The sequence below is a fragment of the Micromys minutus genome (assembly GCF_963924665.1).
Source record: "Micromys minutus genome assembly, chromosome: 1".
NCBI lineage: Eukaryota > Metazoa > Chordata > Mammalia > Rodentia > Muridae > Micromys > Micromys minutus.
In genome coordinates this window covers 62,545,907-62,687,890 of record NC_137969.1, presented here as the reverse complement: position 1 = coordinate 62,687,890, position 141,984 = coordinate 62,545,907, and the positions used below count along the sequence as shown (strand labels likewise).

At 47.3% G+C, this 141,984-nt stretch overlaps 4 protein-coding genes and 1 pseudogene across 7 annotated transcripts; all 5 read left to right on the top strand.

The window, feature by feature from the left end:
• Positions 1–18,627: 18,627 nt before the first annotated feature.
• Positions 18,628–34,993, top strand: SDE2 (SDE2 telomere maintenance homolog). Its single transcript, XM_080923324.1, has 7 exons — positions 18,628–18,756; positions 23,206–23,323; positions 25,516–25,627; positions 26,875–27,044; positions 28,111–28,225; positions 29,158–29,662; positions 33,555–34,993. The coding sequence occupies exons 1-7, from the start codon at positions 18,637–18,639 to the stop codon at positions 33,774–33,776; spliced, it is 1,362 nt and encodes a 453-aa protein (XP_080779450.1). The 5' UTR covers positions 18,628–18,636; the 3' UTR covers positions 33,777–34,993.
• A 22,872-nt stretch (positions 34,994–57,865) lies between these two features.
• LOC308431431 (left-right determination factor 2) lies at positions 57,866–99,489 on the top strand (the record flags this gene model as incomplete). Of its 3 annotated transcripts, none has more annotated exons than XM_080930934.1 (4): positions 57,866–58,115; positions 98,035–98,281; positions 98,520–98,765; positions 99,126–99,489. In XM_080930934.1, 4 exons carry the CDS (start codon positions 57,866–57,868, stop codon positions 99,487–99,489), a joined length of 1,107 nt encoding a protein of 368 aa, XP_080787060.1. The 3 variants fall into 3 exon arrangements, with proteins under 3 accessions (XP_080787060.1, XP_080787059.1, XP_080787058.1); XM_080930933.1 differs by lacking the exons at positions 98,035–98,281; positions 98,520–98,765; positions 99,126–99,489 and adding exons at positions 58,806–59,052; positions 59,336–59,581; positions 61,949–62,312; XM_080930932.1 differs by lacking the exon at positions 57,866–58,115 and adding an exon at positions 96,815–97,064.
• On the top strand, positions 68,482–71,957 carry PYCR2 (pyrroline-5-carboxylate reductase 2). The gene is made up of 7 exons (XM_080914774.1): positions 68,482–68,695; positions 68,914–68,984; positions 69,797–69,976; positions 70,085–70,306; positions 70,472–70,564; positions 70,659–70,822; positions 71,355–71,957. Exons 1-7 carry the CDS (start codon positions 68,629–68,631, stop codon positions 71,518–71,520), a joined length of 963 nt encoding a protein of 320 aa, XP_080770900.1. The 5' UTR covers positions 68,482–68,628; the 3' UTR covers positions 71,521–71,957.
• Positions 82,489–82,803, top strand: LOC308436867 (U6 snRNA-associated Sm-like protein LSm7; annotated as a pseudogene). The gene has a single exon. The product of its transcript is annotated as a U6 snRNA-associated Sm-like protein LSm7 (transcript).
• A 3,602-nt stretch (positions 99,490–103,091) lies between the features above and the next one.
• Positions 103,092–140,408, top strand: TMEM63A (transmembrane protein 63A). The gene is made up of 23 exons (XM_080939767.1): positions 103,092–103,181; positions 107,103–107,302; positions 110,100–110,179; positions 112,633–112,696; positions 113,519–113,556; positions 115,260–115,402; positions 116,222–116,273; positions 116,601–116,709; positions 118,740–118,810; positions 120,524–120,604; positions 120,841–120,964; positions 121,134–121,267; positions 122,628–122,765; positions 123,184–123,337; positions 126,157–126,263; positions 126,355–126,441; positions 126,839–126,901; positions 128,105–128,267; positions 129,499–129,604; positions 131,370–131,537; positions 132,103–132,218; positions 132,518–132,580; positions 133,748–140,408. The coding sequence occupies exons 2-23, from the start codon at positions 107,117–107,119 to the stop codon at positions 133,913–133,915; spliced, it is 2,415 nt and encodes an 804-aa protein (XP_080795893.1). The 5' UTR covers positions 103,092–103,181; positions 107,103–107,116; the 3' UTR covers positions 133,916–140,408.
• The last annotated feature ends 1,576 nt before the right edge of the window (positions 140,409–141,984 follow it).

Below are 141,984 nucleotides of genomic sequence, written 5' to 3'. Positions count from 1 at the left end.
CCTCTCATTATTTTATCATAATAAATCCCAGCAATGCAGAGCAGCCTGCACAAGAGAGCAGAACTTTCTTCTCAAAGGACAAAGGCCATCTTTCTGGAAGGACAATTTGTAGATGTAATGCTAGAGCCTCACACAGACCATCGTCTGTTCACTGAGAACACGGATCAGGTGTGACTTCTACTTTCTTTTATAAAGAAAACAGTTTAAGAGGTCCTAGGTTATAAGGTACATTTTCTGCTTAGTTCTGGTGAGGATCGTGGTGAATGGCATCACAGTGCCAGGAGTCTTGAGCAGAGAGACTGGTCAAGTGGTAAGATAGGAAATAAAAGAGAGGTTTAGGGCTAGAGAGATGGCTCAGTGGTTAAGAGCACTGGCTGTTCTTCCAGAGGTCCTGAGTTCAATTCCCAGCAACCACATGGTGGCTCATAACCATCTGTAATGGGATCCAATGCCTTCTTCTGGTGAATCTAAAGACAGCTACAGCATATATCTGTAGGAGTAAGCTTTATTTCTTTTAGGAATTTATTTATTCGTTTATTTTATGGTGCTGGGTATGGAGCCTAGACCTTATTCATGCTAGGGAAGTGCTTATGTCTTTTGAATTAGTTAGCTACGTTTCTCGTTGCTGTGATAAAATACCTGACAACCCAAAGGAAGGATTTGCCTTAGCTCACAGTTTCAGAGGGCTCAGGCCATTCTGGTGGAGAAGTCATGTTAGAGAAGGTCAGATTACATCACATCCAGGAAGCAGAGAAAAGAGCTATAAAGGAAGGTACAGCAGGTACAGACCCAAGAACGCATGCCCAATGACTACTTCCTCCCTCGGGTAAGCCTACCTCTTACCATCACTGTAGGGACTGGAGGGATCCCTGAGTGTATGTAATGAACTCATGAAGGCTTAAGAGCATGTTGGCATGAACACAGCCCTTTCAGGGACCCCAGTGCCTTAGAGCCATAGAAATAGCAACACCTTCCCTGGGCCAGTCTTGGAAAATGGCAGAGCTCTCTGGTTCAAGTATAGATGTTACAAACAATTCACCTTTTGCTAAAACCGGTGTATTCAGAAACTACCAACCACAGCTTCCTTTTTGAGGATGTTTACAGCCTAAGACTGCTCCCCTGTAGAGAACTCCTACTGAGATTAGCTAACCCACCCCCTTGTTCAGCTAAAACCTATAAACCTGGCTCCTTGCTCAGATGTATAACTTAACTTTGTCTCCATCAGACCACACAGCTCACCAGATTCCAGCTGTTCTGTATATATATTTCTTCATTCCCTGCCACTCCAATTAGGTCTGTCCCTAAGTCATGCAGGTCATGGCTTCTCAGCGCTTCCTCATACTATCTTAGGATCAACTCACGGAGGGATGAATCCATTCATCAGGTTGGAGCCCTCAGGATCTATCTGTCTCTGGGGATGACCTTACCAACACACCCTATGTGTGCCTCACTAATTGCCTGGGCATTTTCAATCCAATCAAGTTGTCAATCAGGATTAGCTATCACACCTTTGTAATAAAAAAAAAGGATACATTGAACACAAGCATAAAGGTAACAAGAAAAGACTGGTGCTGAGGATATCTGTGCTCAAGTTAAAGTTCAGAGGACAGGAGGATGCAAGTGCTAGTTTTCTATGCTGTGTGACAAATTTCCCAACCCTAGCGGTTTAAAGCTGTACTATTTCCCACCTCACAGCCATGGAGTCAGAAATCTAGCCAGGGCGTAGACCTGACCACTGCTAGGCTGTTCTACTCCCAGACAGAGCTCACTTCACCTCCAAGCCTGCCTGGGAAGGCATCCGCTTCCAGACTCAGCTGTAGGATGATTCCAGTTAGACCAAGGGCCTGGTTACTTTCTGACTGATGGACAAACACTGCTTTTAACTCTAAAGACACACAGTTCTTTGCTCAATTCCTACAGAGGCCCTTATATAAGTGGCAGCTCAGTTATTCAAAAGGACAAAAAGCTGACTAGAGGGAATGTTAAGCCAGGCTTAGTGGTTTATGCTTATAATCCTGGCACCTGGGAGATGGAGACATGGTGCCTGCTGGGGTTCAAGGACAGTGTAGGTTGTAAAGTGAGATCCGTTGGTTAGAGGCAATCACAAGGTCTATTCATGCTTAAGGGGAGTTTGGACCACAAAGGGGTAGGGACTTTGGAAACCACTTAGACTCTGGGCCCTTCAAAGAACTCAAACATTCATATAGGATTCATATCCAGTACATTCCAGTACATTCCAGAAGCTGTCCTCCTGCAAGCATCTGCGGTTCTTCCTGTGATAGATGTGCTGGGGGAACCAATGCCCTATTTGGCTCATGATGGGGGGAAGGGCGGGGGATCGAGGGCTTCTTAACTTCCTGGGTAGGAAAACTCAGAAACCTGTTCTGTGCTGCCCCTCGGAGACCCCAAGGGACATCGGCCCCAACTGCAGCAGTGACAAAGCTTGCTTCATGCAGTTCCCTCACCTTGTCTACTTCTCTCTCTCTTCCCCACTTCTAATCTCCCTGGGATCAGCTCTTAAAAAAAAAAAAAAAAAAAAAAAAAAAAGAGCCAGTGTGACATGCTCAGCTCTAATGTCAGCGCTCTCTAGGCAGAAGCAGGTAGATTTCTCTGAGTTCCAGGCCAGCCTGGTCTACATGATTCCAGGCCAGTAAGGGCTGCATAGCGAGACTCTGTCTCAACAAAACAAAATTAAAAACTGGTTTGAAGGAGAGCAAATCTGGAGTATTCTCGGTGGTGTGGAAGGAATTAGGAAGGAAATGATGGGGATGAGCGGCCAACACTGCATCCTTATTTACGTCTTGCAAATTTCTGGGGGTGGGGGGGTCTCAGTATGCTGCCCAGGCTGGCTTGGTTGTAGGGCTGTGGTACAGCGTGTGTCTAGCATGTGCCAACCCCTGGCCCAGTACCGGTAGGAAAACAAAGCAAAAAGATCTAATAGTTACGCTCCTGTTCTTTTAAAATTTTATAAATCGACTTTGCACCACAAATTATCATGGAACATTTGTTACTAGTTGATATTTCACTCTACTTGACTGTAAGCACCATGCAAGGACAGAACCAGATGGGGCCTGCTTACTTCCTAGTCTCAGGATGGCACAGTATAGCATCATCTAAGATCTTCTCAGTGGAGGGACTGCTCAGATCAAATTGGCTGTGGCCCTGTCTTCTTGATTGATGGGTGAAGGTCCAGCCTGTTTGGAGCAGCACCTCCCTTAGGCAGGTGGGCCAGCCTGTTTGGAGCAGCACCTCCCTTAGGCAGGTGGGCCTGCGCGTGGATCAGTAAGCTGATCATATTTTGGGTGTGGCCTGCTTCAGTCACTCACTATCACCTCAAAGGGCTCCAATCTTGGAGCCATGCAGTGTTTTTTCCATGCGTGAAAAGGAGTGCGGTTTCCCCTTCAGAGGACTATATGGATGGATGGATGCCTTGGTCTCTGGGTGATTGTGGAGACCCAATGCTTCTAACATGGTTGATTGCATCCTGAATTCCTGTCCAAGCCCCAAGGTACTTAGATGTAGAGAGAGCCTGTTTCCCACATTGACTCTTCTCCCTCTCCATATCCAAAGGAGTGATTCTGTCCAGTCATCTACAGAGCCTGTCAGCAGCATTTCTGATAGGGCTTCTGGTACAGTGGCTGGGTTCTGTAAACCCGCCTCTTATTCCATTTTAACTTCAGGCTGGATAAACGCTACCAAAGGGACCAAAGAGAAGGAGCATTATCTAGGGACCGCATTCTCAGAGCCTCCAGTGTGTTTCCTGGATTCCCGAAAGGGGTATACTGCAAATAAAATGAGGTGTCGTGTTTCAAACAACACGGAGCTAATGATAAAAGGGTGTGTGTGTGCCTAAGTAATACTTCCGTGGATTCTCCACTTCGGAAAACACAAATACATCTTCCCAGACAGAGTTCAGGCTGGTAATCTCTCCATCTAACCTACTCTCCCAGTCCTTGCAAGCTGGCCTCACATAAGTCACCCTGTGTGGGTGGAGCATTATCTTCTGGGAACTACTCCCAGGGACCTGACATTCCATTTCAGACTGTATAAGGCATGTTCCCAAGACCAAGGGCTTCCTTAGGGCTCCAATTATGCTTCACCGTGTGCTGCAGATTACACATGAATTTGGGGCTTGACTTCTAAGCCCTAACAGATTGTTGGTCACACATTAAATGTGTGGAATTTAAGTATATAGTATTTGTTTTTCTGTAACGGTTTAACCAAGTTGTAACTTTGCTCCCCTGGAGCGAAGGAGGCAGGCATCAGAAACGTTCTATGTGGAGCCCCATCTTCTCATTCTCAGATTTGGTTATTGGCAAAGGTACTAAACGCACAGGTGCCAATTAAGAAATGAAAATCCAGTCATTACTCAGAGCATAAATATTTCAACACACCATCTCTCAAGCTATAATTAAAGGCAGGGAGCTTTATTACTGGGGGGACAAAAACCAGAGAGGCAGATGACTATTTCTGGAGCTGTTCTTATCTTCATTGTAATCTACTACTTACAATTCATCACAGCTTAAATAAAATACATAAATCAACACGCTTGAGAAATGGCTTGCAGAGAGCAGGGAAGAAATGGAGAAGAGACGGGAGCAAAAGAGAAAGGAGACTTTTCTCCTGCACAGTTGAGGGAGGGGTAATTAAAGCCCCCGGCCTTTGTCTCACATGTTGAAAGGAAGGACATTTTAGTTTGCCCTGATTTCATTTTTCATTTTGTTATGTCTTCCGACGAAGCGATTATTGTAAGAGTAGATTATCCACAAGCATGTGTGTGTGCTAATGGAACTCATACATGGCAAAGTTTCTGTTACTTCACACATGACAAGTCTAATATGGCAGAATATGTGTGTGTGCTTGTATAGATACATACATGCATACACACATAGTCATCCTTCAATATCCATGAGGAATTTGTTGTAGGATCCTTGGGATACCAGAATACAGCTGTAGATGACCAAGTCCCTTATGCAAAATAATAAATCTTAGAAAGAAAGAAGGGGGGGAGGGAGAAGCAGCAGCAGGAGGACCACAGTGAATTTGAAACTGCCTGGGCTACCAGGTGAAATTGCACTTATAAACAGAAAGAAAGAAAATGTTTCTTAAATAATGCCAAACCCAAGCTTCAGGTTGTAAAAACTCAAATGAAAAAATCTTTTGTTTGTTTGTTTGTTTTTAGTTTTTGTTTTCTGTTTCTCTGTGTAGCCCTGGCTATCCTGGAACTCACAGAAGTCTGCCTGCTTCTGCCTTTCAAAAAGGTATTGGGATTAAAGGTGTGCACTGCCATGCCTGGCTAGACAAATGAAATCTTAAAGAAATTAGTTGGCAGAGCTTCAGTGTGGTTCAATAGTTTAAAACACTTGCTGCTCTTTCAGAAGACCCTCCTTCAACTTCCAGAACCCACATCAAACAGTTTCAGAGATTTGTAACTCTGGTCCAGGGGGCTCCTCCAACACTTCATGCATGTGCACATACCCACATACAGATGCACAGAGTTAAAAATAACAATGCTTGGGCTGGAGAGGTGGCTCAGTGGTTAAGAGCACTGACTGCTCTTCCTGAGTTCAAATTCCAGCAACCACATGGTGGCTCACAACCATCTCTGAAGACAGCTACAGTGTGCTCATATAAATAAAATAAATAAATATTTTTTAAAAATAATAATGCTTGCTGCGGCAGCATACATACTAAAAATCAGAACGATACAGAAATTAGCATGACTTCTGTGCAAGAATGATACACAAAATCGTGAAGTGTTCTATATTTAAAATACTCCTACAATAATAATAATATAATAATAATAAATCCCTTTTTAAAAGAAGACAGTATGACTAAATGTCCTAAATACTGAATTTCTGATGTTTTTTATTTTAATGGGAGGACCACAGACCATGTATATGTAGAGGTCAGAGGTCGATTTGGGAGAGTTGGTTCTCACCTTCTAGGATGTGAGTCCTGTTGATTGAACTCAACTTGTCAGCCTTGGTGGCAAGTACTTTTACAAACGAGCCATCTCACCGGCCCTACATTTCTGAAATCTTAAGAAGATAGCTAATTAAATATACTGGGAAAGTGAATTGAAGTTTAATTCTTTCAGTGCTTTCTCTGGATTGGATACATGATTGGCCCTCCATATGGATAGATTCTGTGTCTATAGATCATACCAATGGTGGACTGGAAATAGAGACAAAGCCAAACTGTATGGTACACACCTGGAATCCAAGAATTTAGGAGGCTGAGACATGGAGATTAAGAGTTGTGGGGGATGGAGAAACGGCTCCGTGTCACCTGAACTGCTCATGCAGAGGACCTGAGTTTAGTTCCTAGTACCCTCCTTAGGTGGCTCATGGTTGCCTGTAATTCTAGCTTGGAGTTGGGGGTGGACCTGACTCCTCTGGTCTGCTGGACAGCTCAAGTGCACTTAACCACACACAGACACAGGCATGATTAAAAATAATAAAGTCAGGGCTGGAGCGATGGCTCAGCAGTTAAGAGCACAGGCTGCTCTTCCAGAGGTCCTGAGTTCAATTCCCAGCAACCACATGGTGGCTCACAACCATCTGTAATGGGATCTGATGCCCTCTATTGGTGTGTCTGAAGACAGCTACAGTGTACTCACATAAAATAAATAAAAAAGTAATAAAGTAACCAAACTCTTTTAAAAAAAAGATTGTGGCCTGTATTTGTTACATAGAATTACTGTGTCTTTTAAGAGGAAGAGGCAGAAAGGAAGGAAGAAGATAAGCAGGAAGAAAAGAGGAGGAAGAGGGAGAAGGAAGAGAGAAGGAGGAGGCACAAAAGGAGGTAGAGAAGGAGGGGCTGGAGAGATGGCTCAGTGATTGGGAGGACTGGCTGCTGTTCTTCCAAAGGGCCTGGGTTCAATTCCCAGCATCTACATGGTGGCTCATAACTGTAACTCCAGTTCTAGGTGATCCAGTGTCCTCTTCTGGCCTCTGTGGGCACTGGCCTACAGGCAAAATTCTCATATACATAAAATTTAGGAGGAGGGAACACAAGAAGTGTCTGGGATAAATGTAGTCCAGTTGGTAAAGTGCCTAGCATGCATAAAGCTCAGGTTCAGTGCCTAGCAGGATAAAACTAGACACACTATGCATCCCTGCATTGCCAGCACTCAGGAGGCAGAGATAAAAAGCTAAACTTACTTCTCACCTGCATACTGACTGGACTACATGACACCCTGTCCCAGAAAAGGAAAAACGAAACCTAATATTCGTTTAAGGGCTACCTAAGAGTTAGCTGGGTGTCATGACACAAGCCTTTAATCTTAGCTCTCTGGAGGCAGAGGATGTCAGATTTCTGAATTTGTGGTCAGAGAATTCCAGACCAGTCAGAGTTGCTCGGGCTGGGTGTGGGGGAAACTACATAATGAAATATGTAGGAGTGATTTGGAATAATTCATAATGGTATAGAAACAATACTGCCATGTGTGTGCCAATAGCCGGGTGTGGTAAAGGGTAGCTAGAATCGCAGCAAGGAAGAGTGTTGTAACATCTCATTAAGGGCCTGGCAGTGGTGGCGCATTCCTTTAATCCCAGCACTCAGGAGACAGAGGCAGGCAGATCTCCCTGAGTTCAAGGCCAGCGTAGTCTACAAATGGGGTTCCAGGACAACCAGAGATACACAGAAAATACCTATCCCCAAACAAATGACACAAAACAAGATCCCTAAAATCTTGGTAAGTGTTAATCCCCAGATAAGCATACACCAAGGTTTATTCTATTCTGCTTATTTTATATACTTAAATTTTTTACATGATAAAAAGCTTTATATAAAAAAAACCCCTAATTATAACACTTGGTGTACTTGGTTTGTTCGCCCGTGTAGAGTGTGAACTGAACAGAGAGAAAGCTCTACTGTGTTTGGGATAACCTGCTGCAAAGACTGTTCCTTAACCCCAAGTTGCCATGGGGTCAGCAAAGAGGCTGACCACGTTGCCCCACCTCAGGTTTTCATTCCTTGGTCTGCTCAGGGTCTTAGTGATCTGCACTTCGTTGAAGCTTGAGGACCATTTTATTAAAGTTGAGAGAAAAACAACAGGGCAAGCAAACTATAGGCCCCAGTCACTGGCCAGAGGAAGGATAGAGCAAAGAGGAGGAGAGAAAATCATGCTTCCAGAGTTGGGTCCGAAGAATGACAAAAAAGTCAGCAGCGGAGAGGGCAAGCGGCTGCACAGCGGAAGGAGAGCATCAGGCTTCGGATATAGAGAAAGCCCACAGGACTTAGGCTCAGCATCTGACAGAGAATTAAAGGGATAGAAAGATGAAAAAAGGAAAGAAGGATGGGTTATACAATCCGAACAAAAGTCCATTCTAAACCCCTCCTCCACATGTCTGTGTGTGCATGCACAAATGCATTGCAGAAGGGAGGGACAGCACAGAGACACCGAGGAAGCAATACTTGTGAAGAACAGATATTAGCTGTCCTTCCCATGATCACCCAAGGTCATCCCTTTCAGTTTTCACTAGGCATGCTCTGTCATGGAACAATGTTTATATGGTTCTGACATGCACACGCTTTTATCTCTTCTAAAGAGCTTTTTGTTGGGGATTGGTTCTAATACTTTGAATTAACCTGGTCCCCAAAATCGGGAATCTGCGTGTCCAAAGATCCCCAGTTGGCTTTTGATAGATCAGTAAAGAGCTAATGGCCAATGGCTGGGCAGGTAGACTGAGACTGGGAGAAAGGAAGGAACAGAGATCTCCATCGGGGAAGAAGGAAGACAAGACCTAAATTCCTGCCAACAGGTAGGTAAGAGTCGGGGAAAGTGGCCACACGAGCCACTCCCCCTATTGTGTTTGAAGTAGCAGAGATGAAATATAGAGTTTAAAAGATGTTAACTGGGGAGTACTAGAGCTGAGTGTTTGCTAGCAGCAGGGAGGATTAGAACTGCCCAGCAGTTGGGCTAGTCTAGGCATTTTAAAACTAACTGGCGCGCCAGAGAGCTCCTGGGAGGGTTCAGCCAGTGTTCGCAACCCTTCGGGAGCAAACTGGTTTAGCCAACTACCACTAGGCTTTTTGTTTTTTTGTTTTTATTTTTTTCCTTATTCAACTTTTTGAAAATTATCTTATTTTTAATGTTTTTATTTTATGCGTATTCGTGTTGACCTGCATGCATGTATGTGTACCTTATGTGTGCCTGTTGCCTGTAGAGGCGAGCAGAGGCCATCAGATTAGAATTAGAGTTCTGGGTGGTCATGAGCCACTGTGAGGTACTGAGAACGGAACAAGGGTTCTCAGCAGGAATAGCAAGTACTCTTAACTGCTGAGCCACCTCTCTAGGTCTTGATTTTTGCTTGCTTGTTTTGTTTTCTTTTTTAAAGACAGGGTCTTAAATAGCTCCAGCTCTTTATGGAGCAGAGGTCAGACTCAAACTCCGGATCCTCTTGTCTTGACCTCCCAAATTTTAGGATTACAGAGTTATAGGCAGATGGCACCACACTCAGTCTACATTGTGAGCCTCGTGAGAGCAAAGACTATGCTGAACACAGAACTTCTTTGTATAGGCCAGATTTCCATTCATAGCTATATACTTAGACAATTTTCTCTGCAAACCAGAAAGAGGATTTTTTTTTTAAGTAAATTGTGTGAGACTGGGGTAAAGGTCAGTGACAGAGCACCTATTTAGCACACACAAAACTCTGCATAGCATCCCCAGTACCATTCTACAGGTACATTCTGGGATGGAACCTGTAGGGCACAGATGTAAGCAAAGCGGCCTCAGTAAGAAGCAGCTGGAGTTCTGATGTCTGTTTACTTTCAAACGGTGCCGTGAAAATAATTAATGTTTGTCCGAGTCTTTGAGATCCTCAGATGAAAGGACGTTCAGAGAGTCTAGAATTATTATGGATTCCCATGACTCTTTCAAAGCCTCAGCACACACTTCATAGTGCCGGTCATGTGTTTTTGCAGACTGGGAAGCAGCCAGGACCACTCCTCCGATGGTGACTGGAACCGGCCTCCCAGCACGGTTTTCAGGGAAAGCAATTTTGAAAATAAGGCTGGAGATAACAAGGATCTAAAGCAAACAAACCCTTGGCTTCCTGACCAAAGTGAACTGGAGACTCGGGGAGGAGTCCTTCAGTAGAGAGTTGTTGGCCTCTGGGAATGGTAATCTGGCCTGGAGCCTAATCCCATCTCCTGTGTGGGCCTCAGCCACTGGCTGCCAGATGTGAGAGTCAGTCTGAGCCTACTACCAAATGATCTAACAGGTCATCATAGCTCAAAGGATAGCTCAAAGGATACAAGTTTGAGAGTCCTGATCCTTTTTTTTTTTTTTTTTTTTTTAAGATTTATTTATTCCTTATATATAAATACACCGTAGCTGTCTTCAGACACACCAGAAGAGGGCATCAGATCCCATTACAGATGGTTGTGAGCCACCATGTGGTTGTTGGGAATTGAACTCAGGACCTCTGGAAGAGCAGTCAGTGCTCTTAACCACTGAGCCATCTCTCCAGCTCCGAGTCCTGATTCTTATGAAGCTTTACGGATACCACTCTGTTCTCTCTCCCACTTCCTGCCTCTTCTCCCCTCTTTCTAGTCCCCTCACTCTCTTCTTCTGGATAATACAAGTGATCTCATTTTGAAATTTTTATTATGTGTGTGTGTGTGTGTGTGTGTGTGTGTGTGTGTGTGTGTGTGCATATGCCATAGCATGTGTGTAAAGATCAGAGAACCTGTGGGAGCTGTTCTTGCGGGAACTTGTGGGAGTTAAGTTTCTCCTTCTACTCTGTGAGTCCTGGGGATTGAACTCAGGCTGTCAGGTTTGCCTGCAGGCACTTAGTGCTCAGTTGACATTCTGTGTGACTCAAAGTAGAGAATGTCGCTTCAGCCTTTAAGCATAGGTTTTCTCCAGCCTGCTCGCCCGGTGCCTCTCCTCTCCTCTTTGCTCTATCCCAGCATCCTTGTTTTGCTTGACTTGGATTATTACTTCATCGGCAGTTCACTAGCCATAAACAACATCTCCTCTGTGTCCAAAGCCGTGACTGTTCATATGACAAGGAGAGAGGAGAATTCCAGCACTTCTGCAGGCCCAGGCAGACACAGTTATAATGAAACAGTAAATCGTGAGACTCTGTTAGGGCGTGTCTCACATGGGTTGGAAAAAAGATCAAATGTCTTCACCTGTGAGCCAGGACAAAGGGAAGGGAGAAGGGAAGGAAGGAAAGAAAGAAAAATAGGAAAGATGGGCTTAGCCTGACAGGCCTTAGGCCTCCTGTGATCCTAAAACCAGCCACTCCTGTTTTGCATTTTGAGGAATGGAAAATCTACCAAAGAGTCAAGACCACGTTCACAGCAAAGTTCATTTCCTCCGCAAACCAGGCCTGTCATTTTCTGTTCTTCGAGGGACAACCTTGGTTAGGCTGTTGGATGAGATCAGGCTTTCCAGGCTTTCATGCTTGGCATACCCAGAAAGCCTGTTATTTAATAAAAAGAGCCATAAGGAGGTCACAAAAGTTCCCATCCCCAACACTAACCTAGAATGTGTAAGTTGTTTAATGTTGGTTTGCGTTTGAGACAGGGTCTCATACAGGCCAGGCTGGTCTCAAACTCAAGTCACTGAGGATAACCCTGAACTACTACTGTTCTTGTGCATACCTGCTTCCTAAATTTGATGGATTGCAGGCAACGCTTGTCGAGAGAGGGGCGGGGGGAGGAAGAGGGAGATTGATTATATTCTATTTAAGGACAAGAATATGCACAAAGTCACAGATTTTTTTTTTTGTTTTGTATTTGTTCCACTTTGATTTTGTTTTCGAGATGGAGTTTCTGTGTAGCTCGGGCTGTCCTGGAACTTACTCTGTCCACCAGGCTACAGTGCTCCCTTGCCTCTGCCTCCTAGGATTAAAAGCTGTTTTGTTGTTTAGTTTGGTGTTGGGGTTGGTGACTAAGGGCCAGCAGGACTGACCTTTGCATAATCTTATGGTTAGGAGAGGAAACCCTGTGAGTGGTCTTAACACAGTATCAGTTGTTGCCTGGCAGCAGAACTTCCAGACACCACTGGTTTCTCCTTGCTCACACAGACCACGGAGACCTGACCCTTGGCTCTTCTCTGCAGAGTGATGCTCGTGGCCTGGACTCTCAGTCTTCAGTTTGACTTGTGAGTCTGACTGATGTTGATGAACCCTTGGTTGGAGATTCAGGGGTGGTTCAAGTGTGGCTGGGATGCGGCAGAAGATGGTGGCCAGGGCCATAAAGAGCATCTAGGAGGAGAAACGGCAAAAGGGGTGGAGTTTGAAATGAAATCTACTTTGTCCTCACAAGCTCATAACTGGACTTGGATCCTGCAGGGGGACATTGGTGGGGGCAGCCTTTGAGTACTGACCCACACTTTAGGAAAACATGCACCTAGGCCTGAAAGAGCATTAACTTTCTAGTTCTAGCTCTCTCTCTCTCTCTCTCTCTCTCTCTCTCTGTGTGTGTGTGTGTGTGTGTGTGTGTGTGTGTATGTATGTATACAATCAAGTGTACATGCTGGTATGAGTAAAGGCCAGAAGTCAACTTTTTTTTTGTGCACCCACCCCCCAGAAGTCAACTTTAAGAGAAGTCAACTTTAAGAGATTTTTTTTCTCAATTGCTTTCCACTTTAATTTTTTTAAAGATTTACTTATTTATTATATATAAGTACACTGTCACTGTCTTCAGACACACCAGAAGAGGGCTTTAGATCTCATTACAGATGGTTGTGAGCCACCATGTGGTTGCTGGGATTTGAACTCAGGACCTCTGGAAGAGCACTCAGTGCTCTTAACCACTGAGTCACTGAGTTATCTCTTCAGCTTTTTTTTTTTTTTTTTTTTAAAGACAGAGATTTCTGTATAGCCTGGGCTATTCTGGAACTTGCTCTATAGATCAGGCTGGCCTCAAACTCAGAGATCACCTGTCTTTGTTTCCTTCGTGGCAGGATTAAAGGCAAGTACCATACCACTTGCCCACCTTATCTTCTGAGGCAGTGACTCACTGGACCCTGTATGCACTACTCGACTTGCAGATTCAGGAGACCTTGTTTGGTTTTTTTTTTTTTTTTTTTTTTTTTTTAGGTGGTTCTAGGTTCATGAACTCCATGCTTGCTGACTGAACCATTTCTCTAGCCCCTCGGATTTCTATTGCTTTTCTTCAGAAAGCAGCAAGATTCAAGGGTTTCTCCCAATTTTTTTTGGTCTTGAGCATCTCTGAGTCCCTGAGCACTGGCAAGCGACAGCACCAGCAGGAGACATGTCAAAAATGCACACCAGTCTCAGAACAGAACCAGAGGCTGTGGGGGCTCGACCAGCATCTTTTCTAACCCCTGTGTGGTGCAAAAACTTAACAACCATTAGCCCAAGGGGGAAAGGAATGAATGGGATGGGAGAAATTGGGAGCATGTCTTAATATTAGTGAAAATTGCTAATCTTGGCTGGGCATGGTGGCATACACCCCTAGTCCCAATAATTCAGAGGGTGAGCAGGGGAATTGCTGGGAGTTTGACATCAGCTTCGACTACTTTTAGTAAGTTTAAGGCCATCCTGTGAGCATAGCTTTTTTTTTTTTTTTTTTTTTTTTTTTTTTTTTTTTTTTAAGAAGCTGCTTTTGCTTTGTCTTTGCATCCAAGACTTTGCATTTGAAAATGAGAAATTCTATAATTTTCTCCTCGTTCCCAAGAGTTGATAATACAGTTTTTTTTTTTTTTTTTTTTTTTTGTTTTTGTTTTTTACTTCTCAGTCATCTCTTGCTAGAGCTAAAATCCCTCTCTTGGATGACCGGAGCTCTTGCCAGCCTGTGATCTCTCAGCCCTGAGAGCGACAAGGCACGGAGTTTCCCCACTGTGTGAAACTGCCTGGAACAGCTGATTTGAGGGATGTGCATGCCTGGCCGCCTTCCAGTGTTCAGCAGTCCCACCGGACCCAGTCGGGGAGCCTGGCAGCTTGGGGAATCACTGGGTAGGTCAGTCTGCAGAGAGGAGCCAAGGACCAGAACCCAGAAAGCAGACACACATCCTCTTTAACTATGGCAGAACAACAGCAAGTCAGGGTGTGCAGAAAGGATGGTAGGTCCTTCCAGAGAAAGGCAGAGCATGAAGGTTTGGATGTGGCCTGTCCTTCTGAAGCACATTTTAGACTGTCATCTGCATTATAAGACACTAGGAGGTGGACCTTTCAAAGGTGATTAGGGCTTGGCATAAATGAATGGATCAACCTGTCTGAGGGATTATGGATTAATGAGCCACCTCAATAGTGGGTTAGCTCTAAATGCCAGTGTAGCTGGAACACTTGGCTCTCTTCATCTCTGGCCAGCTAACATCCAGCAGTATCCTCAGATTCTACCAGCAAGTAGGCTGTCTCAAGCTGTAGGCACTCATGGGCTTGGACTAGAACTGTGAGCCAAAATAAAGCATCTTTTTATGTTATACAGTGTTTGGTGTTTCAGAATAGCTGCTCAAGATAGACAGAGTGACATTTTATTATAAGTACACTGTCGCTGTCTTTAGACACACCAGAAGAGGGCATCTGATTCCATTACAGATGGTTGTGAGCCACCATATGGTTGCTGGGATTTGAACTCATGACCTCTGGAAGAGCAGCTAGTGCTCTTAACTGCTGAGCCATCTCTCCAGCCCAAATGTTTTCTTAATAAGAGTTGCTATGGTCATGGTGTTTCTTCACAGCAATAGAAACCCTAAGACAGGGCAAGACCTGTTCACTACCACTGGTCTCCATAACTAGGGCATAGAATATGGATGGTGTATGTGGAAAAAAAAATCCTACCTGTTTGCATCAGTTGCAGACCATTGCTACATGAAGGATATGAGGTGATTAACTGACAGGTTCATTTGACCCAGAGTTTTGGGGTCCCCAATTGTGATCAGGACAACCCATGGTTTGTATGGCCTCTAATCAGTACACCATGATTGGGGAACAAGGAGTGCCATAATTCCCTTCAAGGTTGTGCATGTGAACAGGTGTGTCTGTGTATGTGTGTTTGTGTGTGAAACTTCTGGAATCTTTCTCTATCCCTCTTCACCTTCCTTGTTTATTAAGGTGGTCTCTCATTTGAAACTAGAGCTCACAGATAATGCTCATTTGATTTCTAGCTTGCTCTGGGGAATTCCTGGTCTCCCCTTTGTCTTTGCTTTTTGAATTAGAGGTGGGCTGTCATACCCACTTGGCATTTATGTGGGTTCTGGGGATCCAAATTTCAAGCTTTATGCTTGTGTGGTAAGCCTTTTAACCCCTGAGCCATCTCCTTAGCCCTCAAATATCTTTTTATTACAAAACATTTACATTAATTTGTGTATGTCTGTGTATGTACTTGGCATGGCATGCGTGTGGTGGTCAGAGGACAGCTTGAAGTAGTGGTCAGGTCTTTCTTTCCATCACGTGAGTCCAAGGGATGGACCTTGGCTGCAAGCATCTTTACCTACTAAGTGATCTCTCTTTAGCCTACCTTCAAACTTTTCAATGAAACAAACTGCTTGATGATGTTAGTGAGAACAATGATGAAGAATGTTTTTGTAAGCAAGAGTTTTGATATAATGTAAACTCTATGGAATGCACCTTGAAGCAGGCGCTTGTTGGCAGTACAGAGAGGGAGGCTTAGGATTCTGTGTTCAGCTGTGGGTCCAGTTTTGATTGCTGCTAGGCTCTCCCTTGGGCGCGTTGACTGCCCTCTTTCCCAGCATGAGTGTTTAAACACAGCCCTTTCCTACCTCTGTTTCCACCTCACCCTTATGGTTCCTGTGATTTTCTATCCAATAAGAGAAAGAGAGTGGAGTTGTGCTTTTCCTAACAGCCAAACATCTTGGGGCTTGCTCCAGGCTCCGCCTCCACACGGCGGCTGCCAGTGTGGATTCCTAGGCTCTTCTCCAGATGCTGCGTTTCCATCCCAGTAGCAGACCTCATTGTTTCTAGGGCTGAAGCCATCCTATACGACAACACTTGCCAACCTGGGCACTGATGGCAGTTTTGTATTCATGGCACTAGAGGAGTCAGCTTGTCCCATTGTCCTTTGTCACGAAAAATGATATTAACAGCATTTCCTTCCGGCTGAGCCTGAACATGGCTAGAAACACCGAAGAGTGCCTGGCGTGTCACACATGGATACAACCTGGAAAGTCACTGCTTTAGAAGCCTTGCTGTTGTTGGTGGGAAGTGCCAGTACCCAGCTCTGCTTCCTGCTCTTGCAGAACAACATACCATTTGGCTCAGCCAGGCCCCTGTCATGGGTTGCCACACAAACACTGTCTGTCTCTCGTGCTGTCATTTCCTGGGAGTGAACAATCACTCCACATTGCCTCAGGATCCCATTGTGTCCCTCTCCTGGCAGCTGAACCAGTCCTTAAAAAGCAGATGTACAGCTGGAGTCATTCTTTTGGGAACACGGGCAGGAACAAAACCAGCGCGGTTTATCTGAAAGAGCGCCAAGTGTGGTCCTACGAGCACAGCTGCATGGTTTTGACAATTGAGGAACTGCTTCCCCCACCCCATTAACTTGTCACAACCATATAAGTGCCTTCCTGTCATTTCTTCATCTGAAACCATGAAATGGGGGAAGGTGGCAATGGTGTCTCTCTTTTTACACAATCACAAGCCTCACCCCACAGCACTGGCCACTGGGCATGGCAGCACCATGCTGACAGCAATGCTAACCAGTTGTTTTTAGGTCTTTCCTCAGCTAATATGTATCATGCTTTTGGTCACACCTTTCACCCCTGAAGTTTCTCTCTCCCTCATTATTTAAATGAATGTATAGGCACCAATTCAGATTGGTTTTTCTACCCTCCTTGTAGAATGCCCTAAGTTAGCGGAAAATATGTTTCTTTAGAGGAACACCAGGAATAATTAAGTTAGATAGTAATCAGTCAGATAGCCAACTAATATTTATGTAACATCTAATTTGTATGTTTCACGGTGTAAGGAGATCACTGTGAAGGTTTAATAGTGTAACATCTAATTAGTGTGTTTCATGGTTTAAGGAGCTCACTGTGAAGGTTTAACAGATTATAGATTGCTCAGGAGGTCTGTGTCTATCCTTGAAAGGTTAATAATGATTATTTTGTATTTTAAATGACAAATGCTTGCTCATTACTTGGGACTTCCTCATAACAGGGATCTAAATACAACTGAGGGATAAAAAGTGAACTCATTCATACATTAGGCTTGGAGAGTAGTAATAAATGATGTGGACTTTTCTTGTTAGAAGGGAACATTCTAGATTACAAAGCATTATTCCGACAAGGAAATGTTACATAACCCTAAACTGACTGTAATCTGGTTGCTTGCAGAGGAAGAATCTGCCAGGCTCTTAAAATGGTCATTTCTGATTCCCAAAAGATGAACATAATACACTGGCAGTTAGGTCCACACACTAACAGATGGAATGGGAAAATATCGAAGGTCACGTGATTCCCAGTTTGTCCTGTTTACATATTGATGAGACGCCTATAGGCCTCTGGGTCACTACAACATTCATTATAAAATACTGCTTCTATGCACAACATACTTCCTGTAATTTTCCATCTCCTAAATCTTCATGGAGGCCCTTTCTCCTGCCTGTGTGCACTAACAACAGATCTATAACTTCACAGGACTGGAAATCCTATTTTTGTTAAGTTAAAGATTTCAAGATTTTTGTGCTTTCTCTTCAGCGATTAGTTCCATCGGCCTGCATCTTAACAGCCGAGAACATGGCTCTGTAGGCCAGGGAATCTGTGTTCAGGAGACTGAGTTATCGTCTCGATAATCCCCCCAGCTTCACACTAGCAGCTTTTAAATTGTTCAGTATTTCAGAAACACCATTATCTCAGCATATTAAATATTAAGGGCCTCCCTCAGCGCCCGAACCCTAAAGTTCTCTGTAAAATCTGTGCGAGTGTTCCCATGGCACACACAGAAAGACCGTTGCGGCGGGGTTTTTTGGAAGCAGCATGACTATAAACGTCACTCCCGCCTCTGCCGTTCACAAGGGCCCATTTGCTATGAAATATTTTGAAAACACAGCTGAAGCGGGGACAGCGCAGAGCGCCAACATGCAAAAAATAGGAACGAGCCGAACGTGATGGAAGGACGAAGCGGGGGCGGTTCAGGAAACAAACACAACCCTAGAGGGAACTACGCAGGTCAAGGGGCTGCGGTTCGGGGACCACTGGGGACCGTTCCCCAGGATTGGGAGGCCTCGCGGGTGGGGGAAGCTGTCGCCGAGCCCGCTTTCTCCCCGTAGCACCGGGAAGCAATGCTCGCCCGGGCCACAGTCCTCCCAGCCCCAAAAATAGCTACACAAACCAGCGCTGGCCTGCGGCGCTGGGCGGAGCTACAGGCTGCTTATCTCCCCAGCCAAAGCGCTCCAGCCGCGCCCCGAGCTCGCCCTTTATAGCCAGTCCCTCGAGCCCCGCCCTAGCAACCGCCCCTAGCAACGAGCGCTCTGCGGTCTTATCGGCCTCAGGCAGGCCTTTCCTGTCCCCTCCCCCACGCCAGCTCCAGAGACGTCGGGCCACGTGACTGCTTCCCGGAAAGGCGGGACTGAGTGGAAACACGGGAGGCGGGGCGCTGGAGACGAAGCCTTCCGTCATCAAGACGCGACAGGGTGGCTGTGTCGCCTAGTGTCTGTCGCGGGCTAGAGATTTCGACACCAAACGAAATGGCGGAGGCTGCGGTGCTGGCGTGGGTTCGCGGCCCCGGTACCGCATGGAAGGCGCTGCCGTGTGCCCCGGCTGGGTGCTCCGTGCACGATGTAATCTACAGACACTGCCAAGAACAGGTGAGGATCGCGGTTCCCGGAAGAGACGGAGGAAAGGTCACCAAGCCAGACTGGGCTCGTCGTGGATGCTTTCTGTTCTCTGAACCTTTCAGTTTTTGAGGCTGAGATTTCTCCAGTTTCAGGTGCTTCTGACTAATATGGGGACCTTCCTCTGCTATTCTATGGCAGGAGTTGTTTTGTCTCCACATCGTAAAAGAAAACAACATCCAGTTACGGCACTTAGTCCAACTTTGATTAGAAACTCTCGTTCTGTTTCTTTTATCCCCAGAAATGATGCCTTTAAGGTTCTCTTCTTACATTCACATTTTGGATAGGACTGTGCTTTCTTACCCATCAGGAAACCCACCCAGGCCAAAGGACGGTTAGAGAAGGATATGGATTCATCCAGTCAGATGTTAACACCATAGGTTCTTGGGCCTCTTCTTTAGACTCTGCCTGTTCTTTTCCATGTGCATTTATGAAACCCTGGTCAAGTGCTTCTAAAGTTCTAAGCTTTAATTCCCAAATAAGCAAGCATTTACTGACTATGAAACCGTAAACCTCTTAAATCATCTAAGCAATTTACTGGTTTCCCCGAATCTAATTTTAATCGGAGCATTTGGCCTAGAATGTTTTTTCTTTATGACTACACCTTTCCCGAGTTGTAGTCTGTTTCGTGTGCTTGTTATATATAAACGTAACAAATGTTACCAAGTCTAATACTAAAGAGACTTGGACAGTTCCATGAAGAAGCAATGTGTGCTTGCAAGTATGTGCAATTTTCTAATTTGTCCTTTAAAAAAAAAACAAGAAAGTCTTGCCTTGTCACCTGTATGGTCCCAATACACCGGAGGGCTGGGATTATTGGTCTGTATCACCACATCTAGCTTGTTTTCTTCTCTATACTGTGGTCTAGTAAGAAACACAGAACCTTTTTTTAACCACTTGAATTGAAATATTTTCCAAAACAGTTAACTTTCAATGTATTTGAATAATTTTCATGATTTGTCTTTAAACGTAAAATTGATCCATAAGTAATAGGATCTTAACAATGAGAAGTGTTTTGCTTGTTTGTTTGTTTCTTATAGAACAGAATAGAGTTGATTTAGGTCATGGGAGAGTTGAGAGGGTAGTAGAGGCAGAGGGAGAAGAGAGGAAGAGAAGTAGAGGAGTAGAGGCCGGCCATGAATGAGCACATGGAGAGGGGGGAAGGGAAGGGGGAGAGGAGTGGGGGGAGCACGAGCACAAAGAAGGCAAGAGAGAGAAGTGTTGGAAATAAACTTTTGTGCAAGGACCCAGAAATAAGTGGGTCTGGTGGTGTATGCCTCTAGGTTTGGGAGTTCTCAGCCATGTCTTTGTAGTGGCTTTGAGGAGGCCAGACATCCAGAAAACAAAACAAAACAAAACAAAAAAAAAACAAAAAACACCATAGAATTGAGTTGTGTGGACGACAGGTGAATAAATTGGAGCAGTTGTCAGAGAGAACATTTGAGTCTGCCTGTTTCTTTAGTAAATGTGAATACATACAGCTTACAATGAGCAATAGGATGAAATAGGAAAAACTCAAAATAGTTCATGTTCGCACCATACTTTTTAAGAGCAAAACGGTTCTGATCCATGAAGACGTTTTATCTCTCACTGAGAGAGTAAACTTTGCCCTGCTGATCATTAGCCTTAACAGACATCAGTGAAGGCAACTACAAGTTAATAGGAAACTCCCAAGGACATACTGCAATTGTAAAATGCTGTAAAGACCTTGAAAATCTACTTCTTTCTTACTTGCTGGAAAAACAGTTGGTTTGGAAAACCAGAGATGGGAAGAAGTCTGCTGTGGAGGTGTGAGAGAGAGGGAGGCCTTCTCTTCTGCTGCGCCTTTGTCATGAAGGCCCAGGTATATGGACAACTTCCTTAGGGACCTCTGCATCTAAAATTTGTAGTTCCAAGGGAAGAGGATCCTGGGTGTGCTCAACAGTCCAAGCCTGACATTGGTCCTCACTTACCTATGTTCTCTCAGAACACTTCATTTAAACTTCCCCTAACCTCTGTCTTCTAGTGATGCTTGCTTGTTAGGGACTGGGGAAATTTTCCATGGTTTTTCTGTCTGCAGCTCCTCACTACAGTGGGTCAGTACATTTGACCTTAGTGGATTACAGGTTTGTCTCTGATACTTAGACTGGTCAGGCAAAGGCATGGATGAATATCTTGTGTTTGAAGCACTTTATAATCCATACATTTGGGGATTCTATCTTCTAAATTCTTTTTTTTTTTCCTACTAGAGACTTAATAGACAAGAATCTTAACTAGAAAATGCAACGGTGATGGCCTAATGGTTATGAGCACTTGTTGCTCTTTCAGCCTCTAACACCAGTGTCAGACAGACACTGTAAGTCCAACTGTAAGTCCAGCTGCAGGGAAGTGGGCAACTCTGGCCTCTGAAGGCACCTGCACTGATATGCCCATACGTACATATAGACAGACTTAATACACTTACACATAATGGAAAATGATTTTAAAAGGAAATCTTTTTGTCAGAAAGAAATAAAGTACAGCTTTGATTCAGTCTCTCCCCCTCACTGATTTTGTTTTTGCTTCAAAATAAAGCTTCTACTTTCACATTAATGTCTTATAAACTTATTTAAAAATTTGGAGCCAGTTACTTTAATACCAGCGTTAGAGAGGCAGAAGAGGTGAGAAGGCCTGGTCTACAGTGAGTTCCAGGACAGTCAGAGCTACAAAGAGAAATCCTGGTTCAAAAAACAAAGAGTTTTTAAATGCTATATGTATTACATATAAAGATGTTAAAGTGGTTTTTGGCTTATAAACAATGTGAGGTGAATGTTTACAACTGAAGGTAGGCAGTTTCATGGACAAAACCAGCCCTTTATCCCAATCATTTCCTGTAGATGGCCTCAGCCCCAGCTCTTCCCCTAGCTCATTTGCAATGGTGTCTCTTTGCTTCTCTTCACATTAGTGCTTTCACCCTCCAGCCCTGTATCCGCCTTCCAGCCCTGTATGTAGCCTGCTCTTCTCTGAACTGTCATTATTCTACAAGTAATTTCTAATTACTTCTTTGTACAGCTAGGTTCATTTGACAATAGCCAAGTCTTGGTTGGAGGATTCTCTACCAAATTGACCTGTGGGATTGGGAATCTTTTTTTTTTTTTTTTTTTTTTAAGATTTATTTATTTATTATATATTAGTACACTGTAGCTGTCTTCAGACACACCAGAAGAGGGCATCAGATCTCTTTACAGATAGATGGTTGTGAGCCACCATGTGGTTGCTGGGAATTGAACTCAGGACCTCTGGAAGAGCTCTTAACCACTGAGCCATCTCTCCAGCCCAAGGGAATTGTTTTCTTAATGCTAACTAATGTAGGAAGGCCAAAGATACTGTGGGCTGTGACTTGCTGAGGAAGGTGGGCCTGGGATGCATAAGCAAGCTGGCTGAGCAACCAGAGAGAGCAAGTCCAAAAGGAGTTTCTTCATGGGTTCTGCTTCAGTTCCACCCTTGACTTCCCCCTCACTGACGAACTAGGGCCTGGGAGTGTGAACTGAGACAAATCCTTTCCTGCCTTCGTTGCTTTTGGTCACGGTATCCATCACAACCACAGAAGAGCAATTGGTTTTGAGTTTTCATCTCATGCTGAGTTGATCATTTGACAGTTGGCCATGACTGTCCCCTACATCACCATTAACCCTTTTCCTCCTCTCTGGCCTCCTTTCTAGGCTCTCTGCTGCCTCCTGCCTCATCTCCTTAATCTCTAACTTTGGAGTTACCAGAGTTTGTCTTCTGATCTTTTTTTCTGATAACTTTCCTCTCAAATGGTTGGTTTTATGCAACTTGTATGTGTGGAGTTTTTTTTGGGTGGGGGACTGGGTCTCTTTATGTAGTGTTAACTGTCCTAGAACTCACTATGTAGACCAGGCTATCTATACTATGCAGAGATCTGTCTGCTTCTGCCTTCCATGTTCTCAGATTAAAGTCACTTTTCCAGGCCAGTAGCTTTATTTAGAGTGAAGTCTAAAATCCTCACTGGGCATGGTGGTGCACATCCTGGTGTCTTCCAAGTTTGAATAGACAATCTAGGTTACATGTTGAGGCAAAAACTGTACAAGAACACTTAAAATGTACTCCTGTCTCTTCCTTCTTATGTCCTCCTTACCTACATATGCCAGGGTGATTTGGCAGTTTTAAGCTTTGGACCAATTTTGATATTAAATTGACCCCCAGTTTATAAAGGTTAGGAGAGATGAATGAGACTTTGGCCTTACTAGATCTGAGCCCTGTTTGTGCTCTACCTGGTTCCCGTGACCTGTGAGAGAGGAGGGTGCATAGGTCACAGAAGACTGCACACAGCAATGGTGGGCTTAGTCATTTTTGTTTTCAGCTCAACAACTATTTAACCTGTTATCATGTTAGGTCTCGTTTATTGTCATAAGGGCATTAAAAACTTGCTCTTGTCCCTAGGAAATTCCCGCGGACTGCTTCTTTGTAAAGTGCAATGGAGTCCTCGTTGCTGCCGGTGACGAGGTGCAGCATGGAGCTGTGTACAGTTTGGAGCCCAGGCTTCGTGGGGGGAAAGGAGGTAGGACATGTTGATGGCTCTGGATAGCAGTGTCTGTGCTTTTTAAGCAGTGTGTGACATGAACACACTTGTTGGTCTCTGACATACCAGCCTTGGTTTGCCTTGTGAAATCATTTATACTAAATTTGGGTAATTTTTTTTTTTTTTTTTTTTTTTTTTGTATATTCTCTTTGAGAAAAAAAAAAAAAAGCTCTTAACAAATCCCAGCTTCTCTAGCCAGGCTGCTCTTTAAGAACAGTGGCTCCAAGACTTTTGGGAGGTTAGATGATAAAGGTAACCATTGTTCCTTCCAGTTTGTAGAAGGGCAAGCTTTCAAACAATCATTGCCTGCTCTTACCAAGATTTGTCACCTATTGTCCTTTTTCAAAGGGTGACTCAAAGTCTCCTTAGGAAACAGTTTTTCCCAGGTCATGTAGATTAAGGTATTGGCTGTACTGGTAAGGTTAAGAAGAAAGCAAAGAGGCCTGGAGAGATGGCTCAGTGGTTAGGAGCATTGGCTGTTCCTCTAGAGAACCAGGGTTCAATTCCCAGCCAGCCACATGGCAGCTCAAACTGTCCCTCCAGTTCCTTCAGATACGAGGCACACATGTGGTACACTTACCTGGGCATGCAGGCCAAATACCCATACACATGAAATAAATAAACCTTTTTTGTTGTTGGTTTTTTTTTTTTTGGTTTGTTTTTTCCAGACAAGGTTTCTTTGTGTAAGAGCCCTGGTTATCTTAACTCCCTTTGTTGATAGGCTAGACTGGCCTGTAACTCAGAGATCGACCTGCCTCTGCCTCCTACATGCTGGGATGAAAGGTGTAAGTCACCATGCCCAGTACATAATTAAATCTGAAGAGGAGGGAGAGGAGAAGGAGGAGGAAGAGGAGGAAGCAAAGAATGCAGGAGCATGCAGACAGTGTGAAGAGCTCCGGTTTCTTTGGGTTCCTAAGTGTGTTCTTAAGTTTCCTCAGAGTGTCAGAGCAGTCATCCTGTGGTTGGATGTGTGCCTAAGAAAGGCAGCATGTCCTCAGATACCACAGCTTAAGGCTGCCCTTCCCTGCCAGGTGTGCTGACGCACAGCATCAGCACTCAGGAGGCTGAGGCAGGGGGCTCTCAGAGTTCCTGGACAGTCATGACGGTCTTGAAAAGCAAAGGTGACAGCAAGGGCAGTCTACCACATCATCATCACCATCATCATTAGTAGTCTTTAAGACAGGTCTTGAGAAGTAGTTCAAGCTGGCCTCGAACTTGTGGCAATCCTGCTGCCTCTGTTTCCCAAATGCTGGGATTATAGGTGGGTGTCATCATACCAGACTCAATAACTCTGAAGTTTTTGGTTTGTTTTCTTGTTAATTTATTTGTGACATTGCAACAGGGTTACTGTAGCCAGTCTGATCTTGAATTCACAGTGTAGCCCAGGCTGGCTTCAAATTCACTTCAGTTTTTCTCCTTCCACCTTCCCACAGTGCATGAGCCACCATGCCTATAGATCAGGCTGGCCTCGGACCCACAGAGATCTCTCTAGTTGGTTTTAAAGACAGTTAATATAGATGTTAACATGGTGCGCTTCTTCCAGCAAATTTGTGCTCCAAGTGGAAGACACGGGCTTTTCTGTAGTGAGCCACTGTCTACATCATCACAAGTCTTCTAATTCTGTACATGTGGTGAATGTATTCCTGTGCATGTGTGTGAGAGTGCATATGTGTAGGTTAGTGTGTTTATGTGGAGGTTGTATGTTGAATGGGTTGTCTTCCTCAGTCATACTTAACTTTATTTGTGAAGACAAGATTTCTCACTGACTCTGGAGCTCATCAGTTTGCCCAGTGAACTCCAGGGATTCTCTAGTCCTGTTGCTGGGATTATAAGCACATGTCCTGTATCCAGCTTGTACATGGATACTGAGAATTCATACGATGCACCTGCAGTTCCTTTTGTGGCGGGCACTTAACTGACTGAGCTGACTCTGAAGTCCCTTCACATAGTTCAACTAGGAACTTTGGCATTTGGCATTGGCCAAAGCTTTTCATTGATTCTATCTGTACAATACAGCATTCAAATTGTTTTCTTAGTTTCCTGGATAAAAATTTGGATGTCCATCTTCGTTTCAAGAAGAAAAAGAATGGAGTTTATTTTTAGTCTTATAGGCTGTTTTCATTAAACTGGCTTATATCCTTAACCCTCTTTTCCGTGTATTTTGGTTTCAGGTTTTGGGTCTATGCTTCGAGCACTTGGTGCACAGATAGAGAAGACAACCAATCGAGAAGCCTGCCGGGATCTTAGTGGGAGGAGATTACGAGATGTCAATCATGAGAAAGCGTAAGCTATCCCCTTTTAGTTAAATCTCTGTCTTAATTAGGGTTTTACTGCTGTAAAGAGACACCATGATGACAGCAGCTCTTAAAGGCAAACATTTACTTGGGGCTGGCTTACAGTTTCAGAGGTTCAGTCCATTGTCATCATGGCAGGAAGCATGGCACTAGAGAAGGAGCCTGAGAGGTTTACATCTTGATCTGAAGGCAGCCAGAACAAAACTATCTTCTTCAGGAAGCCTGGAAGAGACTGATTCCACACTGGGTGGAGCTTGAACATAGGAAACCTCAAAACCAACCTACACAGTGATGTATTTCCTCCAACAAGGCCACACCAACACATGAATCTACGAGGCCCAAACTATTCAAGCCACCACAGTCTCTTATAGTATTGTGACATTAAACGTGACACACCTTTCTGGAGAAGTATAATATGGCTAGGAGTCCATTAATTGTCTAGGGAACATTTTCTTATATAGTCAGATGCTTGGGGGAAATACCTTGTTACCAGAGTTCCTGATGAAGCACCACAGAGGGAGCATTAGTGAGTGCAGACCTTATACTCGATCACCTGATGCAGTGAAGAGATCGATGGACTGATGCATGCATGTGGCTTGTGAGACGTGGCATATAGTTTCATGGTAAACTTGCTGGTTTGTTTGCCTGCTGTGTTTTGTTTTTGAGACAGGGTTTCTCTGTGGCTCTGGCTATCCTTTAGCTCACTATGTAGACCAGGCTGGCCTTGAACTCACAGAGATCTGCCTGTCCCCGCCTACCAGTGCTGGGTTTAAAGTTGTTCGACACCATGCCTAAAGTTGACTCAAGGCAGAAGCGTAAGTGTAACAGTACCAGAACAACAGTGCAGTTTAGTGCTAGAGCACTTTGCTTTGATGGGTTTGATCCTTTAGCTCACTTGATCCCTGGGTTTGATCCCTACGATCCCCTCTCCCCAACAAATAGCTAGATAAATCAGTGGCAATTAATAGCAAGCATTATGTTCTGTGCTTGACTGTTCATACTTTTAAACTACTTGTAGCTGGGGGGTTGTTTGTTTTTAAATAACACATAAACAGGAGAATAAATGTTACTATGACTACAGTGCTGCTATTGAGTAATAAGAGCTCTTCAAGTTTTATCACAGTATGGGACTACCTTTCTAAGTGTGGTCTGTCATTGATCTAAGTGCTGTGTGACATGTGATGTAGGAGCCTGGGTGTAATATATCCATCCAGTTACATCCCATCCCTTCCCCAGGATGGCTGAGTGGGTAAAACAGCAAGCTGAGCGAGAGGCTGAAAAGGAGCAAAGGCGCCTGGAGCGACTGCAGCGAAAGCTTGCTGAGCCTGCACACTGCTTCGCCAGCCCCGACTACCAGAGGCAGTGCCATGAAATGTCTGAGCGTCTGGAGGATTCAGTCCTCAAAGGTAAGAGCGAGGATTCCTCCGCATACTCTGCAGACCCCTGGAGCCAAGATCACTGCTCATAATGGATCTTGAGCATTTTGGAGGAGGATGAGGAAAACCTTGGAACCTCTCCTTACAACTCGGCACAGCTTGTTATCACATCTGCTGGTCCTCACTGCACCCAGCACAGTGCAGACATCAACACTTGCTTCTCCAGGAATGCCTCAGGCTCCCGGGCCCCAGGGAAGAGCATCTTCTCTTGGTTGTGAGTCTAGCCTCTCTCAGCCCATCTTTTTTTTTTTAACCTGTGTGGTGCAGGGCTAGGGGAAGTCTTTAGGAGTTGTGTGCATATCAGCGTGTTCTTTAAAGTGGCAAGGTAGTGTCCTGGGCCTGTCATGAGTCCAGTTGATTTAAAGGGACTTTTCATCAAGAAGACTAGAACAGGAAAGACATGTATGCAAATATTTGTTAGCTATGAACCTTTAGCCTCAAGTTACAAATTGCATATTGTTTTAAAAATACTGTTCTAAGCTGGGTGAAGTGGTGCATCATTAATCCCAGCACTTGGGAGGCAGAGGTAAGTGAATTTCTGCATTAAGGCCATCCTGGTCAATGAATCTCATTCCAGGACAGCCAGGGCTATACATAAAAATTCTGTCTTAAAAAACCAAAACAAAACAAACAAAAAATCCCAAATCTAGACAGTATCCTAGCTAGGAGTGATGGTGCATATGACTCTCCCACTAGGTCGGTGAACACAGGAGAATAAGGGATCAGGGTTATCTCCAGCTACACAGTGTGTTGAGGCTAGCTTGGGCTGAATGAGGCCTAGCCACTAACAAGTGTGGTTCCATAATGTTTGGTTTGTTTTTTTTTTTTTTTTGTCTTTGAGATTAATCTCTTAACCATATAAAAATTTGGTATGACAAATTACATTCATTAGGTGTGGAACAGCCATAACTAAGTCTGTGAAAACAACATAAGGAAACTTGTTACTTTGTATGTTCATTTTTTAAAAGAAATTTAAATACAGAGCTTCAGGTTATAGATTGTATCCTGACAGAAACTGGTTGATTTTTCCACTTAGGTATGCAGGCTGCCTCCAGCAAGATGGTATCAGCGGAAATCACTGAGACTCGAAAACGGCCTAACAAGTCAAAAGCATATCATAGAGCTGGTGCAAAGAAAAAGAAATGCTTTTGGTAAGTCCTCCTGTTTCTTCCACGTTGATCTTGGAGGACCTGTGTGATGTTTCCATTTTGTCTGTTGGCATGAGTACCACTTCTCTTTCCCCTCCTCTCCTTGATTTTCTTTTTCTTTTTTAATTTTTAAGATTTTTTTTTTAATTTCATGTATATGAGTACACTGTTGTTGTCTTCAGACACACCAGAAAAGGGCATCAGATCTCATTACAGATGGTTGTGAACTGCCATGTGATTGCTGGGAATTGAACTTGGGACCTTTGCAAGAGCAGTCAGTGCTCTAAACCTCTGAGTCATCTCTCCAACCCGACTCCTTCTTTCCCCCTTCCCTCCCTCCCTTTCTTCCTTACTCTATTCATGTGAGAGGGCATTGCTGCCAGGCTGCCTTTCAGCCCTGGGATCCCCCAGTCAGCATCTCTGCTTGGATCACACATCACCAGCACAGGCCGCACACCCAGGGCTCAAACAAGCACATTCTGAAGTAGCATTGACGGGAGCTCAACTTTCCACAGTACTCAGGCTTCAGATTGTGTTGATTGGCACTCTGTAGTCTGCCTCAGAATCCACTCAACAGACTCTGAACAATAAATTCAGGTGTGTGCATGTTGTGTGTGTGTGTGTGTGTTATTCTCCTAACATTACACTAGAAACTTTCCCTTTCTATATTAATTCCATAATTAGACACAATAAAAATCAAATGAAAATGCTTAGGTTTGAGGGTGGCTGGCAAGAGCATGGCATTCCTGTCTGGCTCCACACTGGTTGAATGCAGTCCTCTTGAAATGTTTTCCCTTCTGTTTATGCCTCAGTTTTCTGAAACTTGCCTACTCGCCATCTTAAGCTAGCGCGTGCTCTTGCTATTTAGACAGATATACTTCATCCAGGTAGAGGTACAGGCTGGAAATGGTGTCACACCCTTCTGCTTCCCACAGGTTGGGCATGGAAGGACTGGAGGCTGCCGAGGGATCCAGTACTGGCAGCTCAGATGAAAGCTCAGATGACGACAGTAAAGGGGCTCCTGGGAGTTCGGGGCTGAGCAGCTGTGCTGGGGAAAACAGTGGTGATGGTGTAAAGGTGGTACCTGACCAGCCTAGCAGTCCTCAGAGCTCGGCATCCCGTGCACACTCTAAGTCACCTGAGAAGCTTCAGAACCCCGTGACTGAACCTGGGCAGGGCATTTTGGAGAACACAGGAACTGAGCCAGGAGAGACATCTGCCAGGGAGCACAACGAGAGGAAGACAGTCACAGAAACAGAGGAGACCCCAGCAAGGAAGGAAACAGGGAGTCCAGAGAAGGAAGCAGAGAGTCCTGAGCCCACAGAAAAGGACGAAAAGACAGGAGTGATTGGTGAGGACAGAGCTGCCATGGCTTTGTCTGGAGAAGACAGGAAAAGTGACCCTGCAGCTAACCTGGAGGGAAGTGGCTCAGGAGACACGGTATGTCCGGTTTTGTTTTGTTTTCACTCTTTAAAAAAAAAGGCTGGGCGGGTGGTGCCTGCTTTTTAGTCCTAGCACTCAGGATGCAGAGTGAGTGCCAGGGCAGCCAGGGCTACACGGAGAAACCCTGTCTCAACAACAAGAAAACAAGCAAATGGGCTGGAGAGATGGCTCAGTGGTTAAGAGCACTGACTGCTCTTCCAGAGGTCCTGAGTTCAAATCCCAGCTCACCACCATTTGTAATGGGATCTGATGCCCTCTTCTGGTATGTCTGAAGACAGCCACAGTGTACTCACATACATAAAATAAATCTTAACAAACAGACAACAACAAACAACAGAAATAGAGAGCAAGAGCACAAGAACTTGCTATGTTAGACCAGGCTGCCACAAAGTGAAGCCCTTCTTGCCTCTACCTCTCCTGTACTGGGATCACAGGCATGTGCCACCAACCCAGCCCTCGAATTTATTTTCTATTTTTTTTTTACTTTATGTGTACGGATCATCTGCTTGCATGTATGTCTTTATGAAAAGTGCATGTGTGGTACCCATGGAGGCCAAAGAGGGTATTGGATCCACTGGAACTGGGGTTACAGATGATTTTGAGCTGCCTTCTAGGCACTTGGAATCAAAACCGTGTCCTCTGGAAGAGCAGGTGGTGCTCCTAACTTCTGAGCCATCCCTCTCTCCACCCCCTTTTAGGCTAGTTGGGTTTTGCCGTTTTGTCTTGTTTGCGATACGGCTTGGAACTCTGTAGTCCAGGCTGTCTTGAACTCAGAGCAGTTCTTCTCAACCTTCTAAATCTGTGATTACGAAGTAATCAACTGTGGGGGTTTTTTGTTGTTGTTGTTGTTTTGCTTTGTTTTTTTTGGAGGGGGGATTGGGGAGTAGCTTCTGATCAGCACAGTAAATTGTTAAGATGCCTCCTCCCCAACAGCTTAGTGAAAAACAGAAGCTTGTCCCCTCTAAGCCCTGAAATTACACTGTTTCACCACTAGGTGGTGTCCTTAGTGCTGTGTTTATCAGTTCTAAGATAAGGCTTCATATATGGCGGGTTTGGAATTGTTTTTGTTTTTTAGTGTTTTTGTTTGTTTGTTTGTTTGTTGTTGTTGTTGGTTGTTTTATGGTTGAGGAGAAGGTTTTTAATGTAGATGGGAGGAAAAGCACAGCTAGAGGCATCTGAAAGGGGTCTAGATTGAACTGGGACATGGTGGGTTGGGGATGTGAGGGGACGGAGGGGTGGACTCCTAGTGGAGCTGAGGACCCAGAGAACCAAGAGAGGGAGTGGCAGAAATGGCAGGTTTATATAGAAATGAGAAGCTCACCAGAGATGAAGCCCCATTTAAGATAGGGTTTCTTCACTGTGTAGCTCTGGCTGTGTTGGAACTTACTATGTAGACCAGGCTGGCCTCAGGCTCACAGAGATCCTCCCAAGTTCTGAGACAAAACTCAAACACTACCATGCCTGATTTGTATTTATTTGTCTCTGTGTGTGTCTGTCTGTCTTTGTGTATATGCATGAGTGTATATGGTTGCCCAGATAGTCCAGAAGAGGGTGTTGATTCTTTGGTGTTACAGCTGTGAACCTCCTGAGGTTAATATCCAAACTTCAGTCCGAATGATAGACCAGTGGATATTTTCTTTTTTAATAGTACAGAAAAGAGTTTATTCAGGTCGTGGGGGGGGGGGCAGTTAAGAGGGTAGTAGAGGCAGAGAGAGAGAAGAGAGGAGTAGAGGAGTAGAGGGGGAGAGGCCGGCCATGAGCACATGGTAGGGGAGGGAAGGGGGAGAGGAGGGGCAAGAATGAGGTGGTGGTGGCTGCAGTGGATATTCTTGAATACTGAACCTTCTTTCTAGCCCACTGTTTCTTTAAACACACAATAACAAGGATATATTGGTACTTTAAAGTTGATGAAGTGTGCTGTGCTTCCTACCACTAAATTGACATTTGGGTTTTTCTTTTTTCTTTTTTCTTTTTTTTTTTTTTTTTTTTTTTTTTTTGTGACAGGTTTTTTTCTGTGTAGCCTTGGCTCTCCTGGAACTCACTATGTAGACCAGGCTGGCCCTCTGCCTCCCAATTGCTGGGATCAAAGGTGTATGCCACCACCACCTGGCTAGAGTTTTCTTTCTTATGTGAGACAAAATAATTGTCACCTGGATATTAAAGATCTTTTTTGTAGAAGGGAAAAGCCCATTTCTTTTAGCATTAAATCTAAGTCTCTTTTACCATTGAATCTAAGTCTCACATTCTGTTTTTTTTTTTTTTTTTTTTTGTCCTTTTATTTGGGACCTTTAGCTTAAGAGACGAACTATCTTTTCATCCCCTGCATGGCAGGGACTGTCCCTAGAGCTCATGTGAAGGAGAGGGCAGAGTCCAGAGCTGTCCTCATGCGTGCCCATATGTGTCACACACAGTGGAGCATTGCGTTTTAGGGAGGGGGGAGGATGGCTCAGTTAAGAGCACTGGCCTCTCCCAGAGGACCTAGGTTTGATTCTCAGCCATGCATGCCCACAGCTGTCTTTGATCCTAGTTCCAAAGGCTCTGATACCCCCTTCTTGGCTCTGAGGGCACCAAGCACACAGCACACACAGTTTTCAGACATAACTATACACAAAATACCCATACACATAAAATAAACAGAACTTTCAAAAGATAGGAAAATCCTGGCAGGGCTTAGAAATGTTTAGTTTTGTCTTATAGTCTATAAGGGTGCTTAGGTAGAACAGCTGAAGCCCATCACACATTTTTTTTTAGTCACCATATAAGCGGAAACACATTGGACTCAGCTATGTAGCTGGGACTGAAAGCTCTAAGATTGTGGAGTTAATAGAGTAAGAGAAAGGTGGGTGTCCACCAGTATTGAGCCTTTGCATGCCTACTCTTACTTGTGGTAAAATTATGAGTAGCCTTGGTCTGTATTACTGTTCAGATTCTCTAACTGATGAAATCTGAAAAGAAAACAGTAATGTTAACATGTTCCAAGCTGGGAGTGGTGGGGCACATCTCTATAGCCTGGCATTTGGAAGGCAGAGGTGGGAGTGTTACTGAATGTTTGAGACCAGGGGTACATACATAGCAAGACCCAGTCTTCTTTCTCTTTTTAAACAAAACCTCCACTTTATTAAAGAGTTCTATATTTGTGATGTCAACACATTTCTGAAGTATCATGCCAACACATATTCTGAAGTATAAAACAATGATAAATATCAACCTCCCGCTGTCTTCAGACACACCAGAAGAGGGCGCCAGATCTCTTAGATGGTTGTGGGCCACCATGTGGTTGCTGGGAATTGAACTCAGGACCTCTAGAAGAGCAGTCAGTGCTCTTAACCGCTGAGCCATCTCTCCAGCCCCACCCCCCCCTTTTTTTTTTTTCAAGATTTATTTATTTATTATATATAAGCACACCATAGCTCTCTTCAGACACACCAGAAGGCATCAGATCCCATTACAGATGGCTGTGAGCCACCATGTGGTAGCAGGGAATTGAACTCAGGACCTCTGGAAGAGCAGTCAGTGCTCTTAACCACTGGGCCATCTCTTCAGCCCTAAGACCCAGTCTTAAAAAGCCAAAAATAGATGCCAGGTATGGTGCTGCATTCCTGTATCTTAGCCCTTAAGAGGCAGAGACAGGAGGATAAGGAGTTCAAAGCCAGCTTCAGCTACATAAGCAAATTCAGGATTAGCTTTGAGTACTATATGAGACTCCATTGTGGGACTAAGGGGAGGAATTGTATGCATGTTACTGTCATGAATGTTTCTAGATAGAGAGATGGCAAGTCAGCTGGGTAATAATCCAGTGAATGGCATTTCCTTAAAAATAGAATGTGGTCGGTATTTAGTCTTCAGAGGAAGGAGATGGGCTGGCTTCAATGTTTCCTTTTCCCATCAGGCTCCTGGTCTGGAAGCTGTGGATCTGTCAGCATTCAGCTCTGCAGCTGAGTTGGAGTCACTGGGTTTGGAGAGGCTCAAGTGTGAACTGATGGCCCTTGGACTGAAGTGCGGGGGGACCCTGCAGGAGCGCGCAGCCAGGCTCTTCTCTGTCAGAGGCCTCTCAAAGGAGCTCATTGACCCAGCTTTATTTGCCAAGCCTTCAAAAGGGAAGAAGAAGTGAATTTTCTTGGCACTCTCCTGGTGTTTGACACTTTCTCCAGTGTGATAGACTTGTGCCCAATGTTCCTTTTGATACTAAAAGCTCGTTTTTTAATAATTCGGTTCTAACTAGTCTCTTCAATGGTACCTGGACTTGAGGTTTTTATTGGAGGAGAAAACTTTGTATGTTATTTTTCTTTCTTTTTGGTGTTTTTAATAAGAGACTTACTCTGTAGCCCAGACTGACCAAGAACTATGTAGTTTACTTTGGTCTCAAACTTCCAGTGATCCTCCTGTCTCAGGCATGAGCCACTGCACCCGCTTCATTAGAGGTTTATACATTTCTTTTGAGTCACTTGGGTAAAATATTTCCAAGAAATTTATTTGTGTAACCCAAAGCAGTCAGGTTTATAGACACGGTTATTCATAACTTTCATTTTAAAAACTTGGTTTTTTTTTTTTATAGTTTTGTGAGTGAGTTTGGCTTCTCGCGATGGAGTCTTTTATTCCAGCTAGGAGCCTATCTATTTTGTTTGGTTTTTCAAAGGATCTGTTTTTTGGCTTTGTGGATTTTTCTCAGTTGTTGATCTCATTGGCTTTTGAATTTTATTTTTTCTTTTCCCACATACCTTGCATTTACTTTTATCATTTTCCTTTAGCTCCTTAAGTCTTAGATCACTGATTTTATTTTTATTATTATTATTTTAGTGTATCACTCAATTAACAAGTGTTTGCATTTTATTAGTGTTTGCTAAGTTGTCAGTTGTATATTAAAGTTCAGTGATCTTATATACATATGCTTTGCATTGCCTTAAATGTCTGGCTCTGATGGGTTTTGGGTTTTTTTTTTCCTTCTGAAATTGACACATGGATACAGCGTGTCCTGACCAGGTCCACCCTGTTCCTACTTCTTTAGTTCTTTTGTTTTTACTTTATATTCTGAAGCTACTGTTAGGTTTCACTCTTCTCGTACTTACTGAACAGTTCATCATGAAATTTCCTTCATCTCTGAGTTTCGTGTTATCTGAAGCACAGCCCCCAGCTTTGTCCTTGTCCTTGTGTTTTCTGTTCTTCTCTCCCCTGCCCCTGTCTACGGTGGGTTTCTTCAGACAGCAGGTTCTGTCTCGTCATCATTTGACCCCTGTCTCTGATAACAGGTCAGTGGTGAGGCAAATGGTGTTTCAGTCACAACATTTTCTTTGGGAGTGTTTTAGTGTGATCTATTCTGCCTTGGGGTGTGGTGAGCTTCATGGTTTTGTAAATTTATTCCATTAATTAAATTTGGAAACATTTTAAGCAATTGTTTTGGGGTTTTTGTTTGTTTGTTTGTTTTTTCCAGATTTCCCCGCCCTGACATTGTCTCTTGTCCCTAGGAATTATATATAAACGCTAGCCCACCATGTAACTACACCTGCCCTAAGTCTCCAAGTCTGCAACTGTTCCCCCACTCCCACCCCAACATTCCTATCCCATGACTGTTCAGTTTCTGTGATGTAGCCAAGCTGCTAAGAATCTTTGAGGCAAAGTTGCCTGGTAAAGGGGTCTAGAGGCCTCACGGTCCTCACTGTGCAAACACAGAGTGGGGTTGCAGAGGAACAGGCTAGACACAGTCAGTTGTTCTTCCCAGCCGGAAAGAGATGAATTACTGTTTGGGGAGGATTATTTTCTAGTGTGGGTAGCTGAACCCTCCTTTCATACTGTCCTGGCTGTTTTTTTGTCACCTCACAAAAAGAAGGAACCTCAGTTGAGGAAAGGCATCCACAAGGCATTTCCTCAATTAGTGATCATGGAGATGCGCCCAGTCCATTGTTGGTGATGCCATCCCTGGGTTGGTGGTTCCAGGTTCTATAAGACGGATTAACCAAGCCAGGGGAAGCAAACTAGTAAGCAGCACCCTCCATGGCCTCTGCATCAACCCCTGCCTTCAGGTTCCTGCCGTGTGGGTTCCAGTCCTGACTTCTTTCAGTGATAAACAGCAATGTGGAAGTGTAAGCAGATAAACTCTTCCCTTCCCAAGTCATTTTGGTTGTGGTGTTCCATCACAGTGACAGAAACCCTTAGACACATACCATGTGGGCATCTATTTGAACCTTAAAGGGACATTTGAAAAGGCCAGGTACTGAAGAGCCAAGGTAAGATTGCTTGATCCCACAAGTTGGAGGCCTGCCTTAGCAAAATGGCAAGACCCTATGTCAAAACAACACCCCCACCAAAATATAGATAGATGTATGTATATATGTATGTTGGGTTCAGATTTTACAGAATTTGCTTTGTGAGCTAAAAAGCTTCTTAGATCTTTTGGCAGGTCTGTTGGGCAGCCGTACTGGTGGCTGAGTCAGTGACCTTTCCTAGTGGCCTGGTTCGTTTAGGTACAGCTGTGTCCTGTCTTAGTGTGAGCAGCCCTTGGTCAGCTCAAGTGGACCTCTTACTGGTCGTGTAAGATGATCATTGTGATTGGCCTTGCAGCGTGGATGGCTCAGTTTGTCTGCAGATCTCGCACTGGACGGCTCTCATGCTCCCAGGATGCTAATGGGCTTCTGCTGTGGGCGTTTCACATTCTCTCACTTTTCATTTCTCACTTACTCAGTTTTAAATACCAATAACAAGTTCCTTTTAGATACAGAACCCAAACCAGCTTGAGGGGAACTGGATCTCTTAGGGTGTCCCCAAAGGGAGCCCTGGTGGTTACATGGTGTGTCTTGGTGCAGTTGGGTGTCACATGCAGTGTGGAAGCATCTCTTCCACAGACTTTAGAAAGGCCAAGTCGACAGGGGCAGAGAAAGTATAGAAGCTGTGGCTGTGAGATGTGGTCTTGGCCTTGCCAAAGCAGAACCGGGTGACTGTAGTAGGAAATACTGCCTGTGATATCAGTTACCCTTTATGAAGGGAGTGTCGTCATGTATGATAGAGTGGGGACGTAATTTACGAGCTATTTAAGTGGCCAAGGCAGGGAGATAGAAAGTTTGGAGTCAGCCTGGCTACACAAACCCTGTGTCACAAACACCCAATAGGCCTTAAGTAATAAAAGCTGGGACTGCGGCTCAGTGATTGTGTCTGGGGATGTGGCATTTGGTTTCATTGCCAAAGTTCAGGGGAGCAGGGGATAAAGCTTCTCAAAATGAAAGAAATACGAAGTAACAAGGGCTATCACTAGACACTCCTTGAGAGTGCAGTTCTGGCTGTTGCACTGGGCCTGCTAGAATCCTCTGAGCTTTCCCAGTGGCTCCCTTGCCCCACTTGTTGGCTCACCCAGGAAGGCAGGGCCCATCTTTGTCCTTGAAGCTAGGTTCATCTTTCAGGAGGGCTCCCATACTGTTTGCATCTGTGGGTCTCGGTGAAAGGAAGTTGCAGGCTCCTTGGTGGAGTTTGCTCTGTGGGCCTATGCTTCCAAGCTTAGTGAGCTCACCCAGGTAATGGCTTTCCTCAGAGTGCTCCCTGCCACCGTGCTGCAGCCACAAGCCTCTTGCAGCCTGAAACCCTCATTTTCTCTGTCACAGCCTCAGTAACTTCTGGGCTGTTGTTTAAACAAACCAGAGCTGTTCAACTGTCCCAGCTCAGCTCTGAAGAGTTCCCACTGGGGATAGACATTTCCCCTCAGATGTTCACAGAGATGTGAACCTCTCTTTGACTTGGTGGGAACATGGCAGTGTCCAGGCAAACATGGTACAGAAGGAGCTGAGATTTCTACGTCATCATCTGAAGGCTGCTAGTGGAAGACTAATGTTCAGGTAGCTAGGATGATGGTCTTAAAGCCCACACCCACACTGACATACCTATTCCAACAAGGCCACACCTCCTAATAGTGACTAGTAGTGCCCACTCCCTGGTCCCCATAGGCTTGTCAAACACATGAATCAATAGGGGTCATACCTAAACATAGCATAATAAAAATATATTTATCCAGAGTCCACATAGTCTATAACAGACTCAACAGTGTTAAAAGTCTAAAGTTCAAGATCTCTTGTGAGATCCACCTAATCACTTAACTGTAATCCCCAAAACAACACAGGAAACCAGCTGAGCAAACTCCAAACTCTATCTCCATGTTTGATGTCAAAGCTGTCTTCAGATCCTTTTTCATCTTTGTCGACTGCAACAAACTTCTTTCTCCTGGGCTGGTTCCATTCCCTGTTATTGGCTTTTCTTAGCAGACAGCCTACAGCTCTGGTATCTTGAACATCTTGGGATCTTCAATGTTACAGCTTCTTGTTTCATTGTCTGGGATCCACACATGATCTTCTGGGCTCCTCCAAAGGGCTGGTGTCACTTCTGCTCTGCCCTCTGTAGCACTCTAAGCTCAGGCTGATCCACTCCACTGCTGCTGCTGCTCTTCATGGTTATCCCATCTCAATGGAATCTCTGATACACTGAGGTCTTCCGCTGCAACTAGGCTTTACTAATAACCTCTCATAGGCTCTCTTCATAGTGCCAAGCCTCAACTACTTTGCATGATCCCTTCAATCCTGGGTTGTCAACTTCAACTGAGGCGGCACCTTCACCAATGGTCTTCTCTGCCCTCTCATAGTGCCAAGCCTCAGCTGCTCTCCATGATCCCTTTATGCTCCAAAACCAGTACCACCTTGGTAATTTTTTTTTAAAGTGTTTAAACCTATAACACCTGGTATTCCCAGGCAATCTGCCATCCAAGTACTTACCAGGCCCAACCCTGCTTAGCTTCCGAGATGAGATGGGATTGGGTGCATTCAGGCTGGTATGGTTGTAGATTCTTACACATTACCAGGTCCAGCTGCAGCATGAGGTATAACCTTGGCTAACATAGCTGCTTTGTGCTCTCAGAAAACAGCAGAAGCTTTCACCTCAGTGATGCTGGTTTCTTCTTAATCACTGCTAATTTCTTAGCTCCGGCTGACCAGCATCAGTTGGCCCAGTTGTCTCTTATATTCTTGACTCTAAAGCCAGAACAACATGGCTGATGCTGTCGTGTTCTGCTGTTTGCTGGGCCTGGAACATGACCCTCCCTTGTTCTATTACATTATCACCAGCTTTCTGTTTTCCATCTCCTTCACTGCCTAAGCTCGGCTGTCCTGGACCTTGCTCTGAAGACTGACTTTGAACTTAGAGATCTGCATGACTCTGTCTCCTGAATGCTGGAATTAAAGGTGTTTACCACCACAGCTTGATTTAAGTGTTTCTTCACCTAGAATCTGCTCTGTTCTAGGAGGCTGGTCTTGAACTCATAGAGCTGCTTGCCTTTGCCTCCTGGGATTTACCATGCCTGAACCTGTGCCCCCCCCTTTAAAGATTTATTATATATAAGTACACTGTCTTCAGACACACCAGAAGAGGGCATCAGATCTCATTACAGATGGTTGTAAGCCAACATGTGGTTGCTGGGATTTGAACTCAGGACCTCTGGAAGAGCTGAGCCATCTCTGGTGCCCTTTTATATTTTTCCTTTCTAAGCTTGATATGCTTGTTCAAAACACTCTTCATGAGACTTAAGCAGAGAACAAAGTCTCTGCTGGGTGTTTCTGAGACTTCCTTTGTTTGTGCAATGAATATAAATCTCTACCTTAGCCTCAGGTAGACTTTTCAGACAAAGGCAAAAAGTAGCCAGATTCTTCACCAAAATATCACAATAACAGTCTCTTGACCACATATTAAAATTCTTCTCTGAAATCACCAGAGTCAGGCTTCCACAAATCAGATCACCCTTAGCAACAAAGTCTTCCATCTTCCTACTAGGATGGCTCACTAAGTCCCACTTAAAGCATTCTACTGCTTCCAAATCCAAAGTCCCTCAAATTCACCTTCTTCCAAACAAAAGCATGGTCAGGCCTATCACAGCAATACCCCAGTCCCTGGAACCAACTTCTGTTAGGGTTTTACTCACAGAACATGACACCATGACCAAGGCAACTCTTACAAGAACAACATTTAATTGTGGTTGGCTTACGGGTTCAGAGGGTCAGTCATTTATCATTAAGGTAGGAACAAGGCAGCATCCAGGCAGGCATGATACAGGAGGAGCTGAGAGTTCTACTTCTTCATCTGAAGGCTGCCAGCAGAATACTGGCTTTCAGGCAGCTAGGATGAGGGTCTTATAGTCCACACCTACTCTAACAGGGCCACACCCTGTAATAGCTGTACTCCCTGGGCCAAACATATACAAACCATCACAGGAAGCAGATCGACACAAAGACCCTGTCTTGGGCAAAACAACACTAAACAACAACAAGAAAGACTTCTTGTGGCCACTAGAGTGGGCTGTGTACCAAGTTGGAAGGGGACCAGGGCAGGAGGAAGCCCAGAAATGGTGGGAACCTGAGAACAGTACTGTGGGTCAACACAAGCCGGGCACTGGGCTCCCGGAAGTCTGTGGCACCCAACCAACCCTAACTGCGGTGGGCGGCTGATGGTGTAAGAAGCCGGCCTGAACTTGACAGGGCTGCTTAACTTTGTGGTGCTGGGAAATGAACTTCGATCCTTAGCAAGGTGAGTGCTCCACCTCTGGGCTATACCCAGACCTCTCTAACGCTGGCTTTTTTGGATTTCTCGTTTTCTTTCTACAGGTCATGAATAAGTCACTTACAGGCATGGTCAACACTCCACTCAACACTATTTCTCCTCTCTGACACACTGTCGCAAACAAACAAACCACATTTGCTGGTTTTTGCTTTGTTTTCTTTTAGCTGGGGAGATGGAAAGGGGATTTGAGGATGTATTGAGTAGGTTTCACTAATGCTTTATTCTTTGTGCTATCAAGAAAAATCTTGGGTGAGTCTCCATTGCCTCAAGGGCTTGGTGTGGCCTGGTCTCAGATGGGTGGCCTTAGCCTCTGTATGTCATTCATCACTGGGGTGGGGACAGCCCTCGGCCTACAACAGAAGCTACTCTGTCCATCACTGCCCTCAGACCTCTGGTGAAGTCGTAGATTATCAAAAAGAGGACAAAGAACTTCATCTAGTACCAGTCAGACTCATGTCAAAATTGAGTGTAACTGGCAGAAACCCAGAGGTTTCAATAACAGGGAATAGAGAAGGTTCAAGGGCCAGGCCCTAATGGTAACACTGGCTATGGGACAAGACATCTAAGCAGGGCAGGAGAGATGAGATAACAATAGTTCTGCAGCTGAGCCTGAGCATTGCTCTTCTAGATGACCCAGGTTCCACTCTCAGGAGTTCCAGCACCTCTGGTCTCAATGGGAGCCTGCACTCAGGTGTGTATATACATGTCCAAGCAAGAAAGAAAAGAAAGGGCTGGAGATGTGGCTCAGCGGTTAAGAGCACTGACTGCTCTTCCAGAGGTCCTGAGTTCAAATCCCAGCAACCACATGGTGGCTCACAAACCATCTGTTATGAGATCTGATGTCTTCTTCTGCTCTGTCTGAAGACAGCTACAGTGTACTCACATATAATAAATAAATAAATCTTAAAAAAGAAAGGAAAGAAAAAGAAGAAAACGCACGCACCCAGTGGCTTCCAGAAGTTCCTGGTCTACCAGATCATGGAGCTTGATGTGCCCCTGATGTGCAACAAACCTTACTATGCTACCTTGTTTCCTCCAAGACCCACAAGGGAAGAGTTGTCCAATTCCAATCAGAGCCCCTGATCTTAGTGCTAGGTACACATTTTATTTGTATGTAAATAAAACCACAAACCGCCCCCCACCCACTTATGGGATACACGGCTTTTGCTCGTTTATTTGTGGTATTCTAGAGTAACTTGAATGATGGTGTTGGGAGAGGAGCTCAAAGAACATTTGAGGTGAGGGATAGAGCAGATGGAATCCAATTTCATCCTGAAGATTAGAGAGCCTTCCCTTTGATTTCAAACTCTTCGAACTCAAGAGGCAAATGGCAAGCAGGAGGGAGAGATGCTTTTGATCCATGAGTTCTCTGCCCTCTGAACCTCAGTTTCGTTGTGTGGGAGGGCCCTGCCTCATACAGGGTTTTGTAAAAGCAAACACAAGACAATGCAGGGTCTTGATTGTTAGTTACCCCTAGCATCAAGTTCCCATTGTCTGTTCCAGGGACTTATGGGTATGTTTCCTTCCTCTTCCTTCTCCTCCCCCACCACATGTCATAATAATGTAGGGAGACATCGCCAGCACTCAAACTCCTCTACCTTGGCAACTTTACTAAGCAGGACCTCTCTAATGACTGCCTCTTCACTGTGAGGCTCAAAAGGATTGTGTGTGTGTGTGTGTGTGTGTGTGTGTGTGTGTGTGTGTGTGTGTGTGCGCGTGCGTGCGCGCGCGCGTGCTTGCGTGCTTGCATCAAAGGGTGTTAGACTTAGCAGCAAGCACCTTTACCCATTGAACCATCTTGCTACCCTAAAACTTCTTAATAGAAAATTAAACTTAATAAATCAGCAACCCAGGGCCAGGAGGTGGTACACATCTTTAATCCCAGCACTCAGGAGGAAGAGGCACCTGGTTTATAAAGTGAATTCCAGGATGGCCAAGGCTACATAGAAAAACTGGTGCAGAGCCTGGGGCGGCAGTGCAGGATTCTAATGCACACGCTCAGGACGTGCAGACAGGTGGCTCTCCAAGAGTTCAAAGATCAGGGGCTCCTTAGTGATTTCTGGGCTAGTCAGAGTGGCACAGTGAGACACAAGGCCCTAGACTCATCTCCATCACTGCAAATAAGTGTGTCTGTTAATGTTTTTTCCTCCTCTATATGAGGAGAGAAGACAGTGTAAGTGGCCTGTGGTCACCTGACTCATGGAGTCGGGCAAGCTGGGCAGTATGGCTGAACACTCTACAGGGTACAACTACTGGGACCTCAGAAATAAGGACCAGTGTACTGACGTGATTGTGGGAAGAAGCTGGCACCCCGCCTTGGGTCTTATAACCAGCCTCTTGGATACTTTGTGGGTGCTTCTGTCTTCTGCCCTCTCCACCTTTATTCTGACCTTCCAACACCCCAACACTAGGTAGGAGAGCCAGAGATCCCTGAATCTACTTTCTGTTTCTTTTTCTATCATGACTATTATCAGACAGCAACCAACCCTCCCAAATGGCCAAAACGACCAACCAACAACCTGCCTATGGCGATCTTGCATTTATATACCCTTGGAAAAGTCCCCAGGATTCCAAAGATCACACAATCACAGAAACTATCTGCAGCTGGCAAAAATCATTCCTCTGCTAGACCATGAGGCAAATTACAGTCAGCTGCTACAGAGCAGCCCCATATCCCTATGCCTGGGATTCAAATGAAAACATCTTTCCATAATATTTCTGTTTTTCCAGAGAAACTAAAATTCTCACTACAGGTCTCAATTATTTTTTTTCCTTTTTTTTTTTTTTAAAGATTCATTTATTTATTTTTTGTAGGTGAATACACCATCATTCTCTTCAGACACACCAGAAGAGGTCATTGGATCCCATTACAGATGGTTGTGAGCCACCATGTGGTGGCTGGGAATTGAACTCTGGACCTCTGGAAGAGCAGTCAGTGCTCTTAACTGCTGAACCATCTCTCCAGCACCTCTTTTTCCTTTTTATGATCTATTTACATGTATGAGTGTTTTGCATGAGATATACTTACACCACATGTGTGCAGTGCCTGTGGAAGCCAGATGAGTGTCAGAATCCCTGGAACTGGAGTTAACAGCCAGCTGTGCTGTTGTTGGGTGCTGGAAACCTAATGTGGGTCTTCTGCAAGGGTAGTAAGTGCTCTAGCTTATCACTTACTTCTTTTAGGCCCAGCACACTTAACTGCTCTGAGTACAGAATCCTCGATGCTGCTGTGAGCCTGGTCACATCCACTGGGGCTTACAGCATCTGTGGCTTCTGTGCTGTAGGATGGCCAGGGTGACACTTGCTATGCAGCCCAGATGGTGGCACAAGTCCTCCAGCTAAGAGACAAGACGGGTCAAGATAGTAGGCCTAAGAGTCTGGTCCACTCAACACAGAAGTTTCCAGCCTTAAAGAAAGGAAACTCATCTGCTCAGGGGAAGCCAAGGTGAATCCACATTTCTGCAAATTAGTATCAAATGGACCAGCCCAGCTGCCTTATCTGTGGTCCGAGTTCTGTTGACAAATAGTGTTTGCCAAACACTGAACTCCTTAGGGGTAGATTCATAGTCTTTTGTTTCCCCAGCTCTGAGCGAGGTGTTTGATGACCCACAGCTGCTGGGTACACATTGCCAGTGGATAAGCTTAGCCACCCAATGTGACCCTCTCACTGGAATTGTGTGATTGTTGACCCTGAGATTAAGGCTTCAGGAGGGTGTCACGGCAGGTGGTCTGGGTTCAAATCCAAGTAAGGTAGGCTTAAGTCAAGGCTGAGTGACCTGGGGCAAGATGAGTTTGTGTGCTCTGGCCTCAGTTTCCCTTCTTAAAGTTCTCTGTCCTGTGGGCTGTAGGAAGGGACTGGAGGTGGGGACAGGAAGTCTTGAGAGACATTTGTTATTGTGGAAGCACTTCAGGCTGGATTAGAAACAATAGGCCCTCTTTGTTTTTATTTATTTTTTAAATATTTGTTTATTTGTACACTGTAGCTGTCTTCAGACACACCAGAAGAGGGCATCAGATCTCATTACAGATGGTTGTGAGCCACCATGTGGTTGCTGGGAATTGAACTCAGGACCTTTGAAGATCAGTCAGTGCTCTTAACCACTGAGCCACCTCTCAAGCCCCACGATAAGCCCTCTTACCCGCCTCAGTTTTGATCATTCTAAGGAAGGTGACTGAGTTGGAGTTCCAGGCTTGATTTCTTCCTTCCTGGAAAAGCTTCTCAAAGGTAGCTTTCCACCATCCCAGGTTCCAATTCAGAGAAGCTGTCAACAAACATCTGGAGGGCTGCGGGGGGGGGGGGGGGGGGGGTCTCATGTTGGGCTGATGTGTGTGTGTTTGTGTGTGTGTGTGTGTGTGTGTGTGTGTGTGATGTTGGGTTGAGGCTGGCCTCCAGGATGATGCTTCTTCCTATTTCCACCATCTTGAACAAACGAGAAAGGCACAGCGAGGTCACCTAGGGGTCACCTCCCTTGGGCTAAGACCCTGGCCTTACCACCCCCATCCAGTCCTCAGTTACCACAGAGGGAGGGAGCAAGTGAGCATTCCAGCAGCATCTCCACCCATCTGGCCTCTTTTCCGAAGCACTGTCCTTTCTCCCGCCAGTCTGTCTTTCCTAGTATTCTTTCAGTTAGAGCCTCAGGTGCTGGGGACAGCATACCATGACAGGGACTGCCAGAAGCAGGCAGGGTGGAGACATCTCAGAAGCCAGAAGCAGCAGCTCCTTATAAGAAAGGATGGTGTCTGTGACCCTGAGAAACAGAAGACACATCTCTCCAGGGGACCCGCCATCTAAAATAAGGGCCTGCCTACAACAGCCAGGATGGAGACATCTCAGTACCCCATGGCAGCTCTTAAGGAAAAAAAAAGTTGTTCCCATTTCTCCTAACCTTAGCCCTGGACAAAGGCTGTATAGATTTTATTTGTGTGTGACTGCTTTTCAGTTGGCCTTGGTGTGCATAATTATTCTATTATATCTGACATTCCTACTCCCTTCTCCTTCTGCTCTGCTTAGTTCTGTGAAAGTGGATGTTCCTTGATGTAATGATTCTTAAACAATTAAAAATTGAGGCACAGGGGCACAGCACAGCACAGCCCTAATGGCCCAGGTGCATGCTGTGTGCTCTCATCTTGGAAACAATGTAACAAGTGCACAATGGTAGTTTTGGATTAATGTTTGACTTGCAAAAAGAGTTTGAAGAAATTACTAGAAAGTGAAACAGGCACGTACTGGGTCCATTACCAGAAAGTGAAGGAATCTATTGTAAACATGAAAAAGCATTAGTATGAGAGACATAATCATGGGATAAGGAAAAGTGAAATAAGGGAACACAAATATGGGACACTTTAATTTAGAAAGGAAAAACTACTGAAGTTATGAAATAAGTTTTGCACAACATTCGAGAGTAGTTCTGGGTCTCTTTTGGATATATATGGTTAAGAAAGCAGAGAATGCATAAAATTATGTATTAGCAAAACTAAGTCAAAACACTGGGACTCTTAGGAGAGCAGTTGTGTGCAATGTGCAGAAGCTAGAGGAACTGCTGAGTTAAGGGTTAACCTGACTCTGGCCACTGCCTGGCAGCTTTGCCCATGTCATTTATCATGAGAGCTTCACAGGAAAATGCAAGTAGCTGACCTTGGAGCTCTGAGTTCTGAAGTATAATAAGTCAAAAGTTAAAGTTTAAATAATGATAGTTTGCAGTTATTATTATATTGGCCACAGGCCTGGGTATAATAAGGGAAGGTTGAAACTTTGGGAACAATTGTAATCCTTGATTCTTTGTGGGATGTAGTTATTCTTTTGAACTTGATTTGGCAATGATATATAATGTCTGTTTTTTCTACCTGCTTTTAGAGTATCAGGACCTCTGGAAGAGCACTGAGCCATCGCTCCAGCCCAACATAAATGATTCTAACATCAGGTTGTTTTGTTTTTTTTAAAGAAAGTGTCTTAAGCAGGGCAGTGGTGGCATACAACTTTAATCACAACACTCCAGAGGAAACTGACAGGCATATCTCTGTCAGTTCAAGGCCATCCTGGTCTACACAGCAAGTTCCAGGGCTACACCAAGAAACCTTATCTCAAAAAATCAAAACCAAAACAACAAACAAACAAACAAACCAAAATTAAAAGAAAAGTAAAGAAAATGCTCTTAATTTTTTTATGTGCCATTTGTTTTGTTTTGGGATAGAGCGTCACTGTGTAACCCAGGCTGGCCTACAAACCTTCTTATCTGAAATGCTTGCTCCTCTCTCAGCCTTCCTGAGAGCCAAGATACAGATAAGTACCACTAGATTGGATTAAAAAATTGTTCTTCGGGCTGGAGAAATGGCTCAGAGCTTAAGAGCACTGACTGCTCTTCTAGAGGTCCTGCGTCCAAACCCCAGCAACCACATGGTGGCTCACAACCATCTGTAGTGAGATCTGATGCCCTTTTCTGGTGTGCCTATACTTATACATAATAAATAAATAAATAAATAAATAAATAAATAAATAAATAAATAAATAAATAAAAAAAATTATAAAAGAAGAAAGCAATCTTCAGTAATTTGCAAAAAGTAGAAGATTAATAAATTCAACCTTAACAAAGACAAAGGCACCATAAAACATAAAGGAAAAGAAGTAATTATTAACAGAGAGGATGCCAGCAGAGAAGTGGTAATCTAGTCAACTGACACGTTTATAATGAGGAAATGCTCTGTGTCCAGAAGACACAAGGCAACAAGGAAGAGACAAGCTTGAGGGCTAGAGTGATGACTCAGCAGCTCGGAGCACATGTGCATTCCTCCAGAGGACCTGGGTTCAGGTCCCAGTACCTATAGCTGCAGGGGAATCCGATGACTTCTGAAGGTATCTTCACGTATGTGCACACACCTCCCCTAACCCACACAAACACATACATAAGAAACTCAATCTTTTAAAATGTTTTTAAAAGACTTGGAATGGACAGAGCTGGGTGCTGTGTGCTTGTCCGTAGTCTCCTCACTGAGACAGGAGGATTACAGGTTGTTTGTTTATTTTTTATCATCATAGTCTCAGGCTCCAACCCAGCCTGATCTAAAACTCACTCTGTATCCCAGACTGTCTATCCTTAAACTCATGGGGATCCTCTTACCTCAGCCTTCTGAATTCTGGAATTACAGGCTTAAGACGTGTTGGGCAGATGGCCCGTTTAAGGACAATCGGAGCCCCATAGTGAGACCCTGTCAAGAAGGAAAGAAACAGGGTGTGTTGGGGGAACATTGGAAAGTTCAGTCAAATTGATAGGCAGAGGGGTGCAAGACAAAGGCAAGTTGATTCCTCTCCCTTCCAGCTGCACACTAGGTGGACCTAGACGTAGGTGCTTCATTCAGAGACTGTTAGGAAAATCTCTCAACATTTAAGTGGGTTTTTAATGAGGTTAACTTGCAAGAATCTGGCAAAGCTGTAAAATCTGAACACCCTTCTACTCATTTTTCAGGGTCTGTTCTCTACAAATGCCTTTGTACAGGCACAGAGCCCCCTCTCTCTGGGGGGGGGGGCAAATAGATACATAGTAATGAATAGGGGGTCTGTTGGAAATCACTGGGATTTCACACAGACAACACACACACATTTATGCCTGTAAATGTATGTTATTACCAGCACTACAAAAGGCTGTGGTAAAAAGATTACTGGGAATTTGTGGCCAACCTGGGCTACATAGTGATTTCTACCCTGTTTCAAAAAACTAAAATAATAATTAATAATATAATTAATTTATGGCAAAATGTCTGAAGGAATAATACAAAAAATGGTTAATTACCTTGGGGGGAGTTTTCAGGGAGGCAGTGAGGGTGAAGGAATGTGCTAGAATAAGGAAGTTTGGGGTTGTCTTTAAATAGTACTATTTAATCAGGAGCTCAGTGATAGATTCCTTGCCTCGCATGTGTAAAGGCCTGGCTGGGTTCGAACCCTAGAATCAATTAATCAATCAGCCATCAATCAACGAGTAAATAAGTCTGAAGAAAGGCGGGGTGCCGAGTGAGGGGAGGTAGTTAATGCTGTTTTTTTCACAGCAGAGAACCGTTAAGAAATCATTGTTTTAAAAAAAAATCTAATTATGGTTTCCGAGGCAGACCATCAGAAGTTATCTTTGAGGAGTGAAGAAGACGAAGTGGGAGGTAATTGCTTTTCTATGCTGTTTGATTTTGTGTCACACGTCCCCAAAAGGCTCCCACCAGGACCTCTTCATGCTCCAGGAGGAGGCCAAATGCTGGCAGGGTGGCTCAGAGGAAGCAAAAGCACTTGGTGCCTAGGATGTCACTTTACCTAATGAGCACCCAGGAAGGGGGTAAGACACGCCAGCTAGGCTTCTCCCCAGAGCGAGGCAAAAGCTTGTTTCCTTCCCATGCTAGCTGCAGCTGAGCTACCAGGACCAACCTGGCATTTCGGGAGAATCCCAAAGGACCCTGTATCCTAGTGATTTCCAACAGACCCCATATTCCTTATAATGTATCTGTTTGCCCAGCAAAGCTCTGGTTGTCAGGAGTGTAAATTTCCCCACCCTGTGTTATCACCAGCCAGGGCAATAAGGGTAGAGGGCAACAGGCCTTATCACTGACTGATACAGCAGCTTCTGATAACCTCTCCCAGGCCTTCATCCTGCACATGGATGGTCCAGATCCACAACTAAAATGCCTGTGCTGTTCCCTCCTCTAGGCAGGCTGGAGTGGTATGCACTTATAGTCTCAACAACTGGAAGTATAAGGTGGGAGGCCAGGGTCCTGGGGACAGCCTGTCTGTTAAAAATGAAAGGGAGGGGAAGAGAAGAGAGGGGAACAAGAATTTTCCACTTCCAAATACTCCGTGGCTCATATATGGAAATTAAAAAAGGTTATCTGTGTGTGAGGGAGCAGAGGCTCCAGAGCCTGGTGAGGTGGAGGAGCAGAATGTGGGACAAGGTTAGCTAAGGGGTGTGAGGGCATAGCTTTGTGGGAAGACTGAGGTCTGGTGTTATTGCATCAAGTGTGGTGATGAATGGCCACGCTGAGTTGCTGGGGCTGGAGTACATAGCTCCATGGTACAGTGTACACTTAGTGTACTAGAGGCCCCGAATCCAGTGAGTTGTATTTGTGTGAAACAGCTTGAGGGGAGGATTTTTGTAAGTCAAGGTCTTCTGGTGTAGCCTACACTAACCCCAAACTCATGTCAATTCTGCTGCCTTAGGTTCCCATGTGCTGAGGTTACAGGGGTGAGCCCCCACATGCCTATTTTCAGAAAAAGGACTTTGAATATTCTTACTACAAAGCAGTGGTCACCCCAACAATGTATATATGCATCAAAACTCTGCATACTGCCCCATAGTTACAGTTACTTAAACATTTAGAACCAGTGCATGGTGGTGCTTAACTTTAACCCCAGCACCTGGGAGACAGAGGCAGATCTCTGTGAATTGGAGGTCAGCCTGGTCTGCACAGAAAGTTTCAGGCCAGCCAAAACTATAAAATGAGACTCCTATCTCAACAGACAGACAGACAGACAGACAAAAAAATTAGAACCAAGAGTGCTTAAAGAAAAAACAAGACTGCTTGGGCAGTGGACAGCTCATGCCTTTAGTCCTGACACTTGAAAGACAAGAGACAGGTGGGTTTTTGAGTTTGAGGCCAGCATGGTCTACAAAGCTAGTTCCAGGACAACCATGGCTACACAGAGAAAGCCTGTTTCACAAAACAAACAAACAAACCAAAAGAGGTGTCAAAGTGAGACATAGACTTAAAAAGGAGGTAGAAGCAGGAAAATCTCTGAGTTCAAGTCCAGCCTTGTCCACATGGTGGGTTCCAGGACAACCAGGGCTACATAGAAAGGAGAAGAGAGGAGAGCAGAGCAAAGCCAAGAGTGATTCCCAGGGGAGGAAGGGATCAGAGCAGTATGAAACCAGAGCTCAGTGCAGGTTGTCCCATAGACAGCCTGCCCACCTTCCTGCCTGGTACTGTTAGACAGCACTGCCTGCCCTGGCCAGGATTCCCACGTCTGTGTAGGTGGGGTTCTTCTTGCTGTCTGTCCTCACATACACCAGGGTGCTCAGGCTGTTTTCTTTTTTTTCCCAGCCTTAAACAGTGTATCGGGCTGGATACAGTTTAGCATTTACTTCAGCATTTGTGTGGCCTCTGGTTCCATCCCTAGTTCTGAGAAAGTGTTGCCTGTTGACTTCTGACAGAGACCTACTTAACCAGGACTGCTATCAGAGGTATCCAGTTTCTCACTTCTTACTGATCAGCAATGTTCTCCCCTCCCTTGTCCTCTTCCTCTTTACTCTTTTGTATCATCTCCCCTCTCAAGAAGGCTGTGTGAGATCTCTTCAGCATCACTTGACGTAGGGCCACACAGGACTGCTTCTCTATACAGGAGACTGGCATGCCCTTCTCTGCTTCCAGGAGGCCGGGAACACTTCACAGGAAGGAGGAGAGATGCCGATACTAGGAAAGAGTTTCCACGAAGAAAGTAAGACATGCTGTGAGCTGAGGCGTGGCTCAGTGGCAGTGTCCTCCCTACTAAGCGCCATGTCCCAGGTTCTCTCACCCACACTCTAGAGGAAATGATATGGAACTTGTCAAATGAGAATTATTTTCCGTCTTGTTTTGTTGGAGACAGAGTCTCTCTCTAAATATAGGTCTGGTTGTCTGAAACACACTGTGTAGGCCAGGCTGGCTTTGAACTTACAGAGATCCTCCTGCCTCTGCCTCCCCTGTGCTTGGATTGAAGGCATGCGCCATCACACCCAGCCTGAGAAGTGTTTTAAGGGTAGAGATGAGAGAAAGGAGATTAATAAAGTGGCTCAGTGGATCAAAGTGCTTGCAGCCAAGACTGATGGCGTGAGTTTGAGTCCTCAGCATCCACAGAACTGACTTCTGCAAGTTTTCGTATGAGAGCATGCATATGCACACAGCAAACACCACACACACACACACACACACACACACACACACACACACACACCACACCTCCCCCTCACCACACACAACACACACACATACACCACACACACACCACACCTCCCCCTCACCACACACACATACCACACACACACACACACACCACACCCCACACACACACTCACCACACCACATATACTCACCACACACACACAACACACACCACACTCCCACACACACTCACCACACCACATATACTCACCACACACACACACACATACCACACACCACCCCCCCACCACACCACATATACTCACCACACACACACACACACCACACACACACACACCACACACACCATACCCACACATACCACACACACACCACACACACACACACATACACCACACACATACCACACCCCCCACACACTCACCACACTACATATACTCACCACACATCACACACACAGCCCCCACACACTTACCATAACACATACATCCCCACATCGCCCCCACACTCACCACACACACACACACACACACACACACACACACACACACACACACATTCATATCATACCCACACTGGTAAGATAAATTAGAGAGAACGGTATATAAAGGTGAGGAAACAGGCAGGGCAGAATAGCAGCTTTAGGGCCAGCTACCAGGGTCTGAGCTGGGCTGTTTAGCAAGGGAATTCTGTCTGGGAGAGGAAGGTGCCACAGTGGTGCCTGGCCAAGGGCGAGGTGGAGACCCTTGCACATAGTGTAGAAATGGAAGGAAGAAAGGGATGGTCCCAAAGTAGCCCCTGGACCCCCAGTCCTAGAAGTGGGAAGTTCCAGGCTGGAGAGATGGCTCAGTGGTTAAGAGTACCGACTGCTCAACTACTCTTTTAGAGGTCTTGAGTTCAAATCCCAACAACCACATGGTGGCTCACAACCATCTGTAATGAGATCTGATGTCCTCTCATGGTGTGTCTGAAGACAGCTACAGTGTACTTGTATATAATAAATAAATAAATCTTTAAAAAAGTAAAAGAAGTGGGAGTTCCATAGGTAATGGGGGAAAGACACGGAGAGGGGCTTGAGAGGAGGAGGTAGGTGAGGGGACAGAAATTTGGAGGAAGATGGAGGTAACCCTGGGGCTAATGGCTTCTTCCTTCTGTGTCTGCAGTGCTGCAGCTGAACCCAGGACCTGGAGCTAGACACATTGAGTTACATCCCAGAAAAGGTTTCCATGCAATTTGTGTATTCTCTTTATTCTTAATTTTATTTAAGTGTATGTGTGTATATCTGTGTGACTGTCTACACTTGCATGCTGTTGCCCAAGAAGAACTGGAGAGGCTGTTGAATTCCCTGGAGTTGGAGTTATGGGAGGTTATGAGCCACCTGACAGGGAAGCTGGGAACCAAACTGGGATTCTCCAGAAGAACAGCAAGCACTCTGCTGACCCAGCTCAGCAGTGCGTTCCTGGGGTTCTGAGCTTCTCTGTCTCTCTCCCTCTCTCTGTCTCTTTCTTTCTCTCTCTATTTTATTTATTGAATGTATACACACACAAGTCATGACACTCCTGCAGAGGACAGAGGACAATTTATAGGAATCAGTTCTCTCTACCATTCTGAGGAATTGAACTCGGACCATTTGGCTTGGTGGCAAGTGTCTTCACATCTTCACATTCTGAACCATCTTACCAGCCTTTAATTTTTATTCTCTTTGCTCTCTCTCTCTCTCTCTCTCTCGCTCTCTTTTTCCCTCTGCTAGGAATTGAACCCAGAGCTTTGCATATGTAGGCAAGTACTTTACTCAGTAGGTCCCCTGTTAAATTTGGAGTATTAAGAATTATATATATATATAATTATATATATATAAATATATATATAATTCTTATTATTAGTAATTCTTAGTAAGAAAGTAAAAGAACTACTTGTCTATTCCTACTATAAAATTGCCAGACAGAACAGACAAAACCCCAAACAGATCCAGATCTCAGGTCAAGGTTATTGTTATCCAGTGTGAGGTACCTTCTCTTTCCCCTCCCCCATCCTTTTCTTCATATCCTAGGTTGTCAGGAAGCTGAGGTCTCATCCTCTGGAAGGGGTGGGTCGTCTATGAATGGAACCAATCCTCGAATCAGACTTAGACATTTGTTTCATTGGCCTTGACACACCCCTGTCCCCTCCACCCTATTTTCCAACTGTACAATCTTTATTTTCTGATTTCTGGACCCTCTCTCTAGTGAAATCCAGGCTTTCTGCCTCAGGGGTGCAGGAGCCCACAAGTCTCACAGGTGACCCAAATATCAACCCCGGGAACACACGTGCCTGGTAGAGAGTGACAGTAGGCTGTGGAAACAGTGCCTGGAGCTGAGGACAGGGAAGGCACAGGGCCAACCCCGAACCTCAGATGTGGAGGCTCCAAGATGCCCCACTGTATAGAATGACTTTCCTTGGACTATAGACCCTAGAGGATGGAGCAAACTGGGCTGGGGGAGATTGGTGCTGGTGCACCACCCCTAAGGAACACACTCAAAACATCTGCAGCATAGAAGCTCCGAAGGGTGAGGCCGTGATGGGGGAGGAGCCACATCTGCAACATCTCAAAGCAGAGGCTTGGCTGTCCCCACCTTAGAAGCCTTTGGGAGAGAGGTCTGATTTACACAGCTTTAGGACCGGAGGTGCTGTTAGACAAGCTTTCATCTTTTCTGCCTGACCAGGCTCCACCCCAGACACCCAGTCCTTCTCAGATCCACAATATGAGGGAGAGGCCAAGCTTTTGCATGACAAAAGTAGTCACCCTCCCCCTACTTGAGCAATCTGCCCATTGTAAAAGTTTCCCAATCCACATCTACATCCTTCTTTGGTCAGTGGCTAATTGCCCAATTACTGTATTTCCCCAACAGAACCTCGAGGGCTGCTGGGAATCCACATCCAGGGAATGGGAAACCCTGAGTCTGGGAGATTGACCCTCTGTTTTTCTGTCTGCTTCTTACATTGGCCCTGCCCCCATCCGGATGGGACCCTGAGTTGTCTGGGTCCCCAAGCTGCCAGTGGCTGATGGATGGCAGACTAAAGTCAGCAGCAGACATAGTTTGAGGTGTGGGAAGAGATATGGCCTTTGACTTGGAGTGTCTGTGTGTCAGTCCTGTGTTACCCTGGGAAGCTGCGGCCCCTCTGAGACTGTTTTCTCTGTTCCATTTACACTGTCTGGGTAGTCAGTTTCCGCTCTGGTATGTCTGCTTCTACAAACTAGCAGGGCAAAGAGGATGGCCTTGTCTCGACCAGTCCTTCACTGATACGGAACATTTCCAGACTCCTGCATTTCAGGGAGCATTCCCTAAATTGAGAAGGGGGTTCAGTTTCCCAATGTGGATCACCTATGCATACTCCTAGAACCCTAGGAGTACTCCGGGCAAGGGTTCAGCCTCAGTTCCCAGGGATTCTAAGTCCCTACAGAGACTTCCAAGGTATTCCAGGTTTTCTTTCTTTCTTTCTTTCTTTCTTCCTTTCTTTCTTTCTTTCTTTCTTTCTTTCTTTCTTTCTTTCTTTCTTTCTTTCTTTCTTTCTTTCTTTCTTTCTTTCTTTCTTTCTTAACTTGTAGAAAGATGGTTTTTATCAGGGGTGAGGAAATACACTTATGCAGTAGACACAGAAAAAAGACCCTCTGCAAAGCAGAGGATGGACTCAGAAAGCTGAGATCCCCCATTCCAGGTCCTTAGAGAGGCCAAGCAATGACTGGGCAGTTCCTGCTCTAACCAGGGCCCAATGCAGAACTTGGCTTGGTCACGGGGCAGAAGCCCCCAGAAGACCTCTGGGAAGCAGGACCGTAGGAAAGAAAGGGTCCTCCAAACTGGCCTTTCCAAGGCTTAGCTATTCTGTTGCAGATCACTCTGGGTGCCATGAGGTGGCGGTAGAGAGCCCCTGTGCGCATCAGCCAGTCAGGAGGACATCAGTAATGGATGCCTGTCCTTTGACTCTGGGACAGAAGGTCTAACTTATTGAACCACACAGCAGGGCCTTGGGTGTTACATTTTGACACGAAGCCGGCTATGATAAGCCACAGGGTTTCCTCTCGCCCACTGCAAGGGTGGTGGACTCTTGCATATTTATAGCACACCAGCCCAGAAGAGCTTCCAGGGACTAAGTACCACAGGTTCTGGTCGCCTGTAAATGTGACACCTCTGTGCCGTTTGGCTTGACTAAAGCCCCAAATGTTAGCATCCTATAAAGTCCCTTCCCTGTTAATCACTTGCAAAGGAAGGCAGCCCGGCGTTCCTTTTGAAGACAGCCACGTTTGTCAACCACTGAAGACTTGTTTGGGCCGGATGCCGAGTGGGGGTCTTATATTTCAGGGGATCCTCATTAGGAGATGTGAGCTCCAGGATGGGATTAGTTTTTGGTTTTTGTTTTGCTGTGTTGGGGGATGGAACCCAAGACTTGCAAATGCTAGGTAAGCACCCAGCCACTGGGCTAAGCCAGCCCCAAAATGAAACTTTTGAAGTCCTTCTGAGGCATTACCTAGTTTCCTTGGAAACAGAGGTGGGAGAGAAGAGAAAAGTGACTGGGAAGCAGCTTAGGTCATGTCTGTGACTCTGGGACTTCCCTCTCTGGGGCCAGCTGCCAGGATTTCTATATTTCCTCTTATTTCAGCCTGCCTATCATGTGACCCCAAACTGTCATATATATTCAAATAACCCTAACTTTGGGACTCACTGTCTGTCTTTGGACAGATTATGTAACAGTTATATGCCTCTGTGTCTTCATCTATAAAGTGAAAATAATAATGCAAACCTCCCTACCCCAGGTTATTATAAGGATAAAGAGTTGACAATGCCAGGTATGGTGGTGCATGCCTACAGTCTGGGCACCAGAGAGGCTGAGATAGGAGGACTTTGAGTTCAAGGCTAGCCTGGGCTACATAATGAAACCCTGTCTCAAAACAAAACAAAACAAAGCCAAAACACACACATACTCTGCATACATGACTCATTAGCTATTATGATTAGGGACAGATTTGTTTTTTCTTTGATGTGGCGGAGATCCAAACCAAGGACTTACAAATGCTAGGCAAACGCTTTATACTCTCAGCCCTATCAGAGTTGTTACTTCTGCTCCTCTTCTAAGTCCTGAGCCCACCTATTTACTACTATAAACCTTCTATGTATATAAATATGTACATGAGAATTTGCACATGTGTGTGTGTGTGTGTGTGTATGTGTATGTATGTGTGTGTTGGGCTGTTGTCCAGAGTCATTGTTGCCCTTGAGCCTAAGAGGGTTATCTCTTCTAGCAGGGCTGTCTGAGAAGACAGAAATAGTTTTAATAGAACACAGGGCATATCTAGGGACTAGTGTCCTCTACGAAGGCACTCACTCTTGAGCCAGAAGAGGTCTTAGAAGGCAGGTGCATTACCTTTATCCTAAGGTCTCCTTTAACTGCATACTGTGCCAGCTGTCCTGTGTGATCTGACCAGTGTCTGAAAGATGCACTTGAGGCTAAAACCTGCCTTGTAAGGGCTGAATGGATCCACACTCCCAGCTTGGAATGGGGCCTGGCACACATGAGCACTCATATAATGTGTGCTGTATCATGTATCATCATGTATCACGTATGCATATATGTCATGTATTTGTCTTGAGACAGTCTTCCATCATTGTCACCTGCCTCTTTAGATGATAAAGGCACCAAGAATTCATAAAATTTACCAAGCATCGAGACTCAGCTGTTTTAAACATGGGAGCTGGAAGTAGGGACGGTCAGGTGCCTGCAGCTGTGGACTGGACATGCGTCTGGGCAGACCTGGCCTCCATTGGAAGGTTTCTGTCCCTAATTCTGTGGCATGAGCAAGACACAAGCCTGGCTCTCCTGGTATGAGCCTAGTGGGTGACCCCTTCCAGAAAGAACTGCTGTCTGAAGAGGCACCTTCTATGGCGCTCCGAGAGACGTGGGCAGGCTTCGTGTACCTGAGACTGTGCTGCCAAACTCTCTAGGTAGCATCTATTGTCCTCTGGCCTGGGAGGGAAGGGAGGGGTGAGGACAGATGAACCTCAACCGACCTGTGGGGGTACTGAAGAATGTACAGTTCCTTTGACTCCTAGACATCAGTGAAAGTCACCAGAGGCATCTGGAATACAGGACTCTGCTCCCTCTTTCCTTCTCCATGGACCAAGCTAGACCTACACCAGCCTATGGAGAAGTCTTCATTCAGGAGTCTTAAACTGGTCTGGCATCGTGATACATAGCTGCAGGTCTAGCATGCAGGGGACAAAGGGAGGAGGATTGTCACAAGTTTGGGGTCAGCCTGACCTAGACTCATTTCTGAAATTTTCAGCTCAGTCATGGTTACGCAGGTAACAGTCCTTCAACAGCTGGTGAAAGAGACACTCCCCCCCCCCATGGGAATTCTCTGTCCCACAAAGCAGATAACTTCAACTGGAGTGAACGGTATTGTTGAGAGGCAGTGACCCCACAGAAATCCCGGTCTGTGTGTCTTCCAGACAGCTCTCTGAACCCTTTCCAGACAGCCCCTCCTTAGGCCTCAAGGGCTTGTCTCTTGCTGAGTTCCCAGGAGGTCCCAGGGGTGTGACCTTTCTTGTCCTTCCTCCCTGCCCCCCACCCCAGGGCCAACTATAAAGAAGGCTAGTACCAGCCCTCAGCAGACCATCTAGGTCCCAAAAACTTTTCAGGGCACTTTAGGGACGCACATATCCACGGTTTTTCCTGGGCAGCACCATGCAGTCCCTGTGGCTCTGCTGGGCACTCTGGGTACTGCCCCTAGCTGGCCCTGGGGCAGCGGTGACTGAGGAACAGGTCCTGAGCAGTCTACTGAGGCAGCTGCAGCTCAGCCAGGCCCCCATCCTGGACAGGGTGGACGTGGAGGGGATGAGCGTCCCTGCCCATGTGAGGTCCCAGTATGTGGCCCTACTGCAGGGAAGTCATGCTGACCGCTCCCGAGGCAAGAGGTTCAGCCAGAACTTTCGAGGTGAGCTCTTCCTGCTGTCCCTGGTCTCCGAACAAGGCAGACTGACCATACCCACTCTGGTGATGTATGTGAACCCTTTCTTTGTGTGTGTTGAGGGGTGCGACCATGTACTGAGGACTCTTAAGGCCAGGAGGAGGCTGGAATGATGACGAGACCCAGACTCGGAGAAGAGGAGAGGAGGGAAAAGGAGGATCATAGGGTATGCTTAGGTGTAGCAAGGACCCGATTTTTCTGGAGGCAGTAGTGTGACTTCTGGACTCACCATCTAGGACCATCTGGGACAGTGGCCAACTGTGTCTTGTGCTATGAACACTGAAATGAGTTACTGGTTAAAGCTACTTTGAGTTAAAAGCAAGCAAAATCCCGAGAACGGTATAGCCTGTTGTGAGATGTAGACTAGGTGAAGCCTTCTCCTGTTTAGGGCTGGGATCAGACCTAAAGACAGCCGGTAAGGACCTGATGCTTCGGCTTCGGCTTCATTACTTCTGGGTCCCAAAGCTCTTCGTGCTTGGTTGGGGAGGTTTAGTGAACAATCTCAATCTGGTCCTGGAGATTTTAAGTAACTAGTTTTGCACCAAAGGCGCAGAACTGGAAAGGCACTGTCCTAGTCTGCTCCTAACGCAGTGGCTCTGCCATCCTAGAGGTCTTGGGTACCTGAAGAGGCCAGGCTGACTCTGTCCTTGTCCACAGAGGTGGCAGGTAGGTTCCTGGTGTCAGAGACCTCCAGTCACCTGCTGGTGTTCGGCATGGAGCAGCGTCTGCCGCCTAACAGCGAGCTGGTGCAGGCGGTGCTGAGGCTGTTCCAGGAGCCTGTGCCCAGAACAGCTCTCCGGAGGTATGAGAGACTATCTCCACATAGTGCCCGGGCTCGAGTCACCATTGAATGGCTGAGAGTCCGTGAGGATGGCTCCAACCGCACCGCCCTCATCGACTCCAGGTAGGGGATGCTGGATGATGATGGTAATGATGATGAGTGTGTGTGTGTGTGTGTGTGTGTGTGTGTGTGTGTGTGTGTGTGTCGGGGTGGGGGGTGTTAGGGGAGTTGGAAAGTGCGGTTCTCGGCCCTGCTGGGGGAGAGGAGCGGCAGATGATAGGGGTGGGGACAGGATGGGATGGGGGAGGGGAGCGGCAGATGATAGGGGTGGGATGAGATAGACTCCTTCAGGGCCTCCCTAACAGCCTGCCAGTCCCCTCGCCTGACGCGCGCTGCTGTGTCTCAGGCTCGTGTCCGTCCACGAGAGCGGCTGGAAGGCCTTCGACGTGACCGAGGCCGTGAACTTCTGGCAGCAGCTGAGCCGGCCGAGGCAGCCGCTGCTGCTCCAGGTGTCGGTGCAGAGGGAGCATCTGGGACCGGGGACCTGGAGTGCACACAAGTTGGTCCGGTTCGCGACGCAGGGGACTCCGGATGGCAAGGGGCAGGGGGAGCCACAGCTGGAGCTGCACACGCTGGACCTCAAGGACTACGGGTAGGCTGGAGGTTGGGTGGCTAGGGATGCAATAGACCCGACCTCCTCCCTCTCCCCCCCCTCCCCACCCGGCCGAGTTTTTGGACCAGTTCAGATGTGAACTGTGTAGGCTGCCCCAGGAAATGAACCATTCCTAACTATAATATTTTCTGGTGGTACGTTTAGAAATGATATTATAATGTGAACTATAGCATCCAGTTTCCACTCTTTCCTTCATGAATAAGTATTTGAAGGTTTTTAGCTTCAAGCAGGGCATTGGTGGTACATGATTTTAATCCCACACTTGGAAGGGAGAGGCAGGCAGATCCCCGAGGCTAGTCTCCTCTTCAGAGGATCGCTAAAGGTACACAGAGAAAGCCTGTTTCAAAAACACAAAAAGCAAACCAAACAAACATTAAAGACAGAACAAACAACAAAACCCATCCTATTAACGTTTGTATTTGCTACGACCCCGCATGTGTATTGTGTGTACCTGTGTGCATGTGGAAATCCGCAGACCGCCCTGTGCGCTGCTTCTCTCTCTTCTTTCAACTTTATGTGGATTTTAGGGATCCAGTCCAACTCAGGTCATTGGTCTTGCATGGCAAACTCTCCTGCTAAGCTATCTTGCCTCCCCTGGATAGACTGTTGTTGTTAAAAATTATTTATTTGGTGGGAAATTTTATATATATATATATATATATATATATATATATATATATAATTTTATATATATATATACAATGTATCTTTATCATGGGATTCTCAACTCCCCATCTTGCTTCTCCTGAGAAGCATTATAGTGTGTGTATGTAGGTATATGTGTGTGGTATGTATATGTATGGTGTGTGTTTATGTGGTATGTGTGTGTGGTACATGTGAATATGTGTGGTATGTGTGTATATGTGTGGTATGTATCTGTGTGAGTGTATGTATATATATGTGTGTATGGTATATATATATGTGTGTGTGTATGTGTGGTGTGTATGGAGTATGTATGTGTGGTATGTATGTGTATGGTGTGTATGTGTGAGTGTATGTAGTGTGTGTATGTGCGGTGTGTTTGTGGTACTTGTATGTGTGTATATATGTGGTATGTGTATATGTGTGTGTGTATATGTGTGGTGTGCATGTATGTATATGTGTAGTGTGTGTATATATGTGTGGTGTGTATATGTGGTGTGTGTGTGTATGTGTGGTGTGTATGTGTGTATATGTGGTGTGTATGTGTGGTGTGTATATGTGGTGTGTGTATGTGTGGTGTGTATATGTGGTGTGTGTATGTGTGGTGTGTATGTGTGTATATGTGGTGTGTATGTGTGGTGTGTATATGTGGTGTGTATGTGTGGTGTGTGTATGTGTGTGTGTGTAGTGTGCTTGTTCCACAGCAGGCATGTGCTGGTCAAAGGATGACCTTCAATGTCAGGGTCTACCTTAGGTCTGGTTTGAGAAAGGGGCTCCTTGTTACTTGGCCTGTAACTTGGCTACAAGCTTCTGGGGTTCTCCTGTGCCCACCTTCTACTTTAGGGGCATAGAGATTACTGAGGCACACTGCACTGCTAGCCTTCTGTGGGCACTGAGGATGTGAACTCAGGCTGCTTTCATATTTGTCACTGTCCCCATTGAGCAGTCCTCCCAGATCTTGTTTCGTATTTTGAGACAAAGGTCTTGTATAGCTCAGGCTGCTCTTGAATTCTCTACATAGCACAGGATGAGCAGGAACTATTGATCTTCCTACTTCACCTCCCTAGTGCGGGGCTCACGGGCATGCATCACCAGGCCCAGCAGCATGCACTTTCAAAAAGCCTTTTTGGTATTCTTGTTTAGTTTTTTTGAGACAGGGTCTGGCCTGGAACTCTGTAGATCAGTCTGGCCTCAAATCTACAGATCAATCTGTCTTTGTTTCTCAAGTGCTAGGGGGATTAAAGGCAGGCATCACCATACCTGACTTTATTAGGTATTATAGGTAACCAAGTATGGCTTAAAGATTATAGGAGGGTGTGCATAGGTTGTACGTACAGGATATACCGTTTTGGTATCTTTGGGCTTTCTGGAGGTCATCTCCCATGGACATTGGACACTGGGGACAAGCAGGGAGTGCTTAAGACCAGGCCTTTGTCATAAAGTTAGGTTCTATCTCACACTGCTTTTCATGGATCTTCTTTCACACCTGAGCTCCTTGGTGTCTCAGTGTCCTCAGGTATATAAGACTAGAACTTCCTTCAGGAGCCCTCTGAGGATGAAGTACAAATATCGCCTGAGATGACAAATAGGCCATACTTAGTCCTGGCATACCAGGATCCTTAATAAGCAGTAGCTCACCTTATGTTTTAGACGTGCTCCTGACCTCTGCCCTGTCAGGTGACCTTTGACCTCTCGCCCTTATAGAGCTCAAGGCAATTGTGACCCAGAGACACCAGTGACCGAAGGCACCAGATGCTGTCGCCAGGAGATGTACCTGGACCTGCAGGGGGTGAAGTGGGCCGAAAACTGGGTTTTGGAACCCCCAGGGTTCCTGACTTACGAGTGTGTGGGCAGCTGCCCGCAGCCACCAGAGTCCCTGACCCTCGAGTGGCCGTTTCTGGGGCCTCGGCAGTGTGTTGCCTCGGAGATGACCTCCCTGCCCATGATTGTCAGCATAAAGGAGGGAGACAGGACCAGGCCTCAGGTGGTCAGCCTGCCCAACATGAGGGTTCAGACCTGTAGCTGCGCCTCAGATGGGGCGCTCATACCCAGGGGAATAGATCTGTAGTCTCCATGGTTACAGCTTTATTCTCAGTGAGCTAGCTAGATACCTGTCCTAACTTAGTGCCCACAATTCACCTTGGCCCCACAGTCTTTCACGTCTTGGTTTCCTTGTCTGTCACCCAGCTTAAGCACTTACATGAGTAAATCATGTCATTCCAGTAGGACACCCCGGCCCCACTCAGCAGAGGACAAGGCCATGCGGTGACCAGGTTCCCAGCGGAATCTGTTTTCTGGCCAATTCTCAGCTAAGTGTGCAACAAAACTCTATGGTAAGAACAGGGGAATCGGAAGCTAGGTTACGCTCACACAGTGATTACGGAGGGACAGCATGCCAAGTCCGGACTTCCTGCAGCAGGCCAGGATGAAGACATCGAAAAAGCTCATGGCAGCAGCTCCTTGTTTAAAAAAAAAGGTGGCATCTGGGACCCTGAGAAACAGGAGACACATCTCTCCAGGGGACCCGCCATCTAAAATAAGGGCCTGCCTACAACAGCCAGGATGGAGACATCTCAGTACCCCATGGCAGCTCTTTGAGAAAAAAAATTGTTCCTATTTCTCCTAACCTTAGCCCTGGACAAAGGCTGTATAGATTTTATTTGTGTGTGACTGCTTTTCAGTTGGCCTTGGTGTGCATAATTATTCTATTATATCTGACATTCCTACTCCCTTCTCCTTCTCCTTCTGCTCTGCTTAGTTCTGTGAAAGTGGATGTTCCTTGATGTAATGATTCTTAAACAATTAAAAATTGAGGCACAGGGGCACAGCACAGCACAGCCCTAATGGCCCAGGTGCATGCTGTGTGCTCTCATCTTGGAAACAATGTAACAAGTGCACAATGGTAGTTTTGGATTAATGTTTGATTTGCAAAAAGAGTTTGAAGAAATTACTAGAAAATGATATAGAGCCAACATTGGGACCCTGAGAAAGGAAAAAGCTATTGAAATTATGAAATAAGTTTTGCACAACATTTGAGAGTGCTTCCTGGATAAGATCGTGTGTATAGAATACATAAAATCTTATACTAGTAAAACTAAGTCAAAACACTGGGACTCTTAGGAGAGCAGTTGTGTGCAATGTGCAGAAGCTAGAGGAACTGCTGAGTTAAGGGTTAACCTGACTCTGGCCACTGCCTGGCAGCTTTGCCCATGTCATTTATCATGAGAGCTTCACAGGAAAATGCAAGTAGCTGACCTTGGAGCTCTGAGTTCTGAAGTATAATAAGTCAAAAGTTAAAGTTTAAATAATGATAGTTTGCAGTTATTATTATATTGGCCACAGGCCTGGGTATAATAAGGGAAGGTTGAAACTTTGGGAACAAGTGTAATCTTTGATTCTTTGTGGGATGTGGTTATTCTTTTGAACTTGATTTGGCAATGGTATACAATGTCTGTTTTTTCTACCTGCTTTTAGAGTATCAATAAATAAAAGACTGGGGCAAGAAAAAGGTGGGACAGTATGTGAAGCAAGTAGAGAGCGAGTGAGTGGGAGAGAGAGAGGAGAGTGTATGGAGAGAGTGTGTGAAAGGAGGGCTTGTGGTGTGTGTGAGGTGTGTAAAGAGGCTGTGTGGGAATGTGGGAGCTCGAGAAAAGAGAAACACACAGGCGAATGCAGAATGTGTGCAGCCTGAAGCTGTGAGCGAGTGGGGGGTGGGGTTGTACCAGAAAAGTGGTCTGTTGGTCTGTGTCTATTATGTGCTTTCCAGACATCCCTGCCTCCTGTTGGGAATTCCGATCCTGTGTTGAAGCTGGACCCTGACAGGAGATACTTAAATTTATTTACACAAGACAGAACAAAAAGAACTTTAACAAGCCCTAGATAGGAGGATATCTGGAAAGAACCCACCGGGTATTGACTCATTCTAGACCTTTTATTTTTCCTCTTGAAACAAATCTCAATACATAGCAGCCCAGGATGGTCTTAAACTCAAAAATACTCCTGCCTCTGCTTCCCAAGTGCTGAATTAAAGGCATGCACTATCACAATCAGCCCACTGTAGACTTTTACAAATACTCTGAGGCCCTTTTTCTAAGGGCACTAAAGGTGGGAGGATGAAGGGCTATAGGCCAGGAAGTCAAATATTTAGCTCCCAGAACTGACCACAGACAGGCAATTCAAAAGCCTACGAGTGACTCAGTTGGCTTAAAAAGGAGCAGTGGGCTTTGGCTCTGAAGCTTCATGGCCCCAGGAAACAGACATCCCCCGGCCTTATGTGCTACTCCAGGGTCAGCATGACCTGAGTGTGTCAAATGTCTCACCCTAGAGAACAGCCTTCACAGAGTATATGCATTGACATGATGCTTTTTAAAAAAAGATTTATTTATTTCATGTATGTGAGTACACTGTCACTGTCTTCAGATACACCAGAAGAGGTCATAAGATCCCATTACAGATGGTTGTGAACCACCATGTGGTTGCTGGGATTTGAACTCCGGACCTCTGTGAATTGAACTTAGGACCTCTGGAAGAGCAGTCAGTGCTCTTAACTGCTGAGCCATCTCTCCAGCATGATGCTTTTTTATATTTAAAGAAAAAAAAAAAAAACCCTGAAACATAGATACTCTGAAGAAACAAAATTAAAGGGACGCTTTACACAGTGCCTTACGTCATTTCTAGGTCGCTCACCAGAAGGGGATGATGGGTAATGATGGCCACAAGATCATTAGATAGGGGCATAATCAAAGTCTCTCCAGTTTGCAAAGTTGAAGCCCACAGTAATTGTTTAAACTCCCATGCAGCTGCTACTTAATATTACTATAAACTGCTGCATAGATTTCCTCTTTAGGAAGCATTTTGACTTTTGTTATGGAGAGGATGATAAGGCTGGTAAGCAAGCATCTGTGGAACTAGGCTTGGCAACAGTATGTGTCTATCACGAGTATCCCTTAAATCTTTGTAACTAAAGCCAGGCACCTTGGCACACACCTTTAATCTCCACACCCAGGAAGTAGAGGCAGGGGGATCTCTGAGTTTGGGGCTAACCTGGTCTACAAAGCACATTTCAGGACAGCCAGGGCTGCTATAAAGAGAAACTCTGTATCGAAAGTCTTTTAAAAAATTTCTTGTAACTAATGCACAGTGACTAGCCCTTTGAATCTTCACTAGAGTAACTTATTCATGTGCTAGACTGTTTTTTAAGAAAGCCATCCTTGGGGATGGAGAGATGGCTAAGCACTGGCTACCATTCCGGAGGATCCAGGTTCAACTCCTAGCACACAGATGGCAACTCACAATTGTGTGTAACTCAATTTCCACAGGATCCAACATTGTCTTCTGTCCTCTGTAGGAACCAGGCATGCACGGGATATATAGATATACATGCACACACATTACCCACGCACATCAATAAATACACTTTTTAAAGCAATTCTTCTCACAGTTGGACAGCAAGAACAGCAGATTCCTTGTTAAGAGCAAGTGAAGAGTAAAGATTTTAGTAAATATACTTTGCTGGACTGGTTTTGTTGGTGCCTTTTGATGCTGGAGTCTACAGCCATTTCTCGTTTCTTAACACTAGGTGGCGCTCTGAACCAGAGTTTGCAAATGAACTCTGCTATTGCTCTAGGAGCTGGTGCCAAACTTGTCAGTCCATCTATGCATTTCCTTAGTCGGTATGAACAAGTATTTCTTTTATACCTCTACAGGAAAAAAAAAAAAAAAAAAACCCACAAACTCTATTTCCTTCTTAAGAGAAGGAAATAAATACAGGCAGTAAGCCAAACCCCATCAGAAGTGAGGCATTTTTAATATCTCAGTTTTGTATTTGCTTGTATAGTTTTTTAGAAATAGGGTCCTATGTCTTTTGTAGCCCTGGCTGTCATGGAACTCACTTTGTAGACCAGGCTGGCCTCAAACCTAGAGATCTGGGTCTAAAGGCTTGTGCCACTGCTGTAGCCCTGCTTACTCCAGTCTACACTTAGCCACACTACATATAATTGGTTTGCAAGAAATGGTTATAAAATTAATAAATAAAACGTTTTATCAGTTTTGTCTATAACATTGTTGCTTATTTTAGTCCGTTCTAGTTTTAGTCTGTTTAGTATGAAACAGTGTTGTCTATTTGCTTGCTTCAGACAGGGTCCCAAGGCAGGCTGTGTAGCCAAGGGTGACCTTAAATTTTTGACCCTTAAAACTCTCTAAAACGGCCTCTCAAGTGCTGGGATTGTACCATCTCACTGTACAGTGGAGGGGAAGGAGCCTGGTCCTTCATGTACGCTACTGACTGAGCTGTATTCCCAGCCTTCCAACAATAAGCTGGGATTTTAGTTCACTTTTCAGAGGCAGGGTTTCTTCTATCCTACATCCCAGACTGGCCTGGAACTCTCAAACTTCCTGCCTCTGCTGCCAGACTGCTGCTGTTACAAGATCTACAAAATCCATTCTGGCTTATCTCGCTGAACTGTTCTAACAAAAACATCAAGATTAAAATCTATTTTAAGATGTCTTCATTGTGCAGGAAAAGGAAGTACAGAGCTATTCTCCAAAAACCATCATATTGATTCTCCTTAGGCGGTGAGACTGAAGTCGGTGCTGAAGAGCAGGTAAGGGGTGAGCCCAGGCCTGATGGGTAAAAGGCCCGACTTCTATCTGAAGTACAGAAGAAGAAAAAGAAGAAGGAGAAGAAGAAGGAGGAGGAGGCGAACAGCTTTCTATTGAATCTAAGTTTTGGGTAATAGACATGGATTCCTGTGTAATAAACAAAGGCAAGGGAGGGTTGGCTGCTAGAGACTGGTCATCTGCCTAGCTGGGGCACCTCAGTGTTCTGTCCCATTGCCTGGATCTCCCTAGTTCTCAGAAGGGGCAGGCCTGTGACTTAGGATAAGGCAGGAGGAAGGCCTGAGGCTCTGATAAAAATGATGCTGGAGGCAGGGGAGGTTTTACAATTGTCTGGAAGGGAAGGGCAGGAACACCTTTGAGACAGACAACAGAAGTGAGGATATCCCAAGGCAGGACTGAAGGGTCAGGGTGGAGCCCTCCTGGTGGGTGTGTCCCAAATGGCTGGGTGAGATGGTAGGCCTCCATCCACCTCACAGTAGCAGACTACAAAAAGGCAGATAGTATGCAAATAGTTTTTGCTTCTTGGAAGACTGGTAGGAAGGTCCACTGAGCCTGGGCAACAAAGCCAGACTCTGGCAAAACAAAAACAAAACAAAACAAAAAAAAAAAAAAAAAAAAAAAAAAACGAACAAAACTGTTCCACTGTAACAGTTCACCACAGTATCCCCAGAACCTGGCTCAGTAGGTAACCTGTTGAGGCAGGGTATATCCATGAATGGAATAAATACACGTTAAAATCTTGTGTAAAAGAACGTTTCAGTGGCATTGGGAAACTGCTATGACTTGTATGCTATAGAAATTTATGTTCTATAATCCCACCACTCATGAGGTTGAGGCAGGAAAGTCACTAGATCGAGACCAGCCTAGTCTATATAGTGAGACACTCTCCAAAAGTCAAACTCAAACTGTAGCTAGTCTAGTGCCCTCCGGTGCGTCTGGCCGTGTTTCGAGAATCCTTCTGGAGTACAAAAAAACAAAACAAAACAAAAAAAAAAAACAAAACAAAACAAAAAAAAAAACCTACAATATTAACGGGAGAGAGATGTCACCAGTGATCTGAAGTCAGGACAGCTCTGGAAAGGCTTCGATGCTGAGTCTTTTTATATACTCTAAAACCGCAAGGTGGGGTAGGCAAACAAGATGTTACAGAAACCAAAGTGGCAGTCATTTCTCATTGTCTCAGCTATTTCTCCAGGTCATTCTGTTCCGGGTAGCAAGAGAAGTCATGCTTGGCAAACAGGCAGCACAAGCAGTGCTTTAAGGAAATTACTAAACAAATCAACAAATCATGATCTAATAATTCGTCTTTTCTACCTAGTTCTACTTCGGAAGCAGCATGCCAAAGCCGGCCAACTGTAGCCTGGTGCGTTTTGGGGATGTCACTCCTGGATCAGAGTTATTAGTAGCCAACTCTTCAAACCCGGAATTTCCAGGGTCCCAGACAGGTCCACGCAGACAGGCTCCAGCTAAGCTACAGGTTCCACCCGCCGCGCGAGTAGTGGGCGGGCGCACGGCCTGAAGGTGCTGCTGATTGGTCCTCTCTGGTATCCCAGCCTCGGATTGGTTGCCTGGGACACGTGGCCAACCGGAGGCTGCGTATTTGGCCGTGGATGCTCAGGGATTCTTGGGGCCTGTCTGGCAGTTCGTCCAGTGCATCCCAGTGTGAAAGCTGTTCCGAGCAATTGGATCCGTCTTTTTCCACGCGCGGACACTGATCTGGGGGTTCCCAGAGTCTCCGGGTCTGCGTTTTCCGGGATCCTGCGGCCATGAGCGTGGGTTTCATCGGCGCGGGCCAGCTGGCCTGTGCTCTGGCGAGGGGCTTCACGGCTGCGGGTGAGCGCGTGGTCAGCCTTCCCTCTCACCAGAGTGAACGACTGAATGAGTGAGTGCGTGAGTGGGTAGGTGAGTGAATGTGAATGGATGGGAGGTTTGCATCCATCTGCTTGGAGCATAGCGTCGGAGACCCGCACTGCTAAGGCTGCTGTGGACTTCCATTGTGGGCTGCTTGATTGGGCCATGATCCACAGTTGAAAAAACTTTTTTCTCTGTAGGCGTCCTGTCGGCTCACAAGATAATAGCCAGCTCCCCGGAAATGGACCTGCCTACGGTGTCTGCGCTCAGGGTAGGAGGGTTGGAGGGGAGTGGATAAGAGGTAGGGGCCCAGGAAAAGTGTGACCTGAGAAGCCCAAAGTCGGACTGGCTCTAACCCTCCCCTAGGGAGATCATCATTATAAGCCCTGCACCTTCTCTGAGGCAGCCTTGTGTGGTGGGAGCCCCCAGGCAAAGTTAGATGGCTCAGTGGTTAAGAGCACTGACTGCTCTTCCAGAGGCCCTGAGTTTAATTTCCAGCAATTACATGGTGGCTCACAACCATCTGTAATGGGGTCAGATGCCCTCTTCTGGTGTGTCTGAAGACAGCTACAGTGTACTCAAATACATAAATAAATAAATCTTAAAAAATAAAAGAAAATGATGTTGTTGGAAACAGATTTGGTGAGTTACTAAGTTTCTCTCAATAAGGCTTAATGTCTAAAGTCTTATACCGTCTGGCCAATGTGGGACAGGTCAGCAGCTGAAGAGGCCAGTGCATAGTGTTCGTGCCTCATGTAAGCGGATGTCCCCAACACTGCAGGGCCCTGTGGAGGCTTGTTACTCTAGTAAACAGCTGCTAGGTTGGGAGTGGGCTTTGTAACTATGCTCCCAGACTCCAGGTGCTGACATTTCACCTCTCTCCCTGAGCAGAGAGGTATGAAATTGTGGGGTTGAGGAAACAGCCACTCTTCTGGCCATTGTGGAAAGCTTGCCATGACTTGCCCAGTGGCAGGAAAGGAAAACGGAGCCCTGAAAGCTCAGAATAGAGTGTTGGCTGTTTCGTGGGTGGCATGGGGCTCGGCCATATTACCAAGCACAGCTGATGGTCGCCTCTCCCTGCAGAAGATGGGTGTGAATCTGACCCGAAGCAATAAGGACACCGTGCGACACAGTGACGTCCTGTTCCTGGCTGTGAAGCCCCACATCATCCCCTTCATCCTGGATGAGATCGGGGCCGACGTGCAGGAGAGGCACATCGTGGTCTCCTGTGCGGCCGGCGTCACCATCAGTTCTGTGGAGAAGGTGCTGGTACCCGGGTGCCTGTTGTGTGAGAGGAGGGAGTGGCTGCTATGGCTCAGGCCTGGAGGAGCTGTGCCCTGGACACTCAGTTGGTTTGCTGTCCTCCTCTAGAAGCTGATGGCTTTCCAGCCAGCCCCCAAGGTGATCCGCTGCATGACCAACACGCCTGTGGTGGTCCGGGAGGGGGCCACTGTGTATGCCACAGGGACCCATGCCCTGGTGGAAGACGGGAAGCTTCTGGAGCAGTTGATGAGCAGCGTGGGCTTCTGCACAGAGGTGGAGGAAGACCTCATTGATGCTATCACGGGGCTCAGCGGCAGCGGGCCTGCCTACGTGAGTGGTCCTCACTCGCCCACTGGCTTGCACGAATCTTAAGGCAGCAGGAGGGGCTGGTGGAAAGTGCTGTCCTATAGGATTAGTTCCAGCCATCAGAGAAAGGAGCTTCTGGGGTGTGGGTACGTGGATGCTGTTTCCTAGGTTCAGAGATTATCTCCACAGGCATTTATGGCCCTGGATGCGCTGGCAGATGGCGGGGTGAAGATGGGTGTGCCACGGCGACTGGCGGTCCGCCTGGGAGCTCAGGCCTTGCTGGTTAGTGTCTTTGCATGTTTGACTTTAGGGTTGTGTTTTGAGGGGGTTACTGAGCTGGGTGTAGACTTGAGTCTAATGCTTCTCTGTGCCTCAGGGAGCAGCTAAGATGCTGCTGGATTCAGAGGACCATCCAGGCCAGCTCAAAGACAATGTGTGCTCCCCTGGGGGGGCCACTATCCATGCCCTGCACTTCCTGGAGAGTGGGGGCTTCCGCTCTCTGCTCATCAATGCCGTTGAGGCCTCCTGTATTCGAACAAGGTGCGTATGTCCCGCTCTCCCCAGCCTGAGTTCTTCCATTCCCAGCCTACCCCTGGGTGAGCTGCCGTTACTCTGGGAGATTTCATGAGCGGTGTCAGAACCTGTGCTGTGTTGGTAACCATGGTTTGAAGCTTTCTTTAGCCAAGGGTTTGCTACCCTTTCTTTACTTAGTTCTTAGCACACTTCTGATAGCTATGATTAACTTTGATTTGTAGATGGGGACATTCAAGATCAAACAGCTAAATGACAGAGACAGGATTCAAATCCTGACTGGTTTCAAACCCTCTGACTTCCTATACTTTTTTTTTCTTGTGCGGTCACAGATACCACTGAAATACTGTACCTACCCTTCAACCACATGAGATGACTGTGAGACCCTCTGTTAGTTAAATAGGACTCTTATGAAGCTTGGGGTTTCTCTGGTTTGGGATTCTGAGTCCTGGTGGTGTCATGTTGAGTGTCTGGGGCTGTGTGACTGGGGAATGCTCAAAGCTCTGGCTCCAAGGTTTCACATCTTCCTGCTTTCTTACAGAGAGCTGCAGTCAATGGCTGACCAAGAAAAGGTGTCCCCTGCCGCCCTTAAGAAGACCCTCCTGGACAGAGTGAAGCTGGAGTCCCCCACGGTGTCCACACTGGCTCCTCCCAGCTCAGGGAAACTCCTCACAAGAAACCCCGTCCAGGGAAGCAAGAAAGAGTGAGGAGGATTCTGTGGGGTGCCCCTGTCCCCTGTAGTACAGGGGCGGGCTCAGGTCTGGGGGTGAAAGCTGCTTACATCTGCTCACCTGGTGCCACCGAGTCCTCCTCTTGTCCCGTGGCAGAAGGTGCTCTGAGGAGGCAGCTGATGCTAGAAGCCAGATAGTCCAGCATGCCTCTCAGAGAGGTGGAGGCCCTGGTGTTAGCATCCCCCTCAGCAACTTTAGATCCAAGGTTGGTTCAGTTTGACCTCCTGGTGAGGTGAAAGGAAACAGTAATCTGAATTAAAAACATGCAAAAGAAGCATGTGGCTTGGTGTTGTAGGTGAAAGTGTGGGAAATCCCGTGACCTGTTGCTTAACTCTTCTGTACAGGTGTCCCATTAGAAGGTGATGTTCGGGGCTAATTTTAGCGGCTTTAATAAAGATCTTATTTATTTTTGAGTTCTAGTCTCACTGTGTAGCCCAGGCTAACCTCAACTTATGGCAATCCTCTTGCCTCTGCTTTCTTCCCTCCCTCCCTCCCTCCCTCCCTTCTTTCCTCCCTCCCTCCCTCCTTTCCTCCCTCCCTCCCTCCCTTCCTTCCCTTCCATCCACAGGTTTCTCTGTATAGCCCTGACTTGGAACTCACTGTGTAGACCAGGCTGGCCTTGAACTTGAATTCACGAGATCTGATTGCCTCTGCCTTGAAAGTGCTGGGATCAAAGGTGTGCCCCCCCCCCCCCACCGACTGGCTTGTTCTCTATTCTTTTGTTTAAGTTTTATTTATGAGTAGACTGTAGCTGTCTTCAGATACACTAGAAGAGGGCACTAGATCCCATTACAGATGGTTGTGAGCTACCATGTGGTTGCTGAGATTTGAACTCAGGACCTCTAGAAGAGCAGTCAGTGCTCTTAACCGCTGAACCATCTCTACAGCCCTGTTTTCTACTTCTAAGTCACTGTCTCAGTTACTTTTCTGTTGCTGTGATAAGGCACCGTGACCAAAGCAACTTGGAGAAGGAACAGTTTGTCTTGGGCTCATGGTTTCTGAGGGTTTGAGTCCATGCTGGCTGCTGGCAGAGCAGAGGCGTGGCAACAGGAATAGCTGAGAGCTCAGGAAGCAGAGAGGGCTAACCTCAAGCCTCAAAGCCCACTCCTGATGCCAGCTTCCTCCAGCAAGGTCATACCTCCTCATCTTTGCCACGAAACCAACTGGAGACTAAGAATTCAAATTCTCAAGACTTAGGGAAAAATCGCACTCAAACCACCATAGTCATGTTCTGTGCCCCCTTGTGAGGCAGCACTGTACAAGGGTGGTATGGGTAAGGGGTAAGGAGCCAGGCCCTGAGAGCCTAAGTGACTAACCTATCCCTGGGGTTAGATGTGCCACCCAAGTCTGGTGGCAGGGAAGAGTCAGTATCAGCATGCCAGCAGCCCTTCTTATATTACCAGGTGGAAGGATGTATCCTTGTCCTCACTTGATAAGATGGCAAGGCCTGGTGGGGCCATCTGTCTTGAGCTACAACTCTCCAACTTGTCAGAAGCCAAGATCAGTGTGCTGTCTGCACAGACTGCCCATGGCCTGTTCTGAGCTCCCTGTATCCTCAACTCTCCAACCTGGAATAGCCTTCAACACCCCTCCTCTGCCCTCTTCTCCCCTCTCACTAAACACTGAGCTTATCTGAGGGCCCCAGAAAAATGTTGTTGCATTTATGCCTCTGTTTTGCTTTGCAGGCATGTTTTTGATAGTTGGAAGACTGAATGAACACTTTGGGGCTTGAGGTGTAGCTCGGTGATAGAACATTTACCTAGCATGCTGGAGCCCTCCCTGACTTCTGTCCCCAGTAGGGAGGGAGAAAACAGAAAGATATGACATTTTCCCCCCACTGTTCCTTTTATGGTGTGTAGAAAGATAAGCACACTCCTTCCATCCCGCAAGGTCCTTCCTGACTGTTGCTAGGCAACGCCCCAGCGAGACTAGACCCAAGGGCTTGCAGGCTTTTCCTCAGCATTTAAAGCTCAGCCTCTCCTGTGCTCCATCACCAGGAAGGCAGGTGAAATATCCAAGTGGGTATGGTAGGGGGTAGGGAAGTGGCTGGGTGAGAGAGTGTCTAATGTGCATAAGGCCTTGGACCCAGTCAGCAGCACCAGGGAGCTTGATGTCTTGAGTTTTGGTCCCTGGAGCTCACATAAGGGGAAGGGGGACTGACACCATGTGATATGAGGTACATCTCCTTCTCCCAACACACACTGCATATAAAAATGCAATTGAAAAGAGAAGTAGGAGCTGGAGAGATGGCTCAGTGGTTAAGAGCACTGATTGCTCTCCCAGAGGTCCTGAGTTCAGTTCCCAGCAAACCACATGGTGGCTCATAACCATCTGTAATAGAATCTGATGCCCTCTTCTGGTGTGTCTGAACACAGTGTACTCATAGAAATAAATCTTTGAGAGACAAGTGAGAAGAGTATACAAGGTAGTTAGGGGAACCTAGGTGGGGGCAGGGCAGGAGCAAGACCTGTCAAGAAGCAGCTTTCAATTTGAGACACAATATTGCTCTATAGACCAGGCTGGTCTTGAACTCATGGCAATCCTGCTTCAGCATCTTTAATGCTAGGGTGTTATGTAGTTATTAGAAAAGACCCACCATCCCTCACTGTCGCTGGCATCATAAAGCCATATGACATCTGTGGAGCATTTTCATCTCAGTGACCGCCGCCCTCCTGCAGCTCTGCCATGAACTCTGCCCACATTCTCAGCAACCACCCCCTGTAGTTATTGTCACAATTCCCACTAGTCTGACAAAATCCAAACTCTAGAAGCTTGTACTTCTTCAATCAGACCTATATCTGTAAATTCTCACTCCACAAAAGTCTGCATGATAAACCCAGAACCAGCTGATATGATGCAAGCTGCCCACCTAGAAATTGTCCTATAATGGTTTATTCTTATAAGACATCCATAGCTATCTGTGGCTATCCAAAGCCACACGGAGACAGGCCGTCCTCTTCCTCCTCCATCTTGATTTTCTTAGATTCTCCCTCCTTTCCAAATTTCTGTCCCCGCCCATCTTTCTTACTAACCACAGGCCTTGTGTCTACCCTCACCACATGCCAGCCACAACACTGGGGTTATAGGCTCGTAACATCACTGTAGATTAAAAAAAAAAAAAATCCCGTGGAAGTGTGTCCTAGTCACCAAGGACATTTGGAGTCTCTGAGGCTGTTGCCAGGTGCTGTGACTACAGATCTGAGTCCCGGTGGTTGGGGCTGGAGCATACCCTGTCTGCTCTGCAATTTCCAGCAACCACATGGTGACTCGCAACCATCTGTAATAGTGTCTGATGTCCTCTTCTGGTGTGTCTGAAGACATCGACAGTGTACTCATACACATAAATAATTCTTAGGGAAAAAGAGAATGTCTTGGAATAGTGGATAAATGAGTACTCTGGATCCCAACTCTTAGAAGCCCACCTGTGCAGCTAGCTCCAGGATAGTCTGGGGTCCCTCCTGTGGAAGTCTGTTGACAATGGAATGGTTACCATCCACTTCTCCATGGACTTTCCTCTCCCATGGCCTAGGAGCACCTTGAGCATGTGTGTGTGCTTTGTGGCAGAGTAGCACTTGGCCCTTAACCTGACCTTGAACCTGCTAACTGAGTTTTGACATCTACTCTATGAGGGTTTTGTTTGTTTAGGTTTTTGTTTCTTGCTATACTGACCCAAGCTAGCTGTGAACCCTCTTAAACCAAGGCTGCCCTCAAACTTGGAATCTTCCTGTGTCAGCCTCCCAGGTGCTGGGATTACAGGCAGCAGGGATTACAGGGTGCTGGGATAACCGTCGAACACTACCACGGCAATACAGTGAGTGTTATCAAAGGTCTTCAGGATGGTGCTCTTGCCTCAAGAAGTTACCCTGGCCTGTTCAGATTATGAAATCCTACCGCTTTTCTTACAGCCTTAAGAGTCTTCAGGTGGGAGAGAATGTCCGAGGGACACTTAAATTAAAGCACATTGAGAAGAAAACCAGTTTCACAATGGCTTTCAACTTCAGGAAGATCATGTGGATAAATGTTCCATCCTTGAAAACAGGAGTGACTAGGGATGTACACTGGGCTTAGAGCATCCTGAGGGTTTCCGGACAGTGGGCAGTAGAGACACTTCAGTAGTGGGAGAGCCCTCATCTCACCCAGAGAGTCCACTGGAGGGCTGCTTTGGTTGGATCTGGGGCTCCATTTTATACATAGATTTGTATGTAAGCTTCTCCCCTCCTGGGAACTGTGTCATAGTCATTAAAACAAGGTGAGAACAGGGGGTATGGATCACTGGTCCAGGGAGTGGTTAGTAGGGAAAAAAACCAACCAACAACAACAAACCCTCATCTCTGCCTCTAGCTCCAAAATAAAAAGAGGAAAGGAGGTGGCCTGTGCTATTGTTCCTGGCACGGGAGCATTTGTTGAGGAAGTCCCTACATTTGGAATAATGTAAGAGTAGTGCCCTCACCAGAGGCTGCCTTCCTCATAGGGAAGAGAACTTGTGTGGGGGGGTATAGAGGGGAGGGGTGGCTCCAAGCCGCATGGTTGCCTGCCCAGGTCTCCCCATAAGCTGAATAGTGACTCAGGTGTGCGAAGGCTCCATGGAAGACCGGGCAGTTACTGACCTCTGTGTGTGTGTGTGTGTGTGTGTGTGTGTTGCTCCCTGTTTAGTAAGTAGGAAGAGTCATGCCTTTATTTTTCATTAAAGATTTTTGAGATAAGAGGTTCTATAGCCCATGCTGGCCTAGAACTTTGTCTTACTCACTGTTCTATTGCTGTGAAGAGGCACCATGACCAAGGCAACGCTCATAAAAGAAAGCATTTAATTGGGGCTGGCTTACAGTGTAAGAGGTTTAGCCCATTATTACCGTCACAGAGAGCATGACATCAGGTGTGGTGCTGGAAAATTAACTGATAGGCAGGCAGGGGGAGGAAGAGAGGGAAAAGGAGAGAGAGAGAGAGAGAGAGAGAGAGAGAGAGAGCTGATCGGAGCCTTGAATGGGCTTTTGAAACTTAAAAGCCCACCCTCAGGAACACACTTCCTCCCACGAAACCACACCTACAAATGCCACACCTATATGAGCCTATGGGGACCATTCTTATTCAAACCACCACAAACATTACAAAAAAGATTTATTTATTTATTATATATAAGTACACTGTAGTTGTCTTCAGACACACTAGAATTGGGGATCAGATCTCATTACAGATGGTTGTGAGCCACCATGTGGTTGCTGGGATTTGAACTAAGGAACTTAGCAGTCAGTGCTCTTAACCACTGAGCCATCTCTCCAGCCCACCACAAACTTTCTACATAGCCCAATAGCCCGAGCTGGTCTTAAGTTTGTGATAGCCTGACCTTCCACCTTAGCTACCAAGGGCCGGAATTACAGACGAAAGCACCACACTCTGTTTTACTTTCTATTTTAATAAAAGAACCAGAAACTGAAGTAGAAATGAGACTTGCCCAAGGCCACCTGGCCAGGAAGGATTAGAACCCAGGCCTCTGCGCTTCTAGCAGTTTACGGACTAATCTGGTGAGAGAGATATGCACAAGGCAGTCTGATGTAGTTTTCCCTATCTTAGAATTCAGAGTGGAGGAGAGACTGAGAGGCACCTCCTCCTCAGCTCCACCCCTTTGCCTGCATCAGTTGTTGGTCTTGGCATCTTAGACTTTGTTATTTCCTTGGAAACAGCATTGCTCCATAGCAACACCTTTTGATTGACAAGGTCAATTGTCGAGGGTGGATGTCCCCATTTTAGGCAGCTGGGGTTGCTAGCAGCAACATTTCAGCCCCTGGATCTGAGTCCTTTTCCCAGGACTCACTGGTAACTCCTAAAGATGTCCCAAGTCAGAGAAAAAATTGTTTCCAGGTACTTGAGCCTATTGGGTTCCTATGTAGTGCAGCAAAGAGGCTTGGCCTACTACAGGACATCTACCTCCGAGCTCTGGGCTAGGGTGTCAGTATCAGGGAGAAGGTCGGTTGGAGAGAAGCTGGTGACTCCCTGTTTCCACTAAAAAAAGTTCAGTGTTCTGGATTTATTCTCTACTTCTAGCCTCTGTCATAACAGCCACCAGTGCTAAAAAGCTGGGCAGCTGCCCCCCCTTGTGGACCCACAAACCAGTATCCCCTTTAGGCTCCTGGACGAAGTGTTCTGCCATTATCAACTGCTCTCCGAACCTAGCCTCTCTAGGTCATCTGAAGTGGCACACACCGGTCTCATGCAGGGAGAGGTCTGGAGAGTCAGACCACATGTTACCAGGTCACCCTGCCAAGTTCCCGAGTCCGCATGTTCTCACCTGTAGGCTGAGAGTAAGAACAGGTTCTCCTGTCTGTGCTGAGATCTAACGGAGACAAAGAACCTGGTGTGTGGCAGGCATGAGCCCTAAGAACCTGAAGGTGCTGTTTTGTTGTAATCTGCAAGAGGTCAGAGGCACAGGAAGTCTGGCAAGCAGGTGATAGGGCCAGGGTCAAAGCTTTGGGCTGCCTGGATTCATGGCCTCATTCCCTGCAGTGGCATCTGCCATTTTATTTTGCTGCATTTGGATTGGAACGCAGAGCTTCTTCATTCATGCGCATGGGGCCCTTTCTCCTTCCAGGGACAGGGTCTCAATGAGCTGCCCAGGAAAGCCCTGAACTCCCCGATTCTTTTGCTTCTGGAGTACTGGAATTATAGGCCTATGCTGCCAACTGGCCCTAACATCCTCTTTTAAATGATGGGGAATGATGGAGTGGAGCAAACATACTTCCATCTTCTCCCTTCAGGGTGCTCCCAATCTCTCTGCTCCCGAAAGTGTCCAGTTTTTCATCTTCTGGATCCTTTTCTCACAGATGTTTTCTCATTTATAGTCTCTGCCGCTTCAAGTCCAGCAGACTCTACAACAAACCTCGGATTCAGAGTCCCCAAGGGCCCTATAGGAATATCTAACCCTCAGGCAGCTGTGGGAGCCACTGCTGGGCACAGCTCTCAGGAACCTAACTAGTTCTTAGTAACTTGAATCCGAGCTGACTGTGGCTGGTAGCCAAAGTTCTCTGGAAGCTGGCTAAGGCTGGGGAGAAATCCCTACTGAGTAAACAATGCATATTCAGATCCTGTTATAGACACATAACGTGCTATGCACTCGAGTGCCAAGGCCCCCCCCCCCCCCTTACGATGTTAGCATCCTGAAACATTCACGACCAGCTAGAGGAACTAGTGGCTAGTAAAGAGAGGATCTGAATGACTGGGGGTGGGGGATGGGGAGGGATGGAGGTGGGGTGAGGTGGAGCCAGAGACAAAGCAGGCCTTTCTGTAACTGACATTTCTCTTGAGTTGGGAGGATTAAATGCAAGTAGTACCTGTTGCAGGTAACCTTGGTCTTTTCCGCAGGTGCCCCAGTTCCCAAAATAACAACTCTGAGGCTTATGATTTATGAATAAATACATAGGCCATAAGCTAGGGCTTGTTCCTTGACAAGCTTGTAACTCAACTATTCTATTCTATGAATGTGACATGGCTTAGTTTCTTTTGTCTCTTTCCTCAGAGTTTCAGGAAAAATCTCTTCCTGGGTTTGACTCTATTCCAGAATCCCCCTCTCCCTTCAGAAACTCCTACCTTCTATTTCCTGCCTTGGCTAATAGGCCGTCAGCTTTTTATTGACCGGCGATGTTTCCATACAGTCAGTACGTGAGTCTCTGCACAGCGCAGCCCAGCTAGCACGCCTTCATTCATCCTTCACACATCACTCACTGTGCAACCAACCTGGAGTTACAAACACACCCAGACCTGGTGAATTCCTCTAATGCAGACCCTAATGTGTGAGGGAAAGAAAAAAAAAAAAAGGAGATGCAGAAAAACCATTGTAGTTTCTTGTTGGATGAACATGGTGTATATTCGAGTGCCAAGCCAGGGATGAAAGCCCCGTGTGAGGCCAACGTGGCACAGGGGTTGTGGTCAGATACAGGTCTGGAAAGCTAAGAGGGACCTTTTCAGCTGTAGAACAGGTAGGTGGCCCAGAGCAAGGTGGCTAAGGCCTGCTCTCAGAACCACCCCTCTCGTGAGTAAAATAGGTGAAGTGAGGAAGAAGAGTGTGTATGTGCTAGGTATGGGGGTGACCAGTAGTCGGCACATGTATGTTCACAAGGAGAATAAACAGGGAGGAAGCCTCGCTGATCTTTGCCAAAAAAGTAAAACTAGCTGAGGCAATGGCTCAAATGTACGGACCCGAGCTCCAATGCCTGGTGAGCCTGGGCACAGCAGTGTGAGCTTTTCATCTCACCACCGGGGAGGAGGCAGAGGCTGGAGCATCCCTGGGCACAGCATTGCTAACTGAATCAGTAAACTTCAGGTTCACCCCGAGACCCTGTCTCAAATACTAAGATGGGGGCTGGGAGATGTTCAGCGGGAAAGGCAGTGGCTGTACAGACGTGAGGGCTGTGTTTGAAGCTCCAGAATTGATGTTGACCTCCATGCTTCTGTGCTGAGAGGAGAAGACCAAGGCAGGAGAATCTCAGCAGCTCATGGGCCAGCCAGCATGGCATGTACGGCAGTGTCTACAGAGAGAACTTGCCTCAGACAAAGTGAAGGCAAGGACAAATGTGAGACTGCCCTTTGACCTCCACAAGTACCTGCGCGTGCGTGCATGCACACATCATACACAAAGGAAATAAATAAAAACAACGACACATGACTGCTGTATACATTTTTCTCAACCTACTTTAACAAGGGTTCAACCCCTCCTCTAGCCCACCACCCACCAGAGTTAGTGGAAGAGAGAAGTTATTAGGGAATGGGGGAAGTAGACCCATTTAGAAATAGTTCTTTAGGGGGCGATTCAAATCTTCGTTATCAGGATATCAGCAGTTCAGTCCACTAGCAAACACCAAATACAAACCAGCAGCTGACATCCAGCCCTCTTGGCAGTCACCATGCATGAACCAGGAAGGGCAGTTCAATCCAGAAGAAACTGGAAGGTTTGCCAACCACCCAAGTCCACGGAAGTGGCAAGAGGCTGCAAGAACCTCCCGAGAAGTTATTTGGCGAGTTCCTCTCTATAGCGTCATCACAAGTGGAATTCAGGGACACGATGTAAGTCAAACCAATACTTGTGTACCATTAGTGAAGAACAGCGAGGCAGGGCCAAGCAAACCAGTGCTTCAGTTCCCACTGCCTGTGTGGTCACAGTTGTAATCCTTATAAACATCACATGTGTCTGCTTCAGCTAAACATCCTTTCACCTGTGTGCCCAGCAAAATATCTTTGACAAAACTGACATTCCAAAGAAACCAGAAGTTTCTATTTCATATGACTGACTTCAGCCCCTGCATGTGCATACACACAAGTGTGTGTGGACACCTAAACATGTTCGTGAAAGAAAGAAAAAACAAAATGTAATGATATGTTTGCATGAAAATGCCATAATGGTGTTGGAGAAATGGCTCAGTGTCTGCTCTTCCAGAGGTCCTGAGTTCAAATCTCAGGAACCACATGGTGACTCACAACCGGGATCCGGTGCCCTCTTCTGTAGTGTCTGAAGACAGCTACAGTGTACTTATATATAATAAATAAATAAATCTTTTTTTATGCCATAATGAAGCCCATTGCTTTGTATGTTAACTTAAGAAATACATTTTTAGTGCTGGGTATAATGGCCTGAAAAATCAAAGGAAAACTCTAGACTCAGGTAGTGTGCAAAGACAAAGCATGTATTTTGCAGAAACAACCGGTATGTGGGGTCAATCATTCTCCCAAATGGCATCCACAGGCAAAGGTGCACAGGGAACTCTCTAGAAGGATTAGGTAATCTAAAATCTCATTGGTGGGTGCTAGGATCTGCACTCCTATGTCATGAACCTTAAACCATAGGATGAGCTAAGGCTGACCAGCACAAATGGTCCATCCTGAGCTAAGATATTTCCCCATTTTCGTGATTATGCCCAGGCTGTTCTTTGGGAGGGGTTTTATGACTTTGTTTCTGGGACTTATGGTGTGTTTCTGGAGCTGGTGCTTATGGCCTTCTTTTTTAAACTAGGTCCAGCCTTCAAGTGGAGACAAATGGGGTTTCTGTCATCCTTTTCTGGGCATGGTGGCGCACACCTGTAATCCCAGCAGTTGGGAGGCAAAGACAGATGGATCTCTGTGAGTTCGAGGTCAGCCAGAGCTACATAGTGAGATCGTATCACAAAAAGGCAATAAAAATAAATAAGTAAGTAAATAAGTAAATAAATTTTAAGTGGGAGGGGGTGGCAAAAACTCTTCAGTGAGACAGTAAGGGGGCTTTGCAGCCATCTGGATGAGAAAGGCCAGGGCCAGGGAAAGAAAATCAGCAAAGCCTGAGGGTCCTTGGCTTCTCCCAGTAGTGCCCCTTGTAATTGATCATTTAAAGCCAATCTGTGTGCCACAAAGATGAGGTAATTCATATCCGTATTGTGCACTCAGCTAGAGCACAGTGCCTGTCACTTAGCAGGTGCCTAGTGGGGGTTGTTGGGCCTTGAGAGATGGGGCAAGGTGAGAGGGAAGTAGGAAAGAAGGCCTGTCAAACTGAGCTCCATTACTTGGGCTAATTAGGGTGTTCCCCTCTTTTTTTCCTATTTCTTTCTTCCCCTTTTCCTTCCTCTTCCCTCTGCTCCACCCTACCCCATGTATATGTATATGTGTATGTGTATGCATGTGTAGGTGTATGTGTAGGTGTATGTGTAGGTGTATGTGTGTATGTATGCATGTGCATGCATGCATATCCAAACAAGAACACTAAGTACATCCACCTCTGAGCCCTAGTCCCAGCCTTTCTGTGACACCATAAGCTAACAAATTAACCTATGTGTCACTGAGGGATATTTGAGAAGAATATTTACAGCAACAGTGGATGGCTACCGTAGATGGCAGAGCTGTCAACCCAGGGCTGAGTTCTTGGTCTGTCAAGTGGATAATTTACTCTTTGTTTTTAGACATGAATTCTACAGAGCGACGCGCGGTGACAAGATGACCCAGGACAAAGAGAAAAAGAAGAAAGAAAGCATGTTGGACCTGTCTAAGTACATTGATAAGACCATTTGAGTGAAGTTCCAGGGTGGCCGGGAAGCCACTGGTATCCTGAAAGGGTTTGTCCCATTGCTCCTCCTGGTGCTGGATGGAACCATTGAGTTCATGTGGGACCCTAATGACCAGTACAAGCTGACGGAGGACACTCGGCAGCTGGGGCTCATAGTGTGTTGTGGCACCTCGGTGGTGCTCATCTGCCCGCAGGATGGCACGGAGGCCATTCCTAACCCCTTCGTGCAGCAGCAGGACACTTAGCTGCAATGGAGGGCAGCCCGGCCCCGGCGTCTATGGCGTGAACTTCTGTTTGATGTTTTGGTCTTTTGTTCTTGTTTTTTTTTTTTTTTTTTTTTTTTAAAGAATTCTACTTGGATCAGGCAGGGATGGAGGCAGAGTCTTGAAAGAGGCCCCGGCTAGGAGGTAAGGTTGCAAGTCAGCACCATCCCAGTAGAACTGGTACCCAGTTGACATTTGCGCAGAGTGGCTTCTCAGGGCTCTAATCCTGCACAGTGTACCTCAGCTGACCAGCCTGTACTGCAGACCTACATTTGCCTGCCCTCCTACAGTCTGAAGTGGCAGTGGCACTGGAGTCCCCTGGACTTGCAGATGTCCTCTTTCTCTCATGGTCCCCCCTCTCTGTCTCTGTCTCTGTGTCTCTGTTTCTCTGTGTCTTTGTCTCTCTGTGTCTCTCTTTCTCTGTCTGTCTCTGTGTCTCTGTCTCTGTCTCTGCCTGTCTCTCTGTAGGTCTCCCTTTCTGTCTCTCCTGGCTTCTTTTTAAAATGACACCATTAATCTTGAGTGAGGGACCACCCTCAATACCTCATTAAGTGTAGCTGCCTCTTTAAATGCTTTATCTCCTGAGGTGCCAGGTACACTGTCCCCGGTGGGCCAGAGTGGGCCAAACAAAGCATTATCTGAGGAACACAAATACTCAGGGATGAAGGGGGCACAGAGAGAGCTGGGAACAGAGAGGAGCTGGCTGGCTCAGAGCGGTACAGAGGTTCTGAGGTTAGCTAAGGCCAGGGCTTGGCCCTGCAGGAGACGGGAAAATGAGCACATGTTCTGAAACTCAGAGAAATGGGAGGATGTGGCCAGCGCCGCCGCCACCACTGTGGCTTAGACCTGTTTTAGAATTGGAGCAAGACCGCCATCAGGTCTTTACCAGCCTCCTGTGGTGTGACCGTCAGTGGATGTACAGGCTTTCCTTGAGCTGCAGGGGGCGCTACAGCACCAACCGCATCTCTGAGCTGGCTAGTTGGAAATGCTGGCTGGTGGAGGCAGTCACCTTCAACTGAGTCCTTTCCCCTCGGGCACCAGGCCACATCTGGGACGAGGGAAACTGTGAGCACCAATAAGTAACTTAAAGCTTCAGCTTGTCCACTTTGAGACTCGACACCAACTTGGCTCATCTTGTCTCGATGTTCTCTTTCTCCATGTTGCCCTGTAGAATTTGCTTTTGGTTGCTCCTATCTGGTTGCCAAGATACGTTGGACCGTGTGAAATGGGAAAGATCTGGGTGCAGAAAGTTCCAAGTTACTAGACAAGAGGACCTATCAAGTCCAGAGACCACTGCCTTTCACTAACATTAGCAAAACCACATTCTCTTGTGACCATGAGCCTGCTGTGTGAATATGGCCCAATTCTAGAGCTTGCCACACCTTCCCTGTTGCCCATAGTCCAGGGATAGCCAGAGAGAGACTCAGACACACTCAAGCATGCACACGTACCACCCACACCACACACAAAATCCACACACATCACTCAGGCACATTTACACACCCCTCACATGCACATTTGCATGCATATACACAAGCACCTACAGAATCACATGTTAACTCATGTGCATGTACGCATAAACAACATCACACGTGGTCACGAGAGCACACCATACATGCTCAGGCTTTCATCCTCACAGGTGCATAAACACAGAATCAACATTTTCATGTGCATACATACTAGCTCATACACACACAGGTCATAAACTCATGCACACACAGTAACTGATGCCAACACTCACGGGGCCACACTCCCTCTTGGGGATACTTCTGTTTTATTCCATTGCAGCTGATGAGGGATGGGAAGCAGAAACTACCAAGGCCCATTGGAATGGTTGGCAATTTCAGAGACAGCTGTGGTTCAGAGCCAGGGACACTAGAGGGAGACACACATATTCCAAGGCAAAGTCCTTTACTCTCTAGAGGACCTCCTTGGCTGCCCAGGGTCACACATATCATCTTGATGCCCCGGGCTGTGTCCAGCCCCCTTAGACTTTCTGAGCTATGGGCAACTCACAAGGAAGCCTGCGCCTCTTTTGTCAATGTGGATCTATAGAGAGGCTCTTATCCTAGCCATCCTTTGACCAGACATGAGGCCTGGTGCTTTGATCCAAGGCGGGGCTTTCCTTGCCCCTGTGACTAGAGCTCCATTCTCTTTCCTGGACAGAAAGCCGGAGAACAATGTTCAAAGTAGAGCTGAGATGCTGGCTACATGGTAGGCCCCAGGCCAATGAACTCCCTTGTCAGTAGACAAGTTATTTCATTGTTAATGAAAAGAACAAGGGGAGGGGAGAGCTATGGTGTGCTCGTGGAAGTCAGAGGACAGCTTTTCTGCAATCTTCTCCTCGCTCTTCACCGTGGGGGTCTAGGAACCACGTGAGGCTGGGGACTGAAGGCAGATTGTCAGGCTTGGTGGCAAAGACCTCTACCAGCTAAGGCCTCTGGGTAGTCAGTCCTGGGACTTCTCTGATCCTCCTGCTTCTGCCTCCACAGAGCTGTGATCACAGGAGAGTGCTAGCCTTTTAATTAGCTCTTTGTTCTTCTGAAGGAGAGCTTCACAAGCACAGGCACGAGTCAGGGCTGGCATGGAAAAGCATAGGGCTGGGAGACAAAGGTAGATTCTGGAACTTCTGCACTTGCCTCCTGCCCAGCCCTGCTGTCCACAGTGGGATGGGCTTTGTAGACCTCATCCCACCCTCCACCCCCCAGCTGTGAAGCTAGACTTCGGACTAAGGCTTGCTGCTGGGTTCTTGGCGTCACCAACGCCACCGAGCCATGCCTCATTCCTCAAGGCACAGCTGCTTCTCTGACCTCACTTTCGTCTGAGCTTTCATCTTTTACTGCAAAGACAAAAAATAGCCTTGCAGCCTCCCTGGTCCTGATTCTAGCCCAGCCTGTGTCTATTCAAAGTGAGCATCTCTTCCGTCTTCTCTTGGTTCTCTGTCCCTTCCAGCTTTTGTCTTCCCTTCTTCAAGGATCTAGCTTCTAGTTATTTTTCCAGAGGCTTCCTCTGGCCTGATCATCAGTCTTTCTATGTCCCATCCTGGTCTGCCACTAATGTAGCCAAAGACACCCGTCCACCCTACCCCTGCCCAGCTGAGCTTAGGTCAGCTGGCATGGTCCTCTGGACATCTCCTGGCACTTCAGTCTGGTTTCCTCACTTCTGTCCCTTTCTGCATATCCTTATCCCTGCCTCTGGGGGTGGCACTTTTTCTTACCTGGTCTTGTAGCTGTGACTTGGGCCAGGAGAAAGAGCTTAATTTAGGAGCATCTTCCTGGCTTCTCTGCAGTAGCCATCTGCCTCCTTGCTCGGACACATTGCACGCATTTGCTCCTCATTGTGGTGAAGTATCTGAAAAGTCCTTGTTTTGTGACAGGGTCTCCTTCTGTAGCCCTGGCTGGCCTAGAATTTACTATGTGACAGGGCTGCCCATCTCTGTGTCTCCAGTGTTGGAATGAAAGGAGTGTGCTTCTCCATCTGATTATTTTGTTGTTTTAAAAAGACTTACTTTTACAGGTCTAGGGAATTAGCTCAGCAGTTAAGAGCACTTACTGGCCTTGCAGAGGTGCAGTTCCCAGCACCCACATAGTGGCTTACAACCATTCTTAAGGTCAGCTCCAGGAGCCACCAGGGACATCGTAGTTCACATACACACAAACATTCAGGTCTATGATTTTTTAAAAAATTTATCTAATATATGTGAGTACACTGTAGCTGTCTTCAGACACACCAGAAGGGCATCAGATCCCATTACAGATGGTTGTGAGCCACCATGTGGTTGCTGGGAATTGAACTTAGGACCTCTGGAAGAGCAGTCAGTGCTCTTAACCACTGAGCCATCTCTCCAACCATTGTTATTTTTAACTCTGTGCATCTGTATGTGGGCAGTCAGTGCTCTTAACCGCTGAGCCATCTCCCCAGCCCAGCCTATTTTTTTTTTAAATAAGATCTTACAGGAGCTGGGGAGATGACTCTGTTTAAGAGCAGCTGCTGCTCTTCCAGAGGACCCAGGTTCAATTCTTAACACCTGGCTGGCTTGGACGTTCCTGTGTAGACCAGGCTGGCCTCAGAGTCACAGAAATTCATCTGCCTTTGCCTCTCAAGTACTGGGTTAAAGTTTGTGTGCTACTATCCTCATCTTTATTTTTGAATTTCGATACAGGGTCTCACTGTAACTAGGCAAGGGTAGCCCCCAGTTCACTCTGTAGCTAAGGACGGCCTTCAACTGCTGATTCTCTTCTCTCCACCTTCCAAGTGCCCCTGCTTTCTAGAATTCACTTTACAGACTTTATTTCTGGAGGGTTTTGACTAATGCAGCTCTAATAATAATAGAAGTTTTTCAAAGTGAGACCAAGTGAGACCAGAGGGCTTTGTGAGGACATGCAGTAGGAAGGACCCCTCAAAGGGCTCTAGGTTTGTAGGCCTGAGTACAGAAGTTGGAAACAAGGAGGTCAGGGCAGAGAACATTTGAGCATTTGGTTCTGGGACCCAGGGAAGAAGCCAGGCTCAGCCATGACCTCCAGCTGTTGGCAATTTCGGTTGGTTCAGACCAGGGTTGTGTGGCCTCGGGCTGAGGAGGTGGTGAGACACGTAGTTAAAGGAGGTGCAGCCAGCAGACAGGACAAATATCCTTTGGCAAACAGATCTCTTTTCTGAATGTGGATTCTGGAATGTCTTTGGGGAAATACAGTAATTGGACCAATCAACCAGAAGGAAGTGAATGTGGATTGAGGATTTTGCACAATGGGCTTGATTAGGTGTCAGGTGGGAGGGAGACTAGCCTTTGTCATGGAGAAGGAGTTTGGCTGATGGGCCTAGTGGATGAGGGTGGGTAGTACTTTTGGTGGTCTTGGGGGTCAGACTGGAAGAGGGAGTTACCCTGAACCAAGCTTGTCACCCTGCAGGAGAGGGCAGGAGAACAGGAAGTAAGGAGAGTGCCTAGTGCAGCCCTGGGCTGGGCTTGAGGTCAGTGCAGGGTAGGGGGTTTGACCTCATAATAGGTCAGGCTGCCTACTGAGTGTCAAGGACAATATGGTGTCAGGGTTCACTGGGGGGTCTCCAGGGGTAGGTGTCAGCTAGACAAGGTTCAGATGAAGGGGGGCTCCGAGGCCAAACAAGCTAAGGTCCAGGAGTGAACTCATTCCAGTCATGAGCCATCAACTGAGGTCCCCTTCCTGGCAGGGGCAGACACTTTGTTCTTGTTGGACAAATGCATCAAAGCCAGCTCAGGTGCCTTGGGAAGCCCCAACCCTAGCCCCACACCACTGAGCTTCTTCTGACCCTAGCCCAGAGCGCTGTGGAGTCTCCAGACCCACCCTGGGCGGCCTCACTGGTCTCCCAGAGAAGCCCGGTCTTATTTGGGCGTCACTGGGCCAAGGAAGAAGGTGACTAGGAAGGAACAGGGAACAAGTTTCAAGCCACATGGTCCTGTCCCCTTTCTGACAGGAGTTAATCCTAGGTTTAGCTATAGATGTGGGTCCTGAGAGAAGCCTTTGGACCTCTCTCCTCTTGTCAGGTGAGGCAACAAGAGGCAGGGTCCTGCGAACAGTCATGGAGTAATATTTGGTTAATTGATTGAAGAGAGAGGAAGGAAGAGAAGCTTGTAAAGACCAGGGCTGCGAGGTTTTCCGCAGAGAAAGAAACCACCTTAAGAGGTCTTTCTCTCTCAATATCTTTTTCTTGTATGGGGTAGGGTTGGGAGGGACTAGTATGACAGACAGACACACAGACAATGTACATGAGATGGAACCAGCACTTTGGGCATCCTGGGCAAGTGCTCTTCACCACAAAGTTATATACCCCAGGCCCTGTAATTTCCTGACCCCCCCCCCCAAGTCTTCTGTGAAAACAGGCAGAGATTAGATGAGGCATCTCAGAAGAAAATGGCTCTCCTGTGTGGACCCTGGAGAAGATGGGGTCTCTAGCTTGCAAGGCTGAAGGAGGGAAGGGGTCTGTCCCTCAGTGGGTCATTTTGACTCCTGCAGAGACTTTGGGGCAGAGATGCAGTGTACCACAGTGTACATCCCTGTTCCCCTTCACCCCTCGAGGGTTTGTTCTAATGGGAAGTGATTTGCCCGCAGGTGCATCTGAGGTGTGACCAAAGCCCCACGGAGAACAAACAAATCCTAATGAAACCAAGTCTGTGTATTTGATTCCTGTCTTTAGCCTCCCTCCCTTAAGAGTTTGGTAAATACAGACTTGTGTGAGGCTTTAGGCTGTGTCTGCAGGCTGGCCATGAACTTGTTTGTAGTGGATGACTCCCAGAGTCCTGTGAGCACCACAAGCAGTTTTATGCCATGTTGGGGTATTGAACCCAGGGCCTCGTATTCAACATTCTCCAACAGCACCCAGTCTGAGTGAGGGGCATGATGGTTCTGAGCTGTGTTTATTTCATTTTGTTCCTGTCTATTCCCAGCCCTGAGGTTTCATCTTTTTACCCATGTAATAGGGTTGGGGTGAGGGGATGGGTAATCTCCTTTTCATCTAGATTTCTAAAAAAAAGATTTAAAATAATATGTGTGGGTTACTTTTGTATGTGTTTAACAGTTTCTAACCCTGAGTTTCGTGAGTTTGTTCTGGGCTAAGAGCTTCCCCAGCGAAGTCCACTACAGGCATCAAAAAGCTGTGGGAAGGACCACACACGGTGGCACATGTTTATAATGCAGCGGTTGGAAGCTACTTTTGCTACAGAGCAAACACCAGGCTAATGGTAGAAGATAGAGGGCAGAGAAGGAGAGGGAGGAAGAGGAAGAAGAGGAGGAGAAAACCCTTAAAGTGTACCTTTAAAACAAAAAGTCAGGCATGGTAGTGCATTTTTATAATCTCAGCACTGGAGAAACTGAGGCAGAAGGCTAAGTGTATGTTGGAGACCAGCCTGGACTTCACATGAGTTCCAGGCTTGTGTGGCAGACCCTGTCTCAAACATAACATGACGAACAACTAACACCCTCTCCCCCCAAAAACAAACAAACAAAAAAAAACCAAATGAACAAACAAAACATCAATCAATCAAAGGGAAAACCCTGAAACAGCAAAACCCAAGCCATGGATACATGGCGAACTAGAAAAACCCAAGCTATGGAGTCCCAGCTTTTGCCCCAGTCTGATGTCCTGTGGTACAGACTCTCACTGGCTGCTGTTGTCAACACACGTGGCCCTAATGGAGGGCATGGAGCACGGGAGAGCATGTGGTGGCTGCTCACTGCACCCTCGTGTCCTGTGTCCATGAGCATTCTCAGTCTGACATGGGTCCCATACCTCGTGCTGCTTGGGGTGTGGACCTTGGCACTGGAGTCTAGCACACTCGTGGGCATTGGTGCTGTGGGAAGCTCCCTGACACTGGTAAGGCACGAATCTAGGGATTTGAGAACCAGGAGCACTCCTCTGCTCTGCTAGAAGACATTTTTATGAGACCCCAGGAATAAAATAGGTGAAAAAGCAAACATTTGCTGATAGCAATCATGAAGACAGTTCTTTTAAAACAATTCACTGATACACATTGTGTGCATTAGATCAGTAAACTGTCATGTGCTGTGAGGGGCTCTCCTGACCCTGACTCTGGGACCTTGTCTGGGGACAGGTGGCTCCCTGACTCTGTAAGGAGGAGAAGGAAGAAGAACAAAAGAGAGAAAAAGTAAAACCATTATGTCTTTGAGAACAAACTGTGGCTGAGTACTTGAAGCTGCAGGACCGAGAGCATCTTCAGCCTCTTCAGACGCCCTGCAGAGGAATGCGTCTCTAAATGGTGCATCCTAATTCTGCCTGGTTTGAGTGACTGGTGATAGAGAAGATGGTGTCTGGATTCTGTCCCCTGTTCTGTTCTTGGAATGGCCAATGCCTCACAGCTGTGACTTGTCTTCCCTGTCACAGGATATTCCATGCAAAAACTTTACTGCAGCGAGATATTTCCAGTAGGTGGCTCTGGTTTGTACACTGTGTTTGGTTTTTTGGTCTTGGTGTTTAACAGACCCCAGGCTGTCCTGCATGCTTGGGAAGCCCTCCGAGCCGCAGCCAGCCTGTCTAGACTCTGACACGGCTGTGGTAATAGTCACTGTTATGAATGTATTTATGTCAGACTGAGTGGAATCGCTGGGTCTTAGAATAATGTGGTTCCTTCAACTCTAGAATGATCTGCCAAAGTGTTCCCAGCTGTCAGAATTTCTACTTTTAATATAATATAGGATTTATTATCATATAGATATTCAGTAAATTAGTAGAATTCTGTATCCATTCTTGACTTAAAAAAATTCTTATTGAGCTGAGACTGTATCTCAGTGATAGAGGACAGACATCCTTAGCATGTCCAACACCCTGGGTTTGATCCCCTAAACTCCATCTAATGAATAATAAAAATGACACACACTTAAAAATTACTATGGCTAGTTTTTTAACAAGAGAATACATTTATCTCAGTTATAAAGGTCATATTTAGTAGGGGAAACAGTGAAGGAGTCTATTAAAATCAGGAGCAAGACAGTGGTTGATGTGAATGAAAGAAAAGACTTTCATTTCTTAACATTAATCTGGATATAGTAGCCAAAAAAATCAGATAATAGAAAGAAAGAACCTCAGTCACAGAGTTTTTGCCTTATGTATAGGAGACATTGGGTTCCTCTCCACTATGACAAATAAACTAATAAGAAAGTAAATAAAAAGAATAACGCTAAGGAAGACAGGAAGGGGAACTTGAGAAATAAGTTTTGAAAAGAAAGAGGACTCCATTAGTAGGTGTGGAGAGATGGCTCCCTAGTTAAGAGCACCTACAGACCTTGCAGACTGGAGTTTGGTTCCCAGCACCCACATTGGGTTAAACACAACCACCTGTCACTCCAGTTCCAGAGCCTCCAAGGGCACCTGTACTTACGTGCACATCCCCATGCCCCATGGCCATAACTTAAAAATGCATCTCATTATCAAGGGACTGGGTAGGAATGTAGCTGGTAGAATGGTAGCATGCCTGAGGCCTTAAGTTCAGCTCCCAGCACCGCATAACACCTGCATGTTTGGAAGGGCAGAGGCAGGAAAGATGAGAAGTTCAAAGTCATCCTCAGCTATGCAGTGAATATGAACCCAGCCTGTAATACATGAGGAGCTAGGGGGAGGGAGTGCCAGAGTCAGAACCAGGGGGGAGGACAGAAATAGAGACAGACAGACAGACAGACAGAAACACACACACACAAACACACACAGAGACAGACAGACAGACACACACACACAAAGAAAGGAAAAGTATAATACCACTGATAGGAAAAGTAATGGATTTAGAAATGGAAGTCACCTAAGCACTGTTATAAACAATAAAGAGAATCCAGAAGGGAAGCTACACTGGAAGTCAGAAGGTAAAATAAACAATTTGCAACGAGCAATACAAGCAACAGTTAAGCAGGCCGGTGAATTAAATGCCCTCTTCCATAGCAGCAAGAATTACAAAGGGCCCAGGGATTTACTGGACAGGTTACACATAGACACACGTGTCTAATTACAAATAAAATAAATCTTAAATCCACTTTGTAGTGTGCTGTCATGATAACTCCTCCTGTCTGATCATGCTTGCTAAAGTCAGGAAAGAGAGATATGTCTAGCCTGCAGGAGGCCTGAAGTCCTGTCCCCAGCATTGAAACAAACAAAGAGCCAAATTAGCTATGAATGTGTCTCAATTGCCACCCTACTCAGAGCAGCGATAAGGTCTAATTGCAAAGAGGCAAGCTAAGTGTCAGAGTAAACAAGTGGACCCCCAGGACCTCCAGAAGAACTAAGTCTGCTGCCTCCTGGGAGGGGACCCTGGGTGGGAGAGACTTTTCACTGGACTTAAAATATTAAATCGGGAGCATGTGACCATGGAAGGGTGAAAATTTCATATGGCTCCATCCCTGGACAAAGAGCTACACATGACTGATGACTGCTGGGAGGAGGGACTAACCTTTGCCAGGGATGCGCTTCCTTAGTGGGTGACCACTGCAGAGGGGTCGGTCCTCAAACCATATAAACACAACAACAAAAGCCGGTCAACTTTTATGTATATTTGTGAGTGTGTGAGTGTGTAAGTGTGAGTGTGTGTGTGTGTGTGTGAGTGTGTGTGTAACAAATAACCCAAGAGAACGGAGGCCATCCACCTGAAAGAGGTGGGAAGAGTAGGGAGGTGTTTGAGGGAGAATAGCTGTGAAGAGAGGGAGGAAGGGGGGGGGAGGAAAACAATTGACAGATGTTGATGCAGATGTGGACAAAAAGGAGCCTTAACTACTGCTGGTGAGAACGTGAACAAGCCGGATATGAAGCTCACTATGCAGGAAGGAAGAATCCCATGTGACTCAGTTGGATCCTTCCTGGGTATTGGCCGAAAGCACTCCAGGTTGGCTCGTTACCGAGACACTTGCTCTGAAGAGTTTATTGTGACTCTATTCGCAGCAATAGAGTCAGGGAAGCAGCCCGGATGTCTTACACAGAGGAACGGAAATGGAAGCTGTGGTGTATATACACAACAGCCTTCTGCTGGTGTGAAGGATAAAGCCACGACTTGGGCAGGAAAGTGGACACTCCGGGAGGTCATCATAGTGGAGAAATTAAGTGAATCTCAGAAACAGTTCTCATGTATTTCTCATTTTTGGCTTCTGGATTGTATGTGGGGACAGAAGTTGATATTCATATATTACGCAGAACTGTCTGGGGCTATAGGGTTATGTGAAGGGGAAGGAGAGAGAGGAGAGGGTGGAGGGGGCTCAAGAGGAATGTGCTCAAAGCTTCAAAACGTTAAAATATGAATCAGTTGAGGTACACCGAGACTGACAACCAGACTTCAATTCCCAAGACTAACATGGTGGAAGGAGAGAACCAACTCTGTTTGTTTGTTTGTTTTGAGACAGGGTTTCTCTGTGTAGCCTTGTTTGTCCTGGAACTCACTCTGTAGACCAGGCTGGTCTTGAACTCACAGAGATTCACTTGCTCCTGGTATCCAAGTACGGAGATTAAAGGCATGTGCCACTACAGCCAAGGGCTTGAAAACTGTTCTTTGATATTCACATACATACTGTCACCTGTGCCTCTACCTCCCCCAATAAATAAACAAAAACAACAACAACAAAATTAAAAATATATCAATTAAAAACACAGTTTGGGAAAAATATAAAATTGGGAACTGGGCCTCAAAGTGTGAACCCACTGTGGAGGCTGAGGTGGGGGAATTATCTGAACTCAGGAATTGGAGGCTAGCCAGTGGAACATAGTGAAGCCCCAGCTCTTAAAATAAAATTGGGACTGGACTATGGCTTAGCTTCCCTAAGGCCCTGAGTTTAATCTCAGCATTGCGCAAAAACAAAACAAAAAGCAACTCACCAAACAAAACATATCTTCACACACACCGGACAAAACTGTTATGAGACACACCAGAAGAGGGCATCAGATCCCATTACAGATGGTTGTGAGCCACCATGTGGTTGCTGGGAATTGAACTCAGAACCTCTGGAAGAGCAGTCAGTGCTCTTAACCGCTGAGACATCTCTTCAGCCCAAGATGACTTTTTTTTTTTTTTTTTTTTTTTTCAGAGCTGAGGACCGAACCCAGGGCCTCGCGCTTGCTAGGCAAGCGCTCTACCACTGAGCTAAATCCCCAACCCCTCCAAGATGACTTTTTTAAAAACTGAAAATTTTATACTTTGAAAACACCGAAGCAAATAATGGGTGTTAGTAAAATCTGCATGATAAGGAAACCTTTCTGTGTTATTTACAAGAGAGATGGAGGTAAAGTGAGCAGGCAGGGCAAACAAAGAACCCACCTCTTCCTACATCCCTTCCGTAGATTTGGATGCTGCTGAATTCTAGTTATGTTTAAGTGAGTAAAAGAAAAAAAAAAAAGAAGCCAAGTTACATTTTAGAGAGTTCATCATTCAAATAAGTGAACAGTGCCAGAGGCAGCTAGCACTTTTGAGCACCTACTGTGTACCAAGAGACTTGCCAGGAATTCTGGGAATGTCTTGATTCAATGGCTAATTTCTAGTGTCTAGTTTTCCCAGAGGGAAACAGGAATCATCTTGAGGGACTCGCATTTCCTAGAGGGGACTGACATCAAAGGAGCGTCTGAGATCTGCAGAGCTTTGAGTGTGGTGTAGCAAGGTCTGAATTCGAGCCCATAGGAAAGAGAAGGAGCCAAGGGCCCCAATGCCGTCTGTATTTCTACCTGTAACTCCTCTTTGACCTAGAAAGTCTAGGAAGGTGCTCTGGGAGAACATGGACTCTACCAGGACATGCCTAGAAGTCCCTCTGCACTGCCCACCAGAAGCCACACAGCCTCAGGCATGGGTTAGGAAGCTCCATGTGTGGGGTGGCCTTGGTGAACTTGCAGAGCAAACACCAAGAATCTGTCCCGCCAACTGAGGGCATCCTAGACTCCAGGAGCTAGCCTAGACTGTCTTGGACTTTAGCTTCCCTTAACTCAGAGGCCCTTGAGATCCTACTTCTGATATTAGCCACATGCTTTAATCTGAAAATCCCAAAATGACTCTTTTCCCATTGCAGTGTTTGCCCCAGGCTTCACTCTCAGCCCAACCTCTGTTTGGTAGGGAATACCTTCTCTTTTTACCTTAGTCCCCATTCCCCACATGATTGGGCTACTACCCACTTGAGGGTACTTAGCACTGGCCTCCAGCTAAGAAAGGTATGTGACAGGAGCTGCCGGCTTCATTCCAGGGGTCCCCTCTCCTGGAAGGGGCTGCTTTGGGGGCTGCTTTTCAACAGCAAGCCTGACCTGGGTGAGACACAGGCCGGAATGGTGGGGGAAGGCAGCTGCTCTTCTACATAACAAAGGGTGGCCCTGCTGGAGAGCCGGGGCACACAAGGACAAGTCTTACAATCCACTAAGGTTTCTCCTTCTAGCCTCAGACTAAGATCTCAGAATCTGCAAATAAAAACCACTAGATACTGGTGTCATGCAAATCCCAGGTAAACAATGAATAATATAGTCATGTAATCAAGTCCCAAATTCCATACGGGTTTTATTTAGCAGCCCTACCCCTGGTAGGTTGCTCAATTTTACTACTCCAGTATAATCGGTATAATTCTAGGACTAGCTCACAAATCCACAGATCCATACTCAGGTATCCCAGCTGTGTCTTGGAGAAGGCTTAGTATACTCCCGGCATATAGCTGCGCGCACACACACACATCTGGCTCTCTTCAAGAGCCAGAGCAGGACTTGGCAGAAAATAATTGGAGATGTAGAAAGCCCTATGTGGGTGCCGATCTTGACTGTGTTTCCCCTTCTCTGAGCCGCTGTTCTCTTGGTTCAGAGATTGGGATGGGGTAGGTTTTCAACTCCAATTCAGCAAGAATGGGAAAGGATGGGTTTGTATTGGCTAGTCCCAGGCTTTGTAACCAAGGAAGGTCCCCCTCCCCCGTTCCTCCTAAGTGGAGTATCTTGACCCTTATCAGCCTTTAGAAGTCTTTTGGACACCTGGCCAGGTGTACTGGGAAGCAAGTCAGTTGGAAAGCCCAGGTGTTGATTGACATCTGGATCTTTCCAGGGTTTGGAAGCATCGCAGAACAAGACTACAGGTGCACATTCCAGACACTGGGAACAGGCGTCCAGCAGAGAAGGAGACCTCCACGTCTTCTCTGGAACCCACCCCACCGCCCAACCCATGCTGGGATTGAATTTAGGGCTTCCTGTGTGCAGGGCCGGTGCTTTACCACCCCTGCCCTGAATGTCCTAGTTGGTCAGACACCCTTAAGTCAATGGTGAAGTTTATGGCTAACAGACAGTGGTGACCAGATGTTCTCAGTCCAGACAGGCCTTTGTGTCCTTTCTAGACAGCCCCTCCTCAGGGCTCAGGGGCTTGTTCATGCTGAGCTCCCAGGAGGTCCCAGGGGTGTGACCTCTCTCCTTCTTCTTCCCTGCCCCCACCCCAGGACCAGCTATAAAGCTGTTCAGCCCTCAGCAGACTCAAGACTCTTTCAGGACACCTCAGGGACACACATACCCACAGCTCCTCCTCTTGGGTAGCACCATGCCGTTCCTGTGGCTCTGCTGGGCATTCTGGGCACTGTCCCTGGTTAGGTCCGGGGCAGCTCTGACTGGAGAGCAGGTCCTAGGCAGCCTCCTGCAACAGCTGCAGCTTGATGAACCACCAGTCTTGGACAAGGCTGACGTGGAGGGGATGGTCATCCCCTCGAAGGTGAGGGCTCAGTACGTGGCCCTGCTACAGCATAGCAATGCCAGCCGCTCCCGAGGCAAGAGGTTCAGCCAGAACTTTCGAGGTGAGCTCTTCTTGCTGTCCTTGGTCTCTAGGGGGAGGATCATGCCTTCCACCTGCGGTGTGCATGGGCCCTGGCTTTGTGGGACTGAGAGTCAAAATCATAGGGGACACAGTCTGAGGCAGTTGTTAGAGGGGGCAGTGTCTGCATCTGGGCACTGGGGAATCTGTCTGAGCATTGAAGGACCCTCGGGAGAGGAAAAGGGGGGCTATGCTTGCTGGTAAATTAAGGAGCAGAAGCAGAGAAGAGGGAGGAAAAGGGAGGAAAACAGCCCCTGGAGCAGAGAGAGAGAGAGAGAGAGAGAGAGAGAGAGAGAGAGAGAGAGAGAGAGAAAACAGGTCAGGTATTCAGCTGTCAGTAGCAAGGGCCTGCTTGGTGGTGCAGCCTTTCCCATCTGGAATCAGCCCTCATAGGCACATCCACAAACTTACTGTCCTATGTTACCTATGTCTGACTATGTAAGGATGCTGGTTCTGAACAGCAGGCAATGGAGATGCTTGCAGGGATAGGTTTGGCTGGCCGCTCAGCTGTCCTAGAGAACACACTGACTGGACTCATTTAGGAACATCCTTAACCTTTGCCCCAGGGTTCAGCAGTCTTGACTAAGATGTTCACAGACGGAACCCCTTACAAGAGCATCTGTCCCTTAAGCAACACACAGTTCCACAATGATCTTGGGTTTCCTTTCTCTGGTCTCTGAAGCTTGACTCTGTATTGCCCCCCATCCTTTCCCAAAACCTCCCAGGAAGAACCCAGCATTGCCCTGCTCTTGAACCCCATCAGCTCCTTGCACAGGGTTCCAAAGTTACCACTAAGTGTGTAAGAGGGAGGGGGGAGAGAGAGACAGAGAGAGAGACACTTCTTTTTCTCTTTCACAATTCTCCCTGAATCTTGGCCATTGGCCTTGGGTCTTGCCACCCTGGATGTTATCTGGTACCTGAAGAGGCCAGGCTGACTCTGTCCTTGTCCACAGAGGTGGCAGGTAGGTTCCTGGTGTCAGAGACCTCCAGTCACCTGCTGGTGTTCGGCATGGAGCAGCGTCTGCCGCCTAACAGCGAGCTGGTGCAGGCGGTGCTGAGGCTGTTCCAGGAGCCTGTGCCCAGCACAGCTCTACGGAGGCAAAAGAGGCTGTCCCAGCACGGTGCCCGGGCTCGAGTCACTATTGAATGGCTGCGCTTCCGCGACGATGGCTCCAACCGCACCGCCCTTATCGATTCTAGGTAGAGGCTCCCCTCTCCCTCCCCCCTCTCTCTCCCCCTCCACCTCTCCCTCTCTCTCCCTCCCTCTGTCCCTCGGTCTCTCCCCTGTGTCTGTGTTAGGAGAGTTAGAAAGTGCAGGGCTCGGTCCTTGGGAGGGAGCAGCAGATGATAGGGGTGGGGACAGGACGGGACAGACTCCTTCAGGGCCTCCCTAACAGCCTGCCAGTTCCCTCGCCTGACGCGCGCTGCTGTGTCTCAGGCTCGTGTCCGTCCACGAGAGCGGCTGGAAGGCCTTCGACGTGACCGAGGCCGTGAACTTCTGGCAGCAGCTGAGCCGGCCGAGGCAGCCGCTGCTGCTCCAGGTGTCGGTGCAGAGGGAGCATCTGGGACCGGGGACCTGGAGTGCACACAAGTTGGTCCGGTTCGCGACGCAGGGGACTCCGGATGGCAAGGGGCAGGGGGAGCCACAGCTGGAGCTGCACACGCTGGACCTCAAGGACTACGGGTAGGCATTGTGGGTTAAGCTGATGAGCGAAAACGAGAGACAAATGGGGAATTTGACTTAACTGTGCAATGACAAAATCTGAATAGTTAGAAAAGGCTTCTTCTGACTATTAGGAAGCTCTTCGTAAATAGGATTTTTTTTTCTTTTAGTTCTTAGCTATCCATCCCCACATAAATATCCAATATTCAGTTGTTTCCTTTGCTGTGGCACTGGGGTTGAAATCTAGGCCAGAAAATTGCTCTTAATGAGCCAAGTACTCAGGCCAGTTCTTCAATACCCACAGAGCTATAGCTTAAAACTCACACCCAGATGCTGGGATCTCAGCCAGTCTCAGCTGACTTCTGACCTCTCACCCAACAGAGCTCAAGGCAATTGTGACCCAGAGACACCAGTGACCGAAGGCACCCGATGCTGTCGCCAGGAGATGTACCTGGACCTGCAGGGGATGAAGTGGGCTGAGAACTGGGTTTTGGAACCCCCAGGGTTCCTGACTTACGAGTGTGTGGGCAGCTGCCCGCAGCCACCAGAGTCCCTGACCCTCGAGTGGCCGTTTCTGGGGCCTCGGCAGTGTGTTGCCTCGGAGATGACCTCCCTGCCCATGATTGTCAGCATAAAGGAGGGAGACAGGACCAGGCCTCAGGTGGTCAGCCTGCCCAACATGAGGGTTCAGACCTGTAGCTGCGCCTCGGATGGGGCGCTCATACCCAGAAGACTGGAGCCATAGGCACAGGTTGTGGCCTCCCGAGGATGTGACTTTCATGTAAATCGGAAGTTCTCATTTTGCCGGGAGAGATGGGGATTCTAAATCCCTAAGGAGCAAATGCTCTTTGCTTCCTCTGAACCAGCCTCATCCCCCAATTTTACCTTCAAGGGATGTGACTCGCCAGCCACTCGTGGCGCCACCTAGTGGTCTCTGTCCTTCATTTTTTGTTCACAGCACTGTATGTGAAGCACTTACATGTATAGAGATTGTAAACCAAGGACAGAATTCCTAATTGTCATTGTTCCCTTAATCTATTGCTGCATCTGGGCTGCATTCCAGTCTTGACTCTGGACCTAAGACTCAAGTGTATCAAACATGCCTAACCTAGTTAATACCGACTTTGGTAGATGTGAATAAAATATGTTTTGCTTTGTAACTTTTTGTTTCCTTTTTTTTTTTTTTCCCTCAAGACAAGGTTTCTTTGTGTAGCTCTGGCTTGTTTTCCCATCTAAACTACATCTGTGGAAACTGAGGCAGACAAAGAAAGGTCGGGCTGGAGAGATGGCTCAGCGGTTAAGAGCACTGACTGCTCTTCCAGAGGTCCTGAGTTCAATTCCCAGCAATCACATGGTGGCTCACAACATAATGGGATCTGATGTCCTCTTCTGGTGTCTCTGAAGAGCTACAGTGAACTCACATACATAAAATAAATAATTCTAAAAAATATAAAAAAAAAAGATCTATTTATTTATTATAGAACTCTACCTGTACACTTCCACACCAGAAGAGGGCATTAAATCCCATTACAGATGGTTGTAAGCCACCATGTAGTTGCTGGGAATTGAACTCAGGACCTCTGGAAGAGCAGTAAGTAGTGCTTTAAACCCCTGAGCCATCTCCCCAGTCCTAGAAATGTTTTGCTGTTAAGATTCTTGCTTTTTGGGCTGGGTCTGTAATGAGATCTGATGCCCTCTTCTGGTGTGTCTCATGACAGCTACAGTGTACTTATACATAATAAATAAATAAACCTTACCAAAAAAAAAAAAAAAAAAAAAAAGGCTTTTGCTTTTCTGGGCCCAGCAATTAGGTTTTATTTCAATTCTAGTTGCATTAAGAAAAAAACAGCTTATGTGAGGTGTGGAGGTGTGCACCTTTAATCCCAAGGGAGGCAGGCAGATCTCTGTGAACTTGTGGCCATCCTGTCTACATAGGGAGTTTCAAGTCAGCCAGTACTACACCGCATTTCAAATAAATAAATAAATAAAATAGATAGATAGATAACAAATAAATAAATAAAACCAGAATCTTAATTCTAGATGGAGCTCACTCCTCTTGGACTGATAGAGGGAGTGGTATTCTTAGCATTGGCTGTGCCAAGGTAGGATGCCAAGTTTATACAGAGGTTTTTCGGAAATAAGCTTGTTCAGAGTCTCAGCTCAGTGAATGGGTCTCTTAGTCTTTCCACACGTCTACACAGCCGTTGACTTCAAATTCCATATCCTCTAGTCTAATCTGCATCCTAAACTCTTGTCTTAAGTCCCTAAAGAGCAGCAACCTTTGCCTTCTGTAGTTTTGGTTTAAGGAACCAATAACTTAATAATGACTTTACACACTGACTGTTACAACAACTATGGCTAGTTCAACTCAAAGCCTAGATTTATTTTTTTTAGACAGGGTCTCACTATGTAGCTTCCTGTTTTTGTGGTTATTATTATTATTTTGAGACAAGGTGCTGTATAGCTTAGAATAGCCTCCAACTCCATATGTAGTCAAAGATAACCTTAACTTTTTTTTTTCTCAAGATGGGGTTTCTCTGTGTAGCCCTGGCTGTCTTGGAGCTCACTCTGAGGACAAGACTGGCCTTGAACTCAACAGACATTTGCCTGCCTTTGCCTCCTGAGTGCTGGGATTAAAGGCTTACACCACCACAGCCTAGCTGACCTTAAATATTTTAAAATATTAAATCGTGTGTGTGCTTGCGGGCACGGGCCAGCCAGCATATGCTATGGAAGTCAGATAGAAATTTTAGGGAGCCGGTTCTCCCAACAGTGGGTTCTGAGGGTCAGACTCAGGTAGTCAGACTTCCATGGCGAGCACCTTTATACCCTGAGCATAAACCTTGAACTTCTCATCCTCCGTGTCCATGTCCGGAGGGCTGCGGTCATGCGCCACCATGACTGGTTTATTATGCATCACTAGGTATCACCCATGCTCTCCAAACACTCTGCCAACTTGAGTTCATCCCCAGCCCAGGTTTTGTCACTCTAATCCATCACAGTCTTCTCTGGACTTTGAGACAACTGTAACCTACTGAAGACCAGACAAGGAAAGCCGTTCCTTCCCTTATCAAGGGGCCCTAACCTTTTCTTTGGTAACTGTGCCATTATCCTAATATGACTGGGGTTAGTCCCCAGGGCACAGGCCAGGCAGGTGTCAGCATCATCAACAAAGGCAGAAATGAGGACTAAAGATGTGTGGAATGAGAGCCAGAAGATGTCAGAGCTAGTCAGAGCCAATCTGAGGAGCCAAGGGAATGACCAGGGGAATGATCTAGGACCTAGAGAAGCCGGTTCTGGGGTCCTTAACAAAGAAACAAGGACAGAGGAATTAAGTATTAGCTGGGTGCTTAAACGGGTCGGGGGATGGAAGTCGGAAGGGACAGAGAACTGAGACAGGAAAGAGACACCCTGTTTCAGATAGCCACAGGCTGGGCTAGAATCAGGACCAGGGCGTCTGCGAGGGTATTTTTGTCTTTATAGAAGATGAAAGCTCAGAGATGGAAGTGAGGTCAGAGAAGCAGCGAGACTGTGCCTTGGGGAATGTTCAGGAAAGGCGGTGTTAGCGCTGGCAAGAACTCCACAGCAAGCTTTGGTCCCACTCTTTCCCCTGAAGAAACTGAGGCCTGCAAGTAGGTTGTTTGTGGTACTGCTGGGGTCTTTACTCCATTCCTATAGCATATCCAGCGCAGATCCTGCCCTGGGCGAGGGCGCAGAGCAGGTCCAGAAGCCACTGATTAACTGGAAACCTCTAAGAACCAGCCAGAACACACTGGACGCTCAGCGTGTTTGGCCCCAGTTGGCAACGCCGGTGACCCGCGGCTCAACAGTAACGTGTTGTCCTAGGGAACAGCTGGAAATGTTGTACTTCATTTGAGGGCAGGACAGAGCTTTGGAACTTTCACGGCCCCTGCCCCTTTACGCGGCGGGGCTCTCCTGGCAACAGATGACTGGGAAAAGGGTAGGTCCTCGGTGCCCTGGTGCTCCCCCGCCCAGCAACCTAACTGGGCCAGCTTAGAAGTTCCTGGGGACATTCAATCACGAACATTTGCAGATGCTTTCCAACGCTGCAACCATCCTAGGCATGGCCCGGTGTCCTCTCAGTGGGGATGTGCTAGGGCACAAAGGAAAGACAGTCCTCTCCCAGATTTGTGGGCGTTAGCTGGTCTAGTCCCTCCCGTAGACCTCTGTGAGGACGGCCACGAGTGGGCCAGCGTTAGAGAACCACAGTGAGACTCACTGCCTGGCGCACAGTCCTCGAGTTCCAGCTGGCGCCGGCGCGAGCGAAGAGTCCAAATTAGGCAACGCGGGGACACAGTTCTGCGCATGTGCAAGGGGCGTCTGAGTTTCACTTTAACTTTTAAGTGGTGGGGACGCCGCCCCGCCCCGCCAGGTACGGACTGACCACTCCCCCGGGCGCGCGCGCCGCCGCCGCAGGTAAAGTGGGAAGGGGGAGCAGAGACGGGGAGGTCGCGGCTGGACCCTCCTAGGACGCGCCGGCTGGGGTCCTCGCGGGGCGGCGCACCTCGGGTCGCCTTGCCCGGTGACTGTCTGGTGACAGTCGCCGGGTAGGTGGCTAAGAGAGTGCCAGTCAAACCCGGCACCGCTGAGACTTCCTGACAGCCCTTGGCTGCGTGGCGGATCCTTCCCTCCGCCTCCTCCGCGGGCTTTGGAGTTTGTCTGTGTGGTCCGATCTCCCCGCCTAACCAGAAGGGCAACGTCGGGGCCCTCTCTTCTTTAATTCCTTATGAGGTTAGACCGGACTTGAGCGGGCTTCGTACTGTCAGGGTGACCACTCCCTCCTGCCCTGGTAGCACCGGCTGGAGGAAAATTGGGGACTTGGGGAAGGGTGGGAGGGAGAGGGAGTAGCTGCGACGGTAAAGAAACCCACGTCTGACAACTTATCCAGAGTTGATAAGCCTGGCTACCTGACACCTAGGGTGAGGTGGAGTTGCTGTCTTTCGGGGCCCCAAACAGGGATCAACAGCTGTAGGGACTTTTGTCAAAGGCCTGGGAACATATTTTCTGTCCTGAAGCTCTGTCGAGTTCCAGGGCCTGCCCTGTTGAGAGTTTGGGGTGCAAAAGAGATGGTGGAGTGCTGAGCATTTGCGTGTATGGGTATTCGTTGGATGGTGATTGCTAAGTGTGTGTACCTAGGCAGTGCTCCCGAGACCACATGATCTAATTGCTTTTTTAGAGGCCCCCTCACTCCATGTAGTGATGCAGTTAGAACACAGCCGTTTGCCTCGCACATTCTAGGTACGTACTTTGCTTTGAGCAGCATTTCCATCCCTCAGGGTCTTGCTCAATTTCTTCCCCACACCCAGAGCCTTCTGTCTGGCCTGCCTGCCCCTTGGTGGGTGTGCTCCCACATGCCCTCTCAGATTCTGTTCCTTGGGAAGGCAAGATAGGGCTGGTTCATTGAGAGCCTAGGGAATGTTTCAGTAGCAGCCTCTGACTGTTCCTGCAGCTGCTGGGTGGGGACAGGTTGCTCCAACTGGAGGAGCCAAGGGTCTGGGACTGTGGGCCTCAAAGGCCTTCACTTGGCTTCTCACCCTTTCACTTTCTAAACCTTCCTTGTTTGCTCTGCTGCATTTGATTTCCCTGATTCCAGCCCACTGGGGGGATGTCGAGGCAGCTGCCCTTAGTGTCTGCATTGAGGTAGAACAGGCCACCTGGCTGAGGAGGCCTGGACCTGCCTTGGCCCAGGCTGTCTTCTCTGCTGGCTGATCTCCCTTTAGGGTCTTACTTTGTAGCCCCAGATAGCCTAGAATTCACAGAGATTCACCTGCCTCTGCCTCCTGGATGTTGGGGTAAATGGGTATGTACCAACACACCCTCCCTCCCTTAGTTCTCACCAAACTTTGTAGATTCTCTGGGAAACATGCTTGGCAACAGGAAAATGACTTAGGAGTATGGCCAGCCATTAGGGAAAGGGAGTCATAGGTACCCTCCGGGGGCTAAGGCTTCTCTGTTTTTCCAGGCCCCTGAAAAACAGTGACTTTGGTGAGTCACCCTTCCTACCCCCAGCACCACCCCAGCCCCTCCCTTCCTTGGGACAGCACTCCCTCTGTGAGCATTTATGAGGTTGTTTTTCCTTTTTCTCTTTCCAAGCCTTCCTTATTTATTCTGTGGTGGTCCGTTTCCCTCAATTCTAGGTTTAGGGGACCTTTGGGTGCTGCAACAACCCTCTGGGTGTCTATATGGGGCCTTGGCTAGGAATGCCACCTGAAGCCCAGAGCCACTGTGCTTCTGAGGGAGAGAGGCCCTCCTGACTTTGGCAGAGCCTAGTTCCATTGGACAAGAGGAGCTGGAGCTTCAGGTCCTACTGGGTGAAGAGAGAGGAATAGGGCACCACAGAGGAACCCTGGGAGCTGGTGGAGACCTTGTTCTAGGAGTTTAGGTGCAAACACAGGTAGGAAGAAACTCACTGGGCAAGACCAGAAAATGGGCATGTGGGATGAGAGCCATTTGGGCAGGTCTCAGGGTAACAGCAGAGTGTAGAGGGTTTCTGCTCTGAAACCCTAAACTGTAAGAAGGTGGCTCCCCTGGGACTTATGTGACACTGGTGGCATCGGGGCTATGTGTGAATGTTGGTGCTTCAGGGGCAGGTCAAAGTGGACAGCCTAGCAGGAAATGAGAAGCAGGCCAGAGGCCCGACTCACTAAATCTTGGAGCTGTCTGGGGTGGGAGGGGCTGCTGAGACTGAGGACTTCTTCAGCAGGTGCCCAAGGTCCTTCCTCCCTAAGTGTGGCAACAGTACAGCCTTACATCACCAGGTAGGGATGTTTCGAAGTACTGGGGTGCCTGAAACCTCAGGAGGCGTCAGCAGTGAGGCTGGAACCATGTCTGTTGGTCTCAAGCTTTCTATGTAGCCAAGGCTGGCCTTAAACTCCTGACCCTTTTATTTCCACCTTGAGTGCTGGGCTGGCAGGTCTTCTGAGACCATTCCTTGCTCCTCTGGGTGAGGTCTAAAGCAGAGAAGCAGGGACATCAGCTCTAGGAGAAGTGCCATTCATGACTGTTCACAGCTGCTAACCCTATGGCAGCAAAACACGTGTCTACCTATGACCACGGCAAATAGGAGAAAGTGATCCGCTTTCTTAAGCCCAGTCAGGCACATTGCTAGTGTGAGTCTGTGCTTGGCTTGTGCATGTGTGTGTGCATTGCATGTGTGAGTCTGCACTGGCTTGGGTGTGTGGGTCTGTGTTGTGTCTACACAGCAGCGTCAGGAGTCAGAACTAGCATTTTCCATGTTCCAGAATCTGCTTCCGGTTCTCCTCCCCCCTTTTCTTGTCCCTAATACTTCTGCCTCTCTAGCAGGCAGAAGAAACAGACTTTAAGGGAGGAAGTCCTCTGAGAATTACAACTTAAGCAGGCTTGGGGAGGTGGGAGGCTGAGGAGGGAGGTGCTTTCTAGAGACTTCCCACTCAAATGATGTAGGAATCGGGCCAGAATCTGAGTACCAAGTCTGTAGGCTTCAGTGCCAGGGGGCAGACTGTAGATTTCCATCAAATTTGTCAGGGGTTCTGGGAGCCTTCAGGAGTCGGCTCGAAGCCTGCAGCTGTCTGTTTGAAACACTGAACCTTTGTTAGGGGAGGCGTGCATGGAAGAGGGTGGGGCTGAGCACAGGGTTGCCCTGAGCCCTGCCCAGAAGAGAGCCTAGGCCTCTCTGCTCTGGCTGCCTCTCCCACTTTTGGGAAGCTCTATGTAATAGTAGTTACACAGTGAAGACCCAGGTTCTAGGAGTCAGAGTTGGAGGTTCAATTCAGCAGCTCCGAGCTTCTTAGTTTGGGAGATGAGTGACTATTAGGTTTCTGGAACTTGGATTCTAAGAACAAGTCAATCAGTCTTTGGAGACCCCGACTCTGACATTCTGAGGATAGTTGGAATGGGCTCTTGTTCTGTTCTCTGATGGACCAACAGTGTTCCTGGCTGTTCCTCAGCTGGTGGCCGAGGCTTCTTCCTCTTCCCAGCTTTTGTGGACCTCTCTCCTCCTCCTGCCTGTTTCTGGATGACCTGAGGACTCTTGCAGGAGTTATTTTCCCAGCAATACTTGAGGCTAGAGGAACGTCAGCAGTGGCTACCTGTGATCATCCCCACTCCTTCACTTCATTTACTTTTTTGGGGAGCATCTGCTCTTTGCATCCCTGAACTGGTCATCTAATCTGACGGTCTTGGGCTTGTTTCTGTAAATGGAGTTATAGTCCTTATGGACTCTACCAGGCACAGAGGTGTGGTGTCCAGTTCTCCCGATTCTGTGCTGGGCGGATGTGAAGCACTTACCTTTGGCTGTGGCAGTACTGGCTGGGGGAAACTGCAAGTTCACACTCTGATCTTATACTTCTTGTTCCCTAGGGAGAGAAGGCACAATGACCAGCTTCCCATTCCTGCATCCCTGGCCTTCCAAGGCTGTGTCTGTCCATGAGCGTCTAGGTCTTGGGGGTCGTCCCAATGACTCCTATTGCTACAACTCAGCCCAAAACAGCACCGTGCTCCAGGGGGTCACTTTTGGAGGCATCCCCACTGTCCTGCTCCTAGATGTCAGTTGCTTTCTGGTAAGATCCCCTCTCAGTTATGTGGATGACCCGTTGTTCTCTATCTAGGACCTTCTAGGAAACTCAGGTGAGGGAGGTACTTATGCCCGCACATGCTCTGTGACTCTGGACATGGGGTAGATAGACCTTGAGTTCTGGGGCCATTGTATTGCGTCCTTCCTCAGAGGATCTGGAGATTTGAGTAGGGCCCTGTGTGATCCAGATTACACAGCCACTAGCCAGTCCTGTCTCGTCTCGCTCACCATCAGGGTGGGTGGCATGAGAGATGGGAATGGGGATATGGGCCAGGGCTAGAGCAGGCGCAACTTCTAGTGTATGAGTGGTGCTTCTTCTGGCCCTGGGATGCCTGGGGCTTTTGGGAATCAGAAATCGATTCTTTGAGCTGACCTAAGGGGACACGTGTCTCTTTTATTAATGTTGAACTCCGTTCACAAGATTCTTCCCATTCGAAACAGGTGTTATTATCTTTGCAATGTGAGTCAACAATTGTGTGTGTGTGTGTGTGTGTGTGTGTGTGTGTGTGTGTTGCATTAAGGAAAGAACCCAGGACCTTGTGCATATTCCACATTCCACAGACAATTTCCTACTGAACTACATCCCAGCCTGACTAGTTTAGGTTTCTTGGGGCTAATATCTGTCTTTTCACAAACATCCCCACAACAGTGGCTCCCTTGACCCTAGCTTCTAAGAGCAGAGACCATGGAGTAGATAGGAGGGTGGAGTTCATATCGTAGGTCTGCCTGGAGCTGGGTGGCTAGGTTGGGTAGGGAAGCTAGGATGGGAAGTGAAATAGTCAGAGGATGCCAGTTCCTGCCGGGTAGGAACAGAGAGGTTCCCACGCCCCTATCTCCTGACCCTAAACTTGACCGCAGTAAAAGCATTTCTTCTTAGTGTGGTGCCTAAGACCAAGGTCTACATTTTTGCCCTTGAGGTTTGTTACATAGTTGCTCGTCAGGGCTGATTTGGAAAACGGTCTGTTTCTACCTTGGCTTTCAGGGAAAATGGAAGGCCCTACTACCCACAAGCATTTCTAGCACACTCCTTCAGGCAGGAGAAGTGGACCCAAGATCCGGGAGCAGGCAGGGTGTGGCAGATGGGGAGAGTTGGCTAAGGTGAGGGGTCTGGATAGGACTAAGTGGGGCTCAGGCGGGTTGGAGCGCTGCTTAGGGAGAGAGTCACTTTCATCTAGATTCGTGCTGGAAGAAGTGATTTTTTTTCCCATGAGGGACAGGGTCTCACTATGTTGCTGAAGATGATCTCTGAGCTCCTGGCCTCAAGCAATCCTCCTGTCTCAGCTACTCAAATAGGTGGGATGACAGGCTCATATAACCACTATGGATTTGGAAAGATTGTTATTTGCACTGGAGTATTCTAAGTATTCTAGAATTCTCAATCTAAGTATTCCCTACTGTGCCATTCTGTGTTACACCAAGCCCTTCTGGGTTTGGGTGTTTTAGAATTTTTTTTTTTTTAAGATTTGTTTCTATTTTATTTATATGAGTACACACTGTCTCTGTCTTCAGACACACCATGAGAGGGCATCGGATCCAATTACAGTTGGTTGTGAGCCACCATGTGGTGGCTGGGAATTGAACTCAGAATGTCTGGAAGAGCAATCTGTGCTCTTAAACGCTGAGCCATCTCTCCAGTCCGAGCTTGGATTTTTATTGCAGGAATTTATAGGGTCAAGTGGAGGCTATGTTTGAACCAGTGAAGACCTAGGTGTGTGTGTGTGTGTGTGTGTGTGTGTGTGTGTCTGTGTGTGTGTGTGTCTGTGTGTGTAATGTTCACACTGTGTGCAGAGAGGCAAGAATGACAAAGGGTGACTGCATCTCAAGGGGCTTGAGTTTGTTCTATAGTGGGACTCATCTCTCTTTGGAAGTGCATCACCCACTTCCTGATTCACCCTAAGAAAATCCCCCAGGAATTCAGAGTTTATGGATTTCCCTTAAGGAAATAACATCTGCCCTTGAAAACCTAGTACATCTAAGGTGCCAGGTTCCATCCCCAGTACTAAATAAACACATGACCAAAGCAGGCAGGCCTGTGCTGTTTGAGATGTCTTTCTCCCTCTCGGACTCTCAAAGAAGCCCATATAAGTTGGGGAGAGAGGCAAAGACAGACTAGAGAGCTGTCCAAGGTGGAAGTAAAGCTTCTGAGGAGGCAGGTAAGTGACTCAGACATCTGGACCTAATAGGTAGAAATGGGTCTCAGTCTGCATGTGAGGTTGTTGCTGTCACACAGGCCTGCCCTCCTGTCCCAGCTCTCTGGGGTTGGGTCAGCCTAGAGTGCCGAGCGTGATGGGGTTCACTGGATGCACTTGCTGTGTGGTGTCTGTAAGCTTGCCTTTAGGGGAAGGAAGTAAACATGAAGAATCAGACACAAAATAAATGAAATGTAATTAAAAAAAATCAAGCCAGGTGCACAACCGCAGTCTCAGCTACCAAGGGCTCTGGGCTTGAGGAGATAGAGGCAAGCCTGGGCAACCTAGTGAGGGCTTTCCTCTGGAACAAGGGTTTGGAAGGAGGTAAAGAGGGCAGCGGCTTTTCCACTCTGGTGAGGTCAGACCTCACCTTCTGACTTGGGGTCTGCTGTGGCCGATGTGCTTGACTAGAAAGACCTGGTCCCCCAGCCTGAGGCAGTGTGGCAGTGTTGGTGATGTGGGCACAGTGGAGGAAGTGCCAGGCTGCTGAGCCGTGTGCTCTTTCTAGTCTGGATGGAGTCCTATACCCTCTGAGTCTGGCTGCCCCCAGATCCCTGATAGTCTCCTTTGACTCGGTCTCCTTTTTCCTTTCAGTTTTTAATCCTGGTGTTTTCCATCATAAGGAGAAGATTCTGGGACTATGGCCGCATAGCCCTGGTATCAGAAGCAGGCAGGTAAATAAAACAGCAGAATGTTTTACCTAGAATGTGAGCACGTCTGCTTTGTGCATCCTTCTGAGTATCCATATTGTGTATGGATATGTGTGCACTGCAAATATATGTGTGTATGTGGATGCGTGTATGCTCACATGTATGTGCATGTGTATGTATGTATGTATGTATGCATGTATGTATGTTTATGTATATGTGTTTCTGGGATGGGCTGGAGCCAGGCCTATGACAGGATCTGTTTTTTCCTTTCTGTTGCTCACCAAAGACCCCTGTGAGGCCTTGCTGCTTAGAGCTGTGTTTACAGGAAACCCAGGGCTGGGATCCTCTGTCTCCTGGGGCTCTGGTTTCAGGCTTGGAAGATCAGCATTGCTTTTAAGGTTTTGTCACCAGGGAAGGAGGACGCCATTTTCTTGCTCACCTTGCCCACTTCCTTAGAATATTGTATTTGAAGTTAATTACCATGTGCCAGGGCTGGCTTAGTGATTAAGAAGAAAGGCAGGTGTGGAGAAGCTGCCCACTTTCCTTCCTGGTCAGGGCTCAAATTGGACAAGCCGTTAACAAAACAGTCTCTCTGGCCAGACCTCAGGCCCTTCCGGTTCCTCGTTGGGTGGGGACAGTTCTGTGCCTTAGAACCAGGCTTTCCTGTTCTGTCTGGTTGCTGTGAATCTCTGGAACTCGTGTCAGATGAGGCAGCATGAAGTGAGTGGGAGACATCAGGTGCCCCTCCAGGTCTGTCCCAGCGGCCATGGCTTCAGCTTCTGAAATGTCGCAGTGGTGGGATGAGGACGGAAGGTACATTTAGGGAGACACTTTTCTACCCCTGGAAGATCCTTTCAACGGTTCTGAGTCAGCAAGGGCCTGAGCATGAATCCTACCTCAGAACGCAGGAGGGACTGGGAAGGGCGTACTTCCTGTTAAGGATACAGCCACTCTCTCTTGGGGCCACTTTGCGACCCTCTTCCCTCCATGTCACAGAACTGAGGAAGGGCAGCTCATTCCCTGACAGGGGGTCTTGGAGGACACATTGAGACAGATCTGTCTGGTTCTGAGATGCAGTGAGGGCTGGGATGAGTAACCCCAGAGCCAGTCTCGGGGAGCTCAAACAGCACCTGACAGTTTACTAATATAATATTTTATACACTTTAGCTACAGCACCATGCTTCAGATTCACTGAGAGACTCTCTCAAAACATAAGATAGAGACCGAGGAAGATGCCAAGTGTTGGCCCCTGGCATCCTCCTCATGTGTGTGCATGTACATCTGCACCTGAGTGCTTACACACACACAAACACACACACACACAGCACTGTATTCATTTAGTTTATGTATGTGAGTAAACTTTCAATCTCCTCAAACACACCGGAAGAGGGCATTGGATTCCGTTACAGATGGTTGTGAGCCACCATGTAGTTGCTGGGAATTGAACTCAGGACCTCTGGAAGAGCAGACTCCCCACAGCTTCTCCCCCAATTTTTCCTCCTCCTCCCCTTTGAGAAGACGAAGCCCCCCTTTTACAAATTTTTATTTTATATGTGTGGGTGTTTTGCATGAATGCATGTCTGTGTACTATGTGTGTGTGCTTGGTGCTGGCAGAGGCCAGAAGAGGGTGTTCCCAAGAGGGTGTGGGGTCCTCCGGAACTGGAGTTACAGATGGCTGTCAGTCACTATGTGGATGTTGGGAATTGAACCTAGATTCTCTGGAAGAGCAGCTAATGCTCTTAACCACAGAGCCATCTCTCCAGCCCCATATGTATGTGTTTTGAAGGAGACCCATTCCAATGATGAGGCTTTGCAAGTATTATTGGTTTTCCTAAACAACTTCCTGGGTGCAGAGGTAACTTGTCCCCCTGTTCCCTCTCCCATGTGTCCACTCTTTCTCTGGAACAAAACCCCCTTTACCTGTCATTCCAGTCACTATGGTAGGATAAAATGCAGCATTACACATTCATTTGGATGTGTTCGGAAATGTACTGTAGACAGGCAACACCCTGAAGTTCCTGCAGGTGGACCAGTTCGGTGATGAGGTTGGAGGGTGTGCACATAGCTGTGGTCCCTTGATATCCTGGCCCAGACAACACAGAGTTCTGTGCCATATGGGATTATGGGCATTGCTTCTGTTTTTTGAATTAGTTTATATTTGCTGCCACTGCTGAGAGTCAATAGCTTTGAACCTGAACTTATCTAAGCTTAGAAAACAAAACACTGGACATATATATTCCACCTTTAAAAAAAAAGATTTATGTATTTGACTACAAGGTAGCTGTCTTCAGACACACCATGAGAGAGAGGACATCGGATCCCATCATAGATGGTTCTGAGACACTATGTGGTTGCTGGGATTTGAACTCAGGACCTTTGGAAGAACAGTCAGTGCTCTTAACCATTGAGCCATCTCTCCAGCCCTTTTAAATTTCAGAATTATTTATCCCCCCCCCCCCCCCACTTTGTGTCTACAGTGAGGCAAGATTCCAGAGGCTGTCATCTTCTTCCTCGGGGCAACAAGACTTTGAAAACGAGCTGGTTGGTATCCAATGGATGGTTGTTTTGTGGCTCGAAGGGCAGAGGGTACTGCCCGGTGGTGATGGCTGAGTGAGGTCTTGGAAGTTGCACTCCTGGTTTGGTGACTAACAGCGCTGTAGGCTGTGAGTGGTCAGCTCTGGAGAAAGCTCCCTTCCGAATGAACAGAAACATGAGGACTAGGAAGTATCTGGACGGAGATAGTGGTTAAATGATCCCTTACCTCAAGGCTCCATTGACTTTGCAGGAGAAAGGCTGTGGATCTCCTGGGCTGTGCCAGCAACTTGTCTCTTACCCTTATGGTTCTTGTAGAAGAGTTAATTATTGACGTGTCTGCTAGATTATGAGCCAAATGTGGGCAGAAATCCTGCCTCATACAACCGTATCCCACACTTTATATCTGGTAGGTGCTTAGTCACTGTTGACAGAAAGATGAACAAATGTTTGTCTTTCCCAGCTGGTAACAGGTTAGCTTTGTGGACCAGTAAGACCGGAGAGATCATGGAACCTACACACATTTCTTTCCCTCTCTGAGCCTGTGCTGGGGCACTTTCCAATTCACTAGACTGGTTCCTGTTGTGTCTTATTTATTTATTTATTTATTTATTTATTTATTTATTTATTTATTTATTATCTCCATCTGCCCTGGGGTTGTGTCTTACAAAGATTAAGAGTTAGGATTTGCAACTCTCCAAATGTATGAGGGAAAAATAATCCCGTTTTACACAGCTCCAAGTGGAATGGTGATTTAATCTCAGAAAAGTGATTGTGTTTGACTCCCAAAGACATAGGTGCTGGATGCTAATACCTGTTCTCTGTCTCCAGGGATGCTGCCCTTGGCTGACAGCCATCTTCCGCCTGCAGTGAGTAAGACAGGGGTGTCGTTTGGGGCATGTGACTTTATGTGGGGTGCTTGGTCATTCAGGAGGAAGTAGCTGAGATCCTTGATTCTGAGGACCCAAACAGTGTATCAGGGCTAGAACAAAGATGGTTTGGAAGTCCTGGTAGTCAGGGCACAGGGAAGAAGGAGGCTTTCTGAGTACCCAGTCCTACTGAGGCTCAGACATCCCCAAACTGCAGTTGGATTTCAAAGATTCTCAAATCTAGTGATAAACTTTTGAAATGAGGTGGCTGTCTGAATGGAATTGAACCCAAGGAAGGCAAGTGTTGTACTGAGTTATATCCCCAGCCGTTGTCTAAACAAATTTAATTTCCCCACTTACTTATTCTGGTGCATATAAATTCATCTAGCAGAGTCCCTATCCATATCTAATCAATGTTAGATATCAAGTAGAATAATTCCTGTCTAAAGCAAAACAAACCAAACACCCCTCCAAAACAAAGACGACAACATTTAAATTTATTAGATTACATAATATTAGAAAGGAAAAGGACATTGTGGAGTTGGGGAAATTGGCTAGGGGATTCTGAGGTCCTCTCCCATAGCCTCAGTTTTCCCACCTGATTTGTGTAGGAGTCTGGTAGGAGTTGTCCCTGAGGTTGCTGGGAGGAGGCAAGGTCACAAGGAGAAGCCAGTGAACTTCCTGAAGCAAGAGGAAGCAGGTGTGCATGGCTTGCTTAGAAGTGGAAAGATGTTAGCTGCAAAACTCATCCCAAAATAATGCACTGAGCAAGCATGGTGTCCGCTTCCATGTCCCTGAGCACCCCTGAGAGTCGGATGTGCTTTAACTCATCGCATCCTGGAGCTCTGCTGGATGTGAGATGGGAAATGGACAGTCAGTTCTGAGCTCATTCAGATGTGACTGCGTGCCGGACGCCAGTGCTGGGCTGTGCAAATTCACTTTTCTCACGCTTCTTTGCTTGCTTTTCTGGCCTTACCATGTAGGGCTTCCCTGGTCGCTGGCTTCACCGGCGAGGCTTACCTGGGCTCTGGGGCAGGAGCCTTGGAACCCCTCTGTGTGCAGAACTGGGAGGAGTAGGTGAAACCCCTGACCCTCCTCCCTCTATGAAAAGGAAATCTGGCTGTTGTAAGCCTGGGACTTTCCAACTGACCCAGTAATTCTTTGTGGGTAAGAAGGCAGATCAAGTTACTTCCCCATTTCTGGGGCCATGGCAGGGACAGAGGGTAGGAGTTATTCTACCTCATTCTCCCAGCCCATCCTAAGGTTGGGGGGAAGGAGACACAGTGAGAAGGAGGACCCAGGTGAACTGCATGGCATTCCCAAAGTGGCTTTCAGTAGCCATCTTGCTGAGGAAGCAAGTAAGGGTTGTGGGAAAGTTGTACGCACACGCCTCATCCATTCATTATATGACAGGAGCACAGATCCTTCTAGATCTTACCGCAGATGGTAAGTTTGTTTGCTGGGACTGAAGATCGCCCAGGAGTTTATTGTGTCATTAGCTTTACCTTTACAAGTTGTGTGGTCCTTAAAGCTCCACAGTTTTTTTGAGCCTTTGTACCCACATATATCTAAGTAAAAGGTGTGACACAAAATTCTATCTCCTCCAATTCTCATGAGGATTGGATGGATATTCCTTGCAAGGCCTTGCAGGCCTGGGTCCCAGTGATGCCTGCTGAGAGTGTCTCTGCGTGTGCCTTTCCCAGTGATGACCAGATCCTGGAATGGTGTGGAGAGGATGCCATCCACTACCTGTCCTTCCAGAGGCATATCATCTTCCTGCTGGTGGTAATCAGCTTCTTGTCGCTGTGTGTCATCTTGCCTGTCAACCTCTCGGGAGACTTGTTGGGTGAGACCCTCTCTTGGCCAGGGCCTGTGTTGGGATGGAGCAGGGCTCAGGGAAGGGACTCAGTTTGGTAGAGTAGGATGTGAGACAGTCTTAGGGTAACTTTGGGGAAATTATCATCCAAATAAAGATCTAGAAGAGAATCCCTCCAAATCTGGGGTGCAAGCTGGGACCCCTTAAATATTAATTTTTGTTTTTATCTAAGTAGGGAAAAACTGGCAAACTAGCCATCCACAAGGCCTATAGAATTGGGCAGGTTTCAGCAAGTGTGTTTTTGCTTTTTTTTTTTTTTGAGACAAGATCCTATCATATAGTCCAGGGTAGCCTTTCCTCACTCCTTTGAGTGTTGGAATTATAAGTAGAGCCACCACCCCCATCTTTAGAATGTATCTTTCAATTTCCTACCTTTATCCAAGCCTGGAGGCCACCATTTATGGCCCCAGATGCCTGTGATGTGGAGTCAAAGTCACTGTGGAATAATTACATCTCCTTAGCTTCCAAAATGCCTTCACAGATCCACTTGTGATAACCGGGCTCTCAAGTTTCTTGCTGGTAACAACCAAGGATGCTACCAGTTCTCATCAGAGCATCTTTAAAACAAGCCTCAGTGCCAGGTGAACTTAGATGCTGACTTTGTCGGCACAGTGAGCTGGAGCAGGTCCTGCGTGATGGAGCTTTAACAGACTGATTGATGTCTTCCATCTGCTCAGACATCTTGTTCTGTGCCTCCCCCGGGTTGCAGACCTATGTCAACCAAGGTCAGTCAGGCCCCTTCCTGGTTTCTCACTGTGACCCTGGTACTGAGAGTCTGCTTCTCTGCAGATAAGGACCCTTACAGCTTCGGGAGGACAACCATAGCAAACCTGCAGACGGAGTGAGTATGGCCGGAGCTGCTGACCACAAAGGGCAGATCTGAGAGCAGGCTGGAAACACCTCAATGCTGCTGTGATCACGTCCTGGGCAGATTTTGTTTCGCTGGAGGCTTAGAGCCCGATGTCAGGACAGAGAAGCTGCAGTGTGAGCATATCTCAGGCAGCTTAGAGCCCACATAAGGGATCTCTCTGAAGTACTGTGGCCTCTGCTGGGGGCAAAGCCACTGGCTCATAGCAAAGTGCCCATTGAGGGTGATCCAGCCCCAGCCTTGCACGTCATCCCGTCTGTTGGGATGGCTAGACGTGGTAACAGGTGATGTCTTCCTTAGCAATGACCTCCTCTGGCTGCACACTGTCTTCTCTGTCATCTACCTCTTCCTCACCGTGGGCTTTATGTGGCATCATACGCGATCCATCAGATACAAAGAGGAGAGTCTGGTGAGTGAAGCTGGGACCTGAGGGATGCTGTAGGAGGGTGTCAAGTGAGAGATGGAAGGGACAGTCCCCATGGCCTCCACAGGGGGGTTGGAACATGATTTCTGTCTTTATGCACTTGCCTGGCATCACCACCACCACCACCACCATCACCACCACCATCATCACCACCATCATCACCATCACCACCATCACCACCATCATCACCATCACCACCATCACCACCATCATCACCATCATCACCATTACCACCATCACCACCATCACCACCATCATCACCATCATCACCACCATCACCACCACCATCATTACCACCATCATCACCACCATCACCACCATCACTACCACCATCATTACCACCATCACCACCACCATCACCACCATCATCACCATCACCACCATCATCACCATCACTACCATCATCACCATCACCACCATCATCACCATCACCACCATCATCACCATCATCACCACCATCACCATCACCACCACCACCATCATTACCACCATCATCACCACCACCATCACCACCATCATCACCATCACCACCACCATTACCATCACCACCATCATTACCACCATCATCACCACCACCATGACCATCATCATCTATCATTGTTTTTTTAAGACAGGGTCTTGTGTAGCTCAGACTCATTTGAGGTAGGTAGGCAGCCATAGATGACCTCATGCTCATTTTGCCCCCACCTCCCAAGTGTTAGAATTATGGGCACACATTAACATAGTCAGCTTAGTCATGGTGTGGTTATTATTTAGTTTACTGGTAAACAGCAATTTGGAACTTTCCCTTCACTTTGCCAGTTGCTACTTGATCTGTGGGGTCAGGGATTGTGGCTACTATTGTGAGTAAAGAAGCCCATGGAGGAGCTGGAGAGATGGCTCAGTGGTTAAGAGCACTGTCTGCTCTTCCAGAGGTCCTGAGTCCAATGCCTAGAGACCACATGGTGACTCACAACCATAGGTAATGGGATCCGATGCCTCCTTCTGATATGTCTGAAGACAGCGATAGTATACTCATATACATAAAATAAATAAATAAACATTAAAAAAAAAGTCCATGGAGGACTGTGTAAAGTGCTTGCCTGACGTGTGCCAGGTACTGGTTGATAACTCAGCTTGCAAAAAAGCCACACATCCCATTGTTTGTTTTCTGTTACTGTGACATATATACCATGATGCAAAGCAATGCAGGGGAGGGAAAGAGCTTATTTCAGCTTACACAGTCAGACATTGAGGGAAGTTTTGGCAGGAACTGAAATAGAAAGGAAAAATGCTCCTTACTGGCTCACCCCTAGGTTTACAGTCTTCTAGCTTTCCTATACAGTACAGGACCACTTGTCTGGGGATGGTGCAACCCACAGTGGGCTCAGCCCTCTGACATCAATCATCTATCAGTCAGACTGTGACAGCCTCTCACAGATATGGCCACAGACCAACCTGATCCAAATGATTCCTCGATTGAGGTTCCTTCTTCGTAGGTTGTGTTAAATTGACAAAAAAGAAATCGGGGTAGGAGAGATGGCTCAGAGGTTAAGAGCACTGACTACTGCTCTTCCAGAGATCCTGAGTTTAATTCCCAGCAACCACATGGTGGCTCACAGCCATCTGTAATGGGATCTGATGCCCTCTTTTGGTTTTATCTGAAGATAGCAACAGTGTACTCACATACATAAAATAAGAAAATAAATAAATAAATCTTTAACAAACTAACAAAAAACCAACCAGCATCTTCTCCTTCAAGCCAAAACAGCCTAGATTTGTTGTGTGACTCTTTAAAGCCACGTCTCTTTCTATAATCTTTCTCAGTTCCCTGATCTGCAAAGGAGGCTCCTGATATGCTTTGGGAAAGGATGCCCAGGGTATATAAAACCCCCGGGCCTCTTCAATGCCAAGAATGAGAAAACGTGAACCTCCTAACTACCATTTTTTCTTGTGATGTGAAAGAGATGACACCCCACATCTCCCGTCACCCTTGACTTGTCTCTGTGACTTTCTCCTGGTATGTTCCCTGGCAGGTGAGACAGACCTTGTTCATCACAGGACTTCCCAGAGAAGCCAGAAAGGAGACCGTGGAGAGCCACTTTCGGTAAGAGAGAGACCCTGTGAGCCACTTGTGGTGAACAGAGTTGTGGAGGACTGGGGCCCCTGAGGCCTGTGCTATAGGTGTCTTCTGTCTGAATATGCAGGGCTGATCCTTCCCTGTCATAGGTATCTAGTGGCTTCTAGGCGTGGCCCTGCTGAGCTGTGGCAATAGCCTGGCTGGGTCGGTGTGTGCTCCGTAGCAGTTGTGGCTAAGGCTCCGGGACCCGGGATCCAGAGGGCAGGCTGAAGTTCATGCTGGATGAGAGCTGGTCTCCCAGGCCTGTGGATGTTGGCTGTCTGTAGGGAAAACCTCTGGCTGTCTAGGTCTCTGGGACAACCTCTGCAGCCACAGGACCTGCAGGTAAAGCAGGCAGTGCTTACAGCCATGAGCCTAGGAAAAGGCTCAGCTTTGAAAAGAGCAGCTCCAAGGCCCCACCAGGCCACTCCCTGGCTGAGGTGCCAGCCTCTCTTCATCCTTGTTAGTCCTGCCAGCACAGCAAATACCAGGAGCTGGCTACAGATGAACTTCGTGCAGCTTATGAAGAAAACAGTAGGTGAATAATTAGCACAAACAGAACTGTAAGAGAATGTTTAAAATTACTGACATTGGGTGCCTTGGACATCCCTGTTTAGGAAGACTTCCTGGGGGAGGCTGTGGCTGTGCACAGCCACGAACTTGTGACTTTGCTCTACAGTAGGTCACTTTCACTGTGAATCTCCTTCTCAAAGCCTTTATCCCCCTCATCTTTTTGTGGTTCTGATTATTGAATCTGACTAAGTTGAGGCTCTACCACTGAACTGGATCCTCAGCCCTCTTCTGAACTCTTGTTGGGGTCAGAACTGGTCCTACTGACCAACAGACTAGTTGACTCATCCATGGGCTTGCCTTCTCACACACTCATTAAGATCCAAGCTTAAGCAGGTATGTTTCCAGGACCCAAACGAGCAGCAGGTGGTGCCTGGTTTTTGTATAGTACAGGGGCACTTCATGGTAGCTCTTGGCTGATGTTGGAGCTAGGCTGCCTGGATTCAGCTTCTGGCTCAAATATTTACTGGCTATTTGGTCCTAAGCACATGATATCCTTACTCCTGGTGAGGCAGGTATTTTATTGACTGTTATGTGTGTGTCTAGACATTTTCCTGCCATTTTCTACTGTTATTAGACTCTCTAGAAGTCCACCGACATCAGGTTGTAGGTTGAGTAGGATTTCAGCGACAGTCGAAGGTAGACCCATCCCTAGAACAAATGATCAATCTCTTCCTTTGAGCGGTTAGGGAGGATAATGCGCTCCTTCTTTTTGGTGCTGGGGATGGGACCAGTGGCTGAGCAATTCTACCAGCAAGCCACTCGGTCCTGGTATGTTCTAATTTCCCATGAGAAATTTCCACCAACCAAAAATTGAAAGAGTATGAATTGGTCAGTTTAAGGCAATGACTTTCATGTTATTGAAAAAAAAAAGCCTCTGAGGCTAGATGTAACTGTAACAAGCAATAGAGCATTTACATGGTCATGGGTTCAATCCCTAGCAACACACACACACACACACACACACACACACACACCCCTCTTTGTATTAAATTTCCCCTCTTTAGAAACTTAGGGGCACATATCAGACAGAAGCATCATGACTCCCATGGAAGGGTGGATAGGAGTGGCCATTCCTACAGGGATGGTCTCTTTCAATGGCTTTTTTTGCCCCTGTCTTGCTGACCACAGGGATGCGTATCCCACATGTGAGGTGGTGGATGTCCAGCTGTGCTACAGCGTGGCTAAGTTGATATACCTGTGCAAAGAGAGGTAAGGGAGGTGGGTGTCACAGTTCAGCTGGCCTGCAGCTTTCCCATCCCATGCCCCGAGATGCCCACTTGCTTCCTTGATGGGACCTTTCAGCCAGCAAAGTGGGGGGGGGGTGGTCCTGCCTCTTTCTGGATCTCAAAGCTAAACTCTTAACCCTCCTTTGGACTGATTGTCGGCTGCGACAGCAGTGGCCCAAGGGAGAGGGTCTGAGTTTGTGCCTCACTCCTACCTTACAGGAAGAAGACTGAGAAGAGCCTTACCTATTACACAAACCTGCAGGTGAAGACTGGTCGACGGACCCTCATCAACCCTAAGCCTTGTGGCCAGTTCTGCTGCTGTGAAGTGCAAGGCTGTGAGCGGGTAAGGCATTGCCACCTATCTGTCTGGAGCAGGGGACAAGCCTGGGTCTGGAGCTCAGGTTGTAACAATTATGTTTAGCATTTACACACACACACACACACACACACACACACACACACACACACACACGGCCATGGTCACATCACCCAAGGGCTGCGTCTTCTGGCAGGAAGATGCTATTTCTTACTACACTCGAATGAATGACAGCCTGCTGGAGAGGATTACAGCGGAAGAGTGCAGGGTGCAGGACCAGCCCCTAGGAATGGCCTTTGTCACCTTCCGAGAGAAGTCTATGGCTACCTAGTAAGTATGGCTGAACCCCTGACCCCACCTGCCAACTCTTGTCTCTCGTATAGAGGCACATTGCTCTCACCTCTTGGGGACATCCAGTTCATGTCTGAGTGACAGCTGGCAGGGCCAGGCATGCTGTGGTTCTTGCTGACCCCGACCAGGTGCTCTCACCAGCTGCCCCAGTCCACCCTGTGGCTTCTGTGTGTAGCATTCTGTCAGATGGGTTGGCACTCAGGACCCAAGGCCCTGCTCTGTTGATAAATGGACAGCTACAGGGAAACCCTGGGGCACTCTGGGTCCATAGCTACAGGGTCCTGGAGCTGCAAGCTTATGTGATGCTCACAGGCCTAGGCTCCTGTGTTGTCTCACCTTAGAACACTGAGTGTGTGTAGGGTACAGAGGGGAAACCAAGCCTCCTGTGCTTTCTGTGCCTCAGGCACAGTGGTTCTGGGGATGGGCTCTGGGATGTTACCAAGGGCTCTTGCTGGCTGCAGACTGTAGCAGGAGGAAGAGGAGACACTGGGGTACCAGTGAAGATTCTGTGGGTTTCTTTATGGGCAGCCAAAGCAGACAGAAACCTCAGGTGGTGAGGGTGGGCCAGGAGTCCTAGGGGGGAACATCAAGAATGGGCAGTGTATAATGTGCCTGACCTGGGGACAGAGTGAGCGCTGGGAAGGTGGAGTCACTTGGCTGGAACCAATGTCACGAGCTTTAAGGTCCAATGTCACGAGGAGGCATAGAGGGTGGCCCCTTGAAGCATGTTGTAGTAGGGGATACAAACAACATGGAAGCTGGGCCAGATATCTGGGACAATAAACCTGATGTCCTGGGCCTTGGCTTCCTGGTCTATAAAACGAGGCAGCAACTTTTGCCTGTTGAGTCATGGTGAGGACGAAGTGTGGCAGGCACGGCGTTTCTTTTTGATTGTTTGAGACAGGGTCTTAAAGACTGGCTTGAACCTTACTATGTGGCCTAGGCTGACCTTGTCTTCTCATGATCCTCCTGCTGCAGCCTCTCCAGGGCTGGAATTGCAAGCCTGTGTCTCTAGCGCTAATTATGATCAGATAGTGACAGTGGGGGTGGTGTCCTGAGCTCTTGCTCTTTTCTCCCCGCAGTTGCTGTGGATGTTGGTGGCTCACAGGTGAACTCAGTAATAACCTTGCATTTTTTTTCTTAAAGATTTATTTATTTATTTTATGTGAGTACACTGTCGCTGTCTTCAGACACACCAGAAGAGGGCATCAGATCCCATTACAGATGGTTGTGAGTCACCATTTGGTTGCTGGGAATTGAACTCAGGACCTCTGGAAGAGCAGTCAGAGCTCTTACCCGCTGAGCCATCTGTCCAACACAGCCTTGCATTTCTTAACAGCATACTGAAAGACTTCAATGCCTGCAAGTGCCAAGGCCTTAGGTGTAAAGGGGAGCCCCAGCCTTCCTCCTATAGCAGAGAGCTCTGTGTCTCCAAGTGGACGGTCACCTTTGCCTCCTATCCTGAGGACATCTGCTGGTAAGACTGGGGACAAGTGGGACAGAGACCCAGCTTCCTGCAGGGGGTGCCTGCTTACCTGAGGCATAGATGTGGCCTGGCTTTTTTTTTTTTTTTTAACTTTTGAAAGCAAATATTTATTGTTTTATTATTATTTGGTTGTTTTGGGACAGGGTCTCAGTATGTAGCTCTGGCTATCCTGGAACTTACTATGTAGACCAGGCTGTCCTTGAACTCAGTGATCTGCCTGCCTCCGCCTCCTGAGTGCTGATAATAAACATATGCCAGATAGTATTCTATTTTTATTGGCTTTATTATTCTAATTTTTGCTCTTGGGGTCTAGAGGAACCTCAACCAGGAGCCCTAGTCTGGCCTCTCTAAAGTTGACCCGATGTCTGTGCCTGGGAGACTAAACCTCTTGGCTGGTGTTGCCCTGCAGGAAGAATCTCTCCATCCAGGGTGTGCGCTGGTGGCTCCAGTGGCTGGGCATCAACTTCTCTCTGTTTGTGGTGCTGTTTTTCCTGACCACACCCTCCATTATTATTTCTACCATGGACAAGTTCAACGTCACCAAACCCATCCACGCACTGAATGTGAGTGACCAGCCTGCAGGAAGGGGGTGGTGGGAAACAGTGATACCTGGATGTGGAGGGTTTGAAGCAGGGGACCAGGTTGTGTGTGTGTGTGTGTGTGTGTGTGTGTGTGTGTGGGTGTGGGTGTATGTGTGTGTGAGTATGTGTGAGAGAGTGTGTGTGTGAGAGAGAGTGTGTGTGTGTATGTGTGTGTGAGTGAATATGTGTATGTGTGTGTGAGAGTGTGTATGTGAATGAGTGAGAGTGTGTGTGAGAGTGTGTGAGTGAGTGTGTGTGTGTGAGTGAGTGTGTGTGTGTATAAGTGTGGAAGCTAGAGAAGGATATTGATTGTCTTGCTCCATTACTTTGAGACAGTCTCTCAGACCTGGCAATAGGCTGGTGGCTAGAACCACCCCTACCCTCCCAGTCCCTGTGACCCTCCTGCCTCCACTACTTATAGTGCTGTGGGTATAGGCATGCGCAAACCTGGCTTTCTACATGGGCTGCTGGGGATTTGAACTCAGGTCCTCATACTTGCACAGCAAGCAGTATTAGCAAACTGAGCACTGCTAGCCTATGTTTACCCTTTTAAGCTGAAAGTAGGCACGGCCGATGTTTATTGTAGTGCCTTATGGTAATGCAATTATATTCACTTAATGGAGCCAGTCTGATGCTCAACAGGAAGGAGTGTTCCAGTTGAATGACGTGTATTTAGTCTGGAAAGAATGGGGAAAGTTTGTGGAAATTTGCATAGTCATGTTTGCTAAGGTTATAATGAAAGTAGCGTGATGTCTCACACCTGCAACCAGTCAGGTGCAGAGAGCTGTCTCATGGTCAAGAGCACTCACTGCATTTATAGAGGACATGGGCTCTGTTCCCAGCACCATGTCAGACAGTTTATAATTGCATGTCACTCTGCTCTCTACACATGACTGAACGTGTGTGCATATACCCACAAAGGCAAACACACAGACACATTTTAAAAAAAAAACCAATCAACCAATCAAACATAACCCCCAATACACAATGTGGGATTTCTTCTAAGCAGTGCTTCCAATAATAGATACATAAATACATACATACATACAGATATATACATACATATATATCTTACTCACACACACATGTAGACAGAGAAGGGATGTAAGGCACAAGACACATGAAGAGCTTTGTTGGTTGGGGTGGTGGGGCACCTTAGATCAGTACCCTTTTGGGGCTCAAACAATCTTTCCATAAAGGTGGCATGTCCTGCATACTAGATATTTACATCACAATTCATAACAGTAGCAAAATTAGAGTTATGAAAAATCAATAAAAATAATGTTATGGTTGGGGGGGTCACCACAACATGAGGAGCTGTATTAAAGGGTCGCAGCATTAGGAAAGTTGAGGACCACTGCCTTAGAGGGTCAGGCATGATAGATATTCAGATGTTATAGTGCACACCTGTAATCCAGAGCTAGGGAGGGGCCCTGGCACTGTGGTCCTGACGCTCTGGTCCTGGCTTTTCTATCTGGTGCTGGTGAATTCTGAGTCTTAGTTTTTATTCACGAGCTGGAATTGATCACCTGTCATGTTACACCTGTGATATATAGAAGGAGCTCTTACCTGACTCGAAATACATTAACAACTACCAAGGTATACACCGCATAGTTTTCTTTACACTGACAGCCCATATAATTCATCCTTTTGCCAGTTGATACAGGCACTAGGCCTGTGCTTTGGAAGAGAGATCTGCTGGTTAGAGTTCCCTTTGTCTTTCATAAGCTACGTTCTTGCTTAGTCACTTCTAAGTCCGTCTTGGTTTTCTTTAAGTGAAGGAAGAGTTTGAGTTGTGCATGTTGCTCAGCAGTAAAACAAGAAAGCAGGCACAAAACACTTCCTTCTGTCCCATGTACCCCAAGGAAATGAATAAAGTAAAGCAGGCACTTAAACATACTTGCAAAAACACTTAAAATCTAGAACCTTCCAGAATTTGTGTTCCTTGGTTTTTTTCATACTTAATACACTCTTTTTAAAAATGTATTTTATTGTTTTATGCGTGTTTTGGCTACAGATATGCCTGTACACCACATACATGCCTGGTGCACAAGCAAGTCAGAAGAGGGTGTTGGGTCCCCTAGAACTAGAGCTACAGATGGCTGGGAGCCACCATGTGGTTGCTGGGAATTGAACTTATATCCTCTGGAAGAGCATCCAGTGCTTTTAACCACTAAGCCATCTCTCCAGCCCCTAGCTTACTCTTGTGTAATTCAACAACATCTTTTCAGAAAAAAAAAAAAATCCTTTCAGAAATTTCTATTCAAAATGTTTAACTTTATCTTTTAAAGTTTTTATATATTTTTCTTTGAGGTACTGGCAATGGTGTCCAGGGACTCACACGTACTCAGCAAATGCCCTATATGGACCCATACCCCTAGATGGCCCAGATTTGTTTAAAAAAACATTTTTTTTTTTTTGTTTTTCTCTTCCTTCAATCAGTGAAAATAAAATAAATTTTGTTTGTAACTAGTACTAATTAGTACAAACAGGATTGGGATCAGGCACCACAGAGCTGACTGGTGGCCCATGTGGAGGAGCCCCCAAATAGCAGCAGTCAGCTTTGCACTGGGGATGGAGAAGCCTCTCTTATCTGGCTCATCAGATGTGGAGCCTCACTGCACATAGTAACTCCTTTCTTGGCTGTGAGGGGCTGTGTAACCATGTGTAATGCCTGTTTACTAGCCCGTGCTTGAGGACTGCCCACCCTTTACCCAACACTGCTTTGGCTCTGGAGAATGGCTGTGAGCCCCTAGGCCCCAGCGCCATCTTGACTCTCTCTACCGGTCCTTGTGTTCCAGAACCCCATCATCAGCCAGTTCTTCCCCACACTCCTGCTGTGGTCCTTCTCAGCGCTGCTCCCATCCATAGTGTACTACTCCACGCTGCTGGAGTCCCACTGGACGAGGTGAGCGTGGCCTGGGCCTCTCACCCCACCCAGGGCAGCAGGGACTTTGCCCCATCTTACTTTGACGACTCACCTCTGTCTCCCCCTGCAGGTCAGGGGAAAACCGGATCATGGTGTCAAAGGTCTACATATTCTTGATCTTCATGGTGCTCATCCTGCCCTCCCTTGGCCTCACCAGGTACCTTCCACCTCCTGCCCAGCCCCGGTCAGACTCAGGACCCAGTTCTCGCCGTCAGCTATTCTGGAAGTCTAGTAGTCCTTCAAAACAAAACGCTTGTGAACAAAACTCCCACTGGACTTCCCTGGCAGGGAGGGGCTGATCCTAGCTGTGTTCATCTTGTGGAAGGAAGTGTCAGTTAGGGCATGAGTGACCTCAGGGGACAAATGTCTCAAGGTTGGGGCTGCTTTTAGACTGGAAGGAAACAAAGTGTCTCACACTACTTGAGTGTAAGGAAGGAAACTGAAGGGTAGAACCCTTGCTTGGTGTAAGACCTTGGGTTTCATCTCCAGGACCTAAAACAAACAAACAAACAAACAAGTGAATAAGAAACTTATGGAATTAATTTGCTTTTCAGCTTGGATTTTTTCTTCCGGTGGCTCTTTGACAAAACTTCCTCGGATACCTCAATTAGGCTCGAGTAAGTACTGGCTCAGCCGCCATCGGGCGGGAGTGGGTGGGAGAGGCTGTGGTGGAGGCTGTGGCTCTGGGTAGGACTGCAGTATTCACCTCACTCCCCACCTGCCACCCCCCTCCCACCCCTGTACAACCAGGCTTCAGGACTGGCACCTCCCCTGGAAATAACACTCACACCAGCCCCTCCCACATTCCGGGAGTGTGTTATAGGAGCTGACCTACTTTGTGTCTTCTTGCAGAAATGTGGTGTTCTTGCAGAAATGTGGTTGTCTTTTAGCCCAGGGCTCAATTAGTGGCCCCCACTTTCCTTGTTTGAGACTTACTTATAGCCCACAGAGCCATTGGGGAAGGTACTTCTGGGTTTTAGTGATGTCCCAGTCACAGAAGGATAATAATTATACACAGAGTCAGTGTAGCCGGTGGGTGGTTTTGGTTAGGAGAATGGAGTTTAGTTTAGGGCCGGTGTGGGTCCTTGTTAATGCTAAAAGCCTGTGATACACTTCCCTAAGAGTGATAGCTATTACTTAAAATGGCCCTATGCTAAATGTTTATGAGTCCTTCACTTATTTAACCCTTACAAGAAGCTATTGGGGGGAGGGGAAGGGGAGATGGATCTGTGTGTAAAGTGCTTACCATGTGTTCTAGGCACAAGGAGACAGAGACAGGAGGATTCCAGGAACTTATTGACAAGCTTCAGAAATGGGTAGGCTCTAGTGTCAGTGGGAGACAGACAGGTCTCAAAAAATAAAGTGGAAAGCCATAAAAGATAACAGAGAGAGAGAGAGAGAGAGAGAGAGAGAGAGAGAGAGAGAGAGAGAGAGAGAGACAGACAGACAGACAGACAGACAGACAGAGACAGAGAGCTAGGAGGTAGATGTTATTTCTGTCTCTATTTTATAGATAATGGGGTACAGAAATATTGAGGTTCTCACTCAAGGTTATCCAACTAGTTACTCAGCCTATTTCACTGTACTTGAGGGCTTTCCATCCTCCTCCTCCTGCCTCTGCCACATCAGTGCTGAGATTACACGTGTTATGGCTTGATTTTATGCTTAGCTTTCAGCACAGCTACTGACACACAGATGGTCTCCACAGATGCGTGCTGAATGAGGGATGTGGCGAGAGCCCTCCCGGAGGCCCCCCATTATTTTTCCAGCTGAAAGAAAGCCCAGAGCACCCCAGCTAACAGACCTGTATCACATCCTAGGTGTGTCTTCCTGCCAGACCAGGGTGCCTTCTTCGTGAACTACGTCATCGCCTCAGCCTTCATCGGCAGCGGCATGGAGCTGCTGCGGCTGCCCGGTCTCATCCTCTATACCTTCCGCATGATCATGGCCAAGACCGCTGCTGACCGCAGGAATGTTAAGCAGGTACCACCTTGGACCCTGCCCAGTGCTCCCTGCCTGTGGGCCTCTCAGTTCCCTGGGGTACGTCTGAGCCACAGTAACAAGAGCTTTGTAAACCTGGGTTCAGGGTCGCCTCTGCCTGGAACCTCTTTGGATCATGGCGAGTCTTTCTGTAGCTTCCTTACTGACTCACGAGCCAGAGAAAAGAGCGAGGGGTTTTTGTGGTCTAATGCGTCTGGCCACACACTGTGTTACTCTTGTCACTGCCTGCACAGAGTGCCTGGCAGAAGCAACGTAAGGAAGGAGGGATTTGTTTGGCCTTCAGTTTGAGGGTACAGCTTGTCAGGATGGGGGAGGTGTCAGAGCATTTCTGCCTTTGGTGTGGGAGATCGCTGGCTACACTGGATTCGATTAGGAAGCCGGGAGGGGTGAATGCTGGTGTCCAGCTCTTCCTCCTTTCTTAAGCTTGGGACTTTAGCCCACAGAATGGCGCCACATACATCGGAGGGCTGGTAGTCTTCTCTGTTAAACCTCTCTAGAAACACACAGAGAACTGTGTCTCCAAGGTGATTGTGACTTTACACAAGTGGAGAATCGAGGTTAATCATCACACAGGAAATGCATAGCTAAAACTTATACATTCAATGCTTTAAGCCCCTGCTTAGTAGCTTAGTAAGAGACATAATATATAACCCGTAGACCCCGTTCCTGGGGACCTCTGTTTGGACCTATTCTTAGGAGCACCTCTAATGTCAAAGCTATCTCAGGCTCAGGCACTCACTGCAGACCTCCTAAATTGGGGGTCGCTATGCCTTAGTGAGTTCTGTTAGGGGGAGCAGGAGGCCAGTTGTCCTCTGGATTTTGTGATGGACGCCACACATCTTGTTTTACAGAGGTTCAAACTGAGCTGGCCCAGGTTACCTGATCTAGGGTTGATTGATGGATGGTAGGGAGGATGCCCAGTCGGTGTGGAATCCTCCAGCTGTAACTGCCCCAGGAGCTCATAGCCCTGGTGGGTGGGTACAATTAGAGGAGGGGAGCTCTGTAAGTGCACACACTAACCTGCCTTGGAAGATCTGGGTGTGGCCTGAGAGAGTCTGGGCTGTCTGGAGAAAGCCAACCCTTCCAGAAGCATTCCTCACTACCTAGTCCTCTGACCGGGTTGGACACGCCCCACCCACCATGCGTAGAGTTTATGGAAGGATGTCTGGGGACAGAGCCAGCCTGTGAGCTCCTTAACCCTTTCTTTCCCTAGAACCAGGCCTTTGAGTACGAGTTTGGAGCCATGTATGCATGGATGTTGTGTGTCTTCACCGTCATCATGGCTTACAGCATCACCTGCCCCATTATTGTGCCCTTTGGTAAGTGGCCCCGGCATCCGTCTCAGACTCGTGGACAGCTGATTCTTTCACACCTGCCGGAGATAGTTACCCCCAGGTCACGTGGATTCCTAACAGAGGGCCCTCTTATAGTTGGTGAAATACAAAATTTCCTTTCCACATGATTGCTTCTGCTGGCCTCTACTGTGGCCTCTCTCAACATGTCTGGTGTGTTGGTTCATCATGGTATCTTGTTTGGTTTGTGAATGTGTGTGTATGCATGTGTGCATGGGTGAGCATGGATGTCCATGCATTTGGTGTATAGACCAGAGACAGATATTTCCCTTCTTTTCCTTCCCTCCCCCTCCCTCCCCTTCCCTTGCCTCCTCTTCCCTTCCCTCCCCTCCTCTTCCATCCCCTTCTCTCTTTCCCTCCCCTCCCCCCTCTTTTCTTTTTTGAGGCAGGATCTCCCTTTATAGCCTTGGTTGGCCTGGAACTCACTATGTGTACTAGATTGAGGTCAGCCTCAAACTTCCGAAGATCTTTTGGCCTGTGCCAAATTCTGGGATTAAAGGCGTGTGCTGCCATGTCCAGCTTGTCCGAGATATATATATATATTGAGATGGCCTTTGGATAAAGCCAGAGATCTCGCTAGATTGGTTAGCTCTGGGGCTCTGCCTGTCTGCACGTCCTCCTCCAAGTGCTGTGGGTGCAGAAGTGTTCCACCACGACCAGCGTTTACACGGGTGCTGGATCTTACCTCAGGTACTCCTGCTTCCAGCAGGCAGCGCATGAACTGAGCTGTCGCTTCAGTCCCAGTTTTTATTATTATTATTTTTATCATCAGTCATCATCACCATGTAGACTGTCTTAGTCAGGGTTTCTATTCCTGCATCATGACCAAGAAACAAGTTGGGGAGGAAGGGTTTATCCAGCTTACACCTCTATGTTGCTGTTCATCACCAAAGGAAGTCAGGACTGGAACTCAAGCAGGTCAGGAAGCAGGAGCTGATGCAGAGGTCATGGAGGGATGTCACTTACTGGCTTGCTTCCCCTGACTTGCTCAGCCTGCTTTCTTATAGAACCCAGGTCTACCACAGGGATGCCACCACCCACAATGGGCTGAGCCCTCCCCCTTGATCACTAGTTGAGAAAATGCCTTACAGCTGGATCTCATGGAGGCATTTCCTTAGTTGAGGCTCCTTTCTCTGTGATAACTCCAGCTTGTGTCAAGTTGACACAAATCCAGCCAGTACATAGACCATACATAGTTTACAAAGATGAAGTCTTGCTATGTTGTGCTATGTTGCACAGGTCAGCTTCAAACTTGGGACCTTCTACCTTAGCCTCCCAAACATTGGGGTGGTAGTTACGTGTGCTAAAATGACTGGCTCTTTTTAATGTAATTTAATTTTTTAATTAATTAAAGACTAGCAGAATAGCTCAGTGGTTAAGAAAAAGCACATACTGTTCTTGCTCAGGACCTGAGTTCGATGCCGGTACCCATGTCAGGTGGTCCTCCTGAAACCCCAGCTTCGGAAAACCGACACCACCCTCGCCTCCTTGGTCACATGCACAAACACATAAATATCCACAAAAACAGATAATAAAACATTAATTGGTTGATTAATTACTTAGATAATTAATTAATTTTTCTGAGACAGGTCTCACTATGCAGCTCTGGTTGTCCTGGAACTCACTACATAGACTATGCTGTCGTCAAACTCAGAGATCCACCTACGTCTACCTCCCCGGTGCTGGGACTGTGGCCCTCCAGGGTCTCCAGCTCACAGCTCCTCTCTTGCAGGCCTCATCTACATCTTGCTTAAGCACATGGTGGACCGGCACAACCTCTACTTCGCTTACCTCCCGGCCAAGCTAGAAAAGAGGATCCACTTTGCTGCCGTGAACCAGGCCTTGGCTGCTCCCATCCTCTGCCTCTTCTGGCTCTTCTTCTTCTCCTTCCTTCGTCTCGGTGAGGGACGTTCTGCTCTGTGCCAGGCCTCGTATCCCCATCCCCCCAACACCAGCAATCCGACCAGCAGCTGATTTCATGGCATCGGTGTGGTAGAACATGGTGCTCCTGGCTGAGGGCTGGTTGGCGTGGTGTTGACAACCTGGCTACTGAGCTAGGTCAGGGGTGACAGAGCCCCCAGAAATCCTCATGGAGAAGACAGCTGCTGTCAGTTCTGGGGGGACTGAGCCAGAGGATATGTAACTCTACATTAGCCCTGGGAACCCCCATCCTGTCTAGCTAGCCCTAGCCTCTGGAGGCTGCTGGGGAACTGTCCTAACAAGCTTACATGCAATGGCTACTTGGTGTCCCAGTGTCTAAAACCTGGTCAGGGATGGGTCAAGCCATCATGTGGGTCATGTACCCTGTGTTGTGTGCTTTTAGCTGTGAGGGTACTATTCTGACTGTTGGCAGGGACGGGAGTTGGGGGGAAGTCACCCACAGCTTGGGCACCAGGCCTGGCCCCTTCCTCAACAGAGCAAACATAACAGAAGCCCCTGCCTCAAGACTTCTCCTGTGTTCCCAGGTCTGACGGCCCCCGCCACTCTTTTTACCTTCCTGGTGGTTCTGCTTACCATCCTGGCCTGCGTGCTCTACACCTGCTTTGGATGCTTCAAGCACCTCAGCCCATGGAACTACAAGGTACCGGGTTGTCTACCATGCCTCAGGCTGGACAGTGGCGACTTTCTCTTCTTCCCCCCTCCCCATGTGAATGTAGTACCAGCCTTCTCCAGCTTTTTGTTGGGAGTGGGGTGTGTTGTGGCTTCCCTCCCTGCCTCCCCTATACCAGGCTCCTGTTCCTGAGTCTCCTTTGAGATGCACTGGGAGCCTGGTGCCGGCTGGTCCTATTATTCTTCTGGGTTACTGGTCTGTTTGTTTGGAGGACCTTCATTCAGAGAGATTGGTTCTGTTCATCATTGTGTCTCTGCTGTTGTCCACAGACAGAAGAATCAGCTAGTGACAAAGGAAGCGAAGCTGAGGCCCACGTGCCCCTGCCATTCACAGTAAGCTATCTGTGTTTCTGTCCCCATGGTGGCTGCAAAGTCCCATCCAGATAAACCATGGGAGTGTGCTGGAACAGTTCTAGCTAAAACGAAATCTCAGGCCCAGTTGTCAGTCTAGTTTTGAGTTGGTGTCGGTAAAGAGAAGTCCCTAGTCAGTTGGGATGCTGTCTCTGTTAGCTGGAAGCCACCGTGGCCACTGAGGTGTGTCTAGTTCACTTGTCTTCTCTCTGCCCCACTGCCTGGAGAGTTGGGTCTCCAGCTATATCAGGTTATCTGACAGCCACGGAGGGACAGCAAATGTATGTCCCCTTTGAGTTCAGCAAATGCACGAATGTTCCAGAAGGGAGTGCCAATCTGGAAAGACCCCTCTTCTTTCTGGCTTTCCCTGTCTATCCTCTAGGGTGCTCCCTCAGGCTAGAGTGCGGCCCTTGCGACCCAGGTGGTAGAATGTTAACCTCTGGTCGTCTGGACAGAGGTGAGGGTAGGATTCTGGCTGGCCTCCTCAGCCTCAGTCCTTCCAGCAGCTACCTCACTAGGGAAAAGACTCTTCAAAACCTGGGAGCGCTGGGGCATGCTTTTAATGCCAGTACTTAGGAGGTAGAGGCAGGTGGGTCTGAGTTCGAGGCTAGCCTGGTCTAAGGATTATGTTTCAGGACAGCCAGGGCTACATCTTGGAAAACCAGAACAACAACAAGGATTCAAGCCCCTGATAAGTAGGTATTCAGGAACGTAGTTAGCCCAAGGCAGCCATGACCCAAGCTCTGCCACCAGCAAGGAGAGCAGGCCATGTGGAAGGAAGCTTTAGATTCTCCATTTCCAGCCTGGGCCTGGGAGGCTGCACAGCTGACAGACATGTATTACAGACAGACTGTTCCCAGATAAATAGATAGTCACCCAGAATACAGTTCCAGAAAGGAGTGTTCCCTCCGTTTCTTCATGTGATTGTGAGAACTGGGTTGTAGCCGGCTTCCCATTTTGCTCTGATCTCTGAGAAGTGTGTGGTTGACTTATTTCGATTGACTTGTTTTGGGTCTAGGTACCCCATGTGAATGCTATTTCTTGATCTGTGTCCTCTGGTTGGGGGAAAGAGGGGTAGTGGGGCATGGCCAGGATGTGGGATGTCAGTCTTGCCACCATCCAAGATTTACCTCTTGCCTTTGCCAACAGCCCTATGTGCCTCGGATTCTGAATGGTTTGGCCTCAGAGAGGACAGCGTTGTCCCCACAGCAGCAGCAGACCTATGGTGCCATCCGTAACATCAGTGGGACTCTTCCTGGGCAGCTCGTGGCTCAAGATCCTAGTGACACTGTGGCCTGTGCCTACCAGGAATCCTGAGAATGAACAAACTGGTCTGGCAGGCTGGGAGCCCCTAGGAATGCTGAGGGACACAAAGGGCTAGTGACCCAGACAGGATTTGAGGTTTTTGCTGTTTAAAGATCCTGTCTTGTGTGAGAGAACTGGGAACCAGCAGGTCCTGGGACTCAGGTCCTTGGCTGAGGGAATATGGCTAGGTTGCTGTCCCAAAAAGCCATCCGTAGGTTTCTTTTCTGGTCCCAGTGTTGGGAACATTTGCAGCTCCCTCATGTGGTCATATGAGGATATGCACTTTAGGGATGCTCTGTAGTGGGCATGATGTCCCTAGTGTTTTGTAGTCAAAGGTCACGTGTTGAAATTTTGCCCTTAGGGTGATCATATTTGGAGACCACTGGAGAGATGCGTCCAGGAAAGCCCTAGTCTCTCTGAGCCCTGGGACACTGCTTAGCCTTCTGCAAGCTGATCATAGCGCAGCCGTTGGGTCTGAGGTGGAGCCCATGTGAGGTCCTACAATGTTCCCCAGCCTACAGTCTCTTCTCAGGGATCTGTGGATTAGCTACAGGGTCCAGGGAATATCTTGTTCTTGTTAAGGGCAGCAGGGCAGCAGGCTTCTGCCCACTGGCTTTGTAGCCTTCTCTGCCCCTGCTGTGCTTCTGGGTTTTTGTATCATGTTGACTGAGACTCTGCGACTGGGGTCACTCAACAGCAGGCAGGTTCACTAAGAACAAATAAAGTACCCACTGGGCTGGTGGTGAGACCCCACCTCTCATGCCTTTTCCAGGTTAGTCCACACAGGCTTCATCCAGCCCTTTACGTAATATGCCTCCTCTGCCCAAGAGAGGAGGGGCACCAGCATGGTTCTTTCAGCTTCTACCTGATAAGCTTGCTCTGTCCAAGATAGGAGGGGCCTTCCCCCGTTCCAGCCCCTTTACGACAATGGACCAGGCAGGGTCTCCCATTCCTCTTCTCACTGGTCTGGTGGCCACTGGCTACTAGAGTCAGCCAGCCACACCGTGTTTTCTCCCATAGGCCTGAACTTTGTGGGGTATCTGAATGGTGCGATCACTACTCTGGGACTGCTTGGCACAGGGTAGCCCTGGCCAGTGGCTGTTTGTCAGTCTGGATTGATTCGGAGAGCCCCATGGGAACCGAAGTACAAGGGCAGAAGTGTGAGCTGACTTCCAGGAAGGGAGCCCAAGTGGTTTTGGATGGAATAGAGGATCGTTTGGTCCAGCTGTACTTAGACGTAAAATAATTTGTCACCAAGGCTGCATTGCCTAACACAGGTGTATAGTGTGTCGGATGAATTTTAGAAAAGATGCTGTAGGTTTCATAGATGAGTGCTGAAGTAAATTGTGCTCTAGAGTAGCTTTATTAGTAGTGCTATGACCTATGGGGCAGTCTTAAAGAAGGGAGCAAACCAGAGATCCTTCGTGGGCACCGGGCAAGTGGGGAGATTAAGTGTTAGGAGTCAGGTATGCAGGAAGGCACTAGGTAAGAGTAAAATCATAATTCAAAGTTGCCTTGGGTCTTGACAGCTCAGGGTTGCTTGCTCACACCTGCAAGGTGGAAGGAGAGGCTTTGAGGACAAAGCAATTGTTACTTCTCTTCTCCAGACTATCTCCTCTGTAGGGAGGCATGGCTAGATCTTTCTGGAGCTGGGATTCCAGGGGACACCTAGTTCTCTTTTAAGAGTTATTTATTTTATGTATGTGAGTACATTGTTGCTGTCTTCAGACACACCAGAAGAGGGCATTCAGTCCTGTTACAGATTGTTGTGAGCCACCATGTGGTTGCTGGGAATTGACCTTTGGAAGAGCAATCAGTGCTCTTAACCACTGAGCCATCTCCCCAGCCTAGGTGTCTAGTTCTTAAAGTGGTCCTGTGCTTTAAAGTCTGAGACATAACTTGGGGATGGTAAGAGGCAGAGGAGCAGACCTAGGCTCCCAGCACCTGCAGAGCACAGAGACTTAAGGTCACTCCTCAGAGCTGTGGCAGCTTACTTCAAGAGGACAGGGCTGCTGAGGATGTATTTGATCCCTGAGGGCGTCACTGGCTTGCCGCTAGGGACACAAACTTGTGGATGTCCTGGACGGAAGCTTGGGCTCTTCAAAGGCAGCAAAGTGGCCCCCATGCTCCAGGTAGGAATAGGAACCGTGTTTGGGGTTCTTGACCTGTACCTGCTTGTCTGGGACATGCAGTATTTCACCAGGGAAGGCAGAACAGGGTTGGGCACAAAGGCCCTCATCCTGGGTGGTGGGGGTTGGTGTGAATTAAGGACTAGGGAAAGTAGGACTAGGGTCTCAGGGCTGAGGGAGGCCATGTGGAGCTATAATGACAAGGGCAGACTCAGGGATCAGTGACACATTTCATAAGGCCTGTGTTCTACTTCCTAAGGACCCTATGCCTGGGAAGACCATCTAACAGGTCATGCTAGCCTCTAAATATCCACGTTGCTAGTCTGTTTCCTATCTGTCATTTGAGGGTCCCCCTATAGTCCTTGCAAACCCCAAAGCCTCTGTCCCAGCAGGTCAGGATCCTCTGGAAGATGTCTACTTTCTTACTATGCCATCAGATTACCAGCTCCAGCCCCAGAGGCCCTCTCCCTGCTCAGCCAGGCTTACCCCTCATGCCTATGGAGTATGACAGACACCCTGACCCATGTTCTTCTTTTAGAAGCACTGGAAAGAGACGATGGCTTCTGTTGTCCAGTAGATCATGATGCTAGTCAGCAGATCTTCCAGGGAGAGCACACAGGATGCCCAGACTCAGTGCCAAGGCTTCTGCCTATCCCGCTTTCCTCAGATGACCAGTACCGTTTTCTTTCATAGGCTGCCTAGGTTAGGGTCCTCTGATCCAGGCAGATAGCTAATGAAAGTCCTGACCACGGCACCCAACAATTCCTAAGCATAACAGCTTTCATTCATGAATTCATCTGAGCAACCGTGGGAAGTAACATCACCTCTGTTTCGCCACCAGATGGCACTCTTTTGTATCCAGGCTCTTTGAGCCCAGAGGTGCAGGCCAAAGCTGCCCCCACCTTCCTCCTGGGCTCTCCAGGTCTCTGCTAACAGTGCCTTCCCTGACCATTCTTCTACCCCCAGTTCAGGATTCCAGGTTTTTCGGAGCAATGAATTTTTCACTCGTAGGATCCCAAGACATTTGAAACTCCCAGCAGAGGAAGACGCTGGCCCCCTGGTTAGTGGTAATGTGCACCCAAGTCAGTGCTAGACTTGGTCAGAGTAATAGAGAGTCCTGGAACTCTGACTTGTTTGCCACATCTGGGTCCTAGTTTGTTCTCTGGTACAAACAGAATGAATGATACTTGGAAGACGTGGGGGCATCAAAGCACAGAGAAGGTAGGTCTCCTATTTTGACCACATGTCAGTCAACTTGATGATGACAAGGGCTCAGAAATTGATTGGAGCAGAACTTGAGGTGAGACTTTTGGGGAGTGATTGAACCCGGAGGGCTCCAACCTCAATGTTAGGAAAATCCACAGATGGCTTTCTAATATGATATGATTTGGGAGGCATTAGAAGTCAGCGGGGAGGCCTGGCTGAAGCTAGGCCTTTTCTCAGGGCTCCGTCCTGTTGGCTGTCACTCGGCTTGCAGCCCCTCATATCTGCCTCACTGCAGATCCACAACAGTCAGACATCACAGTTAAGATCTCTGAAACCACGAGCCAGGATAAATCTTCCTTTTGTTCCTTGGTAGAGGTGGGGAAAGGCAAGATCCAGGGACAAGGTTAGGGACGGTCAGGGAAGACTTTTCTCATATATGACCTTGACTGAGTCTTGAAAGGAGTGCAAAATGGCGGTGGTGTTTTCAGAGAGAAGGTTAGCTTGACAAATGCCACAGGGCTTCAGGGGGGCAGGTAGCCTCAAAGCCCAAACTTTACTGTCTTGGGCATCAGGTCTTGTGCTGGGTCCTGAGAAGCCCACATTTTCAGGAGTTGGGAGCTAACCAAGGGGCTGATGAATCCCGGTTGTCCCAGAAGGATTGTCCTTTTGCACAGTTACAAGCACAGAGATGCCCCGGAGCTTTCTGCCCTACAGAGAGCTCACACGCTTGTCTCAGGTTGCCCCCTGGGGAGTCCTGCCATGGCTCCTGTGATGTTCCCTGACCTCAAAGACTTAGCCCCATGGCCGTCTGTTGTCCAGGTTTCCAGTGGTCCACAGCCATGTGGTTTCCTGTCCATCCAAAACATTTGATCCTGGCTACTGCTGCCTCTGAGGTTCCCAAACTGATTCTTTCTAACAGGTTGGCATCCACCATTGACCTGCACTTCTTGTTGCCCTCTTTGAGGACATCTTAACTCACCAGATAGCAATGTGAGCCATCTGTCTTTATTCCCAGATCTTTCTGTTCAAGAGGAAGTGTTGCCACCTTCCTCTTGGCACGTCCGTCAGTCGCCTCTTACACACCATCTACTGGATCATGATAGCCCCAGGGGCCTCCTTCTCCCAACCCACTCCATGTCCCTGTCACCCACTCCCAACCTCTGCAACCCTTCTCAGTCCTGTATTCAGAAACTGTCCCTGCTGCTTAGGCCCATAGAAGGGCGCCCACTACTGGGTTTTGTGTCTTCTGTCTACCTGCCTGTCTGTCTCTCTGTCCTTTTTCTCTCTCCCTGCTTTGTATTCAACAAAGCTCCCCAGCTTCCCTGGGTGCTATCCCTATTAGATCAAGCTTGGTTCTGAAAGACCCCTCACCTGAGCTCTACATCTGTGGGTCCAGGTTCTGAGTGAACATCTTTACCTGGATGCTCTGCAAACTCTGTTCCTCAACATAGCCATGCCCAAAATTATCTTAGTGTCTATGCCAGGACAGACCGTCTGACATTCATGCCAGTAAGCATGTATGCACACATTGATGTGCAAACACACATCTACTTAGTCACAGTGTTTGGTGGCCTATACATTCACACCCATGCACATGCACACATGCACACATACATATGCAGTGGTCAAGAGCTTGTGTGCATGTACACTTACATACATGTGATCACTGATACTCACACTGATAGTCATGCACACTTACCTGTGTACATGCCTGTATATACGTGGTGTTCAAGAGCGTGAATTGGTGTTCAAGAGCATGGACACTAACACCTTTGCTGGCTCTTAGGAATGAATGCTCACAGCCACACACATGTCCATGAACATTCTAGTATGTAAGCACACACGCTTAAACACACCAGCTTCAGGGGTCTTCCCTTTCACCCTCCATTTCCAGGCATAGACATCTGGGCCAGAAACACTGACCCTGTGTCCTCCCTGTCGCCCCAGTCTCTGCTGCCCTGGCTCTGCTCTCTTCCCACTAGTGTCTGCCCCTGCCCCTGGTACCCAGACCACAACACACAGGCTGCTCGCCCTACCTGGCCATCAGCTTATCTCCGGGTCATAACTGAGCTGACTTATCAGCAGCCATGGGAGGAGTCACTGGAGGAGTTTGCTGCTCGCCCCAACTTCCTATATCTTTTTGGCCAGTGACCTTTTCATCCTCTGAAGGGTGCTTTAAGGAACGCTGATTTGCCTCTGCCCTGCTTTCACTAATGGGGTAGAGGCAGGGAGATCCTGGAGTGTTGAGGGCTGAGGAAATATTCCTATGAAATGGAAAATAGGAAGAACTTAGGTGGTAAAGCTTCCATGGAAGGAATACTGTCCGCAAGACTGAATCAAACATGAATTTCATGGACTGGAGCTGTACCAAGACCCCTACTTTCCTTCTGATTATTCCTTCTCATTTACCTCATCTGCCACTTCCGGTCTGGGGTATGGATCGTCTTTCTGGACCCATAACTACCTGGCTGTCACTGCTAGGACATCCATGCTTCCCATGCCAAGGAGACTGAAGGTGTTTCGGGCATTGGTTCAGGTGGTGGGGTTCCATCACTCATGGATCCTGTTGACTGTGGTCTAGGGATACAGACTTGCTCAGGCTCTCGGTGACCTGTCCTTGATCTGTGATCTGGTGATCTGGTCAAGCCTCTGCATGAGTCCAAACTCAACTTGCATTTAAATCGCACTCCCTAAGCCTCAGTTTCTTCCTCAGGCCCTGAGCTGCACACGCTCAGTCATTTCCCCTTCCTCTGGGCTGGCACAGCCCCTTGTACACATCATTAGGGCTTGTTCACCCACCATCCATTTCTTCAAAGCTCGCGGTACCCAGCTGTTGTGGATGCTGAGCTGGGGGGTGGGCAGAACAGTTTCCATCCCCAGGCAGATCCTGTCTGTCTTCATTCTCTTCCTGCCCACATCTCTGAGACTGGTGCTTCATATGTCACTAAATGGGGAAAGAAGGTACCAGCCCTGGGACTGGGTCAGGGCAAAAGCCCATGCCAGGCTTAGGAACAGGGCTCAAGCTCTGTGCATGGTGCAGCTTCCGGAACTATGGAGATGGGATGGCTCCCAGTCTTTCCCACATCTCTCTCTCTCAAATGGACCTGCAAACTCTAACCCACAATCTGTACAGGGCCTGGGGGAGAGGCCCTGCTATTCTGTAATAAAGGTTTTGCTCACTGTTCTGGCGATTCCTTGACTGTAGGGGGAGCTGCTGAGTTCTGAATCCTCTGTGTCACTAACTTGCAGAACCAGACACTTCTCCTGTGTCTCCACCTCTCCATGCTCCACGCAGGGTGCCCCTGGTGACAGGTGGGGTGGCAGAATGTGTAAGACACCAAAGACAGAGGAGCTTGCTGAGCTCCTGTAGACGGCTTTGTTCAGGGATGGATGGTGGGCAGGGAGAGGCAGAGCCTGAGGACTGGGGTCCTGACAGCAGGGTGGTGGGGGACTCCCCTCTGCAGGCCTCCATCCCGCAGGCAGTGGTGGTCCTGTTTGGTCCAGGTGGAGAACTTTTCTAGGATGTAGGCAGCCAGGCCCACAGGAGAGTCATTCAGAGCACAGCCCAGATGGGAAGGAGCAAGGGAGGGATTCAAGCCTGACCCCAGAGAGTATGTGACTCCAGGAGAGAGGTGTGGGGCTGGATCAGAGTTATGCCAGGGACAGAAGCCATGTTTCCAGCACAGCCCTCTCATCTAACCCACATCTGGAGCCCTTGTAACATCATCTGGTAAAAGGGTTCAATCCTCCCCATGATCTCATGGGACTCACTCACTGTAAAGAGAATTACCTTTTAGGGATATTCTTTTTTAAAATTCACTTAGTTATTTTATTTATATGAGTGTCTTAGTCAGGGTTTCTATTTCTGCACAAAACATTATGACCAAGAAGCAAGTTGGGAAGGAAAGGGTTTATTCAGCTTACACTTCCACATTGCTGTTCATCACCAAAGGAAGTCAGGACTGGAACTCAAGCAGGTCAGGAAGCAGGAGCTGATGCAGAGGCCATGGAGGGATGATACTTACTGGCTTGCTTCCCCTGGCTTGCTCAGCCTGCTTTCTTATAGAACCCAGGTCTACCAGCCCAGGGATGGCTCCACCCACAATGGGCTGGGCCCTCCTCCTTTGATCACTAGTTGAGAAAATGCCTTTCAGCTGGATCTCATGGAGGAATTTTCTCAACTGAGGCTCTTTTCTCTGTGATAACTCCAGCTTGTGTCAAGTTGACACAAAACCAGCCAATACATATGAGTACACTCTTAACTGTCTTCAGCCACACCAGAAGAGGGCATCTAATCCCACTGCAGATTGTTGTGAGCCACCATGTGGTTGCTGGGAATTGAACTCAGGACCTCTGGAAGAGCAGTCAGTGCTCTTAACCACTGAACCATCTCTCCAACCCCAAGAAAGTTATTTTTTAATGAAGCATTTATTTATTTTATGTATGTGAGTACACTGTCACCGTCTTCAGACACATTATAGATGGTTGTGAGCCACCATGTGGTTGCTGGGAATTGAATTCACAACCTCTGGAAGAGCAGTCAGCACTTTTAACCACCGAGCCATCTCTCCAGCCCCCCAAAAGCTATCTTTTAAACTGAGAAAATGCAAAATGTAGTGGTAAATATTAAACAATGGCAAATGGTTTCAGGCACCATGCCAAGCTTCCTCCTGCTACTTTCTGTCCCCTGTGGTCTCTCTGCCTCATGGCAGGTCGCAGGCACACCAGCCCCATGAAGAGACTGTC

Bases quoted from the DNA above. Each gene is read 5' to 3' on its own strand.
- PYCR2 (XM_080914774.1), top strand. From the start codon at position 68,629: ATGAGCGTGGGTTTCATCGGCGCGGGCCAGCTGGCCTGTGCTCTGGCG. The intron at 68,696-68,913 runs GTGAGCGCGTGG...TTTTCTCTGTAG, and splicing joins GAGGGGCTTCACGGCTGCGG to GCGTCCTGTCGGCTCACAAG. The intron at 69,977-70,084 runs GTGCTGGTACCC...GTCCTCCTCTAG, and splicing joins CCATCAGTTCTGTGGAGAAG to AAGCTGATGGCTTTCCAGCC.
- TMEM63A (XM_080939767.1), top strand. From the start codon at position 107,117: ATGACCAGCTTCCCATTCCTGCATCCCTGGCCTTCCAAGGCTGTGTCT. The intron at 126,264-126,354 runs GTGAGCGTGGCC...CTCCCCCTGCAG, and splicing joins CTGGAGTCCCACTGGACGAG to GTCAGGGGAAAACCGGATCA. The intron at 129,605-131,369 runs GTAAGTGGCCCC...CCTCTCTTGCAG, and splicing joins CCCCATTATTGTGCCCTTTG to GCCTCATCTACATCTTGCTT.
- SDE2 (XM_080923324.1), top strand. From the start codon at position 18,637: ATGGCGGAGGCTGCGGTGCTGGCGTGGGTTCGCGGCCCCGGTACCGCA. The intron at 18,757-23,205 runs GTGAGGATCGCG...TCTTGTCCCTAG, and splicing joins ACAGACACTGCCAAGAACAG to GAAATTCCCGCGGACTGCTT. The intron at 27,045-28,110 runs GTAAGAGCGAGG...TTTTCCACTTAG, and splicing joins GGAGGATTCAGTCCTCAAAG to GTATGCAGGCTGCCTCCAGC.